This window comes from Nicotiana tabacum, chromosome 14 (assembly GCF_000715075.1).
Source record: "Nicotiana tabacum cultivar K326 chromosome 14, ASM71507v2, whole genome shotgun sequence".
NCBI lineage: Eukaryota > Viridiplantae > Streptophyta > Magnoliopsida > Solanales > Solanaceae > Nicotiana > Nicotiana tabacum.
Genome location: NC_134093.1, coordinates 23,425,880 through 23,570,058, shown reverse-complemented (window position 1 = coordinate 23,570,058; position 144,179 = coordinate 23,425,880). Strand labels below are relative to the sequence as shown.

At 37.7% G+C, this 144,179-nt stretch overlaps 6 protein-coding genes and 1 long non-coding RNA gene across 9 annotated transcripts; 3 read left to right on the top strand and 4 right to left on the bottom strand.

Annotated features, from left to right (window-relative positions):
- Positions 1 to 29,456: 29,456 nt before the first annotated feature.
- On the bottom strand, positions 29,457 to 30,775 carry LOC142168850 (uncharacterized). Its single transcript, XM_075230016.1, has 4 exons — positions 30,695 to 30,775; positions 30,463 to 30,487; positions 29,983 to 30,072; positions 29,457 to 29,685 (listed from the first exon to the last, which is right to left on the bottom strand). Exons 1-4 carry the CDS (start codon positions 30,753 to 30,755, stop codon positions 29,457 to 29,459), a joined length of 405 nt encoding a protein of 134 aa, XP_075086117.1. The 5' UTR covers positions 30,756 to 30,775.
- A 7,802-nt stretch (positions 30,776 to 38,577) lies between these two features.
- On the top strand, positions 38,578 to 40,470 carry LOC107808584 (F-box/kelch-repeat protein At3g23880-like). Its single transcript, XM_016633110.2, has 2 exons — positions 38,578 to 39,818; positions 39,984 to 40,470. The coding sequence occupies exon 1, from the start codon at positions 38,657 to 38,659 to the stop codon at positions 39,809 to 39,811; it is 1,155 nt and encodes a 384-aa protein (XP_016488596.1). The 5' UTR covers positions 38,578 to 38,656; the 3' UTR covers positions 39,812 to 39,818; positions 39,984 to 40,470.
- Positions 40,471 to 41,087: 617 nt separating this feature from the next.
- LOC107808583 (dirigent protein 16-like) lies at positions 41,088 to 42,746 on the bottom strand. Its single transcript, XM_075229417.1, has 2 exons — positions 42,213 to 42,746; positions 41,088 to 41,548 (listed from the first exon to the last, which is right to left on the bottom strand). Exons 1-2 carry the CDS (start codon positions 42,661 to 42,663, stop codon positions 41,253 to 41,255), a joined length of 747 nt encoding a protein of 248 aa, XP_075085518.1. The 5' UTR covers positions 42,664 to 42,746; the 3' UTR covers positions 41,088 to 41,252.
- Positions 42,747 to 44,194: 1,448 nt separating this feature from the next.
- Positions 44,195 to 50,306, bottom strand: LOC107808581 (uncharacterized). Of its 2 annotated transcripts, none has more exons than XM_075229416.1 (13): positions 50,174 to 50,306; positions 49,240 to 49,480; positions 48,775 to 48,851; positions 48,330 to 48,489; positions 48,098 to 48,122; positions 47,618 to 47,707; positions 47,149 to 47,221; positions 46,996 to 47,069; positions 46,626 to 46,695; positions 45,811 to 45,882; positions 45,428 to 45,561; positions 45,268 to 45,341; positions 44,195 to 44,527 (listed from the first exon to the last, which is right to left on the bottom strand). In XM_075229416.1, exons 2-13 carry the CDS (start codon positions 49,442 to 49,444, stop codon positions 44,436 to 44,438), a joined length of 1,146 nt encoding a protein of 381 aa, XP_075085517.1. In that variant the 5' UTR covers positions 49,445 to 49,480; positions 50,174 to 50,306; the 3' UTR covers positions 44,195 to 44,435. The 2 variants fall into 2 exon arrangements, with proteins under 2 accessions (XP_075085517.1, XP_016488594.1); XM_016633108.2 differs by having other exon boundaries at positions 47,149 to 47,320; positions 50,174 to 50,305.
- An 8,461-nt stretch (positions 50,307 to 58,767) lies between these two features.
- Positions 58,768 to 79,281, top strand: LOC142168702 (PHD finger protein ING1-like). Its single transcript, XM_075229415.1, has 7 exons — positions 58,768 to 59,034; positions 59,797 to 59,868; positions 60,472 to 60,659; positions 60,755 to 60,818; positions 60,926 to 61,022; positions 78,729 to 78,888; positions 78,976 to 79,281. The coding sequence occupies exons 1-7, from the start codon at positions 59,007 to 59,009 to the stop codon at positions 79,084 to 79,086; spliced, it is 720 nt and encodes a 239-aa protein (XP_075085516.1). The 5' UTR covers positions 58,768 to 59,006; the 3' UTR covers positions 79,087 to 79,281.
- LOC142168701 (uncharacterized) lies at positions 66,330 to 74,946 on the bottom strand. Of its 2 annotated transcripts, XM_075229414.1 has the most exons (4): positions 67,894 to 74,946; positions 67,108 to 67,813; positions 66,902 to 67,020; positions 66,330 to 66,816 (listed from the first exon to the last, which is right to left on the bottom strand). In XM_075229414.1, exons 2-4 carry the CDS (start codon positions 67,490 to 67,492, stop codon positions 66,406 to 66,408), a joined length of 915 nt encoding a protein of 304 aa, XP_075085515.1. In that variant the 5' UTR covers positions 67,493 to 67,813; positions 67,894 to 74,946; the 3' UTR covers positions 66,330 to 66,405. The 2 variants fall into 2 exon arrangements, with proteins under 2 accessions (XP_075085515.1, XP_075085514.1); XM_075229413.1 differs by having other exon boundaries at positions 67,108 to 74,946.
- A 4,095-nt stretch (positions 79,282 to 83,376) lies between the features above and the next one.
- Positions 83,377 to 85,050, top strand: LOC107777634 (uncharacterized). Its single transcript, XR_001646226.2, has 2 exons — positions 83,377 to 83,538; positions 84,743 to 85,050. It is a non-coding gene; the product is annotated as an uncharacterized LOC107777634 (long non-coding RNA).
- The last annotated feature ends 59,129 nt before the right edge of the window (positions 85,051 to 144,179 follow it).

Here is a 144,179-nt window from a genome sequence, read left to right as displayed (position 1 = left end):
TGCTGAAGCTTCCCAGGTCCAAACAAGAGAGGCAGCTGAGACCGCTGATACTCGAGCATATTGGGTCGCTGAACTTACTAAGTGCTGATCTCGGAGGGAGACCCTCGAGGAGATCCATGCTCGAGGTTTCGATCTTACTGAAGAGATAAAAAGGGCTAAAGAACTTGAAGCTGATGCTGAAGCCTTGGCTTCCGATGATGACGATGATGATGATGATGATGATGGGAGTAAGAGCGGGTCCGAGAAAGGGGGGGAGTCCAGTGGAGAAGAGACCGCGGAGATAACCAAGAAACTTAGACCTTAGTTTCTATGTTGCAATTAATCATGTAAACAATCTTGTATATATGTATATAAATATCTTTTTTCTTTTACCGGCTTGCTTCTGTTTTGTTTCCTTCCTTGTGAAGATTTTATTCATGCCTTACGATTGTTTTCATAAGGATTTAGGCAATTTAATCGAATTTGGATTTGTAGCCTTTATAACCGAGTGAGCGCTTACTCAAGCTTGAAATAAGGTAGCTTATAGGCTTAGTAGTCGAACAAATGATTCGAACTCGAAGTAATGTAGCCCGTAGGCATAATGGTCGAGTGAGTGATTGCTCAAACTCGAAATAAATATAGCACGTAGGCTTAATAGTCGAGTGAATGATTCAAACTCGAAGTAATGTAGCCCGTACGCGTAATGGTCGAGTGAGTTCTTGCTCGAACTCGAAATAAAAGTAGCCCATAGGCTCAGTAGTCGAGTAAATAATTGGAACTTGAAGTAATGTATCCCGTAGGCATAATGGTCGAGTGAGTGCTTGCTCGAACTCGAAATAAAAGTAGCTCGTAGGCTTAGTCGTCGAGTGAATGGTTTGAACTCGAAGTAATGTAGCCCGTAGGCGTAATGGTCGAGTGAGTGCTTGCTCGAACTCGAAATAAAAGTAGCCCGTAGGCTTAGTAGTCGAGTAAATAATTCGAACTCGAAATAATGTAGCCCGTAGGCATAATGGTCGAGTGAGTACTTGCTCGAACTCGAAATAAAAGTAGCCCGTAGGCTTAGTAGTTGAGTGAATGATTTGAACTCGAAGTAATGTAGCTCGTAGGCGTAATGGTCAAGTGAGTGCTTTCTCGAACTCGAAATAAAAGTAGTATGTAGGTTTAGTAGTCGAGTGAATGATTCGAACTCGAAGTAATGTAGCCCGTAGGCATAATGGTCGAGTGAGTGCTTGCTCGCACTCGAAACAAAAGTAGCCCGTAGGCTTAGTAGTCGAGTGAATGATTCGAACTCGAAGTAATGTAGCCCGTAGGCATAATGGTCAAGTGAGTGCTTGCTCGAACTCGAAGATTTATCTCAATCTTGTTTGCATAATAAATCTCAAAATAGAGGAATATTTCTTGGATATAAGATATCGGTAAAGAAGAAAACTTTCTTTGTAAGTCATTATACATGTGTTCATGTTTTGCGTCAAGGCTCGGGCTGACTTCTTGAGCATTGTTCATTTTGCCTACTTATAACTTTTCCTATTAGAACCATGTTGTTGGCCGACTACATGAGCATGGTTCGTTTTGACCATCTGGCTCTTACAACTTTTCCTATTGGAACCCTGTTGTTACGAAGTAACTCTCTTGCATCGAATCTTGATATACGAACTTGATATATTTTAGGACTAATGCGACCCCCAGTATTCGAGGTCGATTGTAAAAAGGCCTCGGATACTGTTGATTTATTTTTAAGTTAGCACGATTAATGGTTGCCTCATTAAAAACCTTGCCGAAAAACCCACTTGGGATAAAACCGGTCTAAGGAAAAAGTGTGCAACGCTTGCTTTCAGACCTAGGCCTTTGTATTGAAGGATCGATTTGTGTCCCTGATCGGACTCCTACAGGGGTTAGTTTCGAAATGTAAACGAATATGGGAGGGTCGTACCTTAAGAGTAGTATCGTTTTAGGTGCGACACATTCCAATTACTTGATGGTTGTTTGCCATTTACAATACCGAGCTTGTATGATCCCTTTCCGACGTTTTTAAGAACCTGATACGGTCCTTCCCAGTTCGGTCCTAGTTTTCCTTCGTTTGGATTTAGGGTATTGGGGGTGACTTTCCTTAGTACCAAGTCCCCGAGTTTAAAATAGCGAAACTTGGTTCTTCGATTATAGTATCTTTCGATTCGCTGCTTTTGGGCGGCCAATTGGATGAGAGCAGCTTCTCGTTTTTCATCCAATAATTCGAGACTAGTGTTCATAGCCTCGTTTTTTGACTCTTCTGTTGCATATCAAAACCTGTGACTGGGTTCCCCGACTTCGACTGAAATCAAGGCTTCAGAGCCATATACTAAGGAGAACAGGGTTGCTCATGTACTAGATTTAGATGTTGTTGGATATGCCCAAAGAACTTCGGGTAGGATTTCTCTCCATTTTCCCTTAGCGTCGTTCAACCTTTTCTTTAGGTTTTGAATGATAGTTTTGTTCGTTGATTTGGCCTGTCCGTTCCCACTGGAGTGATACGGTGTTGATAATATCCTTTTTATTTTGTGGTCTTCGAATAATTTCGTCACTCTGCTGCCGACAAACTGTTTCCCATTATCACACACTATTTCGGTGGGTATCCCGAATCGACATACGATATGATCTAAGATAAAATCTATAACCTCTTTCTCTCTTACTTTCACGAATGCCTGTGCTTCAACCCATTTAGAGAAATAGTCAGTCATAAATAAAATGAACTTAGCTTTACCTAGGGCCGATGGTAGAGGGCCGACGATATCCATTCCCCATTTCATGAATGGTGTCACACCTATTCTTTCCCCACAAAAGATATGTGTGTTATGGATTATTATGGGTTAAAGAGTTTTCCAATTAAAGTGACAAATTTGAATAGGGATTATTTTATTTACAGAGTCGCCACTTGAAATTGATTTTTTGGATGTTCCAAGTCACCTTTTATTTGAATCCCTAGTCAAAGGAAGGTTTGGCTCTATTATTATTGGTCTGCAAAAATAAAGTCCGGGTAAGGAATTCTGTTGACCGGGGAGAAGGTGTAAGGCATTCCCCGAGTCCCGTGGTTCTAGCACGGTCGCTTTATTGACTACAACTTGGCTTGAATTAATTTTAGATAAACTGTGATTTATTGGTTTCCATGTTTTTCTGTCCGCTTTTATATTAAAATATGGAATTATCTTTGAAACAAATCACGTGTGTGAATCCGTTTTGTTTATTGTACCAAAATCATGTCACGTGTACGTGCACACAATTAATAGCATTTTTATTATATTTAAGGTTGTTTCGCCCAAAGTTGCACGAACGCATACCTTGATTTTAGTTTTGGAAATCAAAATTATGTCACGCGAACGTATACATAATCACGATGACTCAATTAATTATGAGTACGCCTAAATCATTATAGCGCATTCATGATTTGTTTCTTTCCTAAGTTTGAGATTATTGTGAAGGCCATGAATTATGGAATTACTTGTAGAAGAAGTGTATGATTTTAGATATTTGAATAAATAAATCATCATATACCAATACCCTACAACCCAACAATTGAAGCCCAAATTCATTAGGGTCCAAATCTTCTCAACTTTAAAGCAAGTTTGAATACCATATTTCCAAAAACATGATTAAGCATATAGCATATAAGGACTAACTTACATTATTATTTATAAAGTTAAAGGTAAATAAATAAAATCACATGAAATAAGATAAAAATAACAGAGGGAAGAATAAACCTTTAATGCAAAATTTCAAATTAAATGAGTCTCCAAGAACAGGTACAATAACTCAGACGAACGTCGAACAAGCATAAGCGACGGATAACATCAAACCTAGTGAACGGAGCTCCAACGGAATCCTTGACCTCGACTATTAACTCCACTTTTTGGCGTGTAAAAAAGGATGTTATGAAGTATTTTTGTTGGGTTTTGGGTGATGACTTGCTGGATTGTTTGAAAGAAAGACGAAAAAAGAGTGGCATGAGTAGAAATTCCCTTAGCGTAGAGGAAGAAAAAATAATTTCTCTCAATTCCCTCCTCCCTTCTTTTTTTCTCCTACTCCATCCCCTTTTCTCTTCACATTTATCTTCTATTTATAGAAAAAAAAAATCGGAATTTTTTCAGAATTTTTTTATTTTATTATTTTTTTAATTAAAAAAATTTCCACTTCCCATTTTTCTTATTTTTTTAAGAAAATAATTCCCTACTTTCCTTTACTTTTATTTTTTAATTTCTCACTTTTTTTAATTTACTTTTTTATTTTCCACCTTTATTACTTTTCTTTTTTTAATTTCCACTTATTTTACTTTTCTTTTTTAAATTTTCACTTTCTTTTACTTTTTTTTTTAAAAAATTCAGCTACCTTTACTTTTATTTTTTAATTTCATATTTATTTTACTTTTCATTTTTTAAAATTTTCACATTCTTTTACTTTTATTTGTTTTAGTTTTTCACTTTCTTTTACTTTTAAAAAAATAATAATTTCCACCTACTTTTATTTTCACTTTTTTATTACATACTTTTAATTTTACTATAATTTTATTCCCATCCGAAAATTAAAAAAAATAATTTTTTTGTTTTTTTAAAAAATAATTTTATTTAAAAATAAAGATAAAAAAATAAAAATAATACTAATAGTAATAATTTGACCTTTTTAATTATTTTTAATTCTTACCCTATATAAAAACAAATATAACAAAGCTAAAAATATATATATTAAATTTTTAAAAATATTTACATAGTAGAAGATGATAAAAATTCAAATATAGTAAAAATTAAGTGCTCACAGCTGCCCCTCTTTGCTTGGAAACATGAAGAGTTTTCAGGAAAAGACTAGGTGAGCCATGTGACTAATTTTTGACCAACCGTTATTCAAAAGGAAAAGAAATAAAAGACAGGGTGCAACCGAGTCCTAGTTTTGGACAGCCTACATATCCCGGGTTATAGGGGAATCAGGTCACGTGTAGTTTAAGGAGAATGGTAGAATGATGAGTTGAGGAGTCGAGTGAGATTCTGTCGAGGCTCCGGTCAGCGATCCTGCTATTATAAAAAAAGAAACTAAACAAGCCTATCAGCTATTAGTTACAAGATTCATATCTATGAGTCTTCTAAAAATTGATTTTGAGTCTTAACTGGTTCTTCATGCAGACTCTGATCTAAACCTTGATGCTCGCTAGCTGTAGGTGCTAGTTCACTGTTCTATATCTTCTTCTAATCAAAACGGGAGTCTGATGCTCGTGGCTTTAGTCATGTCTTGAGCATTCCACATCTTTTCAATTGCTTTTCCATTTTGGATTCGCTTATTTTTTCTTTTCTTTTATTCTAAATTGAGACTTCTTCTTTTGGTCATCTCGAACCTCGTGCCTCAAGGAAAAACCTACTCATACACCAAAACAAACAAACGAACAAAAATTTTCTGCCCCAGTTTGCACTAGGAAAATTTCATGAGTTATTGTAACAAAATTCTAAACTATTTCTTTATTGAAAGCAATAAAAAGTCGGGAATGGTGTACCCCGAAAAAAAAAAAGAGACTAGGGAATGGAAATCCTATGTCTAAGATGAAAGAAACTAGGGAGTGGAGACCCTATATTAGAAAAGCGACTAGGGATCGGTGTACCCTGATACCAGTAAGGAAATGTAACAAAGGGGTTGATACCATGTATTACAGAAAAAGAATGTAATCAGGGGTTGATACCCTGTATTACTGAAAAGAATGTAGCCCTGGGATGGCGTCCTGTATTACTAAAAGGAAATGTAATTAGGGTTTGGTACCCTGTATTATCGAAAAGAATGTAGCCATGGGATGACGTCCTGTATTACTGAAAGGAAATGTAACCAGGGGATGACACCCTGTATTACTGAAAGAAAAGGTAACCAGGGGATGGCACCCTATATTGCGGAAAAAAATGTAACCAGGGAATGATGCCCTGTGTTACTGAAATGAAAATGAATCCCCTGGGCGAAAAGTTTCTACCTAGGTTAAACTGCGAAAAGCGAGCCTAGGCAAAAAGTACTTCTACCCAGAACTATGAGTTGGATCCCCCTAGGTGAAAAGGTTCTACCTGGGTTAAGCTACGTAAAATAACCTGAGCGAAGAGTACTTCTACCCGGAACTATGAGCTGGATCCCCCTAGGCGAAAAGGTTCTACCCTGGGTTAAGCTACGAAAAACAACATGAGCGAAGCGTACTTCTACTCGAAACTATGAGTTGGATCCCCCTAGGCGAAAATGTTCTACCTGGGTTAAGCTACGAAAAATAGTCTGGGCGAAGAGTACTTCTACCCGGAACTATGAGCTGGATCCCCCTAGGCAAAAAAATTCTACCTGGGTTAAGATACGAAAAACAAGCCTGGGCGAAGAGTACTTCTACCCGGAAGTATGAGCTGGATCCCCCTAGGAGAAAAGGTTCTACTTGGGTTAAGCTACGGAAAATAGCCTGGGCAAAGAGTACTTCTACTCGGAACTATGAGCTGGATCGCTCTAGACGAAAAGGTTCTACCGGGGTTAAGCTACGAAAAACAAGCCTGGGCGAATAGTACTTCTACCCGGAAATATAAGCTGGATCCCCCTAGGAGAAAAGGTTTTACCTGGGTTAAGATACGAAAAACAAGCCTGGGCGAAGAGTACTTCTACCCGGAATTATGAGCTGGATCCCCCTAGGCGAAAAGGTTCTACCTAGGTTAAGCTACTAAAAATAGCTCGGGCAAAGAGTACCTCTACCCGGAACTATGAGTTGGATCCCCCTAGGAGAAAAGGTTCTACTTGGGTTAAGCTACGAAAAACAAACTTGAGCGGAGAGTACTTCTACCTAGAACTATGAGCTGGATCACCCTAGGCGAAAAGGTTCTACCTGGGTTAAGCTACGTAAAATACCTGAGCGAAGAGTACTTCTACCCGGAACTATGAGCTGGATCCCCCTAGGCGAAAAGGTTCTACCCTGGGTTAAGCTACGAAAAACAACCTGAGCGAAGAGTACTTCTACCCGAAACTATGAGTTGGATCCCCCTAGGCGAAAATGTTCTACCTGGGTTAAGCTACAAAAAATAGTCTGGGCGAAGAGTACTTCTACCTGGAACTATGAGCTGGATCCCCCTAGGTGAAAAAATTCTACCTGGGTTAAGATACGAAAAACAAGCCTGGAAGAAGAGTACTTCTACCTCGAACTATGAGCTGGATCCCCCTAAGTGAAAATGTTCTACCTGGGTTAAGCTACGAAAACAACTTGAGCGAAGAGTACATCTACCCGGAACTAAGAGCTGGATCACCCTAGGCGAAAAGGTTCTACCTGGGTTAAGCTACGTAAAACAATCTGGGAGAAGAGTACTTTTACCCGGAACTATGAGCAGGATTCCCCTCGGCAAAAAGGTTCTACCTGGGTTAAGCTAAGAAAAATAAGCCTGGGCGAAGAGCACTTCTACCCGAAAATATGAGCAGGATCCCCCTAGGCGAAAAGGTTCTACCTGGGTTAAGCTACGAAAAACAAGCCTGGGCAAAGAGTACTTCTACCCGAAACTATGAGCTGGATCCCCCTAGGCGAAAAGGTTCTACCTGGGTTAAGCTATGTAAAATAACCTGAGCGAAGAGTACTTCTACCCGGAACTATTAGCTGGATCCCCCTAGGTGAAAAGTTTCTACCTGGGTTAAGCTACGAAAATGAGAGGAATGAGCAATAGTGATGCATGCTAAAAATAAAGGAACGTGGAGATTTTGAGGAAACTTACCTTTGGTGACATTCGTCCTTTAGGAATCACCATTCTGTACTCCTTTATTCCTGCTCCAAACAAAGAAAAATTGTGAGTTTTAAAAGTAGTGGTCGGTTTGTGGCCTTGATGTCTTTGGCAGCTTGGCTTTGTGCCCATCTTCTTTTGATGATGATTTCAACCTGCCACTAGATGTTTCGTGAATACCACTTGCATTTCTGGCCCCGGAGAGCCTTTGACTTTTCAAACTTTTACATGACGATTGGTCGTGTGGGACTTAACCTTTTTAACTTTATTGCATTTCACTTTCGACTTCTTTACTCCAAAATATTCAATAACAGAGCATTGGGGAACTTTTGGCTTTTCAAACTTTGCCAAACGGTTAGCCACTTGGTACTTAACCTATTCAACTTCATTTTGCCTTGTAGGCACTTTCAATTTGATTTCCTCCTTTCGAGAGTTTTTGATTTTAAAGCATCAACCACTATATAAAATTGGGGTTGACTTGATGCCCCTGCTAAGGCTGGATGCCTTTTGAATATTAGCTTGTATCAAATAAAAACCCTGTAAATAAGTCTTGATATCCCTTCTTTGCCTTAGTTTTGGAACAGAGTTAGACCGAAAGGGCTTCAAAGAACAACAAACAATGGAATAAAAAATGAATTTAGACAAGAGATATCCCATTCGGGGGAAGGAAAGAAGGACTTATCTGGAGTATATGCGGACTTCAATGAATATGACATGCCTTTTGGGCTGGATGCCCCATCTGTGTCCATTGTACGACTCTCAGAAATTCATCACAACTTTTTCCTTGAAACCGAGAAACCTTGCCTAGGAATGTGTCAATACCAATGGTTGTGAGGATCCTCTTTTCGATCGGTGGCGCCCTTTTCGGGTTTTCACCAACTGACCTCTCTCATTTCTCTTCTTGCCATCACCTTATAGTACTCTTTGCGCGTTTTCACTAACAAGACTCTCATTTTGATTTCTTTACTCACCATCGCCTTGCAGTGCCCGTGAGAGTTTTCATCAATAAGACTCTCTCATTTTACTTCTCTCATTTTGTTGTATCAGATCCAAGTGACTGTATCCTCCAATTCTTGAACATTCTCGTTGATTGATCGGAAGGACTTGAAAAGGATTTGGGTAAAAAGGATTTAGATTGAGTTACAACTTTGGAACCTTTCAGGCGAAATCATCACCGAACCATTGTAACATCTGCCCCAGTTTCAACTTTTGGGGAAATGTTGATTTTTGTTTTGGTGTGACTGAACCCCAAAGAGAGGCTGCCTATGTATCTTTTCGGAATCAAGTCAAACGTAGTTCAATATAACATGAACTGCTTTTTTTCTTTTGTCTTTCTGTCTGTTTTGTTTTCTTTCTCTTTCCTTTTCCCTTTTTTTTATTTTTTTTCTTTCTTATTTTTTTTCCTTTTCAATAACTCCTTCAGGTTCCAAAGAGGGTAATCAAAGAAAGGTAACCGACTCAAAGGGTTAGAAAAAAGGTTAATGGTGTTTGGGTAACGAGAATGAAAGCCTTCGTCATCTCAATCAAAGAGCATTAAAGGTGCGTGAAGGGTCAAACATAGTACCTTTTTGACTGCATCAATTTGGAGCCAATTTCCTTTAGCTTCTTCATGGTACAACTGCTCGTGACAAACTGCGGCCAATCGCTTTTCATCAATCAGTGTCAATTGTTCTAATTGATTCTTGACCCAATCTTTATCCTCAATCTCGGCTTCAACAATGATCCGAAGAGAGGGAATTTCAACTTCTTCTAATTTCATTCGGACTTGGCCTAGGCCTACTTTTCCACTTCTTTATTTATTTTCTCACAAGCCTTATCTTCAACACATTCTGCTTCTTGATTCATTATTTCGAGGCCTGGCAGCATTTTAGGATCTAGGCATAAAGTCCGCAAGCATGTCATGTTATGTCATTAAAACCTGCATTAACAAAACTAAAAAAAGAATAAGAAAGGTGACAAGATTAAGAAAAGAGATATTCAATGAAATATTAATTTCATTTGATTTGATTTCTTTTTTAAAAAAAATTTAAAGATAGAAGGGTTTACATCACAAAGTAAGACAATAAAAGTAAAACATCTGCATTACCCCCTGAAATAATCCGAACGCATAAAAGATAGCAAGACTGGCTACCGAGACTCCCATCTGACAGAGAACTTTTCAGGTTTGGCGCCCGTTTTTAGGTTTCTCTTTTGCCGCGGAAATGGCTACTGTTGCTTTCAGTGCTGGATCAAATTCCTCATCTTCACAGATCATTCCAACTACTAGCCCATTGGTGTGAGTAGGCAGAGGATTGTTCATCATATTAGGGGTCTCTTCATCCCTAAGCACTATTGCCTTGACCTCGATGAGGTCTTCCACTGCTCTCTTAAGAATCCAACAGTCTTCTGTATCATGTCCCACTGCTCCAGAGTGGTATTCACATCTACCATTAGCCCGGTGCGCCGGTTCGGGGCTACTGGCTGCAGTAGACCTAGCCTGACTAGCGTTTTGGAACAAGCTCGAGTATGATTCACCAATAGGGGTGAACTGATTCGTTCTCAGGAGGCTCTCCTTTTTTTTCTATTTTCTTTTTTTTTTTGAATTTTTTTTCATACCTTGATTTCTTTTTTCTTTCTCCTTTTGTTGTTTTTCGCTCTTTGTTTTTCTTTGTCACTCTTTTCTTTCTTTTTCACTCAATTTTTTCTTCTTTTTTTTTCGGTTTATTTTTCACTCAATTTGTTTATGGCTATGATCGATTCCGATGGGGATTGCCTACGTATCATGATGTCGCATGAATCAGATCATTACCTAGTTCAGGAAAGATCGAGAATAAACTGACCTATTTTTTTAATAAAGACTTTTAAATATTATTTTATTTGAGTTTTTTCTTTTTATAGAATTTTGAATTTAAAAAAAATATAACTCTAAAGAAGAAAGAAAATATTTTGGATTTTTGATTTGAAATATTTTTTTTTCCGAATGAAAGACTTTGGAAAAGAAGAAAAATATTTTTGGATTTAGTTTTTTTTTTGGATTTTCTAAGGAAAAAATTCTAAAGAGGGAATTAAGTAAATGGAAAATATTTTTTGAATTTTTGGAAAATTGGGGCCGGAACCGATGAAATTTGCCTTCGTATCTCACATCCGGTAAGAATCAAACCAGCGTAATTCGGTCAATTTTGACACATCCGGGAAAACATGCTTTTGAAGATACTGACTCATTTGGAAATGACTCTCTTTTTTCGTTTTTGTTTTCAAATATTTCGGCAGAGTTTCAGGACTTTTCCAAATACCAAAATTTTCAGAATAGGGCAAATTTCTCTCTCCTACCTCACTCTTGGTTTTTCTCTTGATTTTCTTTCCCTAGCTAATCAACATGCAAGCCGAAATAAGTAAATGCACAAATAGCACGTAGGATGCATCATGATGGTCTTTTATTTTTGGGTACACCCGTCGTAGACGGACCCAACCCTTGTGTTGAGTCCCCAAAGTCGAATGCACGTGATGCAAACAAACGTTCCAACTAGAGATCCGGCATGAGGCTATGTTATTTTAAGTTTAAAATCCTGGGGGGGGGGGGGGGATATTTTAGACCTGGCTTACCCAAGCGGACAGCTCGAGCCGAGGTGGGGGCAACGTATCGGGAGTACGAAAGTCTACCCAGCCTAGTTACTGATCCAGCCTCGTTCTATTTGGGATGACCTCTAATATAATAGTGGGCCACGCGCACGTGTGCACCATAAATTCAGAAGACTCAGAAGGGAGGCGTAAGAAGGCAGTTTATATAATTGAAATAATATCAAAACGGTAAATGAGTGGCAATTAGCACATTAGGCCCACAAACACAGTAATATAAACAATCAAAAAAGCCAAGTATAGATCATATTACAAGCTCAAATTCTGAACCCTGAACCAGAAGTTCTAGGTTATTTTTCCCAGCAGAGTCGCCAGAGCTGTCACACCCCTTTTATGCCCCCCAAAAAGATATGTGTTATGGATTGTTGTGGGTTAAAGAGTTTTTCCAATTAAAGTGATAAATTTGAATAGGGGTTATTTTATTTACAGAGTTGCCACTTGGAATTAATTTTTTTGGTGTTCCAAGTCACCTTTTATTTGAATCTCTAGTCAAAGGATGGTTTGACTCTATTATTATTGGTCTGCAAAAATAAAGTCCGGGTAAAGAATTCCGTTGACCGGGGAGAAGGTGTAAGGCATTCCCCAAGTCCCGTAGTTCTAGTACGGTCACCTTATTGACTACATTTGGCTTATATTATTTTTGGATAACCTGTGTTTTATTGGTTCTTATGTTTTACCTATGTCCGCTTTTATTGCTTGATTAGATTTATAAAAATTATCTTGAAATAAGTCATGCGTACGTGTACTCATTTTTGTTTGGCGTCAAGAATCATGTCACGTGTACGTGTATACAATCAATAACACATTTATTATTATTCGAAGTTGATTGGTCAAGTCACGTGAACGCGCACTTGTATTATTTTCCTAAACTAATTTGAAATTATTGTAAGACTAAGAGTTTATGGATATGAAATTATTTGGAAGTCGAAAAATATATTAGTTATTTAAAGTATTGAAAAGTCATCCACACTTAGAAATATTTACAACTTACTACTATATCTTTGAAATTAGGAGACATTTATCTATTATGGAAGAATGAGCTAATTTAATAGTCTAGTGACAAAATTATTGGGCCTGTCAGATTTATACTCAATCCAACCCATGTCTAATTCTTTCTTTCCTATTAAATGTGGTAACTCATTTCTGGTTCACTTACTTGAACTCCAACGCATGGCCCATTAATATGGTAAGATCTTCATTCTTAATTCTAAATAACAAATCTCATTAAGATGAAATCCTATTCAAATAATCTGTTGGCAAATCGCTTGAAACATGTAAAAAAAACTACAACATGATAATGTGTATAAATAAAATAACACAAAAAATTATCACATGAACCTCTATAAGAACATCACATAAAACAATGAAATAATTAACAAAGGGAGGATAAGCAATGAATCTTTAACAAAATATTTCCTTCTAATGCAAAAATAATTCTGAGCCGAGCAAGTACACCAAACCAATGGCAAATCGGCAGATGAGCAGAAAATCTAGCGACGAACCTTCTAAAATTCGAGCCCGCACCGAAACTCGACTGTACCTCGTGAGGCTGCTGGTTTTTTGCGTGAGAGAGGTGACTATCAATGAAGCTTTACAAGGTATTTTTAGGCTTGAATTTGAGGCATTTTTGGATCTTAAACAGGGTGACGAATTGCTTGAATTTTCGAAAGAAAGAATGAAACGAGTAGAAATTCCTTTAGCGCAGAAGAAGAATTTTTTCTCTCTCAATTCTCTCCTCTATTTTTTCCTTCTTCTCCTTTCTCCTCACATTTCTCTTCTATTTATAGAATAAAATTCGAATTTTGTTTTTCAGATTTTATTATTTTATTTTTTTAATTAAAAGAATTTTCACTTTTCATTTTTTTTTCTTAAAAAAATAATTCCCTACTTTCCTTTATTTTTATTTTTTAATTTCCCACTTTTTTTACTTTTCTTTTTTTATTTTTCACTTATTTTACTTCTTTTTTTAATTTCCACTTATCTTACTTTTCTTTTTTTAAATTTCTACTTTCTTTTACTTTTTTTAAAAAAAAAAATTCAGCTACCTTTACTTTTATTTTTTAATTCCAATTTTTTTTAGTTATTAATTTTTAAATTTCCACATTCTTTTACTTTTATTTTTTTTAATTTTCCACTTTCTTTTACTTTTAAAAAATAATAATTTCCACCTACTTTTACTTTTACTTATTTATTCCATACTTTTAATTTTCCTATTATTTTATTCCTATTCAAAAATTAATTTTTGTTTTAATTTTTTCGGTTTTTTTAAAATTTATTTTATTTAAAAATAAAGATAAAAATAATACTAATAGTAATAATTTGACCTTTTAAATTATTTATAATTCTTACCCTATAAAAATGTAATAAAGTTAAAAAATATATATATTAAATTTCTAAACATATTTATATAGTATAAGGTGATAAAAATTCAAATAGAGTCAAAAATTAGGTGCTCACAAATGGCCATGGGGATAGGACTGAGTGAAGTTGCTCTCCGGGCTGATGGATCATTGGTGCAAACCTTTGACATTTATCACATTTTTGAACAAACTCATTTACATCTTTGTCCATATCGATCCAATAATACCCTGCCCTGATTATTTTTCGGACTAATGAATCGGTACCAGAGTGATTTCCACAAGTGCCCTCGTGCACCTCACGTAGGACATTGTCGGTGTCTCCTGGACCTAAGCATACTGCCAATGGTCCATCGAATGTCCTTCGATATAGTGTTCCATCTGCAGTAAATGTGAATCAAGCAGTTTTGGTTAGTAGGGCCCTCAAATTTTTAGGGTCCGATGGGAGCTTTTCGTTCTTTAAGTATTCGATATACTTATTCTTCCAATCCCAGGTTAAGCTTGTAGAATTTATCTCGGCATGACCTTCTTCGATCACGGATCTCGAGAGTTGAACGACAGTCCCCGAGCTTATCTCGTCTTCCTCGACCGATGATCCCAAATTTGCAAGTGCATCGGACTCACTGTTTTGCTCTCGTGGAATATGCTGTAAACTCCATTCTTTGAAATGGTGCAAAGTGACCTGCTGTTTGTCCAAATACCTTTGCATTCTATCTTCTCGAACTTTGAAGGTTTTGTTTACTTGGTTTATCACCAACAAAGAGTCACACTTGGCTTCAACGACTTCTGCTCCCAAGCTTTTAGCTAGCTCGAGACCTATAATCATGGCCTCATACTCGGCCTCGTTGTTAGTTAACCTAGTTATTTTTATAGATTGCCTAATAGTGTTACCCGTGGGTGGCTTTAAAATGATGCCTAGCCCGGACCCCTTTACGTTCGAAACCCCGTCCGTAAAAGGGTCCATACCCCCAATGATGTACCCGATTTCAATAAAAGTTCTTTTTCGACTTCGGGTACGAGGGTCGGCGTAAAATTGGCCATGAAGTCTGCTAAAATTTGAGACTTGATGGTCGTATGGGGTTGATATTCGATATCGTACCCACTGAGCTCGACGGCCCATTTGGCCAAACGGCCTGATAGTTCGGGCTTGTGCAAAATATTACTGAGTGGGTAAGTGGTCAACACGCATATGGGGTGACATTGAAAGTACGGTCTTAACTTTATAGATACACTTATCAGTGCAAGTGCTAATTTTTCTATGTGTGGATATCTAGTTTCTGCTTCTCCTAAGGTTCGACTTACATAATAGAAGGGAAATTGCGTACCTTGCTCTTCTCGAAATAAGACATCGATTACTACAATTTATGATGCTGCCAAGTACAAGCAAAGTTTTTCATCTACTTTTGGAGTATGAAGCAGTGGTGGGCTCGATAGATATCATTTTAATTCCTCTAATGCTGTTGGCATTCTGGGTCCGAAATCGTTCTTCTTTTTGAGTAGAGAGAAACAATTGTGACTTCGATCTGACGACCTTGAAATGAATCGACCTAAGGCTGCAATCCGTCCTGTTAGCCTCTGTACGGCTTTTACGCTGTCCACGATGGCGATGTCTTTGACGGCCTTGATTTTATTGGGGTTGATCTCGATTCCCCCGATTTGATACCATGAAGCCGAGGAACTTGCCCGAACCGACCCCGAAAGCACATTTCTCGGGGTTGAGCTTCATGTTGTATTTCCTTAAAATCTCGAATGTTTTCTGCAAATGAGCCAAATGGTCCTTTGCGCGCAGGGACTTAACTATTTGTTCCTCGAACATTTTATTGATTTACCTATTTGTTCCTCGAACATTTTATTTACTAGGCGTTGGTAAGTAGCTCCTGTATTTTTTAGCCCGAAGGGCATCACATTATAACAATATGTTCCATACTTGGTGACAAATGAAGTCTTTTCCTGATCTTCCGGGTTCATTTGGATTTGATTATACCCGGAATAGGCATCGAGAAAAGTAAGGATCTCGTGACCGGTCGTGGCATCGATCATGCGATCGATGTTAGGCAGTGGAAAAGAATCTTTGGGCATGCCCTGTTTAAATCCTTGTAATCTACACACATTCTAAGTTTGTTCCTTTTTTAAGGGACTACAACTACGTTGGCTAAACATTCGGGGTATTTCACCTCCCGAATGGACCCTATTCTCAGAAGTTTAGTTATCTCATCCTTTATGAATGTGTGCTTTACCTCGGACTGGGGTCTTCTCTTTTGTTTTACCGGTCGGAACCTAGGGTCCAAGCTTAGCCAATGCATCGTTATATCCGGTGGGATCCCTGTTATATCTAAATGGGACTAGGCAAAACAATCTACGTTATCGATAAAAAATTGAATAAGCTTTTTCCTGAGTTCGGGGGTTAATCCTGTTCCCAGGTATACCTTTCGTTCGGGCCAGTGCTCGATGAGTATGACTTGCTCCAATTCCTCGATCGTTGATTGGGTAGCATCAGAATCATTAGGAACCATGAAGGATCGACGGACCCTTTGATCATTATCTTCATCGATCAGTTGGGTTTCGGCCGATGTCTGTGATTGTTATTTGGCATCTCGTTCCCCCTTTGAGCCCGAACCCTTCGTCGATGAAGGCGATTCTATCAGAGTTGTTACCTCGACAGCAAATATTTTCCTTGCGGCCATTTGTTCCCCATGTACAGTTTTGATTCCCTCTGATATTGGGAATTTAAGAACTTGGTGTAGGGTCGAAGGTACAACTCTCATGTTGTGGATCCATGGCCTTCCAAAAATAGCGTAGTACCTCATATCGCCTTCGATTACGTGGAACTTCATATCCTGGATGGTCCCAGCCACGTTTATCGGTAGAATTATCTCATCTTTGGTGGTTTCACATGCCATATTGAATCCTTTAGAACTAGGGTCGCAGGTATGATCTGGTCTTGTAGACCGAGCTGTTGTACGACTCTCAATTTAATGATGTTGGTCGAGCTACCTGGATCAATTAACACACGCTTAACTTTAGTTTTATTCATAAGTACGGATATTACCAATGCATCATTGTGAGGTTGATGACCCCTTCTGCATCTTCATCATTAAAGGACAAGGTTCTTATGGGTGTGTAATCCCAAGTTCGAGATCGCTTTTCTCTCATAACCGATGTTTTAGTGTGTTTAAGTACCGGCCCCTGAGGAGTATCGACACTACTGATGATCATGTGTATGACGTGTTGTGGTTCTTCCTGTTCGTTTTGTTTACCGAAATCCCTGTTTTTGAAATGGTTCTTGGCTTTGTCGCTTAGAAATTCTCGAAGGTGCCCTTTATTGAATAACCAGACTACCTCATCTCTTAGTTGCCGACAATCTTCCATTCTATGCCCATGGGTGCCATGATATTCACACATTTGATTGGGGTTCTCTGAGCAGGATCGGTCTGCATGGGTCGAGGCCATTTAGTGCCCTTAATGCGTCTGATAGCCGACACGATGGCAGATGCATCGATGCTGAAGTTATACTCCGATAGCCGTGGTGCTTCCTTAGGTCCGGTATGCCTATCGAACCCATTTTTGTTCATCAGTCCCCGAGATCCTTGGCTTCGAGTATTTTTCTTTTTTCCTCGTACGAGGTTACGTGGAAGTTCGTTACCCTGATGATCTCCATTGTATGGCTAGTATCAATCCTTGCTTGACCTTGATTCTCGATTGGCGTCCCCTTTGATACCAGACCCAAAACCCAACTGATCGTCTTCGACCCTTATTTTAGATTGATACCGATTGTGCACATCGGCCCAAGTAAAAGCTGGGTATTCGATCAGGTTATGTTTCAGCCGCTGTGAAGCCATTGAGCTCCGTTCGTTCAAACCTTGAGTGAAAGTTTGAACGTGGTAGATCCATTCGTTCCATTTGGAAACGAGATACAAATTCTCTTAGCATCTCGTTATCCTTTTGTCTAACCTTGAATAGGTCCGATTTTCGTGTCTCGACTTTTATGGCCCCGGCATGTGCTTTTATGAAACAATCTGCAAGCTTAGCAAAAGAATCAATAGATTTAGATGGTAAATTATGATACCATATCATTACCCACTTCAACAGGGTTTCGCTGAATGTTTTCAATAATATAGATTCGATCTCATCATCTTCTAGATCGTTTCCTTTAACGGCACATGTGTAAGAGGTGACATGTTCGTTGGGGTCGGTTGTCCCATTATACTTAGGAATTTCGGGCATGCAAAACTTCTTAGGGATTGGTTTAGGGGCCGCGCTTGGTGGTAAAGGCTTCTGTACGAATTTTTTGGAATCTAAGCCTTTCAATATCGGGAGTGCCCCCGGGATTTGATCAACCCTGGAGTTGTATGCTTCCACCTTTTTGTTGTTTTCTTCGATCCGTTTTGTCAGTTCATCAAACATCTTAACAACTTCGGGATTAGTCCCCGATTCTTGATCGTTTGACCTTGCTACAACTGACTCTATTCTGCGGGTGATCTCTCGGGGTAGATTCGGCTCCGGTCTGCTCGGTACCTGTGTTTGACTCTGCAACTAAGCTATTTCTACATATTGAGCTTGCAATATTTCGAAAATCATACACAAGCTGATTCCATTTTTCTTAATGTTATAGGTGCCTCGAAGTGCCGATCGAGTGCCGCCATGAATGCTATTTTCAATTTCAGAATGTAGGTTCGCCTCAATGGCTACATGCGAATTGATATCTATCGGTACTTCGATTCGAGCTCCAATGGCGATGACAAGTGATCTTTCGATACTGAGTGTCAGGTTGTTGTTCTTATTTTGAAGATCAGCTTCGTTGTCGCTAGGTAAGGCCATTTGATTGATAGTTAATCGCTGCTAATCCGAAATCCAAGATACTTTTGGAAACAAGTGCAAAATGGTGTGTTTTTGCGGATTCGTATCAAATAACCACTGTTATCCTTAGCCCCACGGTAGGCGCCAAACTGTTTACCCAAAAAACGAATAGAGTTAGAATTTGTACGTGGTTTTAAGGATATGTGGTATCACTTAATACAAATCGCAGGGATAAATAGAAATATCAAATATGGATGACAAAGAATGCAAAATAAACAAGGTTTGGAAAGAAAATGATTTTTAGGACTAAGCAAGATGAATCAATTAATGAGGCTTAAAATAATGATCCTTGAATATCCGAGAATATGATGCTTGAATTACAATGTAAGCATAAAAAAAATTGTCCCCTACAAAAATGTAGCCATCCTATATATAGTGGAGGATCCTACTTTAGATGTATTTAAAAATATATAGTAGAGAACCCATGATAAACCAAATTTTCCCTAATTTCTGTCGAGATTCTCTCCCTTAGTGTGTTTGCAACGGCTCTTATCTGTGAGCTCGAGCTCGATCAGCCTAGGTGCTGGTCGGTATTGCTTCTAGAACTCGATATGGACTCGGGATCAGGTGATGATTCGAACTTGGTCCAGGTTGACCTCTGCCCCTTAAGCTCGAAATCATCTCATCATAGTTCGATTCGGACCCGAGCTCGATAATGACTTCGAACTCGGGGTTTGACTTATACCTGAAATCTGACGATTGTTTGTACCATCTTCGGAACCCAACTTGATATTATGAAGTCTTTCTTCGATCCATCATGTTTAGACCTCGATCAATCGTACGAAGGCCGAAATCTCTTTTGACCATATACAAAAAGAATCTTTTGATTATTAGAATTATTGATTTTAAAGTGAAATTCTAGCCTATCTTCAACGAGCTATATCCAAAGATAAATAAGATTTTCCAGAAGCAACAAGTTAAGAAGAAAGTGAACATAGAAATGAGGGAGGGAGGGAGAGAAGAGAAAAAAAAAGAGCTGAAATAGAAACAAAAGAAATTGGTTAAATAGATACACTATGTAGCCTACATAGACACTTGTAGTTTCATTGTTCGTGTTCCGGCCCTCCAACTCCATAGGATTTCATCTAGACACATGAACATATTAAAAAAGAATACAAGTGTTAGGATCGGTAAATCGGGTAGTGCAGAATTTAGTCAAACAATGTTATAATGACAATAACAAAGACAATATAAGTTGATAATAACGACAATTAAAGAAGATAAAGAAGACACAAATTTAACGTGGTTCGGTCAATGTGACCTACGTCCACAAGCGGAGAGGAGCAATTTTACTATACCAACAAGAGTACAAAAGAAAGTACAAAATTAGAGTAAATACTCTAATTAGTCCCAAATACCCCAAGAGAATAACCTCACAAGATCACTCCAAATAAAGGGTTCACACAAGTGTTTTCCAACACTCACTCTCTTACAAAATACTCTATAATGAAATAAATGAGGATAAAGAAAGACAAGAGTGAAAAGCTCTTGAATTGGTGCGTTTTCAAATGAGGAGAAGCTCCTCTATTTATAGCAAGAAATCCTTGGCCTAATAGTGGATATTATGTCATGGCAAATGTCATGATCCACAAATTTTGTTATAGTGGATATTATTCCATGGCAAATGTCATGAAAATTTGGCCCCTACTTGAGAAGAAGCCAAATTTATAGCCATATTACAAATCTCCACCTTGGCCTAATTTCGGCTTATATATAGTAAATTTGCTCCACCTTCTCCGCAAAAATCCCAATGGGCAAAATCATTCTTCATAAATGCCAATCAAGTTTAGGCAAAGCTTGAACTTGGACACTGGAAGAGGTTTTATGAACATGTCAGCAGGATTGTCTCTAGTGTTGATCTTCTGAACATAGACTTTTCCTTCAATAATGATTTCTCGGATGAAATGATACTTTATATTAATGTGCTTCATCCTCTCATGATACATCTGATTTTTAGTCAAGTGAATATCACTTTGACTATCATAGAAAATGGTAAGTCCAACTTGGTGTGAACTGAGTTCCGCAAATAGACCCTTCAACCATAAGGCTATTTTGATTTCCTCGGTCACTGCCATATATTCTGCTTCGGATAGTAGATAAAGCTACCACATGTTGTAATGTAGCTTTCCAACTAATAGCGCAACCACTAATGCAAAACACATAGTACGTCAGTGATCTTCTTTTGTCAAGATCACCTACATAATCTGAGTCTACAAAACCAACCAAAGTGTTAGTATTTCTCCCAAACTCCAAACGTGTGTTTGAAGTACCTCGCAAGTATTTGAGAATCCATTTCACAGCCTGTCAATATTCTTTACCAGGGCAAGCCATATACCGGCTTACCATGCTCACTGCTTGTGAAATGTCTGGACGTGTACAAACCATTGAATACATAATATTGCCGACTACACTAGAATAAGGAACTTGTGCCATGTGCCTCTCTTCTTCCTCTGATTGTGGGGATTGAGCAACTGATACCTTAAAATGAGCAGCAAGAGGGGTACTAACTGGTTTAGCATCTTTCATGCCAAACCTCTCTAAGACTTTCTCCAAGTACTTCTTCTGGGTCAGAAATAGCCTGTTGGCTTTTAGATCTCTTTTGATCTCCATGCCAAGGATTTTCTTAGTAGCTCCCAAATCTTTCATCTCAAATTCACTTTTCAGCTGACTTTTCAAATTGTGAATTTCTGTTAAATCCTTAGCAGCAATGAGCATGTCATCAACATATAATAATAGGTACACAAATGAACCATCATTTAACTTCCGAAAGTAAACACAACTATCATACATGCTCCTCGAATAACCATGACCCAACATAAAGGAATCAAACATTTTATACCATTGTCTTGGAGACTACTTTAATCTGTACAAAGATTTCTTCAACAAGCAAACATGATCTTCTTTTCCTTCAATTTCAAATCCTTCGGGTTGATGCATGTATATTTGTTCCTAAAGTTCGCCATGTAAGAAAGCTGTATTAACATCAAGTTGTTCTAATTCCAAATCATACATGGCAACGAAGGCAAGCAAGACACGAATAGAGCTATGTTTAACAACAGGTGAGAAAATTTCATTAAAATCAACTCCTTTTACCTGACTATAGCCCTTTGCAACTAATTGTGCCTTATACCTCGCATCTTCAACCCCTGGAATGCCATCCTTTTTCTTGAAGACCCATTTGCAACCAATAATTCTTTTTTCTGATGGCGGCTTCACAAGAGACCAAGTACCATTCTTATGGAGAGACTTAATTTTCTTCATTCATTGCAATCAGCCACTTGGCTGAGTCAGCACCAGAAACTGCTTCTGAATATTTTGATGGTTCTCCAATTTCTTCAGTTTCCTGTGCAACTGAAAAAGCAAATGCAACATAATCTCCAAACCTTAATGGTTGTTTACCTTCTCTTCTTGGTCTATGTTTGGCTATAAAATACTCCTCTTCTTCTGGTTCAACTTCAGGATCTCAACTTCAGGAATTTCAGCTTTTGTCTCAACTTCAGGAGTTTTAACTGTATTTTGCTCCAAAGTTGATGAGCTTGGCTCAGAAGGAATGTCAATCTCAATATCCACCTGGTTATGTGTACTCTTTCCTTTATATGTATTACAAGAACTAGGAGACTCTTTTCTAGAATGTAACATAAAGGATTCATCAAAGATTACATCTCTGATAATTATAAATTTTGGTGACATGGGATCAGGATACCATAGTCGGTATCCTTTCACCCCAGATGCATACCCAAGAAAAATGCACTTTTTAGCCCTTGGCTCTAATTTTCCATCATTTACATGCATGTATGCAGGGAAACCAAATATCTTTAAATCAAAATAATTAGCAGGAGTACCTGATCACATTTCCTCTGGAGTCTTAAAATTCAAAGGTGCAGAAGGAGCTCGGTTGACAATATAACAAGTTGTAGAGATAGCTTCTGCCCAAAAGGCATTTGTCAACCCAGCATTTGAAATCATGCAATGACCCCTTTCCAAAAGAGTTCTATTCATCCTTTCTACCCCACTATTTTGCTGAGGTGTCATTCTCACAGTACGATGTTGAGTAATTCCTTCATTCTTGCTAAATTCGTTGAATTCATCATTACAAAATTCCAAGCCATTATATGTTCCAAGCCGCTTAACCTATTTTCCTGTTTGCTTCTCAATCAAAACTTTCCATTGTTTGAAATTTAAGAAAACATCACTTTTATTTTCAGGAAATAAACCCAAACTTTCCTTGAATAATCATCAATGAAAGTTAACATATACCTAGCACCACCTTTTGATGGGGTACGTGAAGTACCCCAAAGATCTGAATAAATGTAATCCAAAGTACCTTTTGTTCTATGAATCGCTGGAGATTTGAAGCTGACTCTTTTCTGCTTCCCGAAGACACAATGTTCACAAAACTCCATATTTTCGGTACTTTGGCCACATAAGCGACCTCTTTTACTGATGATGGAAAGACATTTTTCACTCATATGCCCCAATCGCATATGCCACAATTTGGTGATGTCAGAATCTGATTTATATGATATTGAAACTACAGCAACACCCATAACAGTAGATCCCAAAAGAGTATACAACGTACCAGATCTGCGTTCTTTCATGATCACAAGAGCACCATGAGAAATTTTCAAAACTCCGCCTTCACCTGTGTACTTGCACCCATGAGATTCTAAATTGCCCAAAGAGATGAGATTTTTCTTCAAGTCAGAAACATGTCTAACATCGGTGAGAGTTCTCAACACACCATCGTGCATTTTGATTCAGACTGTACCTTTTCCAATAACTTTGCAGGCAGCATTGCTACACATCAAGACCACTCCACCTCCAACAGATTCATATGTGGTAAATGTTTAACCAAGGAATTAGATTCTCAGTCAAAGCCTATTTTTAGAAGTACTCGGGTTACTAATAATCAAGAAATTCAATATTCTCTCAAATGTAAGAAAGGAAATCAGAATCAGAAATGGCAAAGTAATCAATAGAAAGTATAAGAAAATAATTATATTTCAATGTTCATCAGAATGTGTCCTTACAAGTGAAATTCCCTTCCCTTATATAGGAATTTACAAATATAACGTTTTTTCCCTTTTATGACAGAATCATTGTGAGCATTGTTGACATTAATGAAACGTTATAATTGGCAACTGTAACTGTTCATGAAGATTCTGTAACGGTTTTGATTCTTCTTCCACATTAATTTGAGGTTCATGAATCTTCCCTCTTTACTGTCTTGATTCATCCTGCCTGTGTCTCTTCACTAAATAATTTAGGCTCGGGCAACCGTACCTTTTTGTCTCGTGAGTGATTTTCTCATACTTGTTGTAAATCACGACTCTTTTAATGCGATACTCCAGTTGTCATCTTCTTAGTAATCCAGGTATCTTGCCCTGTCATCCTCATATAATTCCACGTGTAATATTTTTTTTACCAATACAGATAGTCCCCCCACTTGCCGAATATTCTGCAATGGAATATTTGGGAAGTGGAACGTATTTATGGCGGGAATGTTTTGCCGTCGTTTCCCATATATCATTGCATCTTCTTCAGAACCATCCCTTCGCATGTCACTTCCATTTAATGTATGTGCTACGTGGCCTTCGTCAATTGGGTCTACGATTCTTTAACGGTTTTTAAGGCTTTCTTGCGGCTGCATCATTCACTTTTAGTTTCACAAAACCTTCAATCTACAGTGTTCTTCTTTTTTAATCGTTCTTGTTTTTCAGCACGCATTATTTTCTCATATAACCATGTCTTCATCAAACCCTGATCCTCGCAGAGAAGTAATTGTAGATGAACTTTCCCTTTTAACTGCTCTTGTTAGGAGTAGAAGAGACGGTAGATTACGTAGTTTAGGATCTGTATCTATTCGTGGTTCTACTTCTCAAACTAACATTGATATCCCTTCTTCTTCTAGATTTAGGGCTTCTTCAACTTATAGATCTTCTGCTAGAAATAGGGATTCGAGTGAACCTATTCGAGAACTAACTGTTGATGAAATTATTCCTGCAAAATTTTCTTTCTCTACTGATCGTGAATCAATTAGAAATCAAGTTACTTCTATGACTTCCCATGATCGTGCTGATGTTTATCCTTCCCAGATTACTGAGGGTTTGATTTCTCTTGTATGAAGAGAATGCCATTGAAAATTTGACTTTTCAATTTTAGTTCCTGGTCCAAACCAAAGGATTATTTCGTTTCAAGCTGGTTACTCTTTCGTTTATACATATCCTTTTACGTTAGGTTTTAGACCACCTATTGACCCAACCATCATAGAATTTTGCCGTTTCTTTAACCTTTGCTTAGGATAGATTGGTCCTATTGTATGGAGAGTTATTGCATGTTTAAGATACCTGGCTAATTCGGCCTCTTTAGCCTTCACCTTTCAACACTTGCTTTATCTCTATTCCCCTAAGTTATTTCGTTCAGGGGTGTTTACTCTCGTGGCTAGGAGTAAAAGGGTTTTGGTTAGCCCTGAAGATGTTAAAAGATCGTGGCTAGTATGCCCGTTTTGTTGTTGCTCCCACAAGTGATTTAGTGGGTGAAGAGAACATGCCTTTTCCAGAAAAATAGAACTTTGCACGTAATTTTTTTTTAGATATCTTTCTTCTCTTTTATGAAGGAAGAAGAAACTTACGATCCCATGGCTGTTTTTTGTTTTTTTAGCAACCATGGAAATTGTTGAAGAAATAACAGACTTCCGTGCTTGGGTAGAAAAATTATTGTCGGTTGCTCCTATGGAAAGAAGGTCTTAGAAATACCTTTCTCATAGGTTTGGTTGGAAAGTTAACACTCATGGTATTCTCCCCTTTAACTTTCTACCTTTCTTTCATATTTATTTGGAGATTTACTAACTTCTTCTTCTTCTAGGGTTTCCCATACGGGGTGTTAGTGCCGCGTCTATTACTTCATCAAGACTTTCTTTGTCCATGGCTCAAGAGATGATTTTGAGTTCTTCATCAAAGAGAAAAGCAGAGAGAGCTCATGTTTCTGAGGGTGAAGAGGAACGAGAGGAGGGCTCTTTAGTGCGTAAGCCTCGGGCTAGGAGACGTGTTGTTTAGGATGATGAAGCCACTCCTCCTCCAAGTTCAGTTCCCATGAATAAGCCTGAAAGTGCCACTTTGGTGAGCTCTGATAAAGAGATGATTGTTGCACCTCGTAACTCTATAGAGCAGTTATTTTCCCATGGGTTTGATAGCGAAGATTTTGGCTTAGTTTCTGATGAAGCACCCCTTGCCTCCTTTCCAGTGTCTGTTCCTATTGGTTCTCAGTTTCCCGTGCCTGTTGTTGCTGCCACTGCTCCTCCCGTGGCTATTTTTACTTACTCAACTATCCCTATTGTTACCACTTCTCATGTTGAAGTTGGTTCTCCCAGTAGCAGTAAGATGATGAAAAAAGTTACCATTGAAGTCCCCGAGGATGGTAATCTTTTGAAAAAGTTTGGCCAAGCTGATGTATGGCTAAAACCGCTGATTGGCCTAGTTGAGAAGTCTAAATTGGAACACCATGGCTCTTTGACATGGATGAATGACATTGTCCATTCATCTTTAAAGGTATAAGCCTTAGCCTTTTATTTTACATATGATTTCTTTATCTTTATTTGATAATCACTTCTTCCATTTATTTTGTAGATCAACCTGATAGGCACAGAGCTGATGAAGAGAATTGTCCATACTGAGCGATTAGTCAATGACTATCATATGGAAGCAGACAACTGGAAAGAATAATTTGAAGGCCTTCAGTTAGAAAAAGAAGTTTTAGATGAGGAAAAGTTTGCTTTGGAACAGCAAGTGAAAATGATGGCAGCAGAATTGGCGATTGAAAAAGCCCTTCCAGTCAAGTGGGCAAGGATAAATACCTCCTTGAGTTTTCATTTGCCGAGCAACTTTCTAAAGCTACTGAGGAAATTAGGGGTCTGAAAGAACTGCTTAATCAGAAGAAAGTCTATGCCGGGGAGCTTGTTCAAACGCTCACTCAGGCTCAAGAAGACCTCCGTGCATCTTCTAACAAGATCCAGTTCTTAGAGAGATCACTCTCCCCTTTACAAACTTCTTATGATGCTGCTTTGACTGAAAAAGCAGAGTTGGAGGCCGAAATTGAGCAACGGGAGAGGGATTATGAGGCCCTTGAGGATAAATCAACTCTTGATGTAAGCTAGGCTTTCTTGAACACGCGCCTCGAGACTTTGATGGAGGCTGACCAGGATGGTTTCGACTTGACTGCTAAGATTTCAAAAACTAAGGAAACCATTGAAAAAACTCAGCAGAGTCAAAACTTTTTTTCACCTGAGGTCGGCATTCCCGAGGGTAAAGAACTTACTTCCGGTGAAGTTAGTGTTCAAGTCTCTCTTGCTCAAGTCGAACCTTCTGCTGATGATGATGATGCCATCTTGACTTCTCTCGCTGTTGATAGTACTACTTTAGAATCTTCCCCATAGTGAACTTGTGTTTGGAAAGTTTATTGTGTTTGTTTTTTATTTGCGGAATGGTTAGCAAGCTTTACCCGTGATCTATTTTGGGGTTTAATATCAAATACTTTGGTTTGAACTAAGTTTACACTTAGTTTTAACCGGGTTTATATAATATTTCATTTTGAGTTTCTGTTCTACTCTGCATTTAAAAATGCTTCAATACTCCGTGGCTTTTTTAACATGCACGAATTATAAAAGGGGGCCCTTTTATAAACGACACTTAATGAAGAAGACGTCTCAACTTCATAATGGTGTAAACATACGAAAGACGAAATAGGAATACACACGTTTCTTTGAATAACTTTAAGGAAGTTTTGTATCATTCGGACTTTCAAATTGTATAATACTTTACATGTATTCAAGTATCATCTATAACTCTTTCGTAACTGTTTTCTTTACAATAGATTTTGTAAAATTCAAGGGTATATCTTGCAACCCATGACTAAATATTGCCTTTAACCTAAACATTCGTAAGATTTTGGAATTTACATCCACGAGTGTATTCTTCATAGGTTTTTGAATCAGGCTTGCGTTTTTGGCTCTTGATTTTGCTCTTAACCTTCGATTTGTTGGGTAGATCATAGGCTTGACTTGAATTCTGACTTTTTCAGTCTTCTTTGTTTTGAATTCTGACTTTTCCAGTCTTTTTTGCCTTCCTTATATATATATATATATATATAGTCCCCCAAGTGTTTGAGCTTTGAAGTATGAAATCTCGAGCACTTGATTATTCCTTCCATGTGGTCCATTTTCTGAAAAGGAAAAACATACGGGACTCTGAGGTATATATAATTTAGATGATAACTGCTTAACCCTTTATATTTCCATCAGAAAGGTTGTAACCCTAGACGGGAATAATGTTGCTTCCGCGTGTCCTTCAGGTCTAATATCATCGTTTGGTGTGTGCTAGCTTTTTGCCTATCATCTAAAATTGTTAGTATAATTTTAACTGTACAAAATAAAAATCGTAATTGAACGATACCTGACCGTGGGTATTTCTTTCGCTCAGAAATAATATTTTTTTTAAATGAACAGCATTCCAACTCGAGGGTAAAACCTTGCCATCCATGGTTTCTAACTCGTAGGCACCTTTTCCAGCAATACCTCAAACTTTATAGGGTCATTCCCAATTTGGATTTAACTTTCCTGCTCCGGTTGTTTTCGTTGATTGAAAAACCTTTTTAAGAACGAAGTCCCCAATTTTGAAGTACATGAGGTGAGCCTTTCTATTGTAGTATCGTTATATGATTTGCTTTTATGCTGCTATTTGTATTAGAGCTGCTTCTCTTCTTTGTTCGAGTAAGTCCAAATTTGTTCTTAGCCCCTCATCATTCGACTCTTCCGTTGCCAATGTGAATCTTGTGCTTGGTTCTCCTATTTCAACCGGGATTAAAGCTTCTGAACCGTACACAAGCGAAAATAGAGTTTCTCCCATGGTTGTTTTTGTTGTGGTTCTATAAGCCCATAATACTCCTGGTAATTCTTCAGGCCAATTCCCTTTTGATTTTTCTAGTCTCTTCTTCAAATTATTGATGATAATCTTATTTGTTGGCTCAACTTGTCCATTTGCCGCATGATGGTAAGGTGAAGAGGTTATTTGTTTGATTTTCTAACTTTGAAAGAACTCTGTGATTTTTGAGCCTATAAATTGTGGGCCATTATCACATACGATTTCTTTTGGAACTCCAAACCGGCATATGATATTCCGCCAAATGAAGTCTTTCACCTCGTTTTCTCGTACATGTTTGAAAGCTCCTGCCTCTACCCATTTTGAAAAGTAATCTGTTACAGTAATAGGAACCGTACCTTACCTTTAGCTTGTGATAAAGGCCCTACTATATCCATTCCCCATTTCATAAATGACCACAGGGAAATAACTGTATGTAATAACTCTACAGGTCGATGCATATTGTTGGCATATCGTTGACACTTATCACACTTGGCTACAAAATTTTCCGCATCCTCTTCCATTTTAGTCTAGTAGTATCCTGCCATGATTAGTGTTTTAACTAAAGATCATCCACCTGCGTGATTTTCGCAATGTCCTTCATGTACTTCCCTCATCACGTACTCCGTTTGATTAGGTCCAAGGCACCTTGCTAAAGGACCGCCAAACATTTTTCGATATAAATTATCTCGAATTAGGCAGTAACGAGCAGCTTTCCATCGAAGCATTTGAGATTCTTTCTTGCCTTCAGGTACGATCCCGTACTGCAAAAAATTAACAATCTCATTTCTCCAATCCCAGGTTAAATTATTAAAGCTTACCTCATGTGTATCCTAGTCAAGTGCTGAATGAAACAAATGGATTATAATAACATTTTCCTCACTCGTTACTTCTGCAACTGAAGCAAGGTTATCCAACACGTCTGTTTTTGCGTTTTCTTCCTTGGGTATTTGCATGATCTCCCATGATTGGAACCGCCTGACCAGTTCTCGTGCCTTTTTCAAATATTGTTGCATTCATGGCTCTCTAGCAGTGTAAGTCCCCTGCATCTGATTGACTATCAGTTGAGAGTCACTTTTAATTATGATTTGCTCTATGAAAAGTTCTCGTACTAGTTCCAAACCTGCAATTAAGAATATGTTCAAACTGCATGATGTTTTGGAGGCATAAAGCACATACATCACCAAAATTCCACAAATGGACGCGATGTAACATATTGTCGACATGAATAAACCAAGAGAGCAGCTGCTATCACAAAAAATGATGTAATGTAAGTACACCATATTAAAGAGTAAGGCCTCGAGATGATTAGACATACTTTTTATACTATTTAATAGTTCCACTCGCAAAAATTGATAGAAACGACCATAGATGAGTTAAATGGTCTTAGAAACCAGAATCTCAGAAACACACTGTAGCAACTAGCAAGGGTATACATCATCAAGAGTTCCAAATGATCCTTTTTTTAATGTTTTTCATATTAAAGCATAACAGGTGCACTTGCTCTAGAGAAATAAATAAGGCTGAAAATGATAACCACACCTTTGTTTCTTTCTTTCATCAGGCATCCAGTAGTTATTCCACCATGTAATGAACTCGATCACGCTTATCAGCTGGAGGACGAGAAAAACCCTGCAAGTACATAACAAAAACCAGTATTGAACTTTAAATTATTATGGTCACTGCAGCTCCAAACCGAATATAAGAATATTATCAGTGTTATTTACATATAAGGAAGTTTGAAAACTTTGTGCCACTATTTTTTACCCTTGTAGTAGTTGTCACATTCAACTATCTAGTTCAAGCTCTGATAGGAAGGAAATTTTTTGTTGCTCTTTTATTGATAAACCAATTAACCAAACGCCTCGACTTAGGAAAATTTCAGTCGTACACTTGCTTCATGGACTGCAACTAGCTATGTGTAATGTTTTGATATTTAAAAGCTGGATATAAGGTGGCAATAATCTAGTTATTGACTATCTATGTTAGAAGAGAAATAAAAACGATGGACGTGAATATTACCCTGCACCAACTCGAGCGAATTCACCTGCAAGAAAAAGAGCAATTTCCGTTTACATTTGGTATATAATGAGTGGATAAATATAAACGGACATTCTATAGAGAAAAATTAATAATATGAAAGTTGAACTTATAATGGAAAATTTTGCATGAAGCTAAAATGAAATGCTGTGATCAGAAAACGTAAGCATTCACTTTGGGATTTTCTTATTGCATTTATCCTCAAGAGACTTACCATATAACTGGATGTAATCCGAGGGGATAAAAAATGGAATCACCATAAAAATTATCAGCATAACAAACTTCAAAATCCACCATCCAGAACGTTATATGATTTGCTTTTATGTTGCTATTTGTATTAGAGCTGCTTCTCTTCTTTGTTCGAGTAAGTCCAAATTTGTTCTTAGCCCCTCATCATTCAACTCTTCCGTTGCCAATGTGAATCTCGTGCTTGGTTCTCCTATTTCAACCGGGATTAAAGCTTCTGAACCGTACACAAGCGAAAATGGAGTTTCTCCCGTGGCTGTTTTTGTTGTGGTTCTATAAGCCCATAATACTCCTGGTAATTCTTCAGGCCAATTCCCTTTTGATTTTTCTAGTCTCTTCTTCAAATTATTGATGATAATCTTATTTGTTGACTCAACTTGTCCATTTGCCGCATGATGGTAAGGTGAAGAGGTTATTTGTTTGATTTTCTAACTTTGAAAGAACTCTGTGATTTTTGAGCCTATAAATTGTGGGCCATTATCACATACGATTTCTTTTGGAACTCCAAACCGGCATATGATATTCCGCCAAATGAAGTCTTTCACCTCGTTTTCTCGTACATGTTTGAAAGCTCCTGCCTCTACCCATTTTGAAAAGTAATCTGTTACAGTAATAGGAACCGTACCTTACCTTTAGCTTGTGATAAAGGCCCTACTATATCCATTCCCCATTTCATAAATGACCACAGGGAAATAACTGTATGTAATAACTCTGCAGGTCGATGCATATTGTTGGCATATCGTTGACACTTATCACACTTGGCTACAAAATTTTCCGCATCCTCTTCCATTTTAGTCCAGTAGTATCCTGCCATGATTAGTGTTTTAACTAAAGATCATCCACCTGCGTGATTTCCGCAATGTCCTTCATGTACTTCCCTCATCACGTACTCCGTTTGATTAGGTCCAAGGCACCTTGCTAAAGGACCTCCAAATATTTTTCGATATAAATTATCTCGAATTAGGCAGTAACGAGCAGCTTTCCATCGAAGCATTTGAGATTCTTTCTTGCCTTCAGGTACGATCCCGTACTGCAAAAAATTAACAATCTCGTTTCTCCAATCCCAGGTTAAATTATTAAAGCTTACCTCATGTGTATCCTAGTCAAGTGCTGAATGAAACAAATGGATTATAATAATATTTTCCTCACTCGTTACTTCTGCAACTGAAGCAAGGTTATCCAACACGTCTGTTTTTGCGTTTTCTTCCTTGGGTATTTGAATGATCTCCCTTGATTGGAACCGCCTGACCAGTTCTCGTGCCTTTTCCAAATATTGTTGCATTCATGGCTCTCTAGCAGTGTAAGTCCCCTGCATCTGATTGACTATCAGTTGAGAGTCACTTTTAATTATGATTTGCTCTATGAAAAGTTCTCGTGCTAGTTCCAAACCTGCAATTACAGTCCCATACTCTACTTCATTGTTAGTGATAGGGTAACATTTAATTGCTTGTCTTATACTTTCACCTGGGGGTGGGATTAAGACAATACCTAAACCGACTCCTTTGACATTTGAAGAGCCGTCAGTAAATAAAGTCCATGTACCTGGATTAGCTCCAGTAAAAATTTGTAATTCCTTTTCTACTTCAGGAATTATTTTTGTATTAAAATCTTATGCGAAATCTGCTAAAACTTGAGACTTTATTGTTGTTCGAGATTGATAAATAATGTCAAATTCACTTAGTTCTATTGCCTTACTTATCTAGTCTGCCTGACAATTCTTGTTTATGAAAAATAATCCTTAACGGATATGCAGTTACTACGGAGATAGGATGGCATTGAAAATATGGTCTCAATTTTCTAGCTGCCATAACTAATGCTAAAGCTAGTTTCTCTAGATGAGGATATCTAGTTTCAGCATCTAATAAAGATTTACTAACATAATAAATAGGAGATTGTTTACCTTTATCCTCCCTTACTAAAACTGCAGTTACAGCTACTTCTGCAAATGCAAAATATACAAATAGTCTTTCTCCATCCCTTGGTTTAGACAGTAGGGGAGGATTTGTTAAGTATGCCTTCAAATCTTTAAGGTCTTGTCGGCGTTCCTCAGTCCATTCAAACTGATTTTGCTTCTTCAAAACTGAAATTTTTTTAAAGCTTTTCTCTGAAGATCTTGAAATGAATCTTCCTAGAGTTGCAATCCTACCTGTCAATCTTTGTACTTTTTTTTTGCTTGTGAGTAAATCAGGTATTTCTTCAATAGCTTTAATCTGTGCAGGATTTACTTCAATTCCTCTATTAGATACGAGAAAGCCCAGAAACTTACATGAAGCTACGCCAAAGGCGCATTTTTCTGGGTTTAATTTCATACTATATCTGCGGAGGATCTCGAAGGTAGTTGAAAGATGTTGAAAGTGATCTTCCACTTGTGTAGATTTAACCAACATATCATCAATGTACACTTCCATCTTCTTGCCCAGGTGTTCTTGGAACATCTTGGTCACCAACCTCTAATACGTGGCTCCAGCATTTTTCAAGCCAAAAGGCATGACTTTGTAACAATAAGTCCCCCTGTTTGTAATAAATGAAGTTTTTTCTTCGTCTAAGGGGTCCATTTTTATTTGATTATAACCAGAATATGCATCTAGAAAGCTTATTAATTTGTGACTTGCGATAGCATAAATCAATTTGTCTATATGCGGTAAAGGGAATGAATCCTTCGGGCATGCTTTATTTAAGTCAGTGTAATCCACACAAACTCTCCATTTACCGTTCTTTTTCAGAACTACCACAATATTAGCTAACCAATTATGATATTTTACCTCGCGTATTGAATCAATTTTTAAGAGTTTCTATACCTCTTCATCGATCACTTGATTTTTGAATGATCCTTGCTTCCTCTTCTTTTGTTTGACAGGTATGAATGATGGATCTTCATTTAATTTATGAGTCATTACCTCCGGAGGTATACCTGTCATATCTGAATGGGACCATGCAAAACAATCCGCGTTAGCTTTTAAATATTCAATTAACTTACCTCTCCTATCTGGGTTTAACCTTGCTCCGATATGAATTCTTCGATCTGGCCATTGTTCGAATAGCGGAACAACTTCAAGCTCCTCAATCATTGTTTTAATGTTTTCATTTTTTTCTGGCTCTTGAATTACATCTGGTCTGGAATCCACGTCTATTTGTTTTGATATAATTTCTGTTAAAATTTGATTTACCGCATCTTTCTCACTTGCACCCGCATCTTTTTGATTTGCACTCGTATCTTTTTGACTTGGCTGTATCACCGAATTGATGCTCCTTGAAGTTTGTTGATCTCCTCAAATTTGGTGAATTCCCCATTTTGAAAGGAATTTGATAACCTGATGCAATGTGGATGGCACAACATCCCTATCATGAATCCACGGCCTCCCACGAATCACATTATATGTCATATCTGTGTCTATCACTTGAAATTTTGTTTCTTTGATGACCCTCTCTGCGTATGTGCTTTGTTCAATCTCGCCCTTTTGTAATAACAATTGAGTTATCAAACCCAGATAAGGAACGTGCTTTTGGAACTACACGATCGCCCATCAGCATTTCGTTCACCACTCGTAATAGAATAATATTCACAGAGCTACCTGGGTCAATCAAAACTCATTTTACGTTAGTATCATGTATAAGTAAAGGTATCACCAGTGCATCGTTGTGAGGAATCATTAATCCATCGGCATCTGCATCATCAAATGTTATGTTGTCGTCTTCCAAAGTTTGGCGATTTCACTTCCCGTGAGTTATTGTGAACTTTGTTGTTTTTCTAGAGGCTGTATAGGTTGCGCCGTTGACTGCTTCTCCGCCGTTTATCACATTTATTGTTCTCTTTGGAGATGGAGGTTTTGGGGGCTCTTGCCTATTTTTCATGTAAGCTTGTTTGCCTTTCTCGCTGAATAATTCTGTCAGATAGCTCTGCTTTAATAAATGTTCCACCTCACCTTGTAATAATCTGTTGTCTTTTTTTTTTCGTGATCATTATGGAACTCGCACCAAAAGACTGGGTTTCTTCTATTTGGATTTGATCTCATCTCTTTAGTCCATCATACCTTATCTCCCATGCTTCTTAAAACAACGACCAACTCGATGGTACTCACGTTAAAATTGTAGTCCCCAATCCTTGCGTTTGCATTAACATCTCTATTACGTTCATCTTGATTTTTTCTGAATCTTGATGACGAACCTGAATCTCTATTTGTGAACCTGTGATCAGCCCACACGTTTTTGAATTTGGAACGAGCTTCTCGCCCCGAAGGTCCCATATAAGGCTCGTACCTACTTTTACAGGACCTCTTCTCAGGTTCTGACCGCCTCGAACCTATTTTTTCTTCAACACTTGACTAAGCTACGGTATCTTCTTCGATCCGTAACTTGGTACTGTACCTATTATAGACATCATTCCATGTCGTGGCAGGGAATTCTCGTAGGCTCTCTCTAAGCCTCCTTGTAGCTTCTGAACTTTTCTCGTTTAAATTGCTTGCAAATGCCATGGCCGCCCAATTGTCAGGTACTCTTGGAAGCAACATTCTTTCACGTTGGAATCTGTCTACAAATTCTTGAAGCAATTCTGTATCTCCTTGCTTTACTTTGAATATATCCTCCATTCTCTTTTAAACTTTTTGTGCACCCGAGTGTGATTTTATAAATAGATCTGCAAGCTCAGCAAAAGAATCAATAGAATTTTCAGGTAAAAGAGAGTATCATGTTAACGCTCCTTTAGTAAGTGTTTCCCCAAACTTTTTGACCAGCATATATTCAATCTCTTGCTTGGTTAAATCATTGCCTTTTACTTTCGTGGTGAATGCAGTAACGTGGTCATGTGGATCGGTCGTTCCATCGTATTTCGGGATGCCAGGCATTTTGAACTTTTTGGGAATTGGTAATGGAGCTGCGCTTGGTTTCCATGGTTGCTGTGAATATTTGTCGATATCAACTCCTTTGATCACAGGTGGTACGCCAGGTATTTGCTCAATATGGTCATTTTGTTCTTTCACCTGTTTATGCAAGGTTAGTATTAAAGTTTGTAAATCGGAATTATTAGGCGTATATGGTCTCCCATCACGTGACTCGTTGGGAGTTCCTCCGCTTCCAGAATTAGCCAACCCTGATCGTAGAATTTTCACAGTTGCAGTATTGTTTGGTGGAGGTGTGGGTGGTATAGTTGGTAATCCCCCTCATGAAAGCCTGGAGGACATCATTCACGTACTCAGCAATTAACTGCTTCACAACATCCTGCTCGACAGTTTGTTCATTTCCATGTTGTTCATTGTTATGAGTAGTGGATCTTTCTAGTGATGCTTCTCTTGAATTGTGTGGGCTTCCTTGAGGTGACAGAACTGGGGTTCCTTTCACCTGCTGGTTGTTGTCATTGACATTCGATATGATTCAGTTGAGAGAGAGTGATTTTGAAAGTAAGAAAAAATTATCAGATTCCCGGCAACAGAACCAATTTATTTAACCAAAGAATTAGATTCTCAGTCAAAGCCTATTTTTAGAAGTACTCGGGTTACTAATAATCAAGAAATTCAATATTCTCTCAAATGTAAGAAAGGAAATCAGAATCAGAAATGGCAAAGTAATCAATAGAAAGCATAAGAAAATAATTATATTCCAATGTTCATCAGAACGTGTCCTTACAAGTGAAATTCCCTTCCCTTATGTAGGAATTTACAAATATAACGTTTCTTTCCTTTTATGACAGAATCATTATGAGCATTAATGATATTAATGAAGCGTTATAATTGGCAACCGTAACTGTTCACGAAGATTCTGTAACTGTTTCGATTCTTCTTCCACATTAATTTGAGGTTCATGAATTTTCCCTCTTTAGTGTCTTGATTCATCTTGCCTGTGTCTCTTCACTGAATAATTTAGGCTCGGGCAACCGTACCTTTTCGTCTCGTGAGTGATTTGCTCGTACCTGTTGTAAATCGTGACTCTTTTAATGCGATACTCCAATTGTCATCTTCTTAGTAATCCACGTATCTTGCTTTGTCATCCTCATATAATTTCACGTGTAATATTATTTTTTTACCAATACAGTAAATAAATCCCGATTAGGACACATATGATAAGAACAACCCGAATCTAAAATCCACTCATTGTTAGATTTGAAACTATTATTAGTTGCTAAAAAAACGGTTCCCTCAGTCTCATCAGCAGCTATACTTGCTTCGACAATGTCAGTATTTTTGTGCTCATTTTTCTTTTATGTATGCTTTTCTTTGTTTTTTAATTTAAAGTATTCAGAAATAATGTGACCTTTCTTATGACAATATTTGCACATGACATTTCTGTATCTGGATTTTGACCTTGATTTAGGTTTCTCACTACTTGAATCTTTCTTATTGGATCTACCTCTTATGGATAAGCCTTCCCCTTGGTTCCCACTAGTTTTTCCAGTAATATCTCTATCTATCTGTTCTTTTGATTTCAAAATAGATTTGATATCTTTATAAGAGATATTATCCCTTTCCATAAAGCATAGTATCTCTTATATGTTTAAACGACTGGGGTAAGGAAACAAGCAATAACACAGCTTGATCCTCATCTTTGATTTCAGCATCTATGTTACTTAAATCCATAAGAAGAGAATCAAAAGTATCAAGATGTGTAAGTATAGAGGTACCTTCAGCCATACGAAAAGTGTAGAATTTTTGCTTTAGGTAAAGCATGTTTTCTACTGCTCTTTTTATATATAGGGTTTTAAGCTTTTCCCATATGCCTTTGGCTGAGCTTTCTGCTGCAACTTCATGCAAAACCTCATTTGAAAGATTTAAAATAATATCTGTTTTTTTTTTTATCTATGACAGCAAACTCCTCGTCCGTCATTTTATCCGGCATCTTCTCCTTTCCTTGCAGTGCCAAATCTAAGCCATCCTGAATTAGGATAGCCTCCATCTTTAATTGCCACATTTCGAAGTTTGTACTTCGGTCAAATTTCTCAACATAAGATTTTGTTAGAGTCATTTTGGCTATTTAAACTAACCCGGTTAGATTTGGCTCTGATACCAATTTGTTAGGATCGGTAAATCGGGTAGTGCGAAATTTAACCAAACAATGTTATAATGACAATAACAAAGACAATGCAAGTTGATAATAACGACAATTAAAGAAGATAAAGAAGACACAAATTTAACGTGGTTCGGTCAAGGTGACCTACGTCCACAAGCGGAGAGGAGCAATTTCACTATACCAATAAGAGTACAAAAAAAGTAAAAAATTAGAGTAAATACTCTAATTAGTCCCAAATACCCCAAGAGAATAACCTCACAAGATCACTCCAAATAAAGGGTTCACACAAGTGTTTCCCAACACTCATTGTCTTACAAAATACTCTATAATAAAATAAATGAGGATAAAGAAAGACAAGAGTGAAAAGCTCTTGAATTGATGTGTTTTCAAAAGAGGAGAAGCTCCTCTATTTATAGCAAGAAATCCTTGGCCTAATAGTGGATATTATGTCATGGCAAATGTCATGATCCACAAATTTTATTATAGTGTATATTATGCCATGACAAATGTCATGAAAATTTAGCCCCCACTTGAGAAGAAGCCAAATTTATAACATATTACAACGAGTTTATGTGATATTGATATGACTGAGCTGGACAACAAAATGTATGGTATACACGCGCATAATGAGGGGGGTGGGAATTCATTTAAAAAACAATGAAATCAAAAAAGATAAATACAAATACTAAAAGCAAAAAGAAAAAGAAAAAGAAAAGAACCAAAAAGTGGTTAGAGGGAATCAAAAATGCCAATTGTATAAAATTAAAATGGTCCCACACAACATTTTTAGTTGTGTGAGACATGGAATAAAATTCTTAGAGCTGACCATTGGAACATTGAAAAAGAAAACTTTGTTGGCAGCTCGACACTTTGATCATTTGTGAGTCAACTGAGAGCATTCTTCAAATCCTAAAACTCCATTACCAAAGATCAAATGCAGATTCCAAACTTTCCACTAGAAATCATCATAGAAATACTCTCAAGATTACCGGTTAAATCACTCTTGAGGTTCAAGTGTGTTTCAAAATCATGGCTTTCTTTAATTTCAAGCTCTCAATTTGCTAAATCCCATTTAAAAATATCAGCAAAACATAACAACTTCTCACACAAAAAACTCCTTTTACTCTCCATGTATCTTCCTCATACTTTATATTCCTGTCCCCTTTATTCTGTATTGCATGAAAAATTCATATCTAGTGTTAATGAGCTCTATATACCTTGGAATCGATCGAATATAATAGCAGGTGTTGGTTCTTGTAATGGATTGTTTTTCATGTGCATTGGCATGTACACATTTAACTTGTTTTTGTGGAATCCATCTACTAGAAAAACCAAGAAACTGCCTTTTTCTGGTCATGAGTATTCGAGGTGTGATATTACATATGGATTTGGTTATGACGAGTTTACTGATGATTATAAAGTGGTTGAAATTTATGGAGTTTATGGTATTCAGTATGTGTATGGTGCCAATATCAAGATTTATAGTTTGAGGGCAAATTCTTGGAAAATGATGGACAAATATAGTGATGCACTTTTTTCCTCTGATTCTGGTGTATTTTTGAATGGTTCTCTTCATTGGGCAGTGGCACACAGTAATGGAAATTGGGTTATAGTTTCACTTAGTTTGAAAAATGAGAAATATGGAAATTTAGCATTGCCTAAATATGATCCTGGAAACTGTAATAGTTCCATCTCAAAGCCATTGGGAGATTCAACTGATTTTGAACCTGGGATTCTGAATTGGGCATTAGGGAAATTAAAGGGATGCCTTTCTTTGTTTTGTGACTATTACAAAGTTAAGTTGGATGTATGGGTAATGAAGGAGTATAATGTGAAAGAGTCTTGGATTAAACTGGTTTCCCTTCCTTATACAGTGGCGGGGATAGGGTCGCGTATTTCACCATTGTGTATATCAGACAGTGGCGAAGTGTTATTGCACGATGGATCGCGTGTTATGGTGTATAATGCAGGAGATAATGAATACAAAAGTGTGGAGATACATAACATGGATACTGGTGTTGGAGCAGCAACTGTTTATGCCGAGAGCCTTGTTTCTCCTTGTCTTGACAGTACTGAAAATATACTTTAGCAGAAAGGTAAACTACTGCTTTTCTAATCTTTTCGTGTACATTTGAATCATATTATTGGTGTTTTAACATGTTTCATTTCTATGTTATCATATCATGAATTGTCTTCGACGTCCAATTTATTGAATGGCAATAGGTATTAACTTTGTTGTGCATCTAAATTGGAGGTTGCAGATGAACTGAAGAAGCAACAATAGAACTGCAAACTCCTGTGACCAGTGGCGAAGCCAGGAGTATTCCCAAGGGTGTTCAAATTTGAAAGAAGTGAAAAACATTCTATGACAAAGGGTGTTCAATATATGTTATATACATCTAAAACTTAATATTTTTCTGATATGCACAATATAATTTTTCGACGAAGACCCTTAGGACAATGTAGCTCGCCCCTGGCTGTGAATCATGCAAGAAGCAAGCAAATAGCAGCTTTTAAATAACTTTGATGATGTCTGAAAATCGGATATTTCATGTTCCATATGTCATTTGACATGCATTTGCTATAGAATTCTTTTTTGTATTTAAAACTTGTAACTTTTGTATTTCTGCTGTTATTTCCATAAAGTCTGGCTATCTGCATAGGATTTAAGAACTTGTTAGTTGAAATATATAAAGAATTCATCTTATGGACATATCTGCTTAGCTTCTTTCACCTTGTAATCTTTGAACCTTTGTTTTCATTAGTTCAATTTTTTTTCTTTATATCTGCAATAAATTCTATATTACATTTCAATTGGCTGTTATTTCAACGTTTTGTCTTTGTATCCTCTAAACTATGGGAATATATATGCAGTATTTTCCTAGTTTCACAATCTTACATTGTGCCATTAGGACACCAAGGCTAAGTGTGATTCAGAAAAGGTAAAAGAAAAAGAGGGAACTGATTGATAACTCAGATAGGTAGAACTGTTCCTCGAGAAAATAACTTTCTTTGCCCTATCAGTATATATTAGCGATTTTTTTGGTTTAACCATCCGTTATACGAAGTCAACCAACTAATCTGGATTCACGCCGCCACTATATATTAATTAAATTTTGATCACTCATAGTGAAATATTTTGAAGGGGAGGCGTAACTGGTAAAGTTGATGCCACGTGACTAGGAGGTCACGGATTCGAGCCGTAGAAACAACCTCTTGCATAAATGCAGGGCAAGAATATGTACAATAGATCTTTGTGATTCGGCCCTTCCCCGAGCCCACGAATAGCGGGAGCTTAATGCACCACGATGTCCATAGTAAAATACTTCAAAGGGAGAAGAGTACAATAGCATTCAGAGAGGATGTTAAGGAACACCAAAAGATATCTGTTTATATTCACTGCCACAATAAGAAAGATATGAAACACAAACCAAAGCTGATATAAATAGTCATCACATAAAAACAATTCAGAAATTAAAACAAACTCTTGTCTTTTTCCCCTTCTAAGTAATACGCACAGAATTAGACTTTCAGTAAGTAAGATGAACAGTGATCCTCAACAATGTCTCAGCACCATCAGTAACATGTTGACCAGCTGGTATAAGTGAACGAACTTCAGCAAATCCACATGCATTCTTGAATTTACCAGTTCCTCCTGTAACTGAAAGCCTTGACATTGTACTTCCAATTCTAAAAACTCCAAAAAAGTTAAGACTATCACCATATTCTCCTCCTTCAAACATAGCTGTAAATGCCATCATTTGAGTACTTCCATCTGCTGAACTTGCAACATATACTCCTTGTGCTTTTCCAAGATTTTGGGTACCTGTAAAAAATTAAAACTCACTCAGTATTTATCTTCTAAAGCCTAAAGGAGCATTTAGAAGGGGACTCTTGGAGCAACGGGTAAAGTTGTCTCCGTGTCACCTATAATTACGGGTTTGAACTGTGAAATCAGCCGTTGATACTTGCATCAGGTAGGCTGCCTACATCACATTTCTTGGGATGCGGCCCCTCCCCGGACCGCGTAAACGCGGGATGCACCGGGCTGTCATGCCCTAAAGGAGCATTTGCACAAATGACCTTTCTTGACGCCACTATTTTAGTTGTGCTCGGTTAGCTCAGTGGGCTAAATTTGTCTACAAGAACGAAAAATTCATCCAACTACTTTTAAAGGCGAAAGTTAGGCCACTAGGCTAACGAGGACAAAATTTAAAGAGTGCCCTCAAACAAGGTCATGCAATGCAAATAATCCCAGCCTTACAGTCCTAAATTTGTACTAAAATCAGAAAAAAACATATGTTCTTAACATTTCAATCTCCTTTGAAAAAAATGACGTCAAAAGCTAATAAAATAAGAACTTAAGATCCTAATGTCATGAAAACATCCTAATTAAAGAATATGTAACTGTTAGTGCACTTTTCAATTTCTTCAAAATGAAATCAGTTTAGAAAAGAAAGGGAGGGTAAAATATTACGTGTCAACGGTACCTAAATCAGGGGATGAAGTCAAGAAGTCATCGATAACAGTGATCGTTCCGAAGCCAAGTCCTAAGCCATCAGGGCCTAATTGAGTATTCACAGCTTGTGCATTGTTGTTATTTCCACCAGCAAATAGTGTACCTGCTAATCCTGTCCCTAATGGAACACCATTGATATTGAATGTTGGCATAGCACCATTAGCATTTGGAATTGCTACACCATCTTTTGGTGGTTGAAAACCAAGTGGTGTAGCAAATGGAACTTGTCCACTATAAATATTGCCTAATAAACCAGTTATTGGCCTAGCTGTTGGATTATTTCCTCCCAGAATATCATGCATGTACAATTCCAAGATTGGTTCTTGTGGTGTTACAGTATCAATTGCAGCTACAAATGCTGCAAATTTGATGGCTAAAAATAGAATTGTGAGAAAAAGGGAGGATGGTGATTGCTTGAACATTTTGAGAATTTGTTTTTTTTTTTTTTGTATTCTTGTTGGTTTTGGATTGAGATGTTTTATTTGGTTGAATATGGAAATGAACATAAGGTTGGTTCTTTATATAGAGATGTGATTGTATGGAAATAGGTGGATTTGTTGTGAGACTCAAGAATGGTGTTGTTGGAGTTTACTTAGTGTGGCAAGTACAACAGAACCTTACAAAATTTTCATAATACTTTATGTACTAACAGGAAGGTCAAGCCAATAATAACATTATCTGGACAGTGTTTGCAATAATAAAAATATTTTACAAGGGGTCACATCTCTTCTTTTGAAAAAAAAAACAACCTTATTTTTTTCTATTATATTAGAGATTAAGTAAGGAGGAGGAAAAGGGAGATCAAGAATTAAACATACATCTATTGTGTGAGAGACTTCCACTGATACCACTAGACTGTAAGTTTTGGTGGTCGTATCTCTCTTTATCCTGAAATTCGTTAATTTTTCATTATGTAATACATGTTAATTAGTCCTTATAGTTTTTAATTTGATTTATGTACATATCTCAATGGAAAGGTGAAATTAATCCAACACAATGATATATAGTAGCCAACTTGTAAACCTACTCCATCTTAGTTGTCACTTTGGTACTTCTTAATTTTTATTTCTTCTTTCTGTTTCCCAAATTATCATCAGTTAATTGGATGCTATTATTACTCCCTTCTAAGAACGTCACTATATAATATATATATATATATATATATATATATATATATATATATATATATATATACAAACTTTTTTTTCTTTAACTACGGATTTCTTAAAATAATTTTTGATTTAATCAGTCATAACTCATGAGTATATATATAATAAACATCAATTGACTCCACCAACTATCATTGCACTTAAGTTGATCCAACTTAAATCATGTTTGATTGTCAGTGAACTGAATAAAATTCTATAAGCGGTATAGTTAAAATGAGTATAATTTCTCAATTAAGGTCATGAACTTTCCATGTTCTTGTCTTCTGTCCATCTCTAACAAAATTTGACCATTGTCCTACCAACAATAACTATATGGTGATCTAACTTTGAAATGGCATGCAATGCGAATTAGTCGAGATTAAGTTTTAGTCATGCTAGCAGTGGCGAAGCCAGAAATTTCACTAAGGGTGTTCAAGATTTAATATATGTATATAAAAAGTAAACTTTGATTTACATATGCAGTATAATTTTTTGATGAAAGGTGTTCAATTGACTACCCTTCACTGTATGTGATTACGCCACTGCATGCTAGTACGTGTATTTTAAGAATCTTGAACTCTTATTAAAATTTTATATGCTAATAGAGAATGTAGAGACCTCCTAGCTAGTTTTAGTGAAACTAATTTTTTATTTATTTATTTTATTGGATTTAAGACATTTTTAAACGAAACGACATGAATATTGAGAATTTATATAACCGACCGGCCCGACCCCCAACTTCTCGTTATTGTTCTAAAAAGCCACAGCTAGCTTAAATTTTAGACATGAGCACCTTAGAACAATGAAGAAAAGAATAGAGAGATAAAAATACATTTAAAAGAAGAGAGACACATGATACATAATAAGTGGTAAAATGGGTAAATGAAGGGTGATAATTGGCTCTGTAAATTTATTTGTAACACGAAATAACCATTTATTACCCACTTATCAACCATTGAATTCATGTGAATTTTGTCATCCATTGGTTGCTCATTTTACCCATTTTACCACCTTTTGGCTACAACAGACTTATCCAGCAGTAAAAATCACACTGAAGTTGAGTTGTCCATTTCCTGTTTTGGCTCTTCATGATCCATCACTTTGGTCTGTCTTACTGCTGGCAATATCAATTTCCACACTACATTCAAGAGAGTTGAAAAATGTTAGAGATGCATGAATTGCACATACTATTTTCGGGTTAATTTCACGTATGGTAATCCAACTTTCATTTTTGCACCAAAGTTATTAAACTAATCTTGTAACGAAAAATAACTCAACCATGCATACATATCACATAAAAAGAAATGCAAGAATATGCTAAATTCTGTCCTGAAAACACTAGTATGCTACCACTTCAACAACTCACCTTATAATATCGACGTGGTGCCACGTAGATATTATGTAGAGTGAGTTGCTGATGTGGCTATCTTATACATGTGACAGCATACTTGCGTTTTTGGGACCGGACTTAGCATTAGGCATTTTTTAATTTCTGCAATATATAGCTCTTTGAATTTGGTGCAATAAACCGAAAATTAGATGTCCATCCTTGAAATTACCCCTAGTTTTCTCCACAGGGCACATTTGTAACAGACTTCCAAAACTTGAAAGCATAGCAAGTTTGTCATTCTTTTTTCTTTTCAAATGGATAGGAAAATATATGGTTTCTCAGAATCTTATGGAAACATCATTTTAGGGGAGCCTTGGCGTAACTGGTAAGTTGCTGCCACGTGACCAGGAGGTCACGGGTTCGAGCCGTAGAAACAGCCTCTTGCAGAAATACAGGGTGTGTGATCCCGCCCTTCCCTGGACCCCGTGCATATTGGGAGCTTAGTGCACCGGACCCTTCAAAAATGAGAAGAGGATACATAAACTTACAATAGATTGTAGCAGCAAACCACTCATTGACTATCTTAACCCAAGTACTAGCCCAGCCAACATCAATACTCCATCTGTTAAAACAAGAAAATGAATCAAAGTAATGTTGCTAGCACAAGTTCAATAATATGTATTGGTGGGAGAATATTAATATACTTACTTTCTAGGCAAGCCATCTAGATTCCAACTGATGAATAGCATAGCAAAATACATTGCTCCTAAGGAGAACACTAGATGAAAGAATCCATATTTATAGGGAATGTCATCTTCCGATTGAACTTTATCCTTGCGAAACTATAACACAAGCAAAAGCATGTAGTCATGTCTCAGCAAAAAAGAAGAAAACACACTATCAGATAATTTGGGATTTTGCGCATTCTCTTCAACTGTTAGGGGCTAATGATTCTATTTTCAATTTTTGAAGTTGCTTCAGTTTTTTATCTATCTGAGTCAATCAAATTACATTGGCTTTTGCAGCCTAGTCTTGAGTTATATAGAGTTCCACATTGGGTATAAAAGGATATCTAAAGGGGTATAAGCTACCTGAAATGTTTGTGAATCAATGCCAGTTGAGAATGTTGCCATGACGATGGCGCATATACCAATCAAGAAACCCTATAATTAACAAGGAAAAGAATAATAATGAACTAGTCAAACATGTGTTATAAGAGATATAGAGCTGATTCAACACCTTATTTCTGTTCTCAATGAGAAATGCGAATATGATGTATGTTTGTGCAAGCATTAATAGCCTCAAATACATGACTTAATCTTGAATAGGAGGTCTACCAATTATGTAGTGTAGTGGATTCTTCTTTGCCAACAGGTACTGATTCGTTGAGTAGATTATGTCGTCATGAAGCTAAAATATATGATTATGAATGTCTGCAATTGTTACAATATGTTCTCTTGGTTTTCAAAGGTTTATATATAGTGTTTCATGGCAATCAAACATTTATAGTGTCACATATACTTACTACAACGGATAAGGCTCATTCCTTCCTACATTCCAGTGGATATTCTAATCGGCAACTATATATATCTAGCTTCAGTTCTCATTCAGAAATTTCAGCATTCATGCTAGCCTTTTTCTATCTATTGACTGTTGGCGGTGATAGCATTCTGCAGAAATATCGAAGGTCTGTGGACGAGATTTAAAGATCCATTTCATGAACAAAGCTATAGCAGACTTAAGGAACAAAAAGTATGCCTGCATTTGATATCCTCTTAAAATTGCTTGGTCACTGCTAAGTATTACTAGCAAGCTACTGAAGTTGATGATATTAACTTGCATAAAGTTAGATCAAGAAGTTTGATAAGCATGACTAGAAGTAAGCAAAAGAAGAAAAGACGCTTACAATTACAGTAGTCCAACCACCATTCCCACTGTTTTGCTGCTGAGGGCTGCATTTTAGGGTGGCAGGCTCGCTGAAAACAAAGTGTAATCAAAATAGGCTTCATCGCATAAGTGACAACCAAAAAGCTACCCTATTAAGGGGCACGAATTGTAAGTTATCGTTTTAATCATGCACTCGCTCGTATTATCAAATATGCTTTAGTTATAGATGATCAATCATCAAACACTTGAGCATATCTCAAAATTATTCGAACGAATAAGGAAGTTAGGAACTCAAATGCCCCTGGCAAAAGTATTATATTTTGTTCATTGATTTAACAGTAAGAGGTGGACATGTCTAAAATTTACATTCTAAGCACAGCATTTCTGACCTTCGAATAGCACTCCAACAGAGAAAGACAACATAAGAAGCCATAATCCCTGAAGATAAGAGTCCCCTATTAACCTGTGAAAAAGAAAAACAAGTATTAGTAACACATGAAGTCATTTTCAATGCAAACTAATTTGTTACTATAAAAGCATACCTTAGAGTGTAAGGATACAGCCATCATTACTACCAGCAAAATTGCAGTCCAGGAGATGAAGAATATGTTCAAACTGCATGATGTTTTGGAGGCATAAAGCACATACATCACCAAAATTCCACAAATGGACGCGATGTAACATATTGTCGACATGAATAAACCAAGAGAGCAGCTGCTATCACAAAAAATGATGTAATGTAAGTACACCATATTAAAGAGTAAGGCCTCGAGATGATTAGACATACTTTTTATACTATTTAATAGTTCCACTCGCAAAAATTGATAGAAACGACCATAGATGAGTTAAATGGTCTTAGAAACCAGAATCTCAGAAACACACTGTAGCAACTAGCAAGGGTATACATCATCAAGAGTTCCAAATGATCCTTTTTTTAATGTTTTTCATATTAAAGCATAACAGGTGCACTTGCTCTAGAGAAATAAATAAGGCTGAAAATGATAACCACACCTTTGTTTCTTTCTTTCATCAGGCATCCAGTAGTTATTCCACCATGTAATGAACTCGATCACGCTTATCAGCTGGAGGACGAGAAAAACCCTGCAAGTACATAACAAAAACCAGTATTGAACTTTAAATTATTATGGTCACTGCAGCTCCAAACCGAATATAAGAATATTATCAGTGTTATTTACATATAAGGAAGTTTGAAAACTTTGTGCCACTATTTTTTACCCTTGTAGTAGTTGTCACATTCAACTATCTAGTTCAAGCTCTGATAGGAAGGAAATTTTTTGTTGCTCTTTTATTGATAAACCAATTAACCAAACGCCTCGACTTAGGAAAATTTCAGTCGTACACTTGCTTCATGGACTGCAACTAGCTATGTGTAATGTTTTGATATTTAAAAGCTGGATATAAGGTGGCAATAATCTAGTTATTGACTATCTATGTTAGAAGAGAAATAAAAACGATGGACGTGAATATTACCCTGCACCAACTCGAGCGAATTCACCTGCAAGAAAAAGAGCAATTTCCGTTTACATTTGGTATATAATGAGTGGATAAATATAAACGGACATTCTATAGAGAAAAATTAATAATATGAAAGTTGAACTTATAATGGAAAATTTTGCATGAAGCTAAAATGAAATGCTGTGATCAGAAAACGTAAGCATTCACTTTGGGATTTTCTTATTGCATTTATCCTCAAGAGACTTACCATATAACTGGATGTAATCCGAGGGGATAAAAAATGGAATCACCATAAAAATTATCAGCATAACAAACTTCAAAATCCACCATCCAGAGTGCCATGCGTTGCGAACTTCACACAATTTGCTTGTGAAACATGTTGTAAGAAACATTACTAAAAAGAAAATCTAACAATGTATGTCAAGGATGCAAGAACAAAAGAACTCTGTCAAACTAAAAAGTACCATTAAAGAACAGAAGGAAATGTTTCAAATTTTCACATATTTATACAGAAACACATTCTCCATTCTGGAACTTCTTTACTATTAAATCATATATAAGTATTAAAAGACTTTCTGAAAAATGTTTTAAATCAAATTGAAGATATACCAATCCGAGCAATCAGCAGAGGCATATTATTATGAGTTTAAGCAAAGGAGAGAAGTCATTGTCACTTTTAAACGAAAGGATACAAAGCAACCTAAACTCACACGAAGAACCCCCATTGTATGAGAACATTCACTTCCACCAATTCCACATGCTTTTGAATCTGCATAAAAAGGAGGAAACAGGAATCAGAGTCCATGTTAGAGTTACTAGAAGAAGTTAAATGGTAATTTAGCTAACAAGATGAGTATGGGAAATATATCATATAGTTTCGAGTGGCATATTTTGTGAAAGCATTGAAAAACAGTTGTAGAGAAAGCAAAATTTTAAGCCATATGCAAGAAGGAAATGTTGCCGCTAGAAAATCCACAACGGATCCTGTCCTTCAAATCGCACGGATTTGGTATAATATCGATGATCTCGATGAGATTGATATTCCAATCTTTCTTCTTAGAACGTATTGATTTGACCCCATAGGCGGGACACCAGAATCCCGTATTTCTTCTAGAGAATCTCCTAATTGTAGTTAACAAAAAAGAATTTTGACTTACAATGAAGCAGAGGAAGAGCCCTTTCTCCATAATCACGTACGAACCAAGCTATAAGATTTGTTATCAAGAATATAATGCCATAGGAATAACGAGCTCGCAATGTACTCTTGCTTTTAATTGAATATTCCATACTCTTCTGTTGTAATACCATAGGGATTTCTCCCCATTGATCTACCTCATTGTTATCTATTTTGTCCTCTACCATCTTGCCTCAACCTTTAAATCAGTGGCACCCTTCCTGCTGTAAGAGGTAAAGCCAAAATCTTTGAGTATGCATTTCTTTTACTACACAAAAGTATCACATTATAGTTTGTAAAAATTGTATAGCTTGCACAGCATGGAACAACATCATAGTCAAACACTCACAAATTGCTTACATTGCCAGTCTCAAGCCCGGATAAAGGAGGGCGGAGGGTTGTGGCAGGCTGACAGTCAGCGTAAAACTAGCCAATTTATGATGGATGTTCACAAAAAAAAAAAAAAAATACAATGAAGAGTTCTAGGTAAAACTATTAAGTTTTCTCTATCTGATTACCAACTATTAACTACCAAAGAAAATTAGCTTTTTGGATTTCACACCAAAGACAGAGGATAAAGCATGTATATAACTATTTCTGCTTTGGGGTAAGCATTAAGCAAGACAATAATAGAATTGCTTAAAATTCCAGTATAGCCAAAATGCACCTTCATTTCTTCCAATAGAATTGGAGTTTGAAGCAAGTAATGGTTAAACTATTGTAAGCTTGTTTAAACCACAAGTAAGCCTATATATTAACCAAAATAGGGACAATCTCAGTGTATATGGAATGAAAAAAGCAACTTAAGAACTAGTAAAAAGAGAATTCTTAGATTATACGAAACATTTACTTCAGACAATAGCAGCATTTCAAGAATGTTAGTGAATAAAGTGTCAAAGCAGAAGGTAAATACTAACCTTTTCTTTTCTTGAAGCTGGAGCGGGAGGGGTGAGTTGAGACTTAGAGTGATAGTAAACAATACACTCTAAATCGTGTGAGAGAGGATGAGGCTTTTATAATTTTATATTAAAAATTGCTACGAGAATGATTGGTTTTAATTTATAAAGAAAAGCTTGTATTAAATAATTCAAGCATGAATAACAACTACCAACTTTTCACATGCAGAGTACCCTGACGAGAACTATAGGAGCGAATACGTGTTCGAATTATTCCTTTAATATTAATGTGTGTGTATATATATATATATATATATATATATATATATATATAACAATGTTGCAGTGTTAAAAAATTCATTCATTTTTACATACCGTTACTATATATCTCCTTTATCGTTAATGTTCTTTCTATGGGGAACCACTTCTAACCATCTGCCTAGTCTTCTCTTCTCTTCTATATATATATAATTTTTTTTCGTTAAAAAGATATATAACATAATTTTTGTGTGACTATAAAAACTTAATGAGAAGTTTAATTTAAATTGTTTCTAAATTTTAAACATAGTCATTCTTTTTTAAATAAATTAAAAAAAAAATACTGTCACATCAACTAGAATGGAAAGAGTACATTAGTAGTGCATATATATAAGTTTATAGACTGAACAAACTTGCGACACCCGCAAGAGTAACGCCTCATAATTCTCGCACATATATAATAGTCAAAGTCATGGTTTCACGCCTTCACGAATCACGAACATTCTTTAGTAAAGGATGCCATTTCACACGCCTTAGCAAAAATAATTTTATGCTAGTAAATAATGAAGTACTATTCTTTTATTTATATAATTCTAACAATAGCGTCACGAGACTCCTATATAGTCTTATTGTCCTTTATATTGTACCTTCTCACACCCTTGTTATGTGGAAAAAAAAACATACCCATGCATATATTTTTTAAGAATGATTGGTTTCAGAAACAGCTGCAAGGTTCTAGCAAGGTTGATATATAAAACAGTAAAAAGATTTTATTATTGCACTAATGATATATATGATTACGTTAATTTTCAGTATTCAAGTATTGAATACTCAACACCAAACCAAGAACAGTGAAAATGTTTCCCCACGTCAGTGTGGAGGAGGTCATATATTTGCTTTTTTTTTTTAACTTTTTGAATACAGCGGTAGAGCCGGAGCCAATTTATTTTAGTAAGGGATGTCAAAATATAAAAAAAATTAATCGCACGAAGAAGCTTATATATATTTTATCCTAATTATACAGTATAATTTTGTGACACCGCTTGCTTAAAAGTAGCTCCGCCATTATTTACATACAACTTAAATGCATTGAGTTAGGCCCGAGTTCTTTTTGCGGATTTTTTTTTTTTGAACTTGTTAGTCCAAAGCATTAAAACTGAAGCAATTTTCAAAAAAGAAAAAACCAAAAGACAAAAGTAAAAGAGTGAATAGGAAGAAAGAGGCGATATGGGGTTGTAAATGCAAACACTTTGATTGTTGTTGAAGACTTAGCGCCATGCAAAGCCGAACAGAAGATGACAAGCTTAGGTTATTTATTTAGCTTTGACAGCCATGCATTTTTTGTCCCTTTTTTTTTCTATAAATAATGGGGTCCATATAATTTACGCGTTTGAGGGGAATTATATTACCGTTGGACAGAGGGAACGGTGCTCGAGGCTACAATTTCATATTCCTATTAATTAGACACTAAACGAATCAAAATAGTTTTTTTGAAGTGAAGTTGTGTTTGAACATACATTTTATTTAAAAAAAATTAAAGTTTTATGAGTGAAAGAAAAAATTTCATCCAAAAAATACTCTAAACCAGTTTTTAAAAACTTAAAAATTTATTTCAATTTTTTAAAAAAATGATCAAATTCTATAAACAAATATTGTTTTAATTTATTTTTCTTTTGAAAAAAAAGTAACAAAAATCTATGTCCAAACGGATCCTTATAACAATTGACCACGTATTTTGTATTTACTACATACCTAATTTGTAAAAGTGGGTTTAAGACCCTTCAAAATTTCAACAAAAAAAAATAGATTGCCTACACTTGCACTGGAATAAGAACTATGCTGCAGAGTTATAGGTTTTAATTTGCTGATTATTTGGCTAATTAAGCCATGGTTTTGTATTTATTCACTGGCGATTAATGGAAAAGTTAGTTACCAAAAAAATGTTATCAATTTTCTCTTTATATCCTATACATTTGGGATTAAAAGTTAATATTAGCTAGTAAGTGGCACCATATTCAAATCCATGTTCCTGTTTTTGTTTGATACTGCTTTTACAACAATGCCGACAATTATAATTATAAAGATGATATGAACTACTTTCTTTGTTCTTTTAGTACATTGATAAGATCTTAGTAATGATAAGTTGTTTGGTACGATATAATTGGTTTTAGTTGTGTCTTTTAGAGTGAGTCAGTGAGATAATTTTGGGAGGAAGTGAAATACTAGTGGAAATGGATTTGTTGAAGTTTAGCTGGAAGATAGGCATTAGCCAAGTCTTATGTGAAAGGGGACCTCCCTTAGCTCCTTCCACAAAATTTTGGAAAAATTGGAGCCGAGTCAAACACTACAAGAAAGAGCTCATTTTGTGGGGGGTTAATTTAAAGATTTGTGGCAGTTTTTGACCTCCACAAAATATATTGTGACGGATTTAAAAAATATCACAGTTACCTTCGCCACAAGCATTTCTGTGGGAGTTTTTAAGAACCTCCACGACAACCGTCACAAAATCAATTTATAATTTGTGGGGGGTTTTAGAGGCAATCAGTGACGGTTTATAACCTTCCAAATATGATCTCAATGTTTTAAAAAAATATTATGTGAGAGTTATAAACCCCCACAATTTCTATCTCAATCTTTAAAAAAAATTAAATACTGACAGCTTATAACTGCCAGAATATTTTTTTTCTATTCAAAATTTTAATTCTAGGATTCAATAAATACACCGTAAATTTAATTCCATTAAAAGTATCTAAACAAACCAACATCACAAATTCAAGTTCATATCAAACTAAGGTTATACAACACATACGGTATATGATAGCTTGAACATTTTACAATCTAGAGTAGGTCAACAATAAATAAATATATAAAAGTGACATGTATTTGCTTGGTGATCTATATTGTTGTCACCTCGTGATACTCTTCCGCCCATGAGTGAAGCAGACTCACTCTGCATATCACTATGCTGGAACTATGAAATAAACCAATAATTAATTTATTAAACTAAACCAAACCACACCAAAATTAAAATCTTTTGGAGCTAACTTCAAACAAAAGTAACAAAAAGTGCAAAAAAAATTCTGGAATAAATTAAAAATATATACTACTAGCTTACCTCAATATCTCATTTCTAGAGGAACTAACAACTACAAATATGAAACAAATTTGGTTACTTGATATAATCTAGGAAAAGAAGTAAAAGAATTGAAAATTTAGGAGATGAGCTAAGAAACATAACTTACCCCCAGTGTCATCATGCAAGCACATCAATCCTTTAAACCAAATCTGCATAAATTTAACATCCAATCAAGTTAGCTTCAACAAAGCTTTTTGTCTCTTGAACTACTTCATAGTAAGAGATCCTCTTAAAGGAAACACATGAGCACCATAAATTTAAAAAGAGGTGAATCAAATAAAAAGGGGTGAATCATATATGAACATCATTTCTAAACATACTTTTAAATCAAATATGAATACCATTCTAAGCATACCTATAAACCAAAAAAAAAAAAAAAGAACTACTTAATTATTGTTACCTTCAGATAAGGCACATATTTAATAAAGTCAGAAACAACATTTCTCTTTACTACATCATCAATTAGATGGTATGTAACTAGTTGTACATACTCGTCACATGGCCAAAAAGTGTTCAAGTTCTTGCTTTTGATATGTCTCATTCTAGTATATTTCTTCTTCCATCTCTTCTCACATATCATACAAATTAAATCTTTTGGCTATGGATGCACAACACATCATCTACATAATACACCTTTTGTGCTTGAGATGCTTCAATGTAAGGCTCAGGTTCTTCGCTCTCTATCTCTAGTAACCAAATAAAAAATTATAGTTCACTGTTTTTTTTCAAAATAAATTAAGCATCAGTGGTATACTAATAATTAACCTACCCAAAAATCCCCAAGATTAAAATTCACTGTAAGACCTTAGCAAGTAAAAGAGATACTAAAGACCATATAGTTTCTTGAGATTTTCCAATGTAGATGTTAGAGATAACATTAGCAAATACCCTGTCTGAAGAATCCCGATGTGCTCTCGCACAATTATTAATATATGGGTCTCTTCAAGCAATTTTAACATCATACAACATAATTAAATTATGGTTGGAATTTGAAAAAGCTTTACGTTAAGTGAAAAGCTCTTTACAGAAACACTGGGTAATCTTTAATCAAAAGTAAAAGATCTAATAGCGGAGGTACCGTTTGTTTAAAGTATTCATATATTTTGAAGCATATATATTTAACAAGATTTACTCAATCATATTCTTCAAGAAGGACTATTCCAAGACAGATTGTCCATAAAGGTTTTATTACTGGTTCAAGCAATAACTAAACTACAACTGAAAATCACAAATTCCATGGCTACTGAGATAAAGAAAACAAATTGAGTTAAGAGAAAAGGAAAAAATTACCTTAATACGAGTAGCGGCATTCTAAAGTTAATTTGCCCAAAAGGATACTTCCCTTCAGAAAAACCCATGTCATCTTCAAGCCTGAAAATAATTGAATAAAAAACCATTAAACTGAAAAATGGCTCCTTGGTGGGAATGAAAAGGCGGTACCCCTTTGGGGCAACGAAAAATACGTAATCCCTTATCTTAAAAGTCAATGTAGGAGCCATAAATTGAGAAGAAGAAGAATACCTAAACGTAATTAAACTAGATCAAAATTAAAGCAGATGAAGAAAGAACGTACCTGAAGCAATTGAAGCGAAAGGAAGTCACAGGGAAGAAGGCAGTTCAGCCGAATTGTTGAAAAGAGAAAACCTTGAGGCATAGTGTAATTAAAAGAGGGAAAGATTTGGGAAATCTTTTGAAATGGGAGGGAGAAATTACCGCGTCTGTTTTTGGAGCAAACAAGAATGAAAATTTTAAGCAACAAAACCAAACTAGTTGAGAAAATTAAATTTTGTTTTTAATAACAAAAATATTTTTGGCATCAATAAAATTGCTAAAATCTCTATATTAGATAAATGCAATAATATTTTAATTGGTATGATGAAAATAACGAAAATCCAAGTGCTTAGTTTTGTTAGTATTATTTATATCCTTTCAAAATTTAAATTATCTCAAATAAAATGATAAAACAAAAATTATGTGTATATAATTATAAAGCTTAAATATCTTTCAGGTAAATATTGCGCGCGCCTGACGTATGGTCGTTAAGGTGTTGTTTACGGTCAATCTAAAGCGTACTATATCACAACAATGATTTATACTTGCCTTCGAGCCTATATTTTTTACATAGCCTTAAGGTAAGTTATTTCTTACTATTCGCCAGGCATTAAAAATATATAAACATTCATCAATAAGATCTTTATTACTTATATTTATATATTTTTTTGTCTCATTCTACTATTTAGCTACTACTGCCTTATTCTTTCTAATTGTAAAATTTTATCACGATCTCAATTTCCTCCGTAGGATGTCGTGATGCACCTAGTCTCAAAAACTTTTACAAAAGAAACCTCACAATAAGAATAATTTTGTGAAGGTTAGAACAAAAACGCCACAAATAAAATATATATTGGGGTCTTCTACAACCCTCACAAATAAGCTGCCATAAAAAGAATTATTTTGTGGGGATTGACACAAACGCTACAAAATAAATGTATAGTGGAGGTTTTGTATAAACTCTATAAATAAACCGCCGCAATTTAACAGATATTTTGTAGTAAAATGGGATCCTTCTATTCTTAATTAGAGGTTTTAGATTCGAGTCACGAGAGTAAAAAAAAATATTGGTCGAGACCGTTTTCTCATTTAATAGGCCTTATTAGGCACGGATCCAAATTAGTTGGGACTCCAATATAAATATCGTACACCAAATTGAAAACAAAAAAAATGAACTACTACAAAAGGTAAGTTCCAATATAAATAAATAATAAATATTTAAAGGGTCAAGAGAAGTTTCGTCCAAGTAGTAATGGCTATTTTTACTCTTATCATCTCACTAGAGCAAAATATGTTATAAGGAAATACTAAAGTTTTGCTCCTTTTTTTTTTTTTTTTTTTTTCATTTAGTACATTTCTTGATCTGCTATAGCTATTATTGTATTCGGAGGAGAATACAAATGAAGAGAACAGAATTGATGCAGCTGATTGGAATTGTTGTTCAAGAACACAATGAGAAACACGAAATTTCAAAGATCAATTCTTTAATTTTTTGTTCCTCAAGTTATATATAATCTAGTACATATAAAGAAAAAACTTTTGGGAATCGAAGATTATTATTATCAAAACCTATGCTTATTTTTTTTTTTTAAGAAACACCATGATAATATCGGATTTAAACTTTTATAAGATCAAGAATCTTACCATGTCAAATTCGAAATGATATGCATGCAAATAGATTTTACTAGTAGAACAATTATACATTATATTAAACTTTATAAGATTGATTTTTACTTGCTCAATTCAAGAAAGCGTAACAAATAAATCATACTTAAGTTTTAATCCTGACCATAATTAGGCAGAGTTGGATGAAGGGAACTTTTAATTTTATTGGATATCTTTTTTATTTTTGTAAATGTGAACAATATAAAAAGAAAAATCTTATAAGGATTGGAACATCCTTGGCGGGCTGCCCAGACTTCCACCTACGAGCTGGAGGTTCGATTCTTCATTTACGAATTCCTTCTCGAAAATAAAAATAATATTGTATAACCGCTTTCAAAATAATAGTCGAAAATCATATATATATATATTATATATAAAAAATATATAAATTTTATATACTCTTACGACTACATGGTATAATGAGTTTTGACTGCAGGCTAAAATTGATTTTTGTCCAATTCCCACCCCTTCCCCCTTCCTTCCATACTAGTAAATCCTTTCTTTAATTCACCGGAGGGTTAAATTCCGATTGTTGTCTCGTTCTATAACTCAGCAGTGATTACAAGCTGTCCAAATACTTTCTTAGCTTAGTTTGACTGTTCTTATTTAACCATGACTAACTTCTTTTGTATTTGTGCTTGTTATTTTGAGTTTTTAGATGGTGCATTGTTGGTTAGACCGACTGAATAGGCAGATAACTTTAGTTTATTTAGAGATATTCGTTGTGTAAATGTTAGCTATTTTATAATGTTCAATTATGCACTTCCTTTGTGTCAATTGAAAAATTATGAAATGCTTTAGTTTCATGTCAAAAGCTAACCTAAAATTTTAATGTCAAGTGACATATCAATTTCATTCCATATCATGCCAGATTATTTATTATAGATGTGTTGTAAAAACATTAAGAGGAGAAAATTAGGAGAGCTGCAACATGCTTATTAGAAGCTACTTGCTCAATTTTAGTATACTGCTTATTTGTGACATGCCACCTGGCATAATGACTTTATTTCATTCAATGAGTTTTTTTTTATCTTCCGTGTTACTTTTTAGGAGAGAATTATACAAAGATAACCCCTTTTATCTTGATTGAAACGTTTTTCATTTTTGATTTTTAAAAATACATATTAATTTACATTTTCTTACCTAAGTTCCTAACCAGATATGACTATGAAAACTACTGTAAAATGAGAAAATATGTGCATTTCTCCTAACGGGTTGCTTCTTTTGACATTTTAGCTCTCATGTTTTAAATATTCTCTTTTATTATAATTTTATGTAACACATATGGTATACATAAATTAAATTCAATTATGTTGTCATACCAACTTTGCATCGCTAGTTAAAATACGGAAAAGTCAAAAACCTCCATAAAACGTTTTCTGTACAGTTTGATTATAGCAATATAGTGTATTATTTAAAAGGCTCAACAAATCAAAAAGTTAATTTTTTTTCAATAGGCCATTAACAGAAATTGAAAAACTCTTAACCTTTGAAGTTCAACCTTCATTTTTAGAATTAAATTCTGATGAATTAAATCAATAGGCAAAAAGAAAAAGTAAATGCAAACTTGTGAGTGAACTCCATCATTCTTGTGGGCCCAATATAACTTGGCAGCTGATGTCACGTGTAGGACTCTAGCTAAAATAGCATGTCAAAAGATGGGCAAAATGGTCAACACAATGAATTATTTTTGTTGGAGCTACGGTCAGTAATCAATTCTTTCAGCCAATAGTATTGCACTATTTCAATAAAATATATAAATACCCTTATGACCCGTATTGAAACCGGATGCAGCTCAGTTGCTTACCGGAGGCAACTCAAACTCCCTCTTATTAATAGTAGGAAAATAATAAAAAGAAAAAAAAAACTTAAGAAATTAAGTGAACAAAAATGCAAAATTTTACAAGTATAGGGCATTTCTCCTAAATGCCAAATATACTAGAGATTCATTAATCATTACAAACAAAACCCCCAATTTTAGCAAAAACACAATTTCTCTTGAAAATAAAAATCGCATAGGGGGCAGATTTACAAATTCCAGAAATCTCAGGAGGACTAAAGTGAAACTATCCCAAAGTAAAAATATAGAAACTTTAGGGGCATAAATGTCCTAGTATTAATCGGAATCGGATCCTATATTAGGGCTTGAAACTCAAAACGAACAAATCGTCGCTGGCGGGAAGATTCTCATGCAATTAACCGAATCTTCAAATGTTCCTCTAAAATATAAAGTTTCTCCGGAAAATGTCATTCATCGATGAATTTCAAGCCAGTAAGTCTGAATTTTAGTTCTTAAAGTTTCATTTACCATACCTTTTTTTTGAATATTTGTTATCTGTTCCTATTTCTGTTTTATAGATTAATCGAATATAGCGTTTTCTGTTTTCCTTAATGTAGTGGTAAAGGGTTGCCAATATTTTCAGATTTAACAATTTTTTATTTAATGTTAGTACACATTTCCAATGTGTAAATACGGACAATAATTTCGATTGATAAATTTAGTGTTCCAAATAACTTTAGCATATATGCTGCAAATGTCTGTTGGGGCTTTATGTGCAAGGCACAAATATAGCGGGGAGAAGAAAATTATAAAAAACTAAAAAGTTATTTTAGAATAATAACTTTAAATGCAATTTGTGTTGGTGGAAGGTAGCAGGTACCCGATAGAATAGTCGAGGTGTGCACAAGTTGGGGCGGACACCACCGTCATTAAAAAACTATATAACACAATAAAATAATTATATTTAAAAAGGAAATGGAAAAAAAATTATAACTTAGTGAAGTAGTTATTATTTAGTATTGCCCACTTCATGACAGAATCCATTAGTGATATGATGCATGCCTTACTTTCCTGGTGGCCTGAATTGAAATGCTGCCTAAGCGAGGCGAAACGCTGAACCTATTCTAGTTTCGAGCATGATATTCAGTATTGTCTATGCAAGTGTGATGCATTACTAATTATGGATGAATTAATTCCTCTGTGTGATTCTGCATTGATTTCTAACAAGTTGCTATATTGATTACATTGTCTCAGATATAGAAGCTCTTCCGAACCATTTACGGAGGAAATATGCCTTATTGCGTGATTTAGATAAAAGTCTGCAAGGTATTACTTATAGTGCAAAGCTTTATATATTATTGGACTGTTATGCAAGTTAGTTGCTTTCCAACTTTCCATTGTATTGTGCTTAATTAAGTACACTTGTACAGTATTGAGTCGATTGATAATCCACTAGCATTCTGAATCTGGAAAGTTTATGTATTTTAAGTGGAATAAGGAGCCATCTTTGGCACAATGCGACAGGCAGCTTATTGTAGTGTATAGTCCTTCATGTAGTCCCTTTGCACTATATCTGATGGAACGTCTACTACTGCCATTACCTAGTTTAGTAGAAGCTTCAGTGGTATATCATTGTTAAATTGCAGAACAAAAGAGTAATTGTTTGGTATTCTGATTGCCAGTGTTCAACTGGTTCAGCAATTAGCCATATCGCCCCTTCGTTCTGTTTTACAATGCAAAGATGATCATAAGTATACTCCTGATTGGAGAAGGGAATATAGGGTGATTTTGTAAGATTCTCAGTAGTATTTAGCATTGCTGTGTTAGTAGCCCGACACGAGCACAGTAGGTTAGTGGTGTATGTTGTTTCTTCGTTGCCTAGTGTATGGCATTCTTACTAAGAAAGTGCTTTTCTTTTCCCCTGAACAGGAGTCCAGAGGCAAAATGAACAACGTTGTGAGAAAGAAATAGAGGATATGATACAGCGTATTAAAGCTGGTAACGTGACACCAGACTCTTCACTAATCAAATTCTCTGATGATGCATTGGATGAGCAAAAGCATGCAATCAGGATTGCTGATGAGAAAGTTGCATTAGCTTCTCAGGCATATGATCTGGTAGGGATGTTGGGAACAACATCCTTTTTCTACATCAAACAAACTGTCATTAATTAAGCTCCTTATGGCAATTAGTGAGAAAATTCTTGCAACAGGTAGATGCTCACATTCAGCAGCTCGATCAGTACTTGAAAAAATTTGATGAAGAGCTCCGGAGAGGTATGTTTGTATCAGCTTACTCATCTCCTCACCAAGAACAGTGTCCAAACTTACTCGTTTCTCTGACTGTTGAACAACTTTCTCTTTATGGATTCTCTTTTATGCAGAAAGAGATGTTGCTGGTGTTACTGGAACTCCTGCTACCACTGTTGCAAATAATGGCAAATCTGGAAGGTCTGGTGAGGGTAAGGGAGGGCGTAAGAAGTGAGTGATATATCTCTATCATATTTCACCATTCCTAATGCTAATTGCACATTGCGGATGCTTATTCTTTATTTATTTAATTAGTATCATTTCCTATTTGAAATGGAAATCTAATAAGAAGCCTCAATCATCTTAAAGAATAAATTGATTATGTGTTGAAAGTCAAGAGATCAATGTTACTAAAAGTTAGAATATATATTGGTTAATAGTATGGTTTATTCTATTTGGTCGCCTCATAATTTGGAATTTAGAATGTGATTGGTATGAAGGAAAATGTCTCCATGGAAAATGTTTTCATGGAAAATGAGTGGTTTTATCACTTATTTTCCCTTGTTTGGTTGGTGAGTGAAAAGCTTTTTCCGGAAAATATTTTCTAGTATTTGGTCAGAGAGTAGAAAATATTTTTTATGCTACTTTTCTCACCCCTTTCCCCCAAGTCCTCATGTTTTATGTGCTCCCTCCTCCAAATACATCATGAAAAGAAAATACTTAATTTTTTGAAATGAAAGAAAATACTTTTTACTACATCATTTGTTGAAATGAAAGAAAATACTTTTTCTACATCATGAAAAAGCACTTTTTTTGTTAAAATGAAAAAAATACTTTTTTTGTATCATGAAAAGAAAATACTCATTTGTTGAAATGAAAAAAAAATACCCTATTTATAATATGAAAAGAAAGTACTATTAATAATCTGGAAAAGGGCTAAAAATTCCCCTAACGTATTGGAAATAGTTTTAAATTACCCTCCTTCCACCTATTAGACCATAATTGCCCTTAATGTTACTTTTAAGTCTGAAATTGACCCTCCTAATAAAAGCTGATTTGGAATATGTAAGCCTTTTAATCAAACTAGTCTTAGGACACGCGTGTACCCAATCTTGATGAGTATTGTTTTTAAACCTCTAAGGATAGAACTTCTAGATTACCTAATCCAAATACTTTTACGATTGTGCTATGATCTATTTATCTGTTATTCTTGTTCACTGTAAAATGAAATTCAATTAAAATTGAAGGTTGTTATAGTTAATTGTTTATTTGGTCATAGCATCTAGTTTGGGTTATAAAGGATTTATAGAGGAAGTGGCATATCTGAAGCTTCTGGAGAGCGTGGACGAGGAGGCGAAGAGGACGAATAAGGAGCGGTATAGGATGGCTTTAAGTGAAGTTAGCAGTTACTGCGGCCAAGACCGCTGCATTTGAACGCTTGTATGAAGAACTCGGAGGCAGAGGAGGGGATAAGAAGTTGTACAGGTTAGCCAAGGTGCGAGAAAGGAATGCCCGTGACCTGGACCAAGTGAAGTGCATCAAGGACGAGGATGGCAGAGTTTTGTTGGATGAGACACTGATTCGCCATAGATGGCAGGCTTACTTCCATAAACTCTTGAACTAAGAGGGGGGATAGGAACATTGAGCTAGGCAACTTAGAACACTCTGAGTGTCGTCGGGACTTTGGGTATTGTAGGAGTATAAGCGCTGAGGAGGTTGAGAGGGCTATGTGTAAGATGAGCAGGGGGAGAGCGACGGCCCTGACGAGATCCCGTGGAATTTTGGAAGAGCGTGGGTAGGGCGGGTTTGGAGTGGCTCACTGGGTTATTTAATGTCATTTTTAGGACAACAAAGATGCCCGAAAAAAGGGGCAACATCCTATTCTTCAACAAGATCTCCAAACTCTTGAAGTGTCATCATGTTCGAGTTATTATATTGGTGGTCATCTTCTTCTTCATCGGAGGCTTCATCAATTAGGGTTCTACTTGAACTTGTAGAAACTCTTTCTTTGCTCCTTAAAGTACTTCCCCTAAAACCATAAACATTCTCCTCAACTCCACTTGCCATAGCAACATGACCAAAAGTAAGGCCTTCTCCTTCATATACTTCTTCATCTTCATGATTTTGGGGGGGCTCCGGTTAACCATTCATTTGCTTCATCAATGTTATCCAATAAAATTGGATCAATGATATTGCGAGCTTTGTAACGACAAGCCAATGTTCTATTATATTTAACGAACACGAGATCATTGAGTTTCTTTAGCTCAAGCCTATTCCTCTTCTTAGTATGAATCTGCATATAGGTTGTAGAAAGTAATTAAGAGGAGTACTTAGGACAATTGAGATATACTTTGATTTAGTAATAATGTAATATAGCTTCTCACATGTTCATAAACACTCCAATTTCTCTCGCATCCGGATGAGCTACAAGTTAAGCTTTGAACTCTAATAGCAAATTGTTGCAAGTTTGGAACTTCATAACCAAATTGCATCCACCATTCAACTGTAAATATATTATTTTAGAAGTTAATAACTTAAAAGTTAAAGCTCTAAAGAGTAAAAACAATTGAAACAACTTGCTCACCTGGTGCCAATTTGGTTCTGGCTCTAATGGCCGAAGCTAATCCAAGTATTCCATCGGCTTGCATATACACACCCAAGTTCTTCCCCTATTTTGTCTTGCATCGCTTCATCTGGCACCAACCTCGCAACACATGCATGATGCCCCTTCCACACTGCTTTATCTAAAGTCTTGTTCTCGTTATTTGTATAAAAGAATCCGGGGTTCAAAATATGCCCCGCTGCATGTAAAGGTTGATGAAGCTGAACCGTCCACCTTTCATCAATGATTTCAAAAACTTTCCCATATTTCCTCTTATCATGAACAAATGCCTTCTCAATAACTTCTTTAGCCATATCCATGGCTTCATAAATGTATCCCATTGGTGGTTTTCTCTCCCCATCCACCAAACGAAGTACAATAACCAAAGGATTACCAACTTTAAGTGCTTGAACAGTGTCATTCCAAAAATATGGACCAACAATATGTCTCGCAACTTCTTTCCCAAGAGTTTCCTTTGCATAGATACCCTCACTCCATTCAATTGACATGAACAAGGTTCGCAAATTTTTCTTTTGCAAGTAAAAACTATGCAAAGTCATGATAGCTGTTGCGAATCTTGTCTTAGCCGATTTTACCAAATTTCTTTGGTTTGTGTATCTCCTCATCATGTTCAACAACAACGGCCTCTGACTAATGTAAGAATGTATCTTGACCGCCTTAGCAAAAACTGTAGGAAATCAAATTTCATAGTGAATAAGTATAAACAATTAACATGAAGGTTAAAATAGAAAATTAGAACCACTTGTTCACCTGTAGAATATGGGGCTAACTTGAAAATGTCGCCAAACATCAATTTGATACAATGTGCAGCACAAGGAGTCCAAAAAATATTCGGGAAAACTCCTTTCAACATGTCACCCGCTTTTTTATTCTCACTTGCGTTATCGGTAACAACTTGAACAACATTTTCCTTTCCAACTTTCAATATTGTCTTCTCAAACAAGTTGTACATTTTATTGGAATCGGTTGAAGAGTCACTAGCATCATAAGATTCAAGAAACAATCTACCTCTCGGAGAAATCACCAAAACATTAATGAACATTTTTCCATTTTTTGTTGTCCATTTATCCATCATAATGGAACAACCATAAGTTTTTCATTGCACCTTATGCTCCTCGACAATCTTGTTTGTCTTCTCCACCTCCTTTTTTAGACAAGGAACTCTTACTTCGTGATAGGTAGGGGCTTCATTCCTGGGCCATATTGGCCTACAACCTTAATGAATTCACCAAACTATCGGTGTAATTTACACAATTAAAAGGGAGCCCCGCATCATACATCCACCTAGCAAAAGTATCTACAGCGCGCTCCCTTAAACTCTTCCAACAAGAATTTAAGTCAACATCTTCACCTTTTCTCTTTTCATTTGGTTTTTGCGAGAAATAAAGATTAAGAGGACCTTTCACATTGCTACCGGTGGATGATCCACTTCCACTTGTTGAATTCTTTCTTTGAGATTTTGAGGGAGGTGGCCTCATTGATATATCATTGACTTCAAGGTCATCCTCATCCATTTGACTATCTTCGTCAAAAAGATTAATCATAGATGCTCCATGGCTCATTGGATTTTTTATCTCATTTTTTTCGCAACATACTCTCTAATTTCATCCTTAACAGAATCCGGAACCTGTGAACATTCTTTGACATCTCTAAAACCACCAATTAGATGTCTCTTGTGACGATGTATTCCACCGTTATATATATTTTGACAAAAGATACATTGCACTTTTATGCTACTGCCAATTGCAACTCCATACGCCTAAGCTGGATCTTTTTTTTGGCTTGATGCCATTGAATAATAAGATTGAATTTACTACAATCAACAAAAAAAAATGCAGAACTGTTAAAAAATGGCATAACAGTGAACAGAGAAAACAGAGCACATAGTGAACAGCAGAAAATGGAAAAATAGGAGAGGAGAAAACACAAAACAGGGCAGAACAAGAACAAAGAAATAAGAACTGAAAAAGAAGAGAAAATCAGAAGAGCACATGTTTGAGAACAACCAAAAAAAAATGCAGAACAGTGAACAGAGCACATACGAACAACAGAAAATGGAAAAAAGGAGAAGAGAAAACAGGGCAGAACAAGAACAGAGAAATAAGAACTGAAAAAATAGAAAAGAAGAAGAAAAAGAGAAGAAGAGAAAATCAGAAGAGCAGAAGTAGAAGGCAGTCGTCGCAGAAGAAAAGAAGAGAAGAGAAGAGAAGAGAAGAAAGAACTGATGGAGAAGAAGAGAACTAGAGAAGAAGAGAAACTTACCTGAAGAGCAGAAGTCGAAGGCAGTCGTCGCTTGCAGTAGAGAAGCAGATGTTTGGAAGAAGTGTGCGTAACAACTGATGTTTGGAAGAAGCAATTTTTAAAAAAAAAACCCTAGTCAGCCGATGGAATCGCTTAAGCGTGCTTTTGTCGCTTGTTTTCATCGCCTCGCTTTTCACTTTTTAAGGTGAAGCGTGCACTTATTTAACTGCGTCGCGCTTTAGGGCAGAAAAGCATAGCCCCCTCGCCTCGCTTCTGCGCTTTAAGCGAGAAGCGTGCGCTTTTAATAACACTGGGGCGGTGGAGCTGAGGTTGGGGAGGATTGTGGATATCTCTGAGAACCAATTTGGATTTATGCCAAGTCGTTCGACTACAGAAGCTATTTATCTTGCTAGGAGGTTGATGGAACAATATAGGGAGAGGAAGAGGGATTTACATGTTCATCGACTTAAAGAAGACTTACGATAAAGCAGTGTTTTGGATAGCGTGCAGCGACAAATAGCGACGAGGGCCCGCTTCACTGAGGCGAGAGGCGCGCAGCGAAGCGCTCGCCTTTTTGATGTGAAGCGACAATTTATACAAAAACATAAAATATTATATACATATAACTAAAAACTCAATAACAATAATATATTAATAAATATATCATTCAAAAATTAAAGACTCAATAGATAGTCATAGACTCATAGTAGATTCATAAACTAAAGTCTAATAGTCTAAAACAAGCAACGTCTATTCTTCTTCAAGATTTTCAAATTCTACAACTTCATGAATGTTAGCATTATATTGGCTATCATCTTCTTCATCCTCGGAGTTTTCATCAATTAGGGACCGGCTTGAACTTGCTACTCCCTTTCCCTTGTAACTTGAAGAACTCCCTCTAAGACCATAGATATTCTCCTCAACTCCAACCGCCATAGAAACAGTACCCCAATCAAGATCATCTCCTTCATACACTTGTTCATCTTCATGATTTTGGGGGGCTCCAGTTAACCATTCATTTGCCTCGTCAATGTTGTCCAACAAAATTGGATCAATGGTATCGCGAGCTTCATAACGTCGCCTCAATGTTCTATTGTGTTTAATATACACTAGATCATTGAGACGCGATAGCTCAAGCCTATTCCTTTTCTTGGAGTGAATCTGCGCATAAGTTGTTTAGATTAATTAATCGATACTAATAATAATACAATATAAAATATATTAATATAATAAATCTACTTCTTACATGCTCAAATACGCTCCAATTTCTCTCGCATCCAGATGCACTACAAGTTAGGCTTAGTACTTTGATGGCAAACTTTTGCAAGTTTGGAGTTTGATGTCCAAATTGCTTCCACCATTCAACTATAGAAAAATATTTTATAAGTTAATAAGTATAAATCAAATAAATTAATTTAAAGTTATAAGGATATCTATATTAAAGTTAGTTACCTGGCGACCTTATGTCTCTGGCTCTAATGGCCGCTTGTAAACCAAATAGGCCCTCTGCTTGTGAGTACCTACCAAACTCCTCCCCTATTTGATCTATCGTCGCTGAATTAGGGACCAGCTTCTCAAGACATGCATGGTATCCAATCCACACCTCTGAAGCCAAAGTTTCATCTCTAGTGTTCTTGTAAAATAATCCCGGGTTCAGAAGATGGCCTGCTGCATGCAAAGGTCGATGGAGTTGATTCTCCCACCTGATATCAATTATCTCAAAAACTTTCTCATATTTTCTAACATCTCCCTCAAATGACGCTGCAATAGTCTCTTTGGCTCTATCCATAGCCTCATAAAGATAGCCCATTGGTGGTTTTCTCTCCCCATCCACCATACGAAGTACCTTAATCAAAGGACCACCAACTTTAAGAGCCCGAACGACGTCATTCCAGAATGATGGAGAAATAAGAACTTTGGCAGTTTCTTTTCCCGCAACTTCCTTTGCATATCTATTATCTTTCCATTCATTTGAAAGAACTAGATTTCTCAATTTTTTTCTTTTGCAAGTAAAAACTATGCAAAGTTAAGAAAGCCGTTGCAAATCTAGTCTTGGCCGGTCTCACCAAATTTCTTTCATTTGTGAATTTCCTCATCAAATTCAACAACAACGGCCTCTGACTGATGTAAGAATATACCCTGACGGCCTTAGTGAAAACTGTAAAAGTAACAATAACAATTTTATAGTTAATACTTAATAGGATAGGACATAAGTATAAATAACTATATTAAAGTTACCTGAAGCATATGGGTTTTCCTTGAATATGTCACCAAACATCAAGTTGATACAATGGGCAGCACATGGAGTCCAATAAATGTGTGGATACATAGCTTCCATCATCCTACCCGCACTAACATTCTCACTAGCATTATCTGTAACAATTTGTACAACATTTTCCTTTCCAATTTTATCAATAGTCTTTCTAAACAAGCTGTACATTTTGCTTCCATCCGTAGAAGAGTTGCTAGCATCGTGAGATTCAAGAAAAACACTCCCTCTTGGAGAGTTCACCAACACATTTATGATCATTTTTCCATTCCGTGCTGTCCATTTATCCATCATAATGGAACATCCAAACTTGTTCCATTCCACTTTATGCTCCTCAATAATTTGGTCTATCTTCTTCACCTCTTTTTTAAGATGAGTTACTCTAACTTCATGATAGCTAGGAGGCTTCATTCCTGGGCCATATTGTCCTACAGCTTCAATGAATTTATCAAAAGTTTTGTAGTTAACACAGTTGAAAGGAAGCCCTGCATCATACATCCATGCTGCAAAGGCACTTACGGCGCGGTCTCTCAAAATCTTCTTGGCTTCTAAACCTAGACCTTCTTCACCTTTTCCCTTTTCTTGTTGTTTTGCCGAGAAATAAAGATTGAGAGGACCTTTTGTCACTGTACGTGCCGTCGTGGATGACCCACTAGAACTATTTGAAGATATCTTATGAGTTTTTGGGGGGGAGGTCTCATTTCACCATCTTCATCCATTTCATCATCTTCATCAATTAGATTCACCGATGCTTCAAAATTCATTTGAGTTCTTGTCACATTTTTCTTATCAACAAACGCTTTTACTTCCTCCCTAACCTCGGGCGGACAAAGGGGACATTGTACTACATTTTTAAATCCACCTATCAAATGTTGCTTGTGACGAGTTATCCCACCATTATATGTTTTTTCACAAAATACACATTTAATTGCGGATCTTGATGAGCCTTGTATAACATAATTCCAAGCTATATCATTTCGTTTATTACTATCGGATGACATTTCAACGCTGTTTTATTGAAAAAAAATTATCAAGTCAATATGCAATTAATTCTACTCTATAAGAGACTATAAGTCAATAATTGAAAAAAAAAAAAAAGGGCCTGAAAGAAACAGAAAGTTTGTTAAGAGAAGAAGCAACCTCTGTTATTTTGCAAAAACAGGGCTTCGAAACAACCTCTGTAATTTTGCAAAAACAGAGCTTCAAAACCTCTGTTATTTTGCCAAAACAGAACCAAAAAAAATAGAGCACAAAAACAGACCTCTCTTTCTGTTAAGAGAAGAAGAAACCTCTGTATTTTGCTCGAAAAATAGAGCAGAAAACAGAACTTTGTTTCTGTTCTTTTCGACAAAAAAACAGAGGAAAAAAAATAGAAAGAAGAAGAAGAAGAAGAAGGAGAAAGGAGAAAGAAGAAAGAAGAAAGAAAAAAGAAGAAAGAAGAAAGGAGAAGAAGAAACCTCTGTATTTTGCTCGAAAAATAGAGCAGAAAACAGACCTCTGTTTCTGTTCTTTTCTACAAAAAACAGAGGAAAAAAAATAGAAAGAAGAAGAAGAAGAAGAAAGAAGAAAGAAAAAAGAAGAAAGAAGAAAGGAGAAGAAGCATACCTGGACTTTCAATGGCTGGAACCTCAAGCTTCTGAAAGAAGAAGACGATGGCTCGCGAGTTCAGAACGTCAAAGTCTCAAAGAAGCTCTGTTGTTTTGTTCAAGTTGAAGAAGATATGTTGTCAAGCCCTAATCACGACCCTTTTTGTTGAGTCTTTGCTTTTTTTCTTTTTCTTTTTTTAAAAAAAACAAAAGGCGACGCTATGGTCGCTTCTCGCGACACTGTCGCCTCTCGCCACGCAGGCAAAGGCGAGCGCTATTTCGAAACGCAACGCAACAGAGGCTCTGTGGCGACACTGTCTCGCCTCGCCTCGCCTCACGCTATTAGCGCTGAGGCGAGCGCTATTTATAACAATCGGATAAAGTGCCAAGGGAGGTTCTGTGGAGATGTTTGGAGGCTAGAGGTGTTCCTGTTGCTTACATTAGGGTTATTAAGGACATGTATGGTGGAGCTAAGACTCGAGTGAGGACCGTAGGAGGGGACTCGGAACACTTCCCAGTTATGATGGGGTTGCATCAGGGGTCAGTCCTCAGCCCATTTCTATTTGTCTTGGCGATCGACGCGCTGACGCGCCATATTCAGGGAGGTGTCGTGGTGCATATTATTTGCAGATGACATTGTTCTGATTGACGAGACCCGAGGTGGTGTTAATGGGTGGTTAGAGATCTGGAGGCAGACCCTGAAGTCTAAAGGTTTCAAGTTGAGCAGGACCAAGACATAGTACTTGGAGTGCAAGTTCAGTGGGACGACTCAGGGTGTTGACGGAGAAGTAAGGCTTGACTCTCAAGTTATCCCTAGGAGAAAGAGTTTTAAATATCTTGGGCCAGTTATACAAGGGAATTGAGTGATCGACGAGGATGTTACTTATCATATTGGGGCGAGATGGATGAAATGGAGGCTCGCTTCAGGTGTTTTGTGTGATAAGAATGTGCCACCTAAACTTAAAGGTAAGTTTTATAAAGCGGTGGTCAGACCGACTATGTTATATGGGGCTGAGTGTTGGTCAGTCAAGAATTCCCATGTCCAAAAGATGAAGGTGACTGAAATGAGGATGTTGAGATGAATGTGCGGGCATACCAGGCTGGATAGAATTAGAAATGAAGTTATTCGGGATAAGATGGGCATGGCCTCTGTGGAGGATAAGATGCGGGAGGCGAGACTTAGATGGTTCGGACATGTGAATAGGAGAGACGCAGATGCATCTGTGAGGAGGTGTGAGAGGTTGGTCCTGGAGGGCCTAAGGAGAGGTAGAGGTAGGCCGACGAGTATTGAGAAGAGGTGATTAGGCAAGATATGACGTTGCTCCAGCTCACTGAGGACATGACCGGGGATAGGAAGGTGTGGAGGTTGAGAATAAAGGTAACGGGTTAGAATATGTCGCATAGCGTTGTCCTTGTCTATAACAGTAGCTTTAGTACATGAGTTAGCGTTAGTTATATATTTTCGTATTTCTTGATTTATGTGATTACTTGTCGTTGCTTTCGTTTCGGCCTTATGATTACAATACTTAGTTTTAGTTTTGTATCTTTGTATTTTTTTCTTGTTTTAGAATTGGTGTGATTGCTGCTGCCCTTCCTTTTATCTTTCCTAAGTTGAGGGTCTTTCAGAAACAACCTCTCTGCCTTTTTGAAGGTAGGGGTAAGGTCTGCGTACATACTACCCTCTCCATACCCCACTTGTGGAATTACACTGGGTTGTTGTAAACAAAAAAAAAAAGCTATATTAAAAAAAAGATATTTTTTGTAATATATAGGCTAGTGAATTGATCTTACAATATGTCAAGAACAGAAAACAAATAATTAGTAAAAAAATACAACAACAACAACCTAGTATTATCCCATTAGTGGGGTCTGGGCAGGGTGTGTGTACGCAAACCTTACCTGTCACGACCCGAAATTCCCACCTTCGGGACCGTGATGGCGCCTAACATTTCACTTGCTAGGCAAGCCAACGTTAGAATATAATTAGCCATTTTAACAAAATTTTAAATTAATTAATAACAAGGAAACAAATGCGGAAGTAAGGTCTGAAATAAAGTGAATAATCCATAATAATCGCGATATCTCAATATCATCCCAGAACTGGAGTCACAAGTGCACGATCTTCTAGAATAATACAGATAAAGGTCTAAATAAAATTCAAGCTGTTTGAAATATAATACACCACAGAGATAATATAGAATGGGACTTTAGAACTGCGAACGCTGTGCAGTTATACCTCAAGTCTCCACTGGTAGCTGTATCCGAGCAAATCTGCAGTACGCCGCTGGGACCAACTCCGAAATCTGCACAAGAAGTGCAGAGTGTAGTATCAATATAACCGACCCCATGTACTGGTAAGTGCCGAGCCTAACCTCGACGAAGTAGTGACTAGGCTAAGGCAGGTCACATACAATAACCTGTACGCAATAATAATAATAACAACAATAATAGAAATGAAACAAGTGTCTCTTTTCAACAGTTGAAGCCAACTCGACAGTCATAACCAATTATTATTTCAATCAGTTTCCGTTGCGGCGTGCAACCCGATCCCACAATATATTCATTTCAATCAATTATGTTGCGGCGTGCAACCCGATCCTCCATATAAACTCTAAATAAATCTGTTGCGGCGTGCAACCCGATCCCCCATATAAACTCTAAATAAATCTGTTGCGGCGTGCAACCCGATCCCCCATATAAACTTTAACAACTCTTAAATGTATTAGAAATACTCCAGTAAATACCACGTTCAATAAGAAACTATTAAGCATCAAGACATACAATAATTATAATTTAGTTATGAGACAAACAATGTCAAGTAGCAATTAATTGAGGAAATCAGGGATAAAATAGGCAGTTTAATATTTATTATGCAAAACGTCAAATAGCAATTAAGACACATAAATCAATTAAGCATGTAACAATTATTGCAGGAATTCAAGAATTAATATTTGACAAGGAATATAAGTGAAACAATTATTTTAACGATTAATTCGTGTCTTAAAATAATTTAAGATGTTTAAATAATTAAGCAAACAATTAATTTGACAAAGTATAGGCACCCGTCACCTTGCCTATACCTCGTTACACATGAAATTCACATAGCAAATAATTCAAGGGTTCTATTCCCTCAAGTCAAGGTTAACCACGACACTTACCTCGCTTTGCAACCAAATTCAAGAATCCAATAAACCTTTGCCTCACGAATTTGTGTCCGAAATCCTCAAATCTAGTCATAAGCAATTCAATATACTCAATATAAATCGTAGGAATTAATTCCATATGAATTTACTAATTTTCCGGATTAAAAATTCGAAATTCATCTAAAAAATCATCAGTGGGACCCACCTCTCGAATTCCGGAAAAACTCACGAAATTCGAACACCCGTTCCAATACGAGTTCAACCATACAAAAATTATCGAATTCCGACACCTGATTGACCTTCAAATCTTAATTTTACATTTTTTGAAAGATTTTATAAAAAAATAATTTTTCTTCCATAAATTCACGGATTCATGATGTAAATGAGTATGGAATCATAAAATATAATCAATATAGGATAAGGAACACTTGCCGCAATGTTTTCCCGTAAAAATCGCCCAAACATCGCCTCTCCCCAAGCTCCAATTTGTCAAAAATGGAAAATGGGACGAAGTCCCCTGCTTTATAACTTACAGTTATGTCCAGGCTGCCCTCGGCCCTCGATCCTCCGCCCTCGGCCCTCGATCCTGGGCCTCGATCCTGGACTTTCGATCCTCGGCCTTCTATCCCGGGCCTTGATCTTCGGCCTTCGATCCTAGGCCTCGGTCTTCGGCCTTCGACCCTCGGCCTCGATCCTTGGCCTCGGTCTTCGGCCTTCGATTTCTGCCCCCAAATTTCCAGCAGAAAATATTGCAGCAGCTGTTTAAGTCCAACTTTTGATCAGTTAACCATCCAAAACTCACTTGAGGCCCTCGGGACCTCAACCAAATACACCAACAAGTTCTACAACATCAAACGAACTTATTTGAAACTTCAAATCACATCAAACGACGCTAAAATCACAAATCACACCCCAATTCAAGGCTGATGAAACTTAAGAATTTTCAACTTCTACATTCGATGTCGAAACCTATCAATCAAGTCCGATTGACCTCAAATTTTGCACAAAAGTCATAAATGACATATCGGAGCTATGAAAATTTTCAGAACTGGATTATGACCCCGATATCAATAAAAGTCAATTTGTGGTCAAACTTTGAAATCTTTAAGCCTTTAGGCTTCTAGTTTTCGCCAACTGGCGATAATTCAAGCTAGAGACCTCCAAATTAAATTTCGGGCATACGCCCAAGTCCCAAATCACGATACGGACCTACTGGAACTGTCAAAACACTGATCCGAGTCCGTTTTCTCAAAATGTTGACCAAAGTCAACTCAGTTGAGTTTTAAGGTTCTATTTCACATTTTAATCAATTTTTCATATGAAAACTTTTCGGAAAATTATACGGACTGCGCACGCAAGTCGATGAATGATAAATAGTGCTTTTCAAGATCTTAGAACACATAATTAATTATTAAATTTAAAGATGACCTTTTGGGTCATTATATTACCCCTACCCTGGGGTAGAGAGGCTGTTTTCGATAGACCCTTGGCTCCCTCCCTCCAAGAACTCCCCACCTTGCTCTTGGGGTGGCTCGAACTCACAACCTCTTGGTTGGAAGTGGAGGGTGCTCACCACTAGAGCAACCCACTCATGTCTAATTAGTAAAAAGATAACTAAAGATAATTTAGTATTCAAATTTTCAGGAAGAAAATTCAAATTGTTGCAGGTAATCTACAACCTACATATCAACATTGTTTTGAAATAATATATATCTTGTGATTACGTAGTCAAATTTCTTTTTTTTGATGAAGTAAGGAGAATTCATTAAAAGCATCCGACGGATGCAGGTAAAAGATTGCAGTTTAGAGAGATGGTGTCTACTCATATACACTAAAAAACTATTCTATCACTAGGGAGCAGACACAATCAAAAAATTGAATAGAACTAGTTACAGGTGCGTGATTTAGCCAACTAGTGATAGAATAGTTTTTTGATTGTGTAACTATTCTATCACTAGTTATTACAATATAGTGATAGGAGTAATAACGAAAAAAATCCTTCAACTATATAATCAAGAGAAAGAAAGGAGACATTCAAACAGATTTTACGTTGTCAAAATTGAACTAAACACGAAAAGAGAATTTAAAAGCTCACATATTTCATATCAGATTTTATCAAATTAGGGGCAACTTCAGACCTAAAAATTAGCATTAAGGGCAATTATGGTCCAATAGGTGGAAGGAGGAGCAATTTTAGACTTAAAACTAACAACAAGGGCAATTATGGCCCAATAGGGAGAAAGAGGACAATTTTAAATCATTTACAATACGTTAGGGGCATTTTTGGCCCTTTTCCGTTAACAATATTTCAATTTAAGAGGGGTTGGGGGTTTGAGGCGAGGGTAGGGGCAGGGTGGGGTGGGGGGTTAGGCGGGGCATGTTGGGGTGTGGTGTGGGGTGGGTTGGTGGGGGTTGGTAGGGATGAGGAATATGGTGAGAAATCTTGAAAAGGAGTTTTGGAAAATGTTTTCCCTTTTCATGATAGGGAAAACATTTCCTCCAATTGGAGGAAAATGAGTTCACGAGGAAAATATTTTCCAAAACATTTAAGCCAACCAAACATGGGAAAATTAGAAAACATTTTGTTTTCCTTCATACCAAACACACCCTTAGTATTCAGGAAATTTTCTTAGCCTAAACTTTCTTTACTTAGGAAACTTACTGTAGCCTGAACTTTCTTTATTTCTTCAGCTTAAATTTTCCTATTTCATGTAACCTAAATTACTTATTAGGAGCTTTCATTTATGTTATTCACCATCCAATTCTAGACAAGTTTCTTTTCTATTTTCATATGGTGTTAGAGCCTCTACGACTTTGTGTAAAGACCAATGTAACGTCGACCTACTGGCTGCTGGCGTATGATGCCTACTTTGCCAATGTACTTTACTTGCAAGATATTTCAACCAGGTCTTGCAATCCAACCTAAGTTACTCGGACTCGGGTACGGGTATCCGACACGTGTACGGATCCAAATGTCGGATTCTTCATGATCTAAATTTTAGGATTCGAGGATACGGATCTAGGTACGGGTACGAGTGCGGGGATTCGGCAAAAAATAAATTAAAAATCTAAAAATATAGCTATAAATTGGATGAAGAAAAAAATTTGAATTTTTTTGGTTTTGGTCACAGAAAGTCGAGATGAGCAGAGAGAGAGAATGACTTCTTTGTCCATTTTCTTGGTCTTTTGGAGGGAAAGTAGGTAGAGAAAAGATAGGAAGGATGTATTTTGCTGTCAAGAAAATTCACTCTGTACCCCACCCCACTTTTTAGACAAGAAAGTTCACTACCCCACTTTTTTGACAAGAAAGTTTACTCTGTACCCCACTTTTTTGATAAGAAAGTTCAGTACACCACTTTTCATGAGATAGTACAATAAAAAATATAAAGAGATTTGTACCACTTGCCTTTACTTAGGGAAATCAATTCTCAAAATTTTCCCTAAAATTTTGGTCAACACACCGGATCTTGTCTACCGGATCCGACACAGATCCCATACCCTTACCCATGTTAGTGTCGTGTCGACACAGGTACGGTGCCCAAATTGCCGAGTCCGAGTAACTTAGAATCCAACTACTTCTTAGTCCTGAAGGTTCTTCCTAACCCTTACGTCTCAATGAACTTCTCCCTTTCGTACCCTTCGAATCTTCTCTCGTCATCTCCTTCTGCTTGAGATACTGTACATGTTCGGCGATGTCTAAAAGTCACTTCCTACACCACTTGCAGGGGCGGCGACCCTATAGAATATGTGGCCTAAAGCCAAAATTGAAAAAGGCCTTAATTTTGTTCAATAGATTTTTTGTATATTTTATTTGGAGTTTATCCTTATGACTTCTTAAAATGTAAAGTAATGAATTTCCTTTTTTTAATAATCAATTTCTTTTTTGATTGACTATATCCAAATCCTGTAATCTTTCTTGAGATAGTGTTGATCTTAACCAAGATCTTATTGATTTTAGTGTTTTAAATTTTCTTTCAACTGAGGTAATGATTACAGAAACTGTTTAAATTATTCTTTAAACAATAAAATATTTATGAAAAGAAGAACAAAGACTTGACCTGATTGAGTATGTCAATTATTATATTATCTTCTACTTGTAAAATTTCTCTTAGCACTTTAAATTCCAAAATATAAGTTGAATCCATGAATGTCATAGTGACTATTATGCTTTAAGAAACATTCTGCTTTTTTCAAATCTGAACATTTGATAGTCTAATTAGCTTGCCCTTGAATATTTGCAATGCCACTCAAAGAATTGAAGGAAAATAGTACAAAGTCAAAGTCGCAAACAAGATTGATTCAAGTTTAAGTGAATTAGACAAAAGAAGTAGGATTTAACTGCAATGTTTATTGGCTACAACTTTCAACTGTAATTACTTTGATCATATTTTAAATAGTAGCATAAACTTTGGAAATTTGTGCTTAATGGATTGTGAAAGTTTGACAACAAATAATTAAAAAGACTCATTTTTACTACTAATAATAAGTGCATAATTTTATACTTACATATAATTTGAGCAATTTTGAAACCTAAACTGTTTTGGGGCCTAAAGCCCTTTAGGGTTAAGTCGGCCCTGGCCACTTGTAACTTCAAAGTTGATCTGCTTTCATCCCCTACCCTGAAGGTTATGTTGCTGATGAAATCTCCGCTTCCTTTCATAATATTCCTCCAAAGTCCACATTCAAAAGGAATTATGATATTTTCAGTCCTCCATCCCCTTTGAACATTCCATCCTTTTCTTCCTCCATAGGCGTGCTCCTCGATCCATCCCCCCCCTCCATTTTGTTGGGGACGTAACGTCCTCCCAGTGACTAAGTGCAAAATATGCTATTCACAGAGAATTAAGATAAGTTCTCTTTTCTATTTATTTTCTCTGTTTTCACAATTAGCAATATATTGACGTAAATAATGAGGTATACCAAGTTATCTTGCCTTGTACTCTTGAGTCGTCGACTCTTCTAAAAGTTCAGGCTGACAATAATATAGGCTGTTAGGTAGAGTCGGAAATTATTTGGGTGCTTAGGTCCTTCCCCATATAGGATTTTATGGTCTTCTGTTAGGATGTAAAAGAAGTTCGTTCATGAGGATGGGGAATAGGTGTCTTAAGTGTTGATATAAGGAACTGTAATTCAGACTGGTCCGGGGTCGCTAGATACTCATTATTGCAAATAAGTGGCTTAAGAAACCTATTTTTGGTGCTTCTCAAGAGATGGGGCTCAGAATACTTAAAAACTGACTTTTTAGCTTATTCAACATTTTTCCAAAAATTCACCTGCCGTTCCAACTCAAGTTATATCACCTGTGGTTGCGTAGCTTGTACTCGGCTTTGCTAGTTTCTCGAGGAAGTGGTTAAGGGTATTGTTCTGTTCATCCTCTAATTGTATATGATAATCATTGAATCTGATTACATTTCTTTGAGGCCTTTCTTGATTTAAGTGAGGGGTTTCCTAAGTTGACAGAGGAACAACTGTGTTTAACCTCTTTGGGATTACAATGTAGAGAAATCCACTATTTTAGTTTCAAAACATAGTGGGCAATGGACCTGACCCTTTATCCTTCTCCACTTAAATATTAAAGTTATTTCAACAACTAGGTTTCAAGCTCGTGACATTCAAGCTTGCTCTTAAAACCAGCCAATCGCGTTCCTCTGTTAGAAAGTTCTTCCTTACCACACATCCATGCTGTACTGCCTTTACAGTTAAACCAGAGCCCTGGGTGCAACTCTTGGGATTATAATTCCTACCTTTATATGATGGAATGAGTGCAAATTAATACAGAAAGTCATGTCCGGTGTTTTGCTGCAGAAACTAGAAAGGGAAGCATTCTAAAAGATGCAGATTTATTAAGTGTAAGCGGAACAAATTGTTTGATGCATTAGTTTGGACAAAATGGCTTCCCTTTGGTACTGAACCAGCTTAATTCACTATTGGTGTTAGTTTTGCAAGTTTCCACATTTTTCTCCATTAAGGTTCAGTTTCTGGTTGCCTGAATGATAAAATGTCGTGTGACTGTATATCTATGTCCCTGTGTAGTACAGACTAAACTTGTGTTAAAGGGAATAATTTCTTCCGCAGAACACGTCTTGCAACAGCAGCGGCAGCTACAGCCACAGCAGCAGCAGCGGCAACACCAAGTGGAATGGATTTGGATCTACCTGTTGATCCAAATGAACCAACATATTGTTTCTGCAATCAAGTTAGCTATGGTGAAATGGTTGCTTGCGACAATCCTAATGTATGTACTAAACCAAGTTTTATCAATTATCTTTTAAAACTTGATTAGATTGAACTTTTGCTAAAAATTTGATTACTCCTTCAACAGTGCAAAATAGAGTGGTTCCACTACGGCTGTGTTGGCCTCAAAGAACAGCCAAAGGGAAAATGGTTTTGCGCGGATTGTGCAGGAACACAAAAGAAGCGGAAAGGCAGATGATAGAAAGTAGAAGAAAATAACTCAGTATACTGATTTTAGACGTTTTATCACTGGAAGAATTTATGTAGATACTGTACTTCTGTAATTTTGTTGTGTAGCCATTATTAACAAGTCACACTTGCAGCATTCTAATTGTATGAACTATAACGAACAAATAAACTATTGTCTTTTACCAATCAACATATTTGTAACCTACACCTTGACCATCAGTCAAATAAATACCATCTTCCTTGACAGTCCATTGACAAACAGTTGCACGGGCAGGACTAAGTGCATCCTTAACACACGTATCTTTTTCATTGAATACCTCAAAAGCTTTTTTCCTTAGAATTCCACCAAAACTGGCCAAAAAAACATAGTTTTAGACCAATTGACATGAAATGACCAATTGATATTGGTTGAAGGGGAGCCTTAGAGCAACAGTCAAATTGTCTCTGTGTGACTTATAGGTTATGGGTTCGAGCTGTGGTATCAACCATTACTGCTTGCATCAGGGTAGACTGCCTACATCACACCCCCTTGGGGTGCAGCTCTTCCCCGAGACCCTATGTAAACGCGGAATTATTTGTGCACCGAGTTACCCTTTTTTTGATATTGGTTGTTGGAGCAATATTATGGTACCCTATATCATCGTCTTCAGATGCACAATGTACCCATAGTATAGAGGAGTATTTGGGAGGGCATTCCATACATAAATCTCATACTTTTGCCCAGGAAATATATTACATTGTGCTTGTGAAAAAGCAAAAGAAGAAATGCATAACAAAAAGATAGCCTTGATTTGTGAAAAAATCATGCCCAGAAACTGTTCAATTTTGCTTGTGTTTGGCTTCTTATAATCATGCATGTCTTATATAAAAGAAAAAAACTTTTAAGTACTTTCTAATTTTGTGAGTGGAGATTTATGATACCATCAACATTGGCAAGTAGTTCATTCCTGTCCAATTTTGCAATCGTGGAAAGAAATCAGATATTGAGGTATTCCTTTACTAGTTTGACTATTTGGAATATGATTAATATTATGCCATTAGCGGGATTTTATATACGGACTTAGAGATCAAATATAATGTGATAAATTTAAAATATATAATGATGATTAATATTTAACGTGTCGAAAAAATCAAGAATTGCATTGTTTTTATAGAGAACTATTTTCTTTAGCCTAAATCATGTCTCTATCTTGTTTAGGCATGCTTCTCCATCTGCTCTTTTATTTTCTCTATAATTTCCTCCCTTGATGTATATTTTAGTTCCTCTGAATAAGGATATCCAACTTGCTGCTTTGGTGCCATCTTTTAATTACTGAAAAATGAATTTGATGTTCATAATTCGATAAAATTGAAATGGAACAAACTGAACCCAACAAATCGAAATGGAATAAAAGAAAATCCCTAAAGAGAAACACCGAACCGTACCGAGTCTAATTATGTTTGATTTTAGTATAGCCTTTTAAGAAACCAAATACTACAAAACCATAACATACCTATTGTGACCCTATAGGTGAGGTTTGGGGAGGATTGAGTATATGCAGACATTACATCTACCTTCTGTGAAGTAGAAATGTTGTTTCCGATAGACCCTAAGCTCAAGAAAATCGCGTTCGAAACCGGTTTGAAGAATACAAGAGTAAAAAAAAAAACTAAGATGAAAATACATAAGGAAAGAAAAGTATTGCCATAAAAAATAGTAAAGATAACCAAAGTAAAAGAAACAACAGTAATAATAAAATTGAACGATAAGATAATAATAGAATAATAAATATAATATTGATAAGGCTAAGAAGAAGCAGAATGAGGTGCTCTAAACTAGACCATGCATGCTCTCGCACGGCAAAAGAGAAATCATTCGAACACCTACTAACCATCTTCACTAATCCTCGACCGCCATAATCGAAAATTCTTAAGATTGTCAAAATTAAAATCTTGAACCCTAGTGACACTGAATGAGGTTACAAATCACTAAAAAGAACTCTAGTTTCAATAAACTAAATAGTTCAATATGCTGAAAAATCCATATAATTCAACCAAAGAACAACACTCTTATTTATTGTGAAGTATTATGAGATAAAACATACAAGTCTCTCACCAATCTGTGTACTTGTAACCTACACCTTTACCATCAGTCAAATAAATACCATCTTCTTTCACTACCCATTGACAAACAGTAGTAGGATGTGGAATATTAGATTGACCTGCATCTTTAACACATGTATCTAAATCATTAAATACCTCAAAAGATTTGTCCTTAGAATTCCACCAAAAATGACAAAAAAACATAGTTCTCAACCACATACTAGCATGAAATGACCAATTGATATTTGTGGTTGGAGCAATATTATTGTAACCTATTTCATCATCTTTAGATGCACAATGTACCCATAGTGGAGGGGAGTTATTTGGGAGTGAATTCCATACATAAACATGATATGTTGGACCATTAAAGAAATTGCCTTTTGCTTGTGGAAAGCAAAAGAAGAAAATAAATACCAAGAAAATAGCCTTGATTTGTGAATAATCCATGCCAAGGAAATTGTTAACTTTGGCTGAGTTTGGCTTCTTATCATTCCTTCTTATAAACGAACTTTTATACTATCAGATTACCTAAGTGGAGTTAATAACTTAGAAAATATGACAAATAGCGTAACGTGATACAAAAGTTAAATTCATTGATAGTGTTACATATAGGTTAAATCCATAAAGACCTTCAAATGCCGATATGGCAACAGAATGAATATATGATTTTATTATGTGAGAATTTCTTAAATAAATTGCAGTAATTAAAAGAGAATATTCCAATTATACTTGAAATGTATTGTCTGAAAACCAAAAACGAAAGTAATTATAATTAAGTTTTTAAAATCTAATATTCCCATATAAGTAATTATTTAATATCTGGTTGAACATGGCATATTAGTTACATTTTTTTTATCTCTTAATGTTTAATATCATACTTAATCATAATATCCCAAGGCAGTATATATGAGAATGAGATCCAATTTTACCAAACATGGAATAATAAAATTACTTAATTAACAATTCTATCTCATCTTTCCCTGGCCTCTTAATCCATCATAATTTTGGATGTCCTCTACATAAATATTAGCAATTATGAAATAAAAACTTAAAACAACAGGATAAAACTTTTTCTAAGCCAAAGTTTGAAGATCAAGGTTGTGTATGTACAAGCACACTGCACACTAATGTATATAATATGCACAAATATACTAAATCCGCTTAAATTTTATTTCGAATATGCGTTTCTAATTTATGTAAAGTTCTATCAACTACATAAATCTATTAATAATCTTTTAATTAACACTTTGTGAATTGTTACACAAGTTTCAAATATTTAGTAAATAATTTATGTAACGACCAGGCCGGTCGTTTTGAGAGTAATAGCCTTGATCCCCTATTTTCTGCTCTCCCCGTATTTGTTTCTGCTTATGTGACTTGCCGGGAGGTCTTGTTTTTGGTTTCAGAGTGATTTGGGACACTTAGTCCCTAAAACGGAAGCTTAAGTCTTAGGATTTTGACCGTAGTCGGAACTGTGTGAAGACGACTCCGGAATGGAGTTCTGTCAGTTCCATTAGCTCCGTTGGGTGATTTTGGACTTAGGAGCGTATCTGGACTGTGCATTTGAAGTCTGTAGCTGATTTAGGCTTGAAATGGCGAAAGTCGAATTTTTGGAGATTTTGACAGGTGGTGGACTTTTTGATATCGAGGTCGGATTCCGATTTCGGAAGTTGGAGTAGGTCCGTAATGTTAATTATGACTTGTGTGCAAAATTTGAGTTCAATCGGACGTGGTTTGATAGGTTTCGATATCGGTTGTAGAAATTTAAAGTTTTAAGTTCATTAAGTTTGGATTGGAGGGTGATTCGTGTTTTGTTATTGTTTGACGTGTTTTGAGAGCTCGACTAAGTTCGTATGGCATTTTAGGACTGGTTGGTATGTTTGGTTGAGGTCCCGGGGGCCTCGGGTGTGTTTCAGATGCTTAACGGATTGAATTTGGACTTAGGGTAGTTGCTGAAGATTTTCTGGTTCTGGTGTAATCGCACCTGCGCAAGGCTGACCGCAGGTGCGAGAAATATGGCACAGAAGCGGAGTTGGGTGGATTGGTTAGGGGTCGCAGGTACATGGAAAAGGCCGCATCTGCGATGCCCGCAGATGCGCAAGGCCGACCACAATTGCGAAGAGAGAGCACAAAAGCGGACATGATTCCGCAGGTGCGGCCCCTTCATCGCTGGTGCGGAAGCAGAGGGAAGTAAGTGGTTTGCGCAGAAGCGCTCTTTTCGCCACACAAGCGGACGCGCAGGTGCGAGCCCATGCTCCACAAGTGCGGAAATGCCTGGGCAGAACCATTTTTAGTGAGGTTTCGAGATTTTTGGTCATTTTCTTCATTTTTGAGCTCGGGCTAACGATTTCTTGATAGCCTTTTCGAGGGATTTCACGAGGTATGTTCCTGGTGCTTATTTGTGATCAATAATTTTGCTTCCCCATTTATTTTTTTACCTAGTTAGAGTGTATTTAAGGTAGAATTTGGGAGTTGAGGCTAGTGATTTAAAGAGTTTGATTTGAGGGTCGAGTTGATGTTGGATATTGGTAATTCTTGTTTGGGTGAACTCGTGGTTGATTGGGTGTTCGTATTTTGTGACTTTTACCCGATTTTGAGACGTGGGCCCGGGCCGACCTTTTAGGACGGATTTCAGAATTTTTGTTAAAGTTTTGATTTCATTAATTAGATTAGTCTATTATAGTTGTATTTATGATATGTAATTATTTTTGGTTAGATTTAGGTCATTTAGAGTTGAATAATCTAGGAAAAGGCATTCTTATTGATTGATTGAGCTTGATTTGAGGTAAGTGGCTTGCCTAACCTTGTGTGGGAAAATCCCCTTAGGATTTGGTACTGTTGTGATATGTGAGCACCGTGTACGTGAGGTGATGAGTACGTACACGATCTATTTGTTGTAAAATCCGAATTATTTTACTGAGTAGTAATATGTTTTTCCTTTAATTTGAGTTATATCGTTTAAATGAGTATTAGTTTGTTTTTTATTCTTAATTGAGCTATTCCAATATGTGTAGCTATCCTGTTTAGTCTAATATCGCATGTCTACGTGCTTTAATTGCTTATTTGAACTCTGTGAAGCATGCCTAGTTGATTTTCTGCTTTTCCTTGTCTTTATCAGTATAACTGTAGAAATCTTGTTGTTAACCGTTGTACTTATCAGTTTGAGCTGTGTGTTTACTTTTGAGACTACGAGTCGGTTCCTCGGGAGTTCTCCCTGCACATTTACTTTTACGACTACGAGGCGGTACCTCGGGAGATCTCCTCAAATATTTACTTTTGGGACTACGAGACGGTATCTCGAGAGATCCTCTGTTGAGTATTTACTTTTGGGACTACGAGACGGTATCTCGGGAGCGCCCCTATTATTATCACATTATTTGTGTGTTGTTATTTCTCTGTGAATTCCTTCTATTAAATTCTCCGTTTTACTTCATTTTATTATATCATCTGTCTTGTTATTATATCCTAGCAGGGCCCGGACCTGACCTCGTCACTACTCTACCGAGGTTAGGCTTGGCACTTACTGGATACCGTTGTGATGTACTCATGCTATTCTTCTGCACATGTTTTGTGTGCATATCCAGGTACTTCTTATCAGCCCCGCTATTAGCTGAGAGTGCTTGCTGCTGTACGGAAACTTCAAGGTATATCTGCTGCGCCCACAGACCACGGAGTCCCCCTCTATTCTATCCTATGTCATTTACCTTCCGTACTTCTTTTATTAGACTCTGGTGTATAGAGATACTAGTTTCCTTCTGTAGCTTGTGACTCATGATGTTTCGGATTTTGGGAAAGCTGTGTACGTCTAGCGTTTTAGTTATTGTACATGCCGAGCCGCATTATTATTGGTTATTCAGTATCTATTGCAGTTAGTTGATAAGTTTTACTTCCATTATTGGTATTTACGCAATTTATTAGGCTTACCTAGTCGTAGGGATTAGGTGCCGTCACGACATATTTCGGAGGGGTGTTTGAGTCGTGACAATTTAAATGACTTGAGACTAATATATATAACAAAAATTTTACTATCCTTCCCCTTGAGCTTCCCCCCATCTTACTCATGAATAAAGAGAATATATATATATATATATATATATATATATATATATATATATATATATATATATATATATATATATATAGAGAGAGAGAGAGAGAGAGAGAGAGAGAGAGAGAGAGAGAGAGAGAGTAGGTTAGAAAATATTGAAGTTTGTTGAAAGCGGAAAAAATTACATCTTTGTAAAGAAAGAACCTAGTTTTTAACAACAGAAATATTTTAAAATTTTAAATTAAATTACTCAAATCTTTATATTATAAATAGAGTTTTTAAAATAAGATCAAAGGTGATATATTACAAACACATGAGTAACATCTTATTAACTTAAATTAACCTTTACTAATATAATTAATAATATTATAATTATTATGTGAAGTTAAGACTTTATGTCTTGTAAAAATATCATACTATATTATAAGCATGAACACTTTTAGGAGAAGTTATTTTACAAAAATATCCCAAAAGTTGAATGACCAAATTATCCTCTATTTAATATTAAAATTACATCCCATTAAATAAAAAATTAAAATTAAAATACCACCCATTAAATGGTTTATTTGAACTAAATAACAGTATAGGCTTATTGCTATGTTTGTTTCGCCGGATCAACAGCTCCGTTGGGTGATTTTGGACTTAGGAGCGTGTCCGGATTGTGATTTGGAGGTCGGTAGTTGAATTAGGCTTGAAATGGTGAAAGTTGAAATTTTGGAAAGTTTGACCGGGGATGAACTTTTTGATATTGGGGTCGTATTGGGATTCCGGAAGTGGGAGTAGGTTCGTGGTGTCATTTGTGACTTGTGTACAAAGTTTGAGGTCAATCGGACGTGATTTGATAGGTTTCGGCGTCGTTTGTAGAATTTAAAAATTTTAAAGTTTATTAGGCTTGAATTGGGGTGCGATTCATGTTTTTGATGTTGTTTGAGATGATTTAAAGGCTCGACTAAGTTCGTATGATGTTTTAAGACTTGTTGGGTATGTTTGGTCGAGGTCCCGGAGGCCTCGGGTTGAATCCCGGTGGTTAACGGACCAAGTTTAAAGTTGAAGAATTGCTGAAGATTTGCAAATGCTGGTGTAATCGCACCTGTGGATTGGGAACCGCAGATGCGAGCCCGCAGAAGCGGGAAGGGAGCTGCATAAGCGGGCCAGGAAGGAATTGGCAGAGGTCGCAGGTGCGAGGTCCTTTCCGCACCTGCGAGGCCGCAGATGCGGCAAAGAGGGCGCAGAAGCGGAGTGTGAGGGAGTTGAGGGGTGCAGGCTGCTTCTGTAGAAGCAGATCATGGGCTGCAGAAGCGCCTTCGTAGGTGCAAGAACTTAGCCTAGGTGAGTTAAGGGACTTCCGCAGGTGCGGAGTTTGCACCGCAAAAGCGGGACCGCAGAAGCGGAGTTTGGGACTGCAGGTGTGGTTTGACTGGGCAGAACATATAAACATAAGGGTTCACGATTTTCTTCATTTTCTAACGTTTTGAGCTCGGATTTTGGAGGTTTTTGAGAGGATTTTCAAAAGGATTCTTGAGGTAAGTTCATTGCGTTCATCTTTCTTCAATAATTATGTTTTCCCACTGATTTTCCACCTAGTTGGTGTATTTTTGAGGTATAATTTGGGGGTTTGAGGCTAGGGATTTGGAGAGTTGATTTTGGGGACTTGAACGACCAATTGGTGTCGGATTTTGATGAATTTGGTATGACTAGACTCGTGAGTGAATGGGCTTTCGAATTTTATGAGTTTTGTTGGATTTCGAGATGTGGACCCGGGGGCGATTTTGAACTAATTTCGGATTTTGAGTTATAACTTAGTAATTTCTTGTAGAATTGATTCCTTTAGCCCGCATTAATTGTATTGTACTGTTTGTGGCTAGATTCGGGTCATTTGGAGGCCGATTTGCGAGGTAAAGGCGTATTGGAGTTGGGAATTGCTCGGATTGAGATAAGTAACACTTCTAAACTTGGTTTTGAGGGTTCGAAACCCCGAATGTATGTGTTTTGTGATTGGTATTGAGGTGACGCACATGCCAAGTGACGGGCGTGCGGGCGTGCAATGTGAGAATTGCGACCTGATCGATTCCATGGCACTTTATAATGGTTCTTTCTTATTGATATCCTTGTTTTCATCATGTGATAAAGTAATTGAGCTGTCACTCATGCTAGATTTCATGTTTAGGCTTTATGCCGGTACTGTTAGGGCCCATAGTGGTCGTTTCTTGCTGTTCTCTTACTGATTTCGTTGATATTTTGTGCTCAGTCATATTCATTCATTTCATATCATATCTCAGTCTCTGTTGTTATTTATTGATACATCATATCATTATTTTCGGGCTAGTATCATGACATTGTGAGCCCGTGAGAGAGATAATAGAGAGATTGATAACTGAGTGAGGCCGAGGGCCTGATTATGAGAGACATTTATGGGATCGGGCTGCACGCCGCATCAGTTATACTGATTTATGATAGTGCTTGGGCTGAAGGATCCCCTCCGTAGTCTTCACACACCCCCAGTGAGCGCGATTGATTATATTGATGGATGGATCTTCCCTGGACATGGATCTTATATGAGAGCATTATATACTTGGAGATGGATCTTCTCCATGGGCTGGATTAGCCCTACTTAGTACTGGGTGACTGATGGTCAGTGATGTATATATTTTGGGATGGATCTTCCCTAGGCCGTATGGGCCATATACAATACTGAGTGATTGAGCATTTGAGAGTATGAGCACATGAGGCTATCAGCATGGTGTATCATATACAATATGTGCATCGGCATGTAGAAGTAGATGAGTTATATTCTTCATATCATTCAGATTGATCCATTTTACTGTTTTGAGATATCTATCGAACTTGAAAGCATGTCTACGTTTCTGCACAGTTATTTCTATATTGAACTGTGCCGGTTGAGTTCGTCACTATTTTCAGTTTTGAACTTGTTACTTATTGAGTTAGTTGTACTCACGCTACGCCCTGCACTTCGTGTGCAGATTCAAGTGCTTCTGGTTACGGCGACTGCTGAGTGAGGAGTCGAGATCTCAGAGACTATCGAGGTATCTGCATGGAGTTCGCAAACTTTGACTCTCCTTCATTATCTTTATTTGTATTTACGTTCTTATTCTTCAGATATTGTAGTAGGTTGTATCCTGGTATAGATGCTCATGTACTCGGTGACACTCCGATTTTGGGAGAGATTTGTATTGCATTGTGGCTTTATTTCAGTTTTTAAAGGGTTTTTCTTAAATATTAACTGCTTCTGTTAAATTTTCAAAGCTTTTATTTGGTTGACTTGGTTGAGTAGTTGGCTTGCCTAGTTCAATGATAGGCACCATCACGATAGTTGGTTTTGGGTTGTGACAAGTTGGTATCAGAGCCTAGGTTACATAGGTCTCATGAGTCATGAGCAGGTTTAGTAGAGTCTTGCGGATCGGTACGGAGACGTATGTACTTATCTTCAAGAGGCTACCGAACCCTTAGGAAATTTCACAATCTTGTATTCTTGTCGTGCAGATTTGTTGATTCCGGTAACTAAACTTCTGTTATTCTATTCTCTCACAGATGGTGAGGACACGTACTACTGAGCAGGATGGACAGCCACCAGTACTACCAGCTAGGTCCGCCAGAGGCCGAGGTCGCGGTAGTGGCCGCGGTAGGGGCATGGGTGCAGCTCGTACAACAACTAGGAAAGCACTTGCAGACCCATTAGTCGCTCCAGCTCAGGAGAAGGTACCCGATACATTTGAGCCAGTGGGGCCAACCCAATCACCATCTGTGCCCATTGTGATTCCAGGCCTTCAAGAGGCTTTGGCCAAGATATTGATAGTTTGCAGTGGTCTTGCTCAGGTGGTTTCGGCTCAGGCCGCACCTTCCACTTCTCAGGCCGGGGGAGGTACTCATAACGTTGTTTCCCGTACTCTAGAGCAGGTAGTGCAGGGATTTCAGATACTGGGGGTACCACTAATCCAGCCGGTTACAGCTGCTCAGGCCCCGGTAGTCCCCGTCATGGCTGATGATGAGCATATAAGACTTGAGAGATTTGGGAGACTTCGACCTCCATCATTTAGCGGTGCTGAGTTAGAGGATTCTTAGGGCTTTCTGGATAAGTGCGAGCGGATGCTTCAGACAGCGGGTATTCTGGAGACCACTGGGGTCTCATTCACTACTTTCAGTTTTCTAGGGCTGCATTCAGATGGTGGGAGGCTTATGAGAGGTGCAGGACAGTCGGTGCCGCACCACTTGCATGGCAGGAGTTCTCTGTTCTCTTCTTGGAGAAGTTTGTGCCGCATTCTTTTAGAGAGGAACTGCGCAGACAGTTTGAGCAGCTTCGTCAGGATGGCATGTCTATGACGCAGTACGAGATGAGGTTTTCTGAGTTGGCTCGTCACGCAGTTTGGTTGGTTCCCAATGATAGGAAAAGGATCATGAGGTTCATTGATGGCCTCACATATCAGTTGCGGTTGCTTATGACTAGGGAGAGGGTATCTGGTGCTACTTTTGACGATCTTGTTGACATTGCCCCCCAGATAGAGATGGTTCGCAGTTAGGAGCGGGTTGAGAGGGAGTCCAAGAGGCCTCGTGGGTCAGGAGGTTTTAGTGGTGTTCCTTCTGGAGGTCACTTCTACCACGAAAGGGGTTGCTCTTATAGGCATGCTCAGATGGCTCGTCTAGTTCATCGTGGTGCATCATCCGGCAATGGTTCATATAGTACACATCAGGGCCAGTCATCTCTCAGTGCCCTTCCAGCTCAGATTTTGTCCCATGCACCTTCAGTTCAGGGCTTGTCGGCACTGGGTTCTTTTAGTGGGTATTCTGGTGCTCGGGGCTCCCTCCAATCCCCACCGCCATTCTCAGAGAGGGATTGTTTTGTGTGTGGATATATGGGTCATATTAAGAGGTATTGTCCCCTGCCTTACGATAGGTCCAGCTCAGTAGAGGAGTCAGCCTACGACTTCGGCACCCGTTACTTCACCACCCGCTCAGCTAACCCGGGGTAGAGCTCAGTTAGCTAGGGGTCGCCCTAGAGGGGGAGGTCGATCAGGTGGCGGTCAACCCCGATTCTATGCTATTCTTTCCAGACTAGATGTTGTTACTTCAAACGCAGTGATCACAAGTATTGTCTTAGTTTGCCACAGGGAGGCCTCTGTATTATTTGACCCTGGTTCCACTTATTCGTATATCTTATCATATTTTTCTCATTATCTGGATATTCCCCGCGAGTCCTTAGTTTCATCTGTTCATGTCTTTACACCGGCGGGCGATACTATTATTGTGGACCGTGTTTATAGGTCGTGTGTAGTGACCACTGGGAGTCTAGGGACTAGAGTTGATCTCTTGTTGCTTAGTATGGTTGATTTTGACGTGATCTTGGGTATGGATTGGTTGTCTCCATGTTATGCTGTTCTAGATTGTCACGCTAAGACTGTGACATTGGCGATGACGGGGTTGTTGAGGATTGAGTGGAGATGTTCTCTAGATTATGTTCCTAGTAGAGTGATTTCATACTTAAAGGCCCAATGGACGGTTTGGAAGGGTTGTCTATCTTATTTGGCCTTTGTGAGGGATGTCAGTACTGATGCTCATACTATTAATTCTGTTCCGATGGTGCGAGAGTTTCTGGATGTGTTTCCTATAGACCTGTCGGGCATGCCGCCCGATAGGGATATTGACTTGGTGCCGGGCACTCAGCCCATTTCTATCCTGCAGTATCGTATGACACCAACTGAGTTGAAGAAATTGAAAGAGCAGCTTTAGGAACTCCTTGATAAGGGGTTTATTCGGCCTAGCGTGTCACCTTGGGGTGCACCAGCTTTGTTATGAAGAAGAAGGATGGTACTATGAGGATGTGCATTGATTATAGGCAGTTGAACAAAGTTACAATCAAGAACAAGTATCCTTTTCCGCGTATTGATGATCTGTTTGACCATCTTTTGGGAGCGAGGGTGTTCTCCAAGATTGATTTGAGGTCTGGGTAACACCAATTGATGATTCTGGACTCGGATATTCTAAAGATAGCCTTCAGGACCCGTTATGTTCATTATGAGTTCCTTGTGATGTCTTTTGGGTTGACCAACACCCCATCAACATTCATGCATCTGATGAACAATGTGTTTCAATCTTATCTCGACTCGTTTGTTATAGTGTTCATTGATGATATCCCGATATACACTCGTAGCCAGGAGGAGCATGCCCAACATTTGAGGATTGTGTTGCAACGATTGAGGGAGGAGAAACTTTATGCCAAGTTCTCCAAGTGTGAGTTTTGGCTCAGCTTAGTGGCATTCTTAGGATACATGGTGTCCAATGAGGGAATTTAGGTGGATCCGAAGAAAATAGAGACAATTTAGAGTTGGCCCAGACCGTCCTCAGCTACAGAGATTCGGAGCTTTCTCGGCTTGGACGGTTATTATCGTCGCTTCGTGGAGGGTATATCATCTATTGCATCTCCTTTGACCAAATTGACCCAAAAAGGCGCTCCTTTCAGGTGGTCGGATGAGTGTGAGGAGAGCTTTCAGAAGCTCAAGACTGCCTTGACCACAACTCCAGTTCTAGTTTTGCCTTCAGCTTCAGGCTCTTATACAGTATATTGTGATGCTTCTCGGATCGGTATTGGGTGTGTCTTGATGCAGGGAGGTAGAGTAATTGCCTATGCTTCGCGCCAGTTGAAGCCTCATGATAAGAACTACCATGTTCATGATTTGGAGTTAGTTGCCATCGTTCATGCATTCAAGATTTGGAGGCATTATATTTACGGTGTGTCTTGTGAGGTGTTTACGGATCATCAGAGTCTCCAACACTTGTTCAAACAAAAGGATCTAAATTTGAGGCAGTGAAGATGGTTGGATTTGCTAAAGGACTATGATATCACCATTCTGTATCATCCCGGAAAGGCCAATGTGGTGGCCGATGCCTTGAGTAGAAAGGCGTTGAGTATGGGTAGTCTTGCATTCATTCCCGTTGGAGAGAGAACTCTTGCAGTTGATGTTCAGGCTTTGGCCAACCAGTTCATGATATTGGATATTTCGGAGCCCAGTCGGGTTCTAGCTTGTGTGGTTTCTCGGTCTTCCTTATATGATCGCATCAGAGAGCGCCAGTATGATGATCCCCGTTTGCTTGTCCTTAAGGACACGGTTCAACACGTTGATGCCAAAGATATGAATATTGGGGATGATGGGGGTATTGGGGATACAAGGTCGGATTTGTGTTCCCAATGTGGATGGGCTACGTGAGTTGATTCTTAAAGAGGCCCATAGTTCGCAGTATTCCATTCATCCGGGTGCCGCAGAGATGTATGAGGACTTGAGGAAACACTATTGGTGGAGGAGAATGAAGAAGGATATAGTGGGGTTTATAGCTCGGTGCCTTAACTGTTAGCAGGTGAAGTATGAACATCAAAGATCGGGTGGATTGCTTCAGAGGTTAGAGATTCCAGAGTGAAAGTGGGGAAGATCACCATGGATTTCGTAGTTGGTCTTCCACGTACTTCGAGGAAGTTCGATGCTATTTGGGTGATTGTGGATCGACTGACCAAGTTAGCGCACTTCATTCCAGTCGGTACTACTTATTCCTCAGAGCGGTTGGCTAAGATTTACATCCGAGAAATCGTCCGCCTTCACGGTGTGTCAGTGTCCATCATTTCAGATCGAGGCACGCAGTTTACATCACAGTTCTGGAGAGCAGTAAAAGGGAGTTGGGTACCTAGGTTGAGTTGAGCACAACATTTCACCCTCAGACGGACGGACATTCCGAGCGCACTATTCTGATATTGGAGGACATGTTACGCGCTTGTTTCATTGATTTTGGGGGTTCTTGGGATCCGTTTTCGCCACTCGCGGAGTTTTTCTACAACAACAGCTACCAATCGAGCATTTAGATGGCTCTGTATGAGGCTTTGTATGAGAGATGGTGTAGATCTCTGGTGGGTTGGTTTGAGGCAAGAGAGGCTAGACTATTGGGTACTGACTTCGTTCAAGATGCATTGGACAAGGTTAAATTGATTCAGGAGTGGATTCGCACGACGCAGTCCAGAAAGAAGAGTTATGCCGACAGGAAGCTCTGTGATGTTGCTTACATGGTGGGGGAGAAGGTTCTGCTGAAGGTTTCACCCATAAAGGGTGTTATGAGATTCGAGAAGAAAGGCAAGTTGGGCCCTCGGTTCATTGGGCCTTTTGAGGTACTTCAGAGGATTGGAGAGGTGGATTATAAGCTTGCCTTGCCACCTAGCTTGTCGAGTGTGCATCCAATATTTCATATTTTTATGCTCCGAAAGTATGTCGGCGATCCGTCTCATGTTTTGGATTTCAGCACAGTTCAGTTGGATAGTGATTTGACTTATGATGTGGAGCCGATGGTCATTTTGGATCGGCAGGTTCGAAAGTTGAGGTCAAAGGATATAGCTTCAATGAAGGTACAATGGAGAGGTCATCCCGTGGAGGAGGCTACTTGGGAGACCGAGCGGGAGATGCAGAGCGGATATCCACACCTATTTGAGACTCTAAGTATGTTTTTAGACCAGTTCGAGGACGAACATTTATTTAAGAGGGGGAGTATGTAACGACCCGACTAGTCGTTTCGAGAGTTGTAGCTCCATTCCCCTATTTACTGCTCCATTTGTGCTTTATAGCTATTATATGACTTATCGGGTTAGTTGGTTCAGGCTCAGAGAGATTTTGGAATGAATTGAGACACTCAATCCCATAATGGAAAGCTTAAGTTGGAAAAGTCGATCGAATGTTGACTTATATGTAAACGACCCCATATTTGAATTTTTGATGGTTCTGTTAGCTCCGTTGGGTGATTTTGGACTTAGGAGCGTATCCGGATTGTGATTTGGAGGTCGGTAGTTGAAATAGGCTTGAAATGGCAAAAGTTGGAATTTTGGAAAGTTTTACCGGGGCAGACTTTTTGATATCGGGGTCGGATTGTATTTCTGGAAGTGGCAATAGGTTCGTGGTGTCATTTGTGACTTGTATGCAAAGTTGGAGGTTAATCGGACTTGATTTGATAGGTTTAGCGTCATTTGTAGAATTTGAAAAATTTAAAGTTCATTAGGCTTGAATTGGGGTGCTATTCGTGTTTTTGATGTTGTTTGACGTGATTTAAAGGATCGACTAAGTTCGTATGATATTTTAAGACTTGTTAGTATGTTTGGTCGAGGTCCTGGGGGCCTCGGGTTGATTCCGGGTAGTTAACAGACCAAGGTTTGAAGATCAAGAATTGCTGAAGATTTGCAACTGCTGGTGTAATCGCACCTACAGATTGGGAACCGCAGATGCTAGCCCGCAAAAGCGGAAAGGGAGCCGCAGAAGCGGGCCAGGAAGGAATTGGCAGAGGTCGCACGTGCGAGGTCCTTTCTGCACCTGCGAGGCTGCAGATGCAGCGAAGAGGGCGCAAAAGCGGAGTGTGAGGGAGTTGAGGGGTGCAGGCTACTTCTGCAAAAGCGGACCATGGGCCACAGAAGCGCCTTCGCAGGTGCGAGAACTAGAGCGCAGGTGCGAGCCGAGGTAAGTTAAGTGACTTTCGCAGGTGTGGAGTTTGCACTACAAAAGCGGGACCGCATAAGCGGATTTTGGGACCGCAAGTGCGGTTTGACTGGGCAAAACATATAAACATAATGGTTCACGATTTTCTTCATTTTCTAAAATTTTGAGGTCGGATTTTAGAGGTTTTTGAGAGGAGTTTCAAGGGGATTCTTGAGGTAAGTTCCTTGCGTTCATCTTTCTTCAATAATTATGTTTCCCCACTGATTTTCCACCTAGTTGGTGTGTTTTTGAGTTGTAATTTGGGGGTTTGAGGATAGGGATTTGGAGAGTTAATTTTGATTAATTGAACGACCAATTGGTGTCGAATTTTGATGAAATTGCCATGACTAGACTCGGGAGTGAATGGGCTTTCAGATTTTATATTTTTTGTTGGATTTCAAGACGTGGGCCTTTGGGAGGTTTTGAACCAATTTCGGATTTTGAGTTATAACTTAGTAATTTCTTGTAGAATTGATTCATGTAGCCCGCATTGATTGTATTGTACTGTTTGTGGCTAGATTCGGGTCATTTGGAGGTCGATGTTCGAGGCAAAGGCGTATTGGAGTAGGGATTTTCTCGGATTGAGGTAAGTAACACTTCTAAACTTGGTTATGAGGGTTCGAAACCCCGAATGTATGTGTTTTGTGATTGCTATTGAGGTGACGCCTATGCCAAGTGACGGGCGTGCGGGCGTGCACCATGAGAATTGGGACATGATCGATTCTATGTCACTGTATAGTGGTTCTTTCTTATTGATATCCGTATTTTCATCATGTGATAAAGTAATTGAGCTGTCACTCATACTAGATTTCATGTTTAGGCTTTATGCCGGTATTGTTAGGGCCCATAGTGGTCGTTTCTTGTTGTTGTCTTACTGATTTCGTTGATATTTCGTGCTCAGTCATATCCATTCATTTCATATCATATCTCAGTCTCTGTTGTTATTTATTGATACATCATATCATTGTTTTCGGGCTAGTATCATGACATTATGAGCCCGTGAGAGAGGGATTGGAGAGATTGATGACTGAGTGAGGCCGATGGACTGATTATGAGTGACATTTATGGGATCGAGCTGCACGTCGTAGAGATTATATTGATTTATGATAGCGCTTGGGCTGAAGGAGCCCCTCCGGAGTCTGCACACACCCTAGTGAGTGCAGTTGATTATATTGAGGAATGGATCTTCACTGGACATGGATCTTGTCCGAAGCATTATATACCTGGACACGGGCTGGAGATAGATCTTCTCCACGATTGATTATATTGAGGGATGTAACGACCCGACTTGTCGTTTTAAGAATTAGCATCTCGTTCAGCGACTTAAGGTCACGAGCAGCTTTGTGATGTGTATTATGCCTTGCGTGTGTAATCGAGTTTGGTTTTCTCATGATTCAGGACTAAATTGAAAGAACACTCCTTATTTCTGATGCTTCAACAAAAAAAAGAGTTGACCGAAGTTTGACTTTTGAGCAAATGACTATGGAATGGAATTTTGACGATTCCAATAACTTTGTATGGTGATTTCGGACTTAGGAGTGTGTTTGTGTATTTATTTTGAAGTCCGTAGTTGAATTTGACTTGAAATGGAGAAAATAAGAAATTGAAGGTTTGGAAATTTGACCGGGGAGTTGACTTTTTGATATCGGTGTCGGAATCCGATTTTGGAAATTGAACTAGCTCTGTTATGTCATTTATGACTTGTGTGCTAAATTTGAGGTCAATCAGACTTGATTTGATAGGTTTCGGTATCGAATGTAGAAGTTGAAATTTCATAAACTCATAAGTTTGATTCGAGGCGCGATTCGTAGTTTCGGTGTTGTTTGATGTGATTTGAGTGACTAAGTTCGTATCTTGTTTTAGGACTTGTTGGTATATTTGGTTGGGGTTTTGGGGACCTCGGGTGTGTTTCAGATCATTTTGGGCTACTTTGGATGCTGGTTTTCTGATGTCTTGTGTTGTTTTTCGCGTTCGCGAGGTGTCTCTCACATTCACGAAGAAGGATTTGGCTTCTGGGATTTTGTTCTTCGCGTTCGCGAAGAGACTCGCGTTCGTGAAGAAGGAAATCATGTTGTCCGTCACTTGACTTCGAAAACTTATATCTTGCAATCTATAAGGAATTTGGAGATGATCTAAAAATGTAAGTTGTATCTCTTTGTGTCTCGTTTTCAGAAAATCAAACCATTTGGAATTTGGAGTTGTGTGCAAAAAGTTATGATGGATACACCACAGGCTATCTGGGAAGAGTTTGGAAATCGCGAAGAAGAAATTGCTGCTGCACAGGGCTGAATTTGGAAGCTTATATCTCGAAATCTATAAGGAATTGGGAGATAACCAAAACACGAAAATTATAGATCTTGGTGTCTAGTTTTCAAAAAATTTAAACCATTTATCATTTGGAGTTTTATAATGAAACTTATGGCTATTATACTAGAGGCTATCTGAGAAGAGTTTGAAAATGACCGTTGAAGAATTTGTTCATCGCGAACGCGAGGGGAAGGGTTGCGATCGCGAAGAACAAACCCCTGGGCAGCAGAATAAAGTCAAAAAATGAGACTTCATCTCATTCTTTCATTTTTGGATGAAGGAAGCTCGGGTGAGGCAATTGTTCGAGAGGTTTTCAAGGAAAACATTGGGGTAAGAATTCCTAACTTGATTTTGGTTAAAATACATGAATCTAGTGTTGTTTTTATCATGAAATTAGTGAATTGGGTTAAAAATAGTAGAAATTTTCTAGACCTTAAATTGAGGATTTGAAGGTCGATTCGTTATCGGAATTTTGATAAAATTGGTATGGTTGAACTCGTATCGGAATGGGTGTTCGGACTTCGTGAAAATGCTGTCGGATTCCGAGAGGCGAGCCCCGCATGACTTTTTAGAATAAAATTTTTAGTCGGCATTTTATTATCCAGAATTATTTTCGATGAATTTTAATGAAGTTATGCAATTAATTTGGATAGATTTGAGTTATCCGGAGGTCAATTCAAGCAAGAAGGCTATTTTGGAATATCGGCCTAACTTCAAAAAGATAAGTATCTTGCCTAACCTTGAGTGGGAAAATTACCCGTTAGGCATTGAGTCTTATGTGAAAATTGTGTAATTTAAACCATGTACGCGAGGTGACAAGTACGTACTTGGTTTATATGTGCAAATTACGTTGGTTGAAATTCGTAGACGCCCTTATGTATTAAATTAAAAAATTGTTGGAACATAGTAAATCCTTTATTTGTCATGCCTAAATCCTTGTTTGTTGAATTTATTTTTATATGATAATTGGGTGTGATAGCCACTTTGATTTTTATATGAATCCTATGTTTTTGTTGAGTTGATATTTCCCGGAGATAATTTCATTATGGATTATTCATTTGTAAATAATTTATTATGTAAGTTTAAATGGAGGCATTAATCTATTTGCCAAAATAATAGATTAAAGAAGGCGTTGTTCCTTGATGAATTATTTTTCAGTTCATGTTGTGGAAATTAGTATTGAGTTATAAAGGCCATAAATTATATTGAGGTAAAGTATTAAATTGTGCAATATTATTCTATTGAGTTGTTCACTCCTGAATATTTTTGTTAAGATTTTTGCACATTATGGTCGAGCCATGGGCTCCTTATTGTGGACATTAATATATTATTGATTTCTCTGGCAAGTTGTAATATTTGAGTATTTGATGTGCAATTTGTGATATGTTGTGATAATAGAGCACTTGAGGTGCAATTTATGAGATGTTGTGATATTGATGCGTGATATTGTTGAGAGGTTTGTTCGGGTGTTTGCACGAGGTTTCTTCCGTGCTATTGTTACTATTGATTTATGCACATGCGGCGTGATAAGGCGTGCTATATATGTGGGTTTGCGCATGTGGCGAGACAAGGTGAGAATATTATTATGCGCGTTCGGCGAGACAAGACGGGCATTTACTTTATTATTGTGCACGCGGCGAGACAAGGTGGGCTATGTCGGGGATATATTTGTGATAACTTGTGATTTCCTAGGGACATTATTGTTTGTTGAAATTTATTTATGATTTGGGACTACGAGGCAGTACCTCGGGAGTGCCCTTTTTGTTGATATTTCTCTATGGTTGCACTTGCCTTTGGTTATTTTATTTTCCGTAATATGTAAATTCCCGTGTTCTCCGTGATGTATTGTTTGACTTAATATTAAGTGTTTTGTATTGCTTGTAGTATTGTGTTGGCTTTGGCTTTTTCGTACAAGATTTTTGAGGATTTGTATTTCTGGTTTGTACTTGTTCTTGATGATTGATTTGATTTAAATAAAAGAAATTACTATTATGTTTTAATTTGATAAGTTTTATATACAAATCAGTAGCTTATATGATATTTTATTTAAATTGAAATATCATTTTCTTCTCTCAAACTATTTCTAAAATAAACTCATTTCTTTGTTGAATTTTTACTTGGTTTAAAATTGTAACCTTACTTTATTGAAAATAAATTAATCATGCTGATTTTATGTATTGACATATTTGGCAAGAGAGTTGTCTGTGCGGTTGTCATAGAGATATGGGCACAAGGTGCTGTGAGAATATGAAAAGGGATTGAGAACCATATTTTATGATTATGATATGAGATATTTATTTGAAAGAGTTTTATATTCGAAGGATACTTATTTAAAGAAATATATTTGGAGGGTATTTATTCGAAAAAATTATATGTGAAAGATTTATATTTGAAGGACTTGTTTAATTGATTGTACTTGTGTTTCTTATTCGTCTGAGTAATAATTATGGTGTTCTTGCTGCCTTACTGTTTATATCACTAGTTGATTATTGTTGTTATCACTGCTATTTATTTTTGATTGTTTTTGTATGCTATATTGCACAAGTTATTTGACCAGTGAATGTCTTGACTGTACCTCGTTACTACCCCACCGAGGTTAGTCTTGATACTTACTGGATACCGACTGTAGTGTACTCATACTACACTTCTGCACATATTTGTGTAGAGCTAGGTAATTTGGATTCAGTTGACCGCTAGCTAGCTATACGGATCTTGTTGTAGAGACTCAAGGTAAACCTGTTGCTGCGTTCGCAGGCTTCAGAGTCACCTTCTGATATTGTACTTGCACTGTTTTATCTCTACTTCAAAACAGTTGTACTTATAGGCTTTCTAGTAACTCAGTAGAGCTTATAACTTGTACTACCGATTTTGGGATTGTAAGTATTGTTTAGAGATTTCTACTTTGCATTTGTCCATCGTTAATTAATATTGTTATTATTTCATTAAATATTAGGCTTACCTAGTCCCTAAGATTAGGTGCCATCACGACATCTTACGGAGGGAGATTTGGATCGTGACACTGTCCCACAGTAAAAGAGAAATCATTCGGATACCTACTAACCATCTTCCCTAATCCTTTATCGCCATACTGAATAAAAAATTCTCAAGATCGCACAGTCGTCTTCATTGTCAAAAATAAAATCTTGAACCTTAGTCACACTGAATGAGGTTACAAACCACTAAAAAGAACTCTAGTTTCAATAAACTAAATAATTCAATATGCTGAAAAATCCATATAATTCAACCAAAGAACAACACTCTTATTTATTGTGAAGTATTATGAGATAAAACATACAAGTCTCTCACCAATCTGTGTACTTGTAACCTACACCTTTACCATCAGTCAAATAAATACCATCTTCTTTCACTACCCATTGACAAACAGTAGTAGGATGTGGAATATTAGATTGACCTGCATCTTTAACACATGTATCTAAATCATTAAATACCTCAAAAGATTTGTCCTTAGAATTCCACCAAAAATGACAAAAAAACATAGTTCTCAACCACATACTAGCATGAAATGACCAATTGATATTTGTGGTTGGAGCAATATTATTGTAACCTATTTCATCATCTTTAGATGCACAATGTACCCATAGTGGAGGGGAGTTATTTGGGAGTGAATTCCATACATAAACATGGTATGTTGGACCATTAAAGAAATTGCCTTTTGCTTGTGGAAAGCAAAAGAAGAAAATAAATAGCAAGAAAATAGCCTTGATTTGTGAATAATCCATGCCAAGGAAATTGTTAACTTTGGCTGAGTTTGACTTCTTATCATTCCTTCTTATAAACGAACTTTTATACTATCACATTACCTAAGTGGAGTTAATAACTTAGAAAATATGGCAGATGGCGTAACGTGATACAAAAGTTAAATTCATTAATAGTGTTACATATAAGTTAAATCCATAAAGACCTTCAAATGCCGATATGGCAACAGAATGAATATATGATTTTATTATGTGAGAATTTCTTAAATAAATTGCAGTAATTAAAAGAGAATATTCCAATTATACTTGAAATGTATTGTCTGAAAACCAAAAACGAAAGTAATTATAATTAAGTTTTTAAAATCTAATATTCCCATATAAGTAATTATTTAATATCTGGTTGAACATGGCATATTAGTTACATTTTTTTTATCTCTTAATGTTTAATATCATACTTGATCATAATATCCCAAGGCAGTATATATGAGAATGAGATCCAATTTTACCAAACATGGAATAATAAAATTACTTAATTAACAATTCTATCTCATCTTTCCCTGGCCTCTTAATCCATCATAATTTTGGATGTCCTCTACATAAATGTTAGCAATTATTGAATAAAAACTTAAAACAACAGGATAAAACTTTTTCTAAGCCAAAGTTTGAAGATCAAGGTTGTGTATGTACAAGCACACTGCACACTAATGTATATAATATACTAAATCCGCTTAAATTTTATTTCGAATATGCGTTTCTAATTTATGTAAAGTGCTATCAACTACACAAATCTATTAATAATCTTTTAAATAACACTTTGTGAATTGTTACACAATTTTCAAATATTTAGTAAATAATTTATGTAACGACCAGGCCGGTCGTTTTGAGAGTAATAGCCCCGATCCCCTATTTTCTGCTCTCTCCGTATCTGTTTCTGCTTATGTGACTTGACGGGAGGTCTTGTTTTTGGTTTCAGAGTGATTTGGGACACTTAGTCCCTAAAACGGAAGTTTAAGTCTTAGGATTTTGACCGTAATTAGAACTGTGTGAAGACGACTCAGGAATGGAGTTCTGTTAGTTCCGCTAGCTCCGTTGGGTGATTTTGGACTTAGGAGCATGTCCGAACTGTACATTTGAGGTCTGTAGCTGATTTAGGCTTGAAATGGTAAAAGTCGAATTTTTGGAGATTTTGACTCGTAGTGGACTTTTTGATATCGAGGTCGGATTCTGATTCCGGAAGTTGGAGTAGGTCCTTAATGTTAATTATGACTTGTGTGCAAAATTTGAGTTCAATCGGACGTGGTTTGGTAGGTTTCGATGTCAGTTGTAGAAATTTAAAGTTTTAAGTTTATTAAGTTTGGATTGGAGGGTGATTCGTGTTTTGTTATTGTTTGACATGTTTTGAGGTCTCGACTAAGTTCGTATGGCATTTTAGGACTGGTTGGTATGTTTGGTTGACGTCCCGGGGGTCTCGGATGTGTTTCAGATGCTTAACAGATTGAATTTGGACTTAGGCTAGTTGCTGAAGATTTTTTGGTTCTGGTGTAATCGCACCTGCGCAAGGCTGACCGCAGGTGCGAGAAGTATGGCACAAAAGCGGAGTTGGGTGGATTGGTCAGGGGTCACAGGTACATGGAAAAGGCCGCATCTGCGATGCCCGCAGATGCGCAAGGTTGACCACAATTGCGAAGAGAGAGCGCAAAAGCGGACATGATTCCGCAGGCGCACACTCGCAGGTGCGGAAGCAGAGGGGAGTAAGTGGTTTGCGCCGAAGCGCTCTTTTCACCACACAAGCGGACATGCAGGTGCGAGCCCAGGCTCTGCAGGTGCGGAAATGCCCGGGCAGAACCGTTTTTAGTGAGGTTTCAAGATTTTTGGTCATTTTCTTCATTTTTGAGCTTGGGCTGACGATTTCTTGATAGTCTTTTCGAGGGATTTCGCGAGGTAAGTTCCTGGTGCTTATTTGTGATCAATAATTTTGCTTTCCCATTTATTTTTCCACCTAGTTAGTATGTATTTAAGGTGGAATTTGAGAGTTGAGGCTAGGGATTTGAAGAGTTTAATTTGAGGGTCGAGTTGATGTCGGATATTAGTAATTTTTGTATGGGTGAACTCGTGGTTGATTGGGAGTTCGTATTTTATGACTTTTATCCGATTTCGAGACGTGGGCCCGGATCAACCTTTTAGGATGGATTTTATAATTTTTGTTAAAGTTTTGATTTCATTAATTAGATTAGTCTATTATAGTTGTATTTATGATATGTAATTATTTTTGGTTAGATTTGGGCCATTCGGAGTTGAATAATCTAGGAAAAGGCATTCTTATTGATTGATTGAGCTTGATTTGAGGTAAGTGGCTTGCCTAACCTTGTGTGGGGGAAATTCCCTTAAGATTTGCTACTGTTGTGATATGTGAGCGCCGTGTACGTGAGGTGATAAGTACGTACACGATCTATTTGTTGTAAAATCCGAGTTATTTTACTGAGTAGTAATCTGTTTTTCCTTTAATTTGAGTTATATCGTTTAAATGAGTATTAGTTTATTTTTCATTCTTAATTGAGCTATTCCAATATGTGTAGCTATCCTGTTTAGTCTAATATCGCATGTCTACGTGCTTTAATTGCTTATTTGAACTCTGTGAAGTATGCCTAGTTGATTTCCTGCTTTTCCTTGTTCTTTATCAGTATAACTGTAGAAATCTTACTGTTAACCGTTGTACTTATCGATTTGAGCTGTGTGTTTACTTTTGAGACTACGAGGCGGTTCCTCGGGAGTTCTCCCTGCACATTTACTTTTGAGACTACAAGGCGGTACCTCGGGAGTTCTCCTTGTATATTTACTTTTGAGATTACGAGACGGTACTTCAGGAGATCTCCTTGAATATTTACTTTTGGGACTACGAGACGATATCTCGAGAGATCCTCTGTTGAGTATTTACTTTTGGGATTACGAGATGGTATCTCGGGAGCTCCCGTATTGTTATCACATTATTTGTGTGTTGTTATTTCTCTATGAATTCCTTCTGTTAAATTTTCTGTTTTACTTCATTTTATTATATCATCTGTCTTGTTATTATATCCTAATATGGCCCGGACCTGACCTCGTCACTACTCTACCGAGGTTAGGCTTGGCACTTACTGAATACCGTTGTGGTGTACTCATGCTATTCTTCTGCACATATTTTGTGTGCATATCCAGATACTTCTTATCAGCCCCGCTATTAGCTGAGAGTGTTTGCTGCTGTACGGAGACTTCAAGGTATATCTGCCGCGCCCGCAGACCTCGGAGTCCCCCTCTATTCTATCATATGTCATTTACCTTCCGTACTTCTTTTATTAGACTCTGGTGTATAGAGATACTAGTTTCCTTCTGTAGCTTGTGACTCATGATGTTTCGGGTTTTGGGAAAGCTGTGTACGTCTAGCGTTTTGGTTATTGTACATGTCGAGCTGCATTATTATTGGTTATTCAGTATCTATTGCAGTTAGTTGATAAGTTTTACTTCCATTATTGGTATTTATGTAATTTGTTAGACTTACCTAGTCGTAGAGACTAGGTGCCGTCACGACATGTTTCGAAAGGGTATTTGAGTCGTGACAATTTAAATGACTTGAGACTAATATATATAACACAGATTTTACTATCCTTCCCCTTGAGCTTCCCCCATTTACACATAAATAGTGAGAATATATATATATATATAGAGGGAGAGAAAGAGAGATTTTATAATTTTATTTTAGGTTAGAAAATATTGAAGTTTGTTGAAAGCGGAAAAAATTACATCTTTGTAAAGAAAGAACCTAGTTTTTAACAACAGAAATATTTTAAAACTTTAAATTAAATTACTCAAATCTTTATATTATAAATAGAGTTTTTAAAATAAGATCAAAGGTGATATATTACAAACACATGAGTAACATCTTATTAACTTAAATTAACCTTTACTAATATAATTAATAATATTATAATTATTATGTGAAGTTAAGACTTTATGTCTTGTAAAAATATCATACTATATTATAAGCATGAACACTTTTAGGAAAAGTTATTTTACAAAAATATCCTTCAAAAGTTGAATGACCAAATTATCCTCTATTTAATATTAAAATTACATCCCATTAAATAAAAAATTAAAATTAAAACACCACCCATTAAATGGTTTATTTGAACTAAATAACAGTATAGGCTTATTGCTATGTTAGTTTCGCCGGATCAATACCCTTAAAATATTAAATTAGGATCCTATTAAATGTAAAAACATTAAAGAAATAACATTTTCAACGTCTCTCCACTTACCTATCATTATTGTATTCTTTAAAGCACTTAAATTGTAGAGTTAATCTCCGTAAATACAATAATGTCATATGAATGTGAGCAATATGAAGAGACTAACTAAATAATATTGCATTTGGTGTTATTCTGATGGATATATGTAAAGCCTTAACGTATTTTGAGTTAACTCTTCATTTCGATAGCTTGACTGTTTAAATTCCTAAATGTTTAGAAATATTACATGCATGAGACCCAATGGTCTCTATCAGAACGTGCGATGTCAAAAGAGATGCTCCCCAGCATAAGTAGTTTCTTGCTTACTATTATCCGCTAAATCTTAGCTATGCCGGATAAAAATTAATTGGAAGCAGAGATGTTTTTCTCAAGTTTCATCACAGAAAAAAAGGTACAATATTTAATGTGCATATGAAAGCTATTCATGCAAATAAAGAAGCATATACATGATTTGATACTTGCTCGCTCCCCTTCATCCCAGGTTTATGTACTAGACACGATTTCAGATTTTGTATATAATGGAAAACTTATGTCTTTGGCTTCTATTATCTCTTGATAATAGAAATTTGTTTCTGATTTTTATATATCAGATTTTGGTTTGGATTAAGGGAAGTGGTGAAGGCATGTTATGTAGCAGTATGAGACAAAATATACATGTTTTCGAGATGGCAGTAAGAACTCAAAAAACAAATTCAGGATATATACCGTTCAAATTAAGTGTCATTCTCCATATTTTTTGTTTTTTCTTTATCTTTTATTTTGAAAAAATATACTCATTTTTTCTTCTTTAACTATTTTATAGTGTCTATCGTTTGCTTTACTTTGGAATCAAAGTACATTGCTATACTTACAGTTTAGGCATGTACGATCAACTTTATCTTCTTTTATTCCTTGAAATCGTACAAGCTTGTTTGTTAATTTTTAATGTGTTTAATTTATGTTTTCTGCAAAGTTTATTTTTTCTTGGTGAGTAAAAAGGAGTCCTACTCAAAAGAAAAATTCAGACATAATTAGTAAATGAGAGACTATGTTAAAGTTTAACCTTTTATGGTAAGAGGAGTAGACTGAAGTATCATATATATATTTAGTTAAATTTTCTGTCATTGCTTTTGGTCATCTTTATAGTATTGCATTTGTTTGATTGCAAAGTAATTTGGACACTCTCTTTCAGCCTAAATAGTTTGTATAATTTGGATCTCTGTATTAAAAGGCGTTTCTGGGGCGAGCCCCAGGGCGAGGCGTACCAAAAAGGGCGCGGGGCGATGGTGTGGGGCGAACGCCTCTCCACTATTCAAATACTTCTAGGAAGCTATTGAAAGGAATCCCTCTCATGCACCTCTTTCAATTGCATATTCGGTTTATCTGTATGACCATTTTGAAGATTATAACTCCAGCTTCTACCATATGGTTATACAAGGATACGACATCCACTAATTTTCCAACCTTGCAGTAACCATGAATCAAAATCCAATATGTTACAACATCAGGTAATATATGAGCAACAAGAGGGTTTATAGTAGCCATCAATCAAACAGCTATACGTAACGACATTAGGAGATGGACCTTTCTCCAGCATTTCAGAGAATATATAGTGACATTGCATCATCCATTCTACCTTCTTTGCAGAATGCGTACGTCAATAAAAATGGTCATGGAGATAGTGTTGTATCCAATTGGTTCGTGTTTCATCTCTTCATAAAGTTGAATGGCATTATTCAACATTTTCATGGAGCAGTAACCGCAGATCATAGTGTTGTATGTCACAATATCAAGCGGTGGCCTACACTCTAAGACCTCGTTGAACATTACCAGAGCATTTTTTAACTGACTTTCCTTGAAAAATGCATTAATGAGAACATTGTACAAGGATATATCAGGATTTATACCGGTCCTTATCATCAGCTCAAAAACCTGTGGTCCAGCAGTTAGATTGTTCCATTTGCAAAGCCCATCGATGAGAATGCAATATATAATAACATCGGGAAGAAAACCCTTCTTGAGCATCTGGAAGAAAAATGCAAGGGCTACATCATATCCTAAGTTGCTCCGACATAGCAGTTTAGGTGTCGCACCCGTGTCGACACGATACTAATATGGGTGTGGGTATGGGATCCATACCGGATCTGGTCAAACGATTTTGGATACTTTGACCACGACGGACGAAAAAATTTGATGCGATATACAATTTAATTCCCGAAATCAAAACCAAAATTAAGATAAATTTGAATAAAATAGCATACCTTATCTAGGAAATCAATCATTTTCTTATCTACAACTTGAGAATAAAAAGAAATTAACACTTTACAAGCTATACATAAGTATTCTCCAAAATTTATCATAATTTAGAAATATTATATATATATATATATATATATATATATATATATATATATATATATATTGATGAAGTAAGTGGTGTATTAATAACAAAAGCATCCGTGGATGCACGTATTACAAAATAAAAGAAGATATTAGCTCCTAAGAAGAAAGCAAAAATAAAATCTATCATAAGACTAGAGAGCTGATAAATTCCATAAATTCCATGAATTGATCAGGGTTATACATAGGGAGAGTTTAACCCAACAAAAAAGAGTGATCAAACATCTAGCCTTGAGTAGGTATCTAGCAGTTGAGATGCTATCAAAACATCTTTGATTCCTTTCTGTCCATAAGCACCACAAAATAGCAACATGAATTATAAACCAGATTTTTTTGATGGACTTCTCAACTTTCCATGAACTCCAATTCACAAAAACTTCCTTGACACTGCATGGCATTGCCCAACGCAATCCAAAAACTAAAAGAAATATGGACCATATGTCTGTTGCAACTGGACAGTGAAGAAATAAATAGCTGATTGTTTTAGAGTTGCTTTGGGACATATGGCATCTGCTAGCAAGCTAAAAACCCCTTCGGATGATATTGTCATGGGTTAGGCATGCTCCATTTAGAGTTATCCAGCAAAAAACGCTGACCTTTGGAGGCATTTTAGTCCTCTAAATTAGTTTCCAGGGCCACTGGTCAATCATTTCCTTCCTGGAGCTTAAGGTTTGATAACTAACTCTAAATGAGTATGCACCACTCCTACTGCTGCCCCATCTGAGTTTGTCCCTATCTGGAGTTGCGATGACCCAGAATGTCATCTTTAAATTTAATAAGTAATTATGTATTCTAAGACCTCAAAAAGTAGTATTTATCATTCCTCGACTTGCGTGCGCAGTCCGTACAATGTTCCGAAAAGTTTTTATGTAAAAAATAGATTAAAATGTGAAATAGAGCTTTAAAACTCAACTGAGTTGACTTTGGTCAACATTTTGAGCAAACGGACCCGGATCACTATTTTGATAATTTCGGTAGGTCCGTATCATGATTTGAAACTTGGGTGTATGCCCGGAATCGAATTCTGAGGTCCCTAGCCCGAGATATGAAATTTTGATAAAATATTAAAAGCTTGAAAGCTTAATTATTTTTAACAAATTACTAATATTGGATTTATTGACACTGGGTCCATATTTTAGTTTCGAAATCCGGTATAGGTCCACTATAATATTTATGACTTGTCTGCCGAATTTGGTAAGAATCGGAGTTGATTTGACGTGATTCGGACGTCCGGTTGTGAAAATATAAGTTTTAAAGTTTTCTTGAAAACTTCCTTTGATTTGTGTCCGATTCGTAGTTCTAGGTGTTATTTTGGCGATTTGATCGCGCGAGCAAGTTCGTATGATATTTTAGGACTTGTGGGCATGTTTGGTTTGGAGTCCCGAGGGCTCGGGTGAGTTTCGGATGCTTAACGAATATTTTTGGACTTGGAAAAAACTGCAGAAATCTGCTTCTGGTATCCTTCTCGGCATTCGCGAAGATAAAACTGGAGGCAGGTGAAAATTACTCTTCGCGTTCGCGAAGAGAGGGTTGCATTCGCAAAGGGAAGAGGGCAGTGTTCATCGCGAACGCATGGAAGCGTTCGCGTTCACGTAGAAGGAACGAGGCACAAGCTGAAGCACAAAATTTGTGCTACGCGATCGCACAAGTAAGTACGTGTTCGCGTAAGGCTGAGAAAAGGTACTCCGCGATCGCATGACCATTTACGCGATCGGGTAGAGTTAAAAGTCCGGGCAGCCAAAATGTGCTTCGCGATCGTGAAACCATTCCCGCGATCGCGAAGAGTAAAATGAACCAGGGCAAAGTTGTTGCGATGAATAAAAATCTGAAAAACAGAACTTAAGTTCTAGAAATGGGGTTTCGACCCATTTTCAACCATTTTCAATTTTTGAGCTCGGGTAAAGCGAATCTTGTGCGATTTTCACGGAAAAACATTGGGGTAAGTGTTCCTTATCCTATATTGATTATATTTCATGATTTCATACTCATTTATATCATGAATCCGTGAATTTATGGAAGAAAAATTAGATTTTTATAAAATCTTCCAAAAATGAAAATTTAAGATTTGATGGTCCATTTGACATCGGAATTTGATAAATTTTGTATGGTTGGACTCGTATCGCAACGGGTGTTCGGATTTCGTAAGTTTTTCTAAGATTTGAGACGTGGGTCCCACTATCGAATATTTTAATAAATTTTGAATTTTTATCCGGAAAATTAGTAAATTCATATGGAATTAATTTTTATGATTCGTATTGAGTATACTGAATTATTTATAAATAGATTTGAAGCTTTTGGAGATAAATTTAAAAGAAAATATTGTGGTTGAGTAATTGATTGAAATTTACAAAGCGAGGTAAATATCGTGGTTAACCTTGACTTGAGGGAATAGAACCCTTAAACTATTTGTTATGTGAAATGCATGTGAATGACGTATAGGCGAGGTGACGAGTGTCTATACGTCGTCAAATTAATTGTTTGCATAATTACTTAAAAAATCATAAATCGTTTTAAATCGTGAATTAATTAGTATAATAATTGTTTCTCTCCTATTCTTTGTCAAATATTAATTCTTGAATTCCTACATTAATTGTTACATGCTATTTGAATTATGTGTCTTAATTGTTATTTGATATTTAGCATATTAAATATTAAACTGCCTATTTTCTCCTTGATTTCCATAATAATTTGCTAATTGTCATTGTTTGTTTTATAATTAAATCATAATTATTGTATGCTTGTTGTTTTATCATTTTATATTATTGTTGTATTTATTGGAGAAATTTCTTCTATAAGAATTGGTAAATGAATATATTGGAGGATCGGGTTGCACGCCGCAACAGAATTGATTGAAATGGATATATTGGAGGATCGGGTTGCACGCCGCAACAGGCTTATTAAAAAGTTCATATTGAAAGATCGGGTTGCACGCTGCAACAGACTTATTTAAAAGTCAATATTAGGGGGATCAGATTATACGCCGCAATAGACTTATTTAAAAATCAATATATATACTTGATTAAAAATAATTATATGAGAGGATTGAAAATGAATATATTGTGAGAGCGGATTACACGCTGAAACAGAATTGATGGAAATGATAATTGGTTATGACTATTGAATTGGCTTCAATTATTATAAATGAGTTGCTTGATTTATTTCTATTATTGTTATTGTTACTAATGTTGCGTACAGGTAATGTAAGTGACCCGCCTTAGCCTCGTCACTATTTCGTCGAGGTTAGGCTCAGCACTTACCAGTACATGGGGTCGGTTGTACTGATACTACACTCTGTACTTCTTGTGCAGATTTTGGAGTTGGTCCCAACGGTGTACCATAGACTTGCTCGGATTTCAGCTACTCAAAGGAGACTTGAGGTATAACTGCACGGCGTTCGCAGTTCTGAAGTCCCCATCTACTTTACTTTAGCTGTGTATTTGTTTCCAAATAGCTTTATTTTATTCAGACCTTTATTTGTATAATTCTAGAAGCTCGTGCACTTATGACACCAAATTCTGGGATGGTATTTATACACCGTTGTTTTTATGGATTATTCACTATATTTTAGACTTTACTTTCGCAATCGTTCTTTGTTATTAATAAATTTAAAAATTGGCTAATATTATTCTAACGTTGGCTTGCCTAGCAAGTGAAATATTAGGCGCCATCACTGTCCGAAGGTGAGAATTTCGGGTCGTGATAGTTGGTATCAGAGCACTAGGTTACATAGGTCTCACGAGTCACGAGCAAGCCTGAAGGATCGGTACGGAGATGTTTGTACTTATCTCTCAGAGGCTATGAGGTTTAGGAATAATATCACCTCTTTCTTATTCTGTCGTGCGAATTTATTCTATCATCGATGATTGAACCATTCTACTCTTTTTCTCTCGCAGATGGTGAGAACACGTAATACCTCTACCGATGGACAGGGACCAGAACCTCCGGTGGCAACTATGGCCAGGGGTAGAGGTCGAGGCCGAGGTCGTGCTAGAGGCCGAGGTAGAGGCCAAGGTAGAGCTCAGTCCAGAGCTCGAGCAGCTGCACCTGTTGTAGAACCTTAGGTAGACCTTCAGGAGGAGGTTCCAGTTCAGAATGTACCAGTTGGACCAGTTCAGGTCCCAGAAGGATTGATAGCCACTCCAGTACTTCAGGACGCTCTAGTCCGTTTGGTAAGTCTTATGGAGGGCGTGGCCCAGAATGGTACATTTCTAGTGGCACCAGCCGTCTCACATGCTGGGGGAGGAGCACAAACTCCCACTACTCCCGCTCCGGAGAAGATAGATCCCAAAATCAGGCTCCAGCAGCCCCGCCAGTTAGGGTAGTTCAGCCAGTTGTTACGGCACAGACCGGTGATAGGCCCGCCTGTCTTTTGAGGCCTTATTGAGACTGGATAAGTTTACCAAGCTCTTCCTAGTTCACTTCAGTGGTACACCTTCTGAGGACCCATAGGATTATCTTGAACGCTTCCATGAGGTGCTTCGAAACACGGGTATAGTCGAGACCAATGGGGTTGACTTTGCTGTATTTCATATGACGGGTTCCGCCAAAAGGTGGTGGAGAGATTATACATTGACCCGACTAGTCGGATCGCCTGCACTTACCTGGGAGCAGTTCTCTTAGCTATTTCTGTAGAAGTTCCTCCCTATCACAATAAGAGAGGAATTCCGTAAGCAATTTGAGCGTCTACAGTAGGGCAGTATGACTGTTACTCAGTATAAGTCCCGTTTTGTAGATTTGGCCCATCATGCTATCCTTTTACTACCTACGGAGGGAGAGAGAGTGGGGAGGTTTATTGAGGGACTCACTCACCCTATCAAACTTCAGATGGCCAAAGAGACCGAAAGTGAGATTTCTTTTCAGGCGGTTGTTAATGTCGCAAGGAGGATCGAGATGGTTCTTGCACAGGAGAGAGGGTATAGGTCCGATAAGAGGCCTCGTTAGTTCGGTGGTGCCTCGTCTGGAGGCAGGGGTAATTTTGGTAGGGGTCATCCTCACAGACTGTTTCATTCAGCACTTCATGCATCTCCTAGTGCTTCAAGGAGTCACAGTCCTATTATGCCTTACTATGGACAGCCAATATTTTGTGCACATTCAGCTCCTATCAGTGCACCGCCACTCCAGAGTTACTACAGCGGTTATCCGACCCATTTGGGTCAGCTTCAGCTTTAGCAGCCATGGCATCAGGATGGGTGTTATGAGTGTGGGAACATTGGTCACATCAAGAGGTATTTCCCTAGATTGGCGAGTAACAGATCTCGGTAAGATTCTCGTGCCATCATACCGGCACTGGTTGCTTCACCGCCTGCTCAGCCAGGTAGAGGTAGTGGTCAGGCAGCTAGAGGTGGAGGCTAGGCCATTAGAGGTGGATATCAGACCGTTAGAGGTAGAGGCCAGCCAGTTAGAGGTCGTCCCAGGGACGCAGTTCAGAGTGGTGGCCCCGATTTTATGCTTTTCCAGCTAGGCCTGAGGCCGAGTCATCTGATGCTGTGATCACAGGTATTATTCCAGTTTTTCATAGAGATGCTTCAGTTTTATTTGATCCAGGATCTACTTATTCCTATGTGTCCTCCTATTTTGCTTTATATTTGGTTGTGCCTTGTGATTCTCTGAGTGCTTCTGTCTGTGTATCTGCACCGGTGGGAGACTCTGTTGTAGTAGATCATGTCTATCATTCGTGTGTGGTTACTATTGGTAATCTTGAGACTAGTGTGGATCTTCTACTTCTTGATATGGTAGATTTTGATGTCATCTTGGGTATGGATTGGCTGTCCCCTTATCATGCTATATTGGATTGTTATGCCAAGACAGTGACCCTAGCTATGCCGGGGTTTCCTTGGTTAGAGTGGAAAGGAACTCCTATTCATTCTGCCAGCAGGGTTAGTTCTTATATGAAAGCTCGGCGTATGGTAGAGAAAGGATGTCTAGCCTATTTGGCTTACATTCGAGATCCCAGTGCGGATGTTCCTTCTTTGGACTCAGTACCAGTTATTCGTGATATTCCAGAAGTATTTCCTGTAGATTTTTCAGGGATACCACCCGACAGAGATATTGACTTCTGTATTGATTTGGCTCCGGGCACTCAGCCCATTTCTATTCCACCATACCGTATGGCCCCGCCAGAGTTGAAAGAATTGAAAGAGAAGTTACAAGACTTGCTTGATCAGGGATTCATTAGACCCAGTGTCTAGTCCTAGGGTGCACTAGTATTATTTGTAAAGAAGAAAGATGGCTCTATGCGGATGTGTATAGATTATCGGCAGTTGAACAAGGCCACTATCAAAAACAAATTTCCGCTACCAAGAATTGATGACTTATTTGATCAGCTTCAGGGTGCCAAGGTATTTTCGAAGATTGATTTGCGGTCTGGTTACCATCGGTTGAATATTAGGGCATCTGATGTCCCTAAAACAACTTTTTTGACTCGGTATGGGCATTACAAATTTCTAGTGAAGTCATTTGGGTTGACAAATGTCCCAGCAGCATTTATGAATTTGATGAATCAAGTGTTCAAGCCTTATTTGGATTCTTTTGTGGTTGTATTAATTGATGATATCTTGATTTACTCCAGCAGTCGAGAGGAGCATGAGCAGCATCTTCGAAGCATGCTTCACACTTTGAAGAATAATCAGTTATATGCTAAGTTTTCAAAATGTGAATTTTGGTTAGACCCAGTTGCCTTTTGGGGCATGTTGTATCGGCAGAAGACATAAAGGTGGATCCTAAGAAGATTGAGGCTATTCAGAATTGGCCTAGACCTACTTTAGTTACAGAGATCCAGAGTTTCCTGGGTTTAGCAGGTTATTATCATCGGTTCATGGAAGGGTTTTCATCTATAGCAAACCCACTGACCAGACTGACCCAGAAAGGTGTCCCATTCAGATGGTCAGACGAGTATGAGTTGAGTTTTCAGAAACTCAAGACTGCTTTGACTACGGTGCCAGTGTTGGTATTACCCACAGGTTCAGGTTCGTATACAGTATATTATGATGTATCTCACATTGGGTTTGGTACAGTATTAATGCAAGATGGTAGGGTGATTGCATATGCGTCGCGGCACTTGAAGGTTCACGAGAAGAATTATCCTATTCATGACTTAGAACTGGCAGTCATTGTTCATGCGCTGAAGATTTGGAGGCATTACCTCTACGATGTCTCGTGTGAGGTATTTACTGATCATCGTGGCCTTCAGTACGTGTTCAAACAAAAAGATCTTAATTCAAGGCAGAGAAGATGGTTGGAGTTGTTGAAAGACTACGATATCACCATTTTGTATCACCCCGGAAAGGCCAATGTGGTGGCTGATGCTTTGAGTAGAAAGGTTGTGAGTATGGGCAGTCTTGCGTATATTCCGGTTGGTGAGAGGCCATTAGCTGCAGATGTTCAGACTTTGGCTAATCAATTTATGAGGTTAGATGTTTCAGAACCCAGTCGGGTTCTAGCTTTCACAGACGCTCGGTCTTCTTTATATGAGCGCATCAGAGAGAGCAGTATGATGATCCTGATTTACTTATCCTTAAGGACACGGTGCGGTACGGTGATGCCAAACAGGTTGATTTGGGGGAAGATGGAGTTCTGCGAATACAGGGTCGTATTTGTGTGCCTAATGTGGATGGGATTCGTGAATTAATTCTTGAAGAGGCACACAGTTCCATGTATTCTATTCATCCAGGTACCGCCAAAATGTATCAAGATCTGCGGCAACATTATTGGTAGAGGAGAATGAAAAAGGATATAGTTGCATATGTAGCTCAGTATCTGAATTGTCAGCAAGTTAAGTACGAGCATCAAAGACTTGGTGGTTTACTTCAAAAGTTAGAAATTCCTGAATGGAAATGGGAGCGTATCACTATGGATTTTGTTGTTGGACTTCCACAAACTTAGAAAAACATTGATGTTGTTTGGGTCATTGTGGACAGGTTAACCAAATCAGCACATTTCATTCCAGTGGCAGTTACCTATTCTTCAGAAAGGTTAGCTGAAATTTACATTCGTGAGATTGTCCGCCTTCACTGTGTGCCCATGTCTATTATTGCAGATCGAGGTACGCAGTTTACCTCATATTTCTGGAGGGTTGTACAGCGTGAGTTAGGCACGCGGGTGGAGTTGAGTACAACATTTCATCCACAGACAGACGGACAGTCAGAGCGCACTATTCAGATATTGGAAGATATGCTTTGCGCTTGTGTTATAGACTTTGGAGTTCCTTGGGATCATTTCTTACCACTTGCGGAGTTTGCTTATAATAATATCTACCAGTCGAGCATTCAGATGGCTCCATATGAGGCATTATACGGAAGGCGATGCCGTTCTCCAGTTGGCTGGTTTGTACCTGGAGAGGCTCGATTATTGGGTACCGATTTGGTACAAGATGCCTTGGATAAGGTCAAGATTATTCAGGATCGACTTCAAACAACTCAATCTAGGCAAAAGAGTTATGTCGACCGTAAAGTTCGTGATATTGCATTCATGGTTGGAGAAAGAATATTGCTCCGAGTTTCACCTATGAAAGGTGTAATGAGGTTCGGAAAGAAGGGCAAGTTGAGCCCTAGGTATATCAGACCCTTTGAAATTCTTGAAAGGGTGGGTGAAGTAGCCTACATGCATGCATTACCACCTAGTTTATCAACGGTTCATCCGGTGTTCCATGTGTCTATGCTCCGAAAATATCATGGTGATCCGTCCCATGCGTTAGATTTCAGCTCAGTCCAATTGGACAAATATTTGACTTACGAGGAGGAGTCGATGGCTATTCTAGCCCAGCAGGTCCGACAGTTGAGGTCTAAGAGTTATCCTTCAGTTCGGGAGCAATGGAGAGGTCAGCCGGTAGAGGCATCTTCCTGGGAGTCCGAGTCGGACATGCAGAGTAAATATCCACACTTATTCACCAGCTCATGTACTTTTTTCTAACTCTGTTCGAGGACGAATGTTTGTTTTAGAGGTGGAGAATGTGATGACCCAAAATGTCATCTTTAAATTTAATAAGTAATTCTGTGTTCTAAGACCTCGAAAAGCACCATTTATCATTCCTCGACTTGTGTGCGCAGTCCGTACAATTTTCAAAAAAGTTTTTATGTGAAAAATGGATTAAAATGTGAAATAGAGCTTTAAAACTCAACTGAGTTGACTTTGGTCAACATTTTGAGCAAACGGACCCGGATCAGTATTTTAACAATTTTGATAGGTCCGTATCGTGATTTTGGACTTGGGCGTATGCCCGAAATCGAATTCCGAGGTCCCTAGCCCGAGATATGAAATTTTGATAAAAAATTAAAAGCTTGAAAGATTAATGATTTTTAAATAAATTATTGATGTTGGATTTATTGACCCCGGGTCTGTATTTTAATTTTGGAGCCCGGTATAGGTCCACTAAAATATTTATGACTTGTCTGCCGAATTTGGTGAGAATCGGAGTTGATTTGACGTGATTCAGACGTCCGGTTGTGAAAATATAAGTTTTAAAATTTTCTTGAAAACTTCCTTTGATTTGATGTCTGATTCATAGTTCTAGGTGTTATTTTGGCGATTTGATCATGCGAGCAAGTTCGTATGATATTTAGGACTTGTGGGCATGTTTGGTTTGGAGCCCCGAGGGCTCGGGTGAGTTTCAGATGCTTAACGTCGTCAAATTAATTGTTTGCATAATTACTTGAAAAATTATAAATTATTTTAAATCATGAATTAAATATTATAATAATTGTTTCTCTCCTATTCTTTGTCAAATATTAATTCTTGAATTTTTGCATTAATTGTTACATGCTATTTGAATTATGTGTCTTAATTGTTACTTGACATTTAGCATATTAAATATTAAACTACCTATTTTCTTCCTGATTTCCATAATAATTTGCTAATTGTGAATGTTTATTTCATAATTAAATCATAATTATTGTATGCTTGTTGTCTTATAATTTTATGTTAATTATTGTATTTATTGGGGAAATTTCTTCTATAAGAATTGATAAATGGATATATTGGAGGATCGGGTTGCACGCCGCAATAGAATTGATTAAAATGGATATATTGGAGGATCGGGCTGCACGCCACAACAGACTTATTAAAAAATCCATATTGGAGGATCGGGTTGCATACCGCAACAGACTTATTTAAAAGTCAATATTTGGGGGATCGGATTGCACGCCGCAATAGATTTATTTAAAAGTCAATATATATACTTGATTAAAAATAATTATATGAGAGGATTGAAAATGAATATATTGTGAGAGCGAATTGCACGCTGCAATAGAATTGATGAAAATGATAATTGGTTATGACTGCTGAATTGGCTTCAATTATTATAAATGTGTTACTTGATTTTTTCTATTATTGTTGTTGTTACTAATATTGCGTACAGGTAATGTAAGTGACCCGCCTTAGCCTCGTCACTATTTCGTCGAGGTTAGGCTCAGCACTTACCAGTACATGGGGTCGGTTGTACCGATACTTCACTCTGCACTTCTTGTGCAGATTTCGAAGTTGGTCCCAGCGGCGTATCATAGACTTGCTCAGATTTCAGCTACTCAGAGGAGACTTGAGGTATAACTGCACGACGTTCGCAGTTCTGAAGTCCGCGTCTACTTTACTTTAGCTGTGTGTTTGTTTCCAGACAACTTTATTTTATTCAGACTTTTATTTGTATTATTCTAGAAGCTCGTGCACTTGTGATACCAAATTCTAGGATGGTATTTAGACACTGTTATTTTTATGGATTATTCACTATATTTCAGAATTTACTTCCGCGATCGTTCTTTGTTATTAATAAATTTAAATTTTTTTTAAAAATTGCTTAATATTATTCTAACGTTGGCTTGCCTAGCAAGTGAAATGTTAGGCGCCATCACGGTCTGAAGGTGAGAATTTCGGGCCGTGACAGGAGTAATTGTTGAACTATTGTGAAGGCTTCCAAGAAGTGCTACCAAGTCATCAAACTCCCACTCTTTCAGATTTCTTCTTCTTAATCTTGGGTTCCATAAGTTAACCTCCCAATTCTGCGCAACTGTAGAGTCTGGGTTAGTAGCAATAGTAATAGTCTTGGATAAGCATCTTTTAGTGTTGTATGGCCTAACCACTTATCTTTCCAGAATAAGATATGTTCCCAATTTCCCACCTGAAGGTTAGAATCAATAGTGAAGACATCCCACAGCTTCCTGATACCCTTCCACAGCCCACATCCATAGTTAGATCTAACAGTATTGGTACACCAATGATTTTGACAACCATACTTAGCTTGAACAACCTTCTTCCAGAGACCAATTCTTTCCTGATTATACCTCCAATGCCATTTCATTAGCATGCTCTTGCTATGTAAAACCAAGTTCTTTACCCCTAGACCTCCAAGTGATTTAGGAAGTGTTACCTTGGCCTATTTGACAAGGTGAAATTTATGATTCTTGCTTTTGCCTTCCCTCAAGAATGAACATCTGAGTTTATCTAGCTGCTTTTGAACTTTGACAGGAATTGGAAAGAGGGACATAAAATAGGTTGGTATGTTGTCCAACACACTATTTATGAGGGTTAGTTTGCCACCAAGAGAAAGATATTGTTGCTGCCAGGACGCCAGTCTTTTCTCAAATTTTTCAATGATCACATTCCATATCTCAGTTGATCTGTGTCTAGCACCCAATGGGAGGCCTAAGTAGGTGGTAGGGAATGAACCTGTAGTGCAACACATTATATCAGCCAACATCTCTAGTTCTGGGACCACATTAACAGGGTAAATGACACTTTTTGACATGTTAATGTGCAATCCTGACAAAGCTTCAAAAATCAACAACGTAAGATGAGATATTCAACTTGAGACTTCTCAGCACCACAAAAAATGAGGGTGTCATCAGCAAATAATAAGTGAGACACTGAAATTGTTAAGCCAGAGTTGTTGCCAACATCAAAACCCTACATCCAATGCATTTGCTTCGCTTTTTCCAGCATTTTGCTAAGTCCCTCCATCACTAGAATGAATAAGAAAGGGGACAAGGGATCCCCTTGTCTTATCGCTCTCTCAGGGGAGAAAAAGTCAACAGGGCTTCTGTTAACAAGAATAAAATATTTGACTGTGGAGAAGGTATATCTAATCCATCTGATCCATTTTTCACCAAATCCCATCTGCCTTAAAATTGAAATGAGATATTGCCAATTAATTTTGTCAAAGGCCTTCTCTATATCAAGCTAAAAGAGCACTTCAGGTTCATTATTTTTTTGCCTCCAATCCAAGACTTCATTAGCAATTAGTGCAACATCTGTAATTTGCCTGCCTTTATTAAAAGCATTCTGGTAGCCAGAGACCAACTTCCCGATCACCTTTTTAAGTCTCTCGTCAGCACTTTTGCCACTATCTTGTAGACACTACTAGTAAGACTAATAGGTCTGAAATCTTTGAGTTCAATTGCTCCTTTACTTTTAGGGATGAGAGCAATAAAAGAGGCATTAAATGACTTAACCATGTGACAGTTTCTTTGGAAGTGGTTGAAAGTCCCCATGACATCTAGTTTTACAGTATCCCAACATCTTTGATAAAAAGCCACTGTAAAACTATCAGGGCCAGGACTTTTGTCAAGTGCACAAGAGTTGATAGCATCTAGAACTTCCTCCTCTTCAAAAGCAACTTCCAAGGCATCCTTCTCTTCATTGTTCAAACAACCCAAGCCTTCAAATGTACAACTGGGTCTCCAAGTTTCATTCTCAGAGTATAGATCTTGATAAAAATCTAATATCACACTTTTAATCTGTTCCTTTTCTTTAATGATATCCTCTCTCACTTGTAGTCTGTCAATGCAGTTATACCTCCTGTGTGAATTAACTATCTTTTGAAAGTATTTTGTATTTCTGTCACCCTCTTTCAACCACAAGCATCTTGACTTTTGTCTCTATGATATTTCTTCAACCTTGGCTAATTGTTGTAACTTCATTTTTAGCTGAAGGATTTTATTTGTTTCAGCTTTAGTCTGCAGTCTTCCTTCAGTTACTTGGTCCATTAATGATAGTTCTTCCATAGCTTTGTTGGTTCCAGTGCTAACTTTACCATATGACTCCCTGTTCTAGATTGCTAAATCATTCTTTAGAAGTTTCAACTTTTGGGATAGTACAAAGTCAGGGGAGCTATTTACCACATAACCCTGCCACCATTCTTTGATCATATCACAAAACCCTTCATGTTGTAGCCACATGTTTTCAAATTTAAAATAAGAAGGTTCAGAAGTCCAATCTCCACTTTCCAAGGCAATAGGCCTATGATCAGAAACAACTCTAGGAAGGGCTAGTTGTTGAACTGAACCAAAGAGATCATTCCATTCATAAGAGATCAAAAACCTATCAATTATTGATGCCTGTAAAGAATTTTCACCCCTAGCCCAAGTGTAAAAAGATCCATGTAAAGGGAGATCCACCAAGCCCATGTATTGAATGAAGTCGGAAAATATTTTCATAGCCCTTGATCTTCTTATACAATTAAACCTTTCATTCTCAAAACGACATACATTAAAATCTCCCCCAATAATCCAACTATCATTCCATAAACCCCTTACAACAGCTAGTTCTTCCCAAAATTCAATCCTCTCCCAGTTACTATGAGGACCATATACTCCTGTGAAGCATAGTCTGAGATAAATCTGAACCCCTTCAAGCATTGTAGAGATAGAATACTTTCCTTGCAAAGGGTCAATGCAATTCCACTGTCGTTTATCCCATAGAATTATTACCCCTCCTCTATTGCCACTAGCCTTCAACTCAGTTCACTCAACCCATCTCGAGCCCCAAATTTGCCTAGCTATAGCCACAGAATAAGTTTTAGTTTTGGTTTCTTGCAAACACAAAATGTCAGGTTTCCACTTTTGAATAAGTGCCTTAATAGTGCTTTGCTTGCTCTCGTCATTTAGCCCCCTTATATTCCATTTAATAATTTTTGCTCTCATTCTGAAAAAGCTTTGTGAAACCTTCCCCTGTCAGATCCTTCACCCTTTTCATATGTAAGTGTACATTCCAGCAACCTTGCTTCTCTTTCCCCCTTGTTCTTTGGTTTCTTCCCCTCACTTCTTCTGCCCTTTTGCAACTGTATTTGTGATTGCCTCTTTTGATCCATTCTGAGGATCATATAAAAACTTTTATGTTCAAATCCAACTGAGTTAACTCCGAAAGCCTTGCATGCTTTGGTCATAGCAACCTTGGTCCAATGAGAGGTCTCAATAACCATTAGTGCATTGATAACCTGCTGTGCATGGAGGTTTTCTTCATACCTGGGTAAGGACATAGTGTCACAACTAGAGGGAGAAGAAATATCAGAATCCCGTAGACTAACCATGGAAAGATCTGGATATGTTGACGGAAGAGAGAGAAGAGGAAAAGATTGCATGTGTTCGGCTTTATCATCATAATCAATTTACTCTTCACTGGAGTCCCCATACCCAAGGTTGAAATTCTTCTCTGGGAACATAACAATTGTTGGTTGATAAGAGGACTGAGAAGGAGGCTTGTCAATTTTTGTTTTAGTCCCCTTGTGAAAAACTGTATATGGGACTTTAAGTGATTTAAGAGACTGGGCTGGCCTAATAGCTATCCACTCTTTCTTTCCTATCACTCTAAAGAGACCATTGGGCCTCTTCCCTATTTTGCCTTTAGAATAATAATTATGGTCCAGCAGACTAGGGGTAGCTTACTTGACTAGCTGTTTGACCTCCTGTTGGACATGGTTATGAGATGGCTCAACCCTAGAGTTAGGTTTAGAATTTAAAATATTTGACAACGTGGGACTCAAAGCATTCTTCTCTTTGGACCAAAGGTTGCAAGACCTATGGTTATTCAATTGAGACTTTGCATCTTTCCCGGCGATGGCGAGTTTAGAATGGTTGTCTGCAATGATAGAGATTTCAAACACCAAATCACCCACAATTAAATCTAGTTTGCTCAGAGGCTCCTGATCTGAATCATTAATACAAATACGAGCCCAAAGAAGATTATTTCTTTTCTTTGTGTCTTCATCAAAATCTATGTAGCCACCACATCGATCACCAACAAACCTCAGTGTTTTCTCTGACCAGTCATGCAATGGAACACCGAAGGCCGTGATCCATCGACCAGTTGAAGAAGGGGTGGTAGGAGATGGCTTAAACATTCCCAGCATGTCCCAATTGATAGAATGAATAGATTGCTAAGGCGTTAATACTATATATGATGGTTTATTAATGATGTTCTATGTACACCAGTAACAAACCTTTATTGGATTTTCAGGTACTTTAGATGATGAGCGATTCTTCTGCCTGAAAAAAATAAGCAAAAAGGACGTTAAGCACAATTAAACTTTAAGAAGACAATGAAACCGAGAGGATAAATGACTGATAACAACAACATTGTTGCTACAACTGGAAGTGCACACATAAGAATCACCTGATTATTGATGCTTAGATTTGCATGGAAGATAGCACTGAATGCTGAATTGCATGCCCTCCGGTCTGTATTATACTCCATCAAACCCAATGCCAAAAATTTAAAAATACATGACAGTTGAAAATAAAAATAGAAACTTAATTAATAGATATTGAAAATTAAATACCACATATACATGAAGCTTCAACTGTACCGTTAGTGCACAAGCTATCACCATAGCATATAAGAACGAGTGTGGAGAAGGTGAGCAATACCAACTAATAAAATCAACAAGGCATCAAATACCCCGAAGCAAGGCCAATGTATAGCCTCAAGTTTACAATCATGACCTATTCAGATACTGATACTGCACGAAAGGTAAAAGAAGACATAAAACTCACTCATATCTTCCTCTTGAAGGAGAAATTCTATCAAAACTCAAAAGGCTGCACCATGTTAAGTCCAGATAAGCAGTCGACGTCTTCTAAGGTTCATCAGAAGCTAAGTGATGAACATATATATAGGGAGAAGAAACCTTCTTCTTGTTCTCAAAAAAAAGCTCTTTGCCGCCTAGTTTGCCTAGTCTTAGGTCTTCGAATAACAACCTCCTACTCCTCTTCAACATCATCCTTCTCGTGTTCATCAATGTCACTGATTTCCAATACCTAGCTTCTCAATTTCAAGCTCAAAATCTGCAACAACATTTTCATTCTCTTGTACATTTCCAGAATTTCCATCTCCACTCAGTAAAACAACTGCAAGAAACTTCTTCTACTCTTCATCGTCAGCATTCTGAAGATTATCCTCATCATCTGTTTCTTGAAGAAATGTCTCGAGTGAGTATTGCGCTCTAGTGCTCTTACATATAGCATCTTCATTATCCATATCTATGATGGATCTCCTTAAATTTGCAATATTGTTACACTCTCCTACTGAAAGATCTTCAATGCCATCTCCCCCTTCACTAAATACAATCCTCTTGTTATGTGAAATTCCACTTTCAGGTTCAGTATCCAAAACAGATTCTCTCTTCTTGAGTTCAGTAGAGGAGATTTTATTCACGTCTTCTGGACAAAGCTCCAGAAGAAGCTCTATGGAAATGAATGGATTCACCATGTATATGTTACATCCCGTACTTTTTTATGTTGGATTTATCATAAGATAATTGATATAAGTTCAATGACAAGACTAATTTAGAGGTTATAAGTGCTTATGATATTTATATCAAGTGATAAGTAAGTGTTGTAAAGGTCATAGGGTAAACAAATCGAAGAAAGCGAGGTTCGTTGATGTTTGATATTTTGGGATAAAATACGGTCCAAGCTATAATACTCCATATTTATGGACTAGTATCATACAAGGTACCACACGATCATGATAGTAAAGTATATGAAACACATTAGTATTTAAGTGAATCGAGACCTGGAAATTATTGTGTGAATAATTAGTTAATTGTTGGTAAAAAGTCATGGAATATGGAATTAGTTATAAGTAGATAAGTGTCATTTGTATGAATCCATGTGGAATCATGAGGATAAGGGGGCTCATGATTAATCAACTTTATAAGGAATAAGGTGGCAGTAAGTAGGGAATTCAATATTGACTAGGCAAGTCTTGGAGCTAGGTGGCAAAATTAGGGTGTTTTGGTGGCTTAGTCATCAAATTATTGGGGTGGATAAATGATTAAAATATTTGGATAGGCTTGACTTGATAAGCCTCCCAATGTGGCAGCCAAGGAAAGCCCAATAAATGACTCTTAAGTCATAGAGAAAGATGGCACATTTAAGAAATTGGTGGATAAGTTAGGTGGGAACATCACCCCCCGCGTGGCAACAAGTAAAAATGACTCAAACATCCAAATGGTGACTCTTTGGTTTATGGGATTAGGTGGCGTTTTAGGGAAAATTGTGGGCTGCCACATGGCATTGAGTTGGCAAAAGGTGGCACCAATATAAACATGAGTCATAGCACTTGGTGTGCCTTGCTTACACGTGAAATGGAAGCCTTAAGCCTTTATGTTATAATTCTTTTGTAAATTTGAGATATAGAAAGGAGGTGAAAATCTTTCCTTCCATTGTTGGGGAGTCTCTTACTTTAGAAACATAGCAAAAATATACATCCATGATACTCTATATGTCCAGCAACATGAAATATGCCATGATCATAAGAAGTGCTTAGTTCTTGTTCAAAGATTTGAAGTAGCAAAAATTGTTCTTGGAAAACTCAAGTGAAAGTCGTTGATAATTTCATCAAGTAAGGTATGTTAAGGCTATCACTCCTTTTCTTTTGGCATGATCCAAGTAACGATACATAAACGTAATGTTATTCCATAAATAGTTCTACTCTTAGCAGTTAAGGATGTCTATGTTATTCATTCCGGTAAAGTTATATTCAAGTATGTCTAAGTACGTTCCTAAGTCTCTATTGAGGTATATGATAAAAATGTTAATGTTCATAATGGTATTATATGCATGCATCTTCGTGCATTTACCACAACGCTACGGCCGGTTGGGCAGTCATGCATTTACCACCGAGCTACGACCGGTTGGGCAGTTACACATTTACTACCGAGCTACGGCCGGTCAGGCAGTCATGCATTTACCTCCAAGCTACGGCCGGTTGGACAGTTACACATTTGCCACCGAGCTACGGCCGGTCGGGCAGTCATGCATTTACCACCGTGCTACGGCCGGTTGGGCAGTGATACATTTACCACTGTGTTATGACCGGTCGAGCAGTTACCACTGATCAGTTTGGCAGTCGTGCATCATACGATATGGATAATAGTCTCAAAGAGAAGAATTATATATAAGTATAATAAGTATGCATAAACAGAGATTGAGGTTGATTCTTATATTTCTTTAATTAATGTTGACTTATGGATATATTTCACTTCTGTCTTACATACTTAGTATATTATTTTGTACTGACGTCCTTTTGTTGGGGACGCTGCATTCATGCATGTAGGTATAGATAATCAGTTTGACAAGCCCTCATAGTAGACGAGGTTAGCATTCGGCGAAGGATCAATAAGACTCCACATCATTCGGAGTGCAGCCGAGTCTATAAGTTATCGTGTCAGAGTTTTTCTACAGACTTATGGGTAGGCCGGTACCCTGTTCCATTTGATGTCGAATAATCTTAGAGGCTTTGTAGATAGAGGTTCATTTTGTACAGTATGTCATAGGCCTTGACGGCCCATATGTATTCATTTTTTAAGAACGATGGTTCATTGATACAACGTTTTCCACTAATAGTTATACATTATGAGCTGTGGCCATGTTGGCCCATGATAATTACAGAAGAAAATAATAAGTTAAAGAATGGTTAGCTCGAGCCAGTACGGCACCGGGTGCCAGCCACGCCTCCGTAGGTTTGGGGCGTGATAGTATAGTAGCTAAATTTCTTTGGATCTTTGAAATCCACTCCAGTAATTTCCATAAGGGAGTCCTATTTTCAATGAATTGTCATGACCCAGCCTAGGGCCGCAACGGATAACCGACACTAAGTGTCGATCATCACTAAACCTATTGATAATCTACTAATAATAAATTTAAACGGATAAACTGAACAAGCATAAGCATAGATGATAAGAATTTTACATTTGGAAAGCTCATAAGGCTAACACGAGCTGACATATAAAAACATACTAACTGCACATGTGCATATTTACAAGCCTCTAAGAGTGCTGAATTGAAAAAGTATTTGACGTAACATGGTCCCGTCATACCCAAACTAGCTCACTGTACACATACCCAAAAGATAAATAACTCTAGGAGTAAGCGGAGTGACTCCAACAGCTGGTGGATGTCCTACTGATGTGGCTCAAACGTTGATCTATATGTACCTACGCGGCATGAAATGCAGCACCCAGGAAAGGATGTGAGTATGATATCTACAAAAGTATGTACGGTGGTAAGCATATGTAAAGCATACTAAAGTATGATTGTAAGATGGAAATCTGAATAGCTGAAAGGTAAACAAGAGTCTGAACTAGCAACTGATCTGGAATTGAATTGAAGTTTAAGCTAAAACTGTGCTGAAACTGAACAATTATCTGAACTAGTACCTGTCTGGTGTTATGGGTTATATCCCCCCAATCAGATAATTGTAAAATTGAACTAGCCTCATGTATAGTCATGTAATGCAAACTGTAGCTATATACGCATATATAACATGCCTGACTGGTGTTATGAGCTATATCCCCCAGCAGGTAAATATATAATTAACAGGTCTGACTGGTGTTATGGGTTATCTCCCCCAAGCATATAATCAATAGGCCTTGTTAGCATTATGGACTATCTCCCCCAGCATATAATCAATAGGCCTCACTGGCGTTATGGGCTATCTCCCCCCAGCATATAATCAATAGGCCTCACTGGCGTTATGGGCTAGCTCCCCCAGCATATAATCAAATAGGCCTCGTTGGTGTTATGGGCTTTATCCCCCAGCATAATCAATGTAAGAATGTATAAGGCATAACACATGTGGAAACATCATATGAACTCAAGAGATCATGAAGAAAATTATAAATGGAATCACAAACGTAATCTGATGCTCGTCGTTCATAAGTTAAACGGAGGATCCTATCCCTATTTTAGGGAGAAACTGAGTATGTACATGAGAAACTAAGGTTAATTAACTCATTAGGGTTCCTCTACAATCAATTTAGAACCAAGGAACTCAAAAACTTTCCAACTCAAAATATTTCCAAAATTTTTGATGGAGTTTCCCTAAAACTGGATGATCCAAAAACAACAGCAGGCACCACAATATATACGGGAATAGATACCTGGCCAAGATGATCAAGATTTGTCCAACTCTTCGAATTTTTAAAATTTTGGCAGAGTTTTCCCTAAAACTGGATGATCCCCAAAAATAATAGCAAGCACCACAATATACACGAGAATGGATACCCCGCCAAGATGATAACGTCAAACTAAACAATAGTATCAAACGATCGACAAAATGGAATTGTGAATGAAATATCGACTCATAGTGGCTAACTTGTGACATAAAAGTCTAAATATGATTTAGAAATAATCTAAGCATCGACACATGACAATTAAGCTTATATAATCTTAAATGAAGCTATTAGGATCATATGGGGGTTAGGTATACATAAAAATATCGAAGGAACGGAACAAACGGAAATCTAGATAGCATAGGCCAAATTAGCGATTTTTCCTTTTGTTTTTGTTATGTTTTGAAGTTCCAACCTAAACTATTTTCTTCTATAATTCACATATTGAATTGAATAATATAAAAGGATACAATACATACTGATATTTTCCTTGAACAACCCTTAAAAGATCAAGAAAAAAGTCTAGAACATAGCTAAACCAAATCATGCCGAAAATGAAATGAAAACCCTACATACCTCTTGTGTTCTTGCTTCCAAACCTTGTTCCCTTTGATCTACACCCTTACTTATGTTTGTATAGCTATGTCCTAAGGATCGCGTTGATGTGTTCGCTTCTTAATTTTGAGTTGCGGATGATGGAAGTACTTCAAAACCCTAAGGATGTGTTTAGGAGGTCTAGAGAGAGTTTTTATGTCTGATTTGGGTCGAAATAAGCCTTAGAGATGAAGGCTACAACTTTATATATCAAGATAATCCTCAATCGGTCTTATGGGTCCCAAAGGGAGCTGCTTGTACAGTCTCGCGAAAACGTGAATACCTCTCCACTCAGTCATCGTATTGACAAACGGCTTAATGAGTTGAAAACTAGACTCGTAGATCTTCAATTTGGTGGGTGGATCACCCCGTAATTCCATGAACATTGAGAGAAAATCTTAGTAATATTAGACCTAAATTTTAAATAAAATTATGAATGTAACTTGTCACAACTTTTGTCGGCTTTTGTTTCCTAATTCGTTTGACTTCAAAAATTAACACACGACTATAATACGACTAAAATTATCACGACCCGAAATTTTCATCTTCGGACGCCATGCAGTTATACCTTAAGTCTCCTCTGGTAGCTGAAATCCGAGCAAGTCTATGGTACGCCGCTAGGACCAACTCCAAAATCTGCACAAGAAGTGCAGAGTGTAGTATCAGTACAACTGACCCCATGTACTGGTAAGTGCTGAGCTTAACCTCGACGAAGTAGTGACGAGGCTAAGGCGGGTCACTTACATTACCTGTACACAATATTAGTAACAACAACAATAATAGAAATAAATCAAGTAACTCATTTATAATAATTTAAGCCAATTCAGCAGTCATAACCAATTATCATTTCCATCAATTCTGTTACAGTGTGCAACCCGCTCTTTACAATATATTCATTTTCAATCCTCTCATATAATTATTTTTAATCAAGTATATATATATATATATTGACTTTTAAATAAGTCTATTGCGGCGTGCAATCTGATCCCCCCAAATATTGAGTTTTAATAAGTCTGTTGCGGCGTGCAACCCGATCCCCTAATATGAACTTTTTAATAAGTCTGTTGTGGCGTGCAACCCGATTCTCCAATATATCCATTTCAATCAATTCTGTTGTGGCGTACAACCCGATCCTCCAATATATCCATTTACCAATTTTTATAGAAGAAATTTTCCCAATAAATACAACAATTAATATAAAATTATAAGACAACAAGCATACAATAATTATGATTTAATTATGAAACAAACAATGACAAATAGTAAATTATTGTAGAAATTAGGGAGAAAATAGGCAGTTAAATATTTAATATGCTAAATGTTAAATAACAATTAAGACACATAATTCAAATAGCATGTGATAATTAATGCATGAATTCAAGAATTAATATTTGACAAAGAATAGGAGAGAAATAATTATTATAATAATTAATTCATGATTTAAAACGATTTATGATTTTTTAAGTAATTATGCAAATAATTAATTTGACGACGTATAGATACTCGTCACCTCGCCTATACGTCGTTCGCATGCATTTCACATAACAAATAGTTTAAGGGTTCTATTCCTTCAAGTCAAGGTTAACCACGATACTTACCTCGCTTTGCAAATTTCAATCAATTACTCGGCCACAACTTTTCCTTTTAAATTTGTCTCCAAAAGCTTCAAATCTATTCATAAGTAATTCAATATACTCAATACGAATCATAAGAATTAATTCCATATGAATTTACTAATTTTCCGAATAAAAATCCGAAATTCATTAAAATATTCGACAGTGGGATCCACGTCTCAAATCTCGGAAAAACTTACGAAATCCGAATACCCGTTCCGATACGAGTCCAACCATACAAAATTTATCAAATTCCGATGTCAAATGGACCTTCAAATCTTAAATTTTTGTTTTTGGAAGATTTTATAAAAATCTGATTTTTCTTCCATAAATTCACGGATTCATGATATAAATGAGTATGAAATCATGAAATATAATCAATATAGGATAAGGAACACTTACCCCAATGTTTTCCCGTGAAAATCGCCCAAGAATCGCCTTACCCGAGCTCAAAAATTGGAAATGGTTGAATGGGTCGAAACCCCATTTCCAGAACTTAAGTTCTGTTTTTTCAGATTTTTACTCATCGCGATCGCGGGAATGGCTTCGCGATCGCGAAGCACATTTTGGCTGCCCAGATTTTTAATTCTACGCAATCGCGTAAATGGTCATGCGATCGCAGAGTAACTTTTCTCAGCCTTACGCGATCGCGTACTTGCTAGTGCGATCGCGTAGCACAAATTTAGTGCTTCAGCTTCTGCCTCATTTCTTCTACGCGATCGCAGCTTTGCCCACGCATTCGCGGTGCACTAGGAGTTAGCCTTCTGCTATCGCGTGCCTGTCTTCGCAAACGCGAAGGGTAAAACTCACGACTCACAATTTTCTCTTCGCGATCGCAGGAATGGCTTCACGATCGCGAAGCACAATACACCAGATGACAGCAGAAGCTCAAAAATCAGATTTTCTAAGTTCAAAATCATCCTGTGGCCTATCCGAAACTCACCCGAGCCCTTGGGGCTCCAAACCAAACATGCACCCAAGTCCTAAAATATCATACGAACTTGCTCGCGCGATCAAATTGCCAAAAAATACCTAGAACTACGAATCGGACATCAAATCAAAGGAAGTTTTCAGGAAAACTTTAAAACTTATATTTTCAAAAATCGGACGTCCGAATCACGTCAAATCAACTCCGATTCTCATCAAATTCGGCAGACAAGTCATAAATATTATAGTGGACCTATATCGGGCTCCGGAACCAAAATACGGACTCGGGGTCAATAAATCCAACATTAGTATTTTCTTAAAAATCATTAAGCTTTCAAACTTTTAAGTTTTCATCAAAATTCCATATCTCAGGCTAGGGACATCGGAATTCGATTCTGGGCATACGCCCAAGTCTCAAATCACGATACGGACCTACTGAAATTGTCAAAATACTGATCTGGTCCGTTTGCTCAAAATTTTGACCAAAGTCAACTCAATTGAGTTTTAAAGCTCTATTTCACATTTTAATCCATTTTTCACATAAAAAATTTTCGAAAAATTGTACGGACTGCGCACGCAATTCGAGAAATAATAAATGGTGCTTTTCGAGGTATTAGAACACAGAATTACTTATTAAATTTAAAGATGGTATTTTGGGTCATCACAAAAATACCTCATAATATCACCTCTTTATCATGTTAATCACCCTAGTAACACCCCAAAAGTACGGGTTATAATATTCCCAACTTTTCGTTTTCGACGAAACTTATTTTTTTCGAATTGAATAACATGATTAACTTACTTTATGTACTTTCAAAGATGATCTAATTTCCCAGCATACATCAACTGACTTACGACGTACTTTTACGTACAAAAATATATGGGCCGTAACATGAATCAACAATGATCTTGGAGCCATCTCCAAAATTATATTGTTAGTAAGTGTTACCTACCATGGCTTCTGCTAGATTGTTAGTATAACAAGGCAGGGATATTGAAAACCATAACAATAGTGTGGTGATCCCTAGAGATACCACATTCAGTCTTCTCCATTTCCATTGAGCATCTATCTGTATTAAGTTTGAAAGAATATTTCTCTTATTTGTGCAATACATTGGGAAAGAAATCAGTTTTATCAATAGTTGTCCACTATAGTAAAGATTTTCTTCCAATTAGAAGTTATCTTGGTCTCATCAAACTCATTAGCTATAACAAACTTCATATTAAAGCTGAATCATGTATAACTTTATCAGTAGAAAATACAAATATTCAGCTGAGATATCTAGAATCACATTTTTATCCAGTTTTTCCCAAATATCTTGAAGTTGATTCCCTGAGCTCCTGCCCCACCAAGATTACAATAGGTTCTTAATATTGTGATCATTATAATTAATCTCAAAACACTTAGCAAAAACGTGAACCAATTATTCCCTATAATGAAGTAGGCTTTCTTCCTTTAATTGGTACTAATAGTTCCAACTTTTATTATACATTTACGGAAATTCAACATACTCTGAATGACTAAGACAACTTTAAAATCTTTATGGGACATTAAAAAATATATCAACCTGGAATTTTGGAAAGTATCTAAGAAATTCGAACTCAAATAGTCTATTGGTATATCATATCCTAAATAAAGACAAATTAATGAAACTTCAAGAATTCCAAGAGTTCTTAGTAAAATTCAGCACTCGGGCATTTTTAAGGGTCACCAATCAGAATAACCATACAATCATTTTCAAACAATAGAGGTCCAACAGCCAATTTAGGGACCAAAACTACTATTTTCGAAAGATTTATTTTAATCATTTGGAGAATGTGTAATATCATTCACATCAAACTAAAGAAAACAGAGAGAAGGTAAACACAATCTACATGAGTTACATGAAAATCGCGAACATAATCCTCAAGATATGAATTATTGTAATAATTAATGCTTCAAAATCACACGAGTAATAATATCTCTAGTCGGTTACAAAATAAAGTGTTAATTCAGCTAACCAACATATGAAACTCTAATCCAAATCTAATTATAATTATTCAATCCCTTCTCTTCTATGTAACCTAGCTCTTACCCAAAAGGTATGTGACAAACAATATGTTATTCTGGATATTGATATCGTTTCATCTCGTGGGTATTCCATATTCTGCTATAAATTATTTTTTCTTTGATGTTTTAACATATTAAAATCCCGATATTTATAAAGTCAACTCTCGGTCGAACCTCTCAATCTTCCAAACCTTTAACTTTTCAGCTATCACAAAAAAGGATCAAATCAACTTACGGACCTCCAAATCAATATCCGGACATACGCTTAGGTCCAAAATCACCGTACGAATCTATTGGAACCATCAAAATACCATTCCAAAGTCATCTACATAAAAGTCAAACTCCGGTCAACTCTTTCAACTTCAGCCCTCAACCCTAGGACTAAGTGTCCTAATTCACTCCAAAACCCTCCTGAAACTAATCCAACCACCCCCTTCAAGCTACATAACCATAAATGCACATAAAAGAAGCAATAAATAAGGGAACATGGCTACAATACATAAAATGATCGGTCGAGTAATTACATAAGCACATCATCCAGAACACCTAGCCTACTTGGTGATCCTGGCCAAACCGTCTCGACCTATGATAGCCCGCCATATCATCAATTCAGGTGAGAAAATATTTCCACCTCAGCCACTCACAAAAGAAACACACCCATTAGTGGCCATTGATCAAATTTATCAACGGCTCGGATTAATCGTACTTTTTCTTTTAAAATTATTTCTGTCAATATTAATCCCAACCATTGGATCAAAATGATCCAACAGCTCTCATTTAATCTCCCATAATTAGTTTACCTTTTATTTTATCTGACGTATCCTGAGCCATTAATTTAATTCATCGAATAGTTCTTACCCTTTAAACATATCTAAACAACTAAAACCTAAATCATTTACAACCCACACCAACCGCCTCCCTTTAAACATATTCCAATGCCACACCAATTGTCGTTCCCGTATCCTTTCTCCAGTCAAGACATAATGTCCAAAACCACGAATCAAGCCGATACTTTCCCCTTCCTCTTAGTGAATGGCATATGTCACGCACATGTACAATGCTGAGTGTGAGAGTGTGTGATAATTGTGAGGCTTTAAGCCAAGCGTCGTGAGCGTGCTGAGAGTATGATTGGGGGATAATTTATAACGACCCGACCGGTCATTTTGAGTATCAGTATTCCGATCGGTGGTTTGGAACTTTGAATAGCTTCATATTATGTATTACGATTTACATGCGTGGTTGGTTTGATTTTCGGGAGGTTCTGGATTGATTTGGAAGAGAATTTTTCATTTTTGGAGGCTTAAAGTTGAAGAGTTGACCTAGGTTTGACTTTTATGTAAACGGTCTCAAATTAGTATTTTTATGGTTTTGATGAGTTTGTATAGTGATTTTGGATTTAGGTTTATGCCAGTATTTAGATTTGAAGGTTCCTATGTTGGTTTGTCTGTATTTGAAAATTGGAAACTTGAAGGTATAGAAATTCATAGGTTTGATCATGAGTTGACTTTGAGGCTAACAGGTTCGAATTGTTATTCCGGGATTTTGAATAGGTCTGTTTCTTTATTTGCAACTTATGTGAAAATTTTGGTTTCATTCCAAGTTAATTCGGTAGGATTCAGATGCGTTCGTCGAAGTTTGAAGGTTTGAAAGTTAAGAGAATGATTTTGATCTTTGATTCTTAGTTTTGACGTTTTTCACGATGTTTCCAACTTTTGGATAAGATTGGATAATGTGTTTAGACTTGATGATATGATCGGACAGGGTCCCAGGGGCCTCGAGCGTGATTCAAGGTGGTTTCGGACAATGTGGGTGATGTTTGAGTTTCTCATTGTTTTAGTAGGTGAGAATGTTCTCAGAGATCACGGAATGACTATCGCGATCGCATAGGATATTGTGGGTTTCGGTCTTTTGCTTTACACGTTCATGGAGAAGTGCCATGTTCGCATTGTGTTGGTTCCAGGTATACCGTATTTGCGTACTTCTGTCACGTTCACGAGGTGTTAGCAATGGCGGGGAGGATGCTCACCTTCGCATTCACGATGTATATATCACGTTCGCGATGTGGAGGACTTCTGGTCATCACGATCTCAAGGTGAGGATGCGATCGCATAGACCATTTTTTGGTTAGAGGCAACTTTGTGCTTCGTGAACCCTGCCCCCGGGGTTTCTTCCGCGTTCGCTATGGTACCCGTGGGCATATTTCATAAAATGTTATTTTCGGACTTTGAGCTTATTTTAAAATATTTTGAGATTGGGAGCTTGGATGGAGGTGATTTTCACCCACTTGTATTGGGTAAGTATTCTTGACTCGGATTTAATAATTATTAATAATTTTATCTTTGATTTTGGCATTTTATGACGAATCTAAGGGAGAAAATTGAGGGATTTGGCAAAACTTTTTTAAAGTGAAAAATAAAGATTTAAACCTTGATTTGGAGTCGGTTTTAGATGAAACATGTATATTTGGACTCGTATTGGAATTGATTTTCAAGATTCGTGAGTTTTATCGTGTTCCGAGATATAGTCCCGAGTCGATTTTTTGGTTGACTTTTAGTATTTGATTAAAAATTTGACCTTTATCATTTGAGTTTTATTCTTATGGCATTATTTGATATTATTGAGTTGGTTTTTTTCTAGATTCGAGCCGTTCGTATGTTGATTCATGCGGGATGAAATTCTTAGAGTATTGATTTAGCTTGTTTGAGGTAAGTGTCTTTCCTTTCTTTGGTTGAGGGAATTTTTCCTACAAATTGATATTGTTTCCTACATGCCGGGGTGATTTATATATGAGGTGATGAGCGTGATACAGTGCATACCTATTTGTGAGCGGGGTTGGTGGAAGTTATATTTGTTGAACCTATTTAATTGGTAAAGTTTATTTATTTCCCTATCCCGGTTGTGCACCCTTACTGTTGATATTCTTTAGCATGAAATTATCTTTCTGGAATATTTTTCTGTATTATACATGTTATTGAGCTGAACAGGTCTTGCAAAGTGAGTATCTTTTGACTTAAAACCTCGTCACTGCTTCTCTGATGTCAGTCAAGATACTTATTGAGTACATGGGACTGGTTGTACTCATACTATACTTCTGCACTTTGCATGCAGATTCTGGAGCTGAGTAGTTGTGGAAGACGGAGCTTTACATTGAAGACGTACCAGTATTCCCGATTCGAGCTACCATTTGCTCATGGTAGATTAGAACCTCATTTCTATTTATGTAACCTTCAAATAGATATTGTATTTTTGTTACTAGCTTTATAAATTTAAATCATAGTAGCTCATGACTTGTACTACCAGCCCTTGGAGTAGTTATATCGAATTATTTTTGCAGTTTTAGTTATAATATTGATGATTTCTCATTATAGCAGTGACTTATATTGTTTAGGCTTACCTAGCAGGTTGGTTAGATATCTTCATGACTTGGTAGGTTTTGGGTCGTGATAAGTTGGTATCAAAGATATAGGTTCATAACAAGTCACGAGCAAGTGTCTAGTAGAGTCTTGCGGATCGGTATGATAATATATATACCTATCTTCGAGAGGCTACAAGGCATCTGGAAAACTTCCTTCTTCCTTATCGTACGACTTTGTTTCAGCATGGAGCTTATATTTTTGATTTTCTTCCATTCACTTGTATGTAAAGTTGAGCACTCGATATCAGTTGTGCGAGATGTGTTTTCTGCATTGTGGAGGTAGGCCAGTCTGGAGGACTTGAGGCCAGGTCAGAGCGTAGATTGAGCTTGGTAGTTTCAGTTGTGTGGGTATGTGTATTTAGACTTATATGTCTGGTAGTGTCCCTAGGAGTGGGATTGATAGCTTAGTGAATTGCGAGATAACTATATGATGAGTATTATGTGACTGAGGATTATGCTTAGAGGGTTTCGATGTGATGAGAAGAATTGGCTCGGGATGCAAACGACTATGGATGCTTGATTTCTGTCTTGATATGTTATATAGTCTCGAGTTATAAGTGTGTTGAGAGATCTTTTATGTAAGGCCCCATAAAACTTTACCTAAAATCCGGGGTTTCGTGGTGTCTAAGTGGACTTATGTTTTGAACAGTGCGTTGGGGAGTTGAAAATATTTGGAAGTACAAGGCGTTTATCTGTCGCAGAACTGATCTGCGGACCGCAGATCTGTCACAGACTGAAGCAGAAATTTGGGCAAAATATTTGGATTACTATGCGGCCGCATAACCCCTCGTAGACTCGCACAAAATATTTCGGAGAGCAGTTCTACGGCGCATTATGCGACCGCAGAATAGGTCTGCGGACCGCAGACCGGTCATAGAGTGAGGCAGGAGTGCCCAGTTCTGGAGGGCTATTATGCGGTCCATTTTGCGGACCGCAAAAGCGTTATGCAGTCGCATATGTGATCACAGATCTGCATCGGGACTTCATTTTTTCTAATTTTTTACCCGACCCTATTTCGATATATTGAGGCAAAGGGTCACTTTTGAAGTAAATATCTGATATTTCTAGAGAGAGAGAGATTACCATAGAGTGAGAGGGGAAGTTCCTAAGCTTATTGATCATTAACTCTTGCTCCAAGTTGAAGAATTCACAAGAAAATTCATTAGGTCTTCATCCTAGAGGTAAGATTCTACTCCCTAGCCCTCAATTTCGTGATTTTACTGAAAATAGGTAATGAGAAAAGCAATTCTTAGGTATGGAAGTTGTCCATTATGCATGCATGTACTATCAAGGGTTGGGGAAAGAATGTTGAGCTAAATTGGGTAGACTTCGGGTAGTGGGATGAAGAAATCCACCATAGGAGGACCTTGAAATCATAATACCCACCTAGTATTTGATAAAATACTCAAATGAGTTGGAACCATAAACTCTCTCCTAATTTGTGTTCAATTTTGCTATATTTCTAAATAGATCGAAGAGGCTAAGAATTTCAGAATATTGTAGTAATTTAAAAAGCTCAAGGCGAGGTATGTTGGCTAAACTCATCTCTTAGAATTGAACCCCACAATATCCTTGTAAGTCCCGAGTTGTTCATTATGAATTGATTATTCCGAATAAGCCTTTTGTTGAAAGATATATGTTCAATATGTATTCCAATATTCTTGTTATGTTATATTCTATTTGAAAATGTGCTCGAAGCATGGGTTGCATATCCAAATGTTATATCATTAAGTCGTGATTCAAATGAAGGCTATTATGCCAAATTGTGGAAGAAATCTCAATGTGTTTAACATTCTTATTTGCTCAATATGTGGACTTAAAGTCTTGAATAGAAATGCTCTGTTGTTGATGATTCGTGAAAATATTTGAAAGTGAAAGAGATGAATATGAAGTATGAAATACGGCCAACGTGCTAAGAGTGACATTGTGTTATGGCCAGTGGTGCCAATGAAACGAATGGTATATAAAAAATAATGAAATAAGTTGTCAATCCTTTAAATAAATAAACACCCTAGGAGTGTCATTAGTCACCGAGGTAGGGTAGGTTAAAATAACCTTAACCCCAAAACTACATGTGTCGGTGTAAGAGCGAAGTGTGATTATACCCCTTTATGGGGATGAGATTGATGTGATGAAAATATTCCCTTTATTGGGATAAGATGATCGGTAGAAAAGGGTAATGTCGATCCACACGGCATTGTGGTGAGATGGCCTAGCCGGTCGGGTCGTGATCGGACGTCATGTCGCACAGATGGTGGTGATTGTTCTTGAGATTTCGATTAAAACAATGATTGAGACTCAGATAATGATTGTGATTGTGGTTGATGTCTTTGGGTGAGACGGCCTAGACGATCGGGCCGTGATCGGACTCCGTGCTCAAGATCACGGTGGTATATCGGTGCTATGATCTCCCAAAATTAAAATATAGAAATTTACTTGAAAATTTGTCTTGCTCCTAATTTGATGTTTTGTTATTGTTTGAGGCTCCCATTGATTTTATGATTGTCCTTACTTGTGTTATCATCTGTTCTATTGAGAGGGTATTTAGTCATTCATACTAGTACTATTCTATATGTATTGTTACGCGGCGCCTTCCTGAAGTTCCTTGGAAGGGCAACGTAAGGTTAAGTAACTGATGTCAGTGCGATTGTTGTCCGCCAACTGAGGTCCCCTCCGTACGCTAGACTAGAATGTCAGTGTCATACGGGAAAACCAATGTCGTGATCAATTGAGAGAGAGAGAGCAGAAAAGAGAATTGAGAATGAAAGAAAGCTTGATTGCATTGAATGAAAGCTATTACAGAAAAATAACATGGTGTCGGGGGAAGAGACACCAGTACAGAAAGTTGTTTGCTTGCTTGAAAGTTTGATTGCTTGGTCCCCCTTAATAATGCTTAAAAAAAATAAACCAAAGTTACATGACTAGACCTATGAAAGCTGGAAAATCACACTTAAAGAAAATGCAGTAAAACTACTCTATATTTATAATGAAAAGGACTTAGTCTTCTACAAAGCAGAAACAAGTCCGTTGGCAGCAACTTTGTCTTTAGCATCAGGGTATGCACGCGCGGCATTGTCTGCGCGCGCGGCGCTGTTGGCATTTGCCTGTGGCTGGGCGCTGGCGATGGCTATTGGTGGGGCGACAGAGGCACATGCGCTCTTGTCACTTGGATCTGCCGAGACCACGGGGTCGACCGTGGCGACGGGCATTGGGAAGCTTTCCAGGACGCCACGGGGCGCGTCCAAGGGGTCATGGGGCATGGCTGGAAAGCCGCCAATGACATTCTCCCCCACCTGAGTTGGCGACGTCCTCGCCGCCTTCCTTGCAAGGTAATCATCAATCAGGCTCTTGTAGGCTTTGAGGTTTGTTCCCCTCTCCCAAGTATTCTCCTCTGCATCACATCCCTGCTATTTTACCAAGACCTAATGGTGATCTTTTCTTGAGGCGTGAATCACTTGAGCATCAAGAATAGCTTCAGCACGCCTTTTCCCGGTTGAATTGGGACCTCGAATACTTGGTATTGTGAGTTGTCTTCGTGAAGGATCCTCCATATCTTCCCGAAAAGGTTTCAGGAGACTGACATGGAAAACAGGATGGATTTTCCACCAAGCTAGGGTATCCACCCGGTATGCAACTTTCCCAATGCGCCTTTCAATGGACAAGGGTCCAATATATTTTTGCAATAGGCGAGGGTCATGGACCCCTATAAACTAGTATCGCTTTGGGATTTTGACCATCACTTTGTCTCCCACTTGGTATTCAACAAAGCAACGATTCTGATCAGCATGCCTCTTCATCCGCTTTTGGGCTTTGACAAGATAGCTCCGCACTATCTCCAACTTTTGCTTCCATCTTTTGAGAAGCTAGCAGCCCGAGGAAATTTTGACATGTTTGGTGCGTTCACTGTGTGTGGGAGTAGCAGCTGTTGTCCGGTAACAATTTCAAAATCGCTTTTGTTGGTACTTGAGCTCTTTTGTGAATTGAAACACAGTTGAGTAGCATCCAGAAGCTTCACCCAGTTCTTCTGCGATCCGGTCACAAAGTGCCGGAGATATTCCTCTAGTATTCCATTGAATCGCTCTGTCTGGCCATCAGATTGTGGATGAAAACTTGCTCTATGACTCAATTTTGAATCGAGACACTTAAAGAGTTGGGTCCAAAAATTGCTAGTGAAATGTGAGTCGCGATCACTAACAATGTCTTTAAGTAGGCCCCAATATTTGACGACATGAGAGAAGAATAGTCGACATGTATCTTTTGGTGATATATATTGTGGGGCTGCTATAAAGGTAGCATACTTGGAAAACCGATCCACCACAACCAAGATAGTTGTGAGATCTCCCACCTTGGGCAATCCGGTGATGAAGTCCAGGGAAACGCTTTACCAAGGTCTTTTTGGGACAGCTAGTGGTTCCAAGAGCCCTGCCTGAGCCAAGCGGTCTGACTTATCCTTCTGGAATACTAGATAAGTCTTCACATACTGAGCGACGTTATCGACCATTTGAGGCCAATAATATGCACGGCGAAGCAATGCCATGGTGCGTTCCTCGCCGGGATGACCGGCCCACAAAGTATCGTGGCATTCCGCCAGAAGAGCCCTTCACAGATCTCCTCATTTAGGAACATAAAGTCGGTTCCCTTTCACTTTCAGGAAACCATCTTCGGTGTAGAACTGGAGAGTCTTGCCCTGTCCTACCAAATCAACCAAATACTGTGCAGCATGATCCTTGATGAGTAGATCCTGTATCTGGTCTTTTATGGTGGTGGTTACTTCGCTTCCCTTTAGGGCGGCGAGTACACACACCGATGCTAGATCAGCTCTCCGACTGAGTCCATCAGCAACATGATTGGTCTTCCCACTTCGGTACTCCAGGTTGAAGTGAAATTCCGCTAGGAGTTCCTGCCACCTAGCCAGTCGACCATTCAGCTTTGGTTGGGTCATGAAATGGCTAACGGCTGTGTTGTCTGTCTTGACCACAAATGGGGCTCCCAGTAGATAATGCCTCCAAAGGCGTAAGCAATGAACGACAACCAATAATTCTTTCTCATGGGCGGCATAGCACCGCTCTGCATCCTTCAGTTTCCGGCTCTCGTACGCTACGTGATGCCCTTCTTGTAGCAATACTCCACCAAGTGCATAGTTGGAGGCATCCATTTGCATTTCGAATGGCTTGGCCAAGTCAGGGAGGGCCAAGACTGGGCTACTAGACATAGCCATTTTCAATGCGTCGAAGGCCTCTGCCCGCTTGGGGCCCCAATCCCACGGTGTGACCTTCTTGAGAAGTTCTGTCAGCGGCACTGAAATGAGGGAGTAACTTTTCACAAAACGCTGATAAAAGTTGCATAGGCCAAGGAACGACCTCAAGGCATGGATATCCTTAGGAGGCGTCCATTCTGTGATGGCTTGAATCTTTTGCTGGTCCATCTTGATCCACCCTTCCTCGATGACATGTCCAAGGAAGTCAATTTGTTTCTGAGCAAAGGAGTACTTGGATAGCTTTGCATATAATCCGTGCTCCCGCAATCGGGCTAGGACCTTCCGCAAATGCTCCAGGTATTCTTCCAGTGTCTGGCTATATACAACAATGTCATCCAAATAAACCACAACGAATTCATCAATGTATTCTCGGAAGACTTGGTTCATCAAGGTGCAAAATGTGGTTGGCGCGTTAGTCAAGCCAAAGGGCATAACCAGGAAGTCGTACGACCCATATCTTGTCACACAGGTCGTCTTGTGCTCATCACCCTCTACAATCCGAACTTGCTAATAACCTGTCCTTAGGTCTATTTTGGTGAATACCGTCGCACCACCCAGTCTATCAAACAAGTCTGCCATTAGTGGAATAGGGTACTTGTTTTTCACAGTGATTTTGTTTAGAGCCCGGTAATCCACGCAGAGTCGTAAACTACCATCATGTTTCTTTTGGAATAGCACAGGGGTCCCGTATGGGGACTTGGGAGGGCACGATGATCCCTGTGTCTAGCATTTTCGTCAATTGTCTCCGAAGCTCGTTGAGTTCAGGTTGTGACATTCTGTACGGCGCTCGGGCAGGTGGCTTCGCACACGACACTAACTCAATCTCATGGTCCACAGTTTGCCTAGGTGGAAGACGCTTTGGCATGTCATGTGGCATGATGTCTTCAAATTCCAGAAGCAACTCCTTCACAGGTGGAGGAATGGGACCCGAGGAGCGTTCTATATCTTTCATGCAGAGGGTAGCCATGAACGTGGGTTCATGTCTTTTTACCCCCTTCTTCAACTGCAAGGCCGAGATGTTCTTGGCTGCCATCTTCATGGGAATGCATGGAATAATGCATGGCTTAGCTCCATTTTCTCCCATCATTAGTAGCAAGTCTGCATATGGTGCGGGTATGGTATTGGTCTGTCTCAGGAATTCCAACCCCACTATCAACTCGAAGTCATCTATGATCACCACGTGCAGGTTGAACTTTCCTTCATAAGGGCCAAGTTTCACCGGTACTTCTTTGGCTATTCCACCCACTGGCTGAGGTGGTGAGTTGAGAGCCTTGACACGACCTTTACCCTTTCCTACAACCAGGCCAAGGCACTCCACCTGAGTCGAGGCTAAGTAGTTGTGGGTAGCACTCGTGTCTATCATCGCCCGAATGGGCATGCCATTTACCTTCATGTCAACGAACATTAAGGTCCTCTCTTGATGAGGAGGAGTCCTCTCATTCGCCTTCTTTTTCCCTTTCTTGGCGATTGGACAGGGGCCCTTCTTCTTACGGATACCAGTACTGGTTCCCGTTAGGGACTCAGAAATAAAGCCAACAATGGCATTGAATGCACCAACTGGTTCGGTCTGGTCCGCATCATCGGCATCGTCATCCGTCCCATCTTCAAAAGCTTGATGGGCGTTCATCTGTGCATGTGGGCATTCATTATTCCAATGTGGTCCGCCGCAATAACTGCATCCTGAGGGGGGTTTCCTCCCCCGATCTTTGTTGTTAGATGCAGCGCTAGTACTGCCTGAGGAGGGAGCCTTAGATTTGATTGCACTTCGGTTTCCTCCACTTCTGCTAGGGCCACCAGTGTTCGGTTGGCCTCCTTTGTATCCTCCTCGGACAGGCTGTTGAGGCTTGTCCTTCCGGGCTTCTACTTGATAATCCCCAAGGCACTCTGCTGCTTGGATTGCCTTAGGTAACGTATCTACCCTTTGTCTTTGTAACTCCATGCGGGCATAAGTTTTCAACCCTTCCAGGAAGGTAAAGAGTTTGTCTTTGTCCCCCATGTCGCGGATGTTCAGCATGAGCGCAGAGAATTCTCGCACGTAATCCCGCACTGATTTGGTCTGGCGGAGCTCCCGTAGCTTTCTCCTAGCATTGTACTCAATATTTTCGGGGAAGAACTGTAGGCGTATGGCTGCCTTCAGTTCTGCCCATGTCCCGAGGACATCTTCACCAGCCTTGATGGCTTCGTATTTCACCTGCCACCAGAGTTTGGCATCACCCTGAAGATACATGGCAGCATTTGCTACCTTCTTAGCTTCTTGTAGGCCCCCCACAACATCGAAGTACTGTTCGATGTCGAAAATGAAGTTTTCCACTTCTTTGGCATTCCGAGCTCCACTGTATGGCTTTGGCTCAAGAATTTTCAGTTTTTGGGCCACAGGGGCGAGGTTCACAATACCCCCCCCCCCCCCCCCCCCGATTTGGTTTCCACATCCTCGAAGCAGGCCTTGTAAAGAAGCATTGACAACGTTGAGCTGGCCTATCAAGTTGTCTATGGTTTGTTGCATGGAAGTCACCATGTCTGCCTTTTGTGCCCTGTTGGCTAAATCCTCGGCGCGCTCCTGTTGGAGGACCAAAAATTTCAACTGCCTATGTGGCTGCTATTTTTCGATCCCCTTCAGAGTCACGACTGATGTTTTCTATGTCAATTTTGGCCTGGATCGGTCTGCGGTCCAGGTCGTCCAATCTTTGCACTAGGCTGGTCTTTAGGTCAGGAACCATTTCCACGATGGGCCATAATGCGTCAACCGTTCCCTTAAGGGTCGCGATGCG

Bases quoted from the DNA above. Each gene is read 5' to 3' on its own strand.
- LOC142168850 (XM_075230016.1), bottom strand. From the start codon at position 30,755: ATGCTGATAATTTTTATGGTGATTCCATTTTTTATCCCCTCGGATTAC. The intron at 30,488-30,694 runs GTAAGTCTCTTG...TTTTTCTTGCAG, and splicing joins GGATTACATCCAGTTATATG to GTGAATTCGCTCGAGTTGGT. The intron at 29,686-29,982 runs GTGTGGTTATCA...TTGTGATAGCAG, and splicing joins GATGAAAGAAAGAAACAAAG to CTGCTCTCTTGGTTTATTCA.
- LOC107808584 (XM_016633110.2), top strand. From the start codon at position 38,657: ATGCAGATTCCAAACTTTCCACTAGAAATCATCATAGAAATACTCTCA.
- LOC107808583 (XM_075229417.1), bottom strand. From the start codon at position 42,663: ATGTTCAAGCAATCACCATCCTCCCTTTTTCTCACAATTCTATTTTTA. The intron at 41,549-42,212 runs GTACCGTTGACA...AATTTTTTACAG, and splicing joins GACTTCATCCCCTGATTTAG to GTACCCAAAATCTTGGAAAA.
- LOC107808581 (XM_016633108.2), bottom strand. From the start codon at position 49,444: ATGGTAGAGGACAAAATAGATAACAATGAGGTAGATCAATGGGGAGAA. The intron at 46,696-46,995 runs GTCAGAAATGCT...CTTTGTTTTCAG, and splicing joins TGTTGGAGTGCTATTCGAAG to CGAGCCTGCCACCCTAAAAT. The intron at 45,883-46,625 runs GTAAGCGTCTTT...TGTTAATTATAG, and splicing joins GTGGTTGGACTACTGTAATT to GGTTTCTTGATTGGTATATG.
- LOC142168702 (XM_075229415.1), top strand. From the start codon at position 59,007: ATGTCATTCATCGATGAATTTCAAGCCA. The intron at 61,023-78,728 runs GTGAGTGATATA...TTTCTTCCGCAG, and splicing joins GGTAAGGGAGGGCGTAAGAA to AACACGTCTTGCAACAGCAG. The intron at 78,889-78,975 runs GTATGTACTAAA...CTCCTTCAACAG, and splicing joins TTGCTTGCGACAATCCTAAT to TGCAAAATAGAGTGGTTCCA.
- LOC142168701 (XM_075229413.1), bottom strand. From the start codon at position 67,492: ATGGTGGATGGGGAGAGAAAACCACCAATGGGCTATCTTTATGAGGCT. The intron at 67,021-67,107 runs GTAACTAACTTT...ATTTTTCTATAG, and splicing joins CAGAGACATAAGGTCGCCAG to TTGAATGGTGGAAGCAATTT. The intron at 66,817-66,901 runs GTAAGAAGTAGA...ACTTATGCGCAG, and splicing joins ATTGGAGCGTATTTGAGCAT to ATTCACTCCAAGAAAAGGAA.